Here is a 144,179-nt window from a genome sequence, read left to right on the forward strand (position 1 = left end):
ATAAACAAACAAGCTACACAGTTCTGTTTGATTTTGCCTTTTAAGTATAATTTTTCATCTGTGTAACTAGAACTGTTCCTTCCCAAATGAGGTTGGATCATATTGCATGCTGTATTTGATAGCCTGAGAAACAAAATATTTGCATTTATTTAGCTGGCAGATTGCTTTCTCCTTTTATGGAGGGGAAAAAAGCCTCTATCAAAAAATCAGAATGTTTACTCTCACCATAAAGAATAGTGATTTCTGATATTCTGAACATCTGATGTGCCTTAAAGAAGAAGATCCTTATAACACCAAATATTAAAAGATAAATGAATATTTAGATAAAATGTATAGAGATTATATAGAGAAAACATATATGTTATATTTATAAAATATAAAGAATAAAATGAATAAAGCCCCGTTCTTGCTTTAGGACCAGCCACATATGAGGTATCAATACTGAAAACATTCAGTATTTGATGTCAAGCACTGGATGCTCTGTAAGCCAGTTAATACCTCCACCACAGGCTGTTGGAAGAAGACAACACTTTCAGGAAGGCAAATAATTTTTTTTTTTTTTAAGCAGAGACTCATATAAACCATACAAGGGAAAACTATTTGCTTGTGAGCATGTATGTAACCTTCATCTTTTTAATTGCTCCAGCTTTTGGACAATTCCAGGCAACTGAAGCCACCCTTTTTGATGCCAGTCTCATTCCTGCCTAGTGCAACCCGTGCAGCTGCTCAAGCCCAGCCACAGAGCTGAGGCCGGCATGTCAGGAGCCACCAGGGAGAGGACTGAATGTGCTGGCACTCAGCATTGGGCTCTAGGTCCTTGAAAACAGAAAGAAGTATGTGTTGAATTTCAATCTCCCCGAGCCACACGGGTTTTGCACAGACCGCTTTACTCTCAGCTCTTCCCCAGGGCAGGGTGGGAAGCAGCCCCGCTCCCCACGGCTGCTGTGCCAGGCGGACCCAGCTCCTGGTTTACACCTCAAAAGCAGCACGATGGCTTAATCCGGCAGATTCCCAAGAGCCGAGGGAGAAAACTCTGCGAGGGACTCTCCTGAGAGGGAGACACATCAGGCTGGTGCTCAGCCCAGCTCGGACACGAGCCCTGCTCACACCCTCGCTCCCAAACTTGTAGCGGAGGGGCAGGAGAGGGAATGGAGCAGCAAGATGTGGTACTCCTTACTCCGTGTGTCAGTTCCACTGCTGAAACCGCGTCACTGTCTGTGGTACCCTCCTGTGGCCAGGTCTGACATAGCAACCGCCCGCCACCTGCCGCGCTCACTCCGGAGCATCTCCGTGCGCTCGGAACCGTACAATCCTGGAATGGCTCGGGTTGCAAGGGACCTTTACAGGTCATCTGATCCAATCCCCCTGCCATGAGCAGGGACATCTTAAACCAGACCAGGCTGCTCAGAGCCCCATCCAGCCTCGCCTTGAATGTTTCCAGGGGTGTGGAATCCACCACCTGTGTGGGCAGCCTGTGCCAGTGTCTCGTCACAGATCTTCATCCATATGACTGCCCTGCCCTGCAATACTTCACCCCTGGTGATCACCAAGCCTTGTGTTCATCCAAGGCAACCTCCAAGCCCCCCACAGCACTGCTTCCTCCCCAGCAACTCCCACGCCACTCCTGGTCCTTGGCCCCTGGTTTTGGAGCACAGCTCTCTGTGAGCAGGGAGCTCCCAAGGGCCTGGACGTGCTCCGGCACAGGGCACAGCTCCTGGCTCTGCTGCTCACTGGAGGCTGCCCAGAGGAGTGGAGCCGTCCTTTCCGTAGCTGCCAGCTGGGCACAGTGTAGGGATGGCTCCTGCCTCTTTTCTCTTATGATCCAGCTGCTCCTGCAGCTCCCTTCCAGCTGTCTGTGTGCATGGGCAGGACTCAGAGCTTCCACAGTCATTCCACATTGCCAGCCACCGCCACCTTCTCTGCTTCCAGCAAGCACAGCGCTGGTCAGCCCTCAGCAGGAGGCTGCTGCTGCACCTGGTGTGGCAAGTTTGGGCTGGATAACCAAAGGAAACAGTGTGGGGACACCGGGTCCTCATCTCTGCCCAGATCTGCAGCGTGCTCAGCAGGCACTGGGCACACACTGGATTTTGGAGGATGCTAAAGATGCAGGGGAGGCCAGAGACACAGGAGCTTTCCTGACTGGTTTCAGAGCCCAGCAAATGGTGCCCCATGCCCCATGTCCTTCATCTTCTTCACATTCCAAACAAAAAGGCTGTTCTTGTTGCTGGAGAGGGGGAGTGAGGGGAAGGATTATAATTTTTTCAGCCTTTTTACAATATGGCAAAGCAATGCCAACAGATGGAGCTGTGCAGAGCAGAGACCGCTCGCTTTGGCAGAGCACGGGGGAAGAAGCAGCCGAGCATGGAATTCTAATTATTAAGCATAATGAGAGATGAATCATCTCCAAGCAAGAGACAAACTCCATTTACTATGCTCAAGTGAAAAATAAGTCTGTCAGCAAAGCTATAGCCCAGAATGGGGGAATCCCAGGGTTTCTCCATCCCTGCATGTCAGGATGTGCTGTCCCAGGAGAGAGGAAGGGCTCATCACAGCCCTTCAGCACAGGCTGGAGCCTCACAGTCCTGAGCTGGACTCACATCATCCCTCACCAGAGCTTCCCATCAAAAGGATATATCGTAAAGGACTTCTTCCTTTCCCCAGCCTAATCCCAGACTTCACAGTCTGGACACAACAGCATGTCACAGAGCTTCCACCCACCATCTCCTTGGAGCTGGATCAAAGTTATCTCAACCCTCTTCCCTACCCCAAGGCCACAAGTACACTATGAAGACTCCATAGCTCACCAGCAAGCAGGAAAGCAGGGATGCAGGAGCAGCAGGCTATCAGGAGGACAGAAAGAGGAAAGAGTCAACAACCGGTGACCCTTTTTGGATTTGCATGCACGGACAGTGAATTTGAGAGCTGCATTGTTTCAGCAGAGAACAAACTGGGAGGAAAACTCCACTGTCAAGAGTCAATGCATTTTTTTTCCTGACAAGATGAACCAAACAAAATGTACTTGGCACACGACTAACAAGAACAAGGTCATGCAGCCTATCTGCATGTGAGAGAGAAATAATTAGAACACTTCAGATGAGGAGGAGATTTCAGCTTTCATTTGAAAGAATTTTTCCTTTTTGTTATTTTCAGGTAAGGAGAATTGGTTACCAGGAAGGGAAAAGGGCTTGTATCTTCTTTCCAGCCACATGAAAGGTTTCAGCAAAGAAGAAGCAAAAGCTTATGATTTCTTTCTCTTACAAGCCCTGTTCAAAAAAGTCACTGGATCTACTTTTATGTAATAGATAGAGGATTTCTCATGGCAAAATTAAATGAACATTGTACTGCTCTTTGCAAAAGGACTGCATGGAGCAACATCTTTGATGGAGAATTTGCAGGGCAGAAAATATAAACTCACCAGAAAGTTCAAAAAGCAGGGATGGCTCCTTTGCCCCCTTCACCAGACCCCTGTTGCCAGCAGGGATGCACTGCCTTCTTCAGGTGACATTCAGATTAACACTGGCACTACGTTACTGTGCAGGTGATTTTTACCATGTGAAAAACCTGAGTAGTGAAAAATCTGAGAAATTATTTAGGCAAAAAAATGGTGAAAATAAATAGAAATAAAAATTCAAAATTTTTGCACCAGCCTAAAAGGTTCTCATTTGTGAATGAAGCTGCTCTGTAATCACTGGATCAAACAATGCCTGGTTTCTTCAACATTTGTGCCAACAGAGCTCACAGCAACCTACATTTTAGCCCTAACTGGGAAAAAAATCCTGTACAAAGGCTTTTTTGGACATGGATCCTCAAGGGACTCATCAGCCTCCTTTCAATTCAGGAACTTGCTGTATTTCCCTGTTCCTTCTAGCCACACACATCCATTTCACAGGGGAAATTTAATTATTGACCCTCAGTTAATAGTGTTGAACTGAAGCAAGGGATGGTGCTGCAGAAAGAAAAAATAAAGATGAAAAGAAAAGAGAGGAGTGAACAGGAAATAAAGTGGACATGAATAGAGACAATACATGCACATATAATCCAGGAGCACACTGGCCTGAAAGAACCTGCACCTAGGATTTCCAAATGAACAGTTAATCACACTGACTAGCCAGCCTGGCCACCATTATTACTAAAAAACCATTAAAATGTAGTTTTTGGACTCCCCGACTTTTTAAAAGCATTTTCCCAGGCGAATTATTCTGCTGACTCTTGGCAGTAATTCAGAAAGGACAACAGCATCAGAGCAATGGAAACAGGCTTCAGTACCCCCAGTACCCTGAGAGGCAATCACCACACCGTGGCATTCGGAAAGCATCCTGAAGACATTGTGACACATCCTCAGGGCAGGGCATGGGCAAGGTGAGTGGTACAGTTCTCTTTGGGAGCAAAACAAAACCCGCAGGTCTGGTTTTCTGCATTACCGCGCCAGGAGGGCTAAAAGGAAGGCTTGTACCACTTTGTGTGTGTCTTTTGTGAGACCACCTTACATGGGCTCATCCTATTGCAGTGACATGGATGAAGGATTGGAATTTGAACTAACCTGAAGACAAAGCACAGGGGAGTGTTGAAAGCCTACCCATTTCTTCAGACACCTGAATGCATTTGGGTGCCATTCTCTGCAGGGTTAGTTCCTATTGACTACCTGACCTGGGCTTGGCATCCCCACAGCAGTAAAAGCATCTTTGTTTTAATCTAACTTGTGTGACTTTAGAGATACCTGAAAAGAAAATGCTTTAGCAAGGCAAAAAAAAAAGGCATCTTAGTTTCAAAATTGAAAACAAGTAAAATAGAAAAGTACCGAAAGAAGAAAACAGCATTAGCTCATACCTAAACTTAAAACTCTGTCCAAGTCACAGTTTGGAGAACAGGATAATTCAGTTGCCTTCTGCCCCTGGTGTATTGTTTTTAATGGTGAAGTTTTTGCTGGGTTTCTGTTCATCATTTTTAGTTGGGTGCTTCCTTATTTTTGAGTTCTTTTCTAATTTGGGTACCTCCTTTATGCTGGTCAAGATTCTTGAAACTTACCTGGGAATAACTATTCTTCTGATGTGCAAAGAAGATACTCAAAATAATGTTTTTTCTATCCATTAATCATTTTCCCTGAGGAATGAATGGAATTGCAGTCATTTAATTGTAACAGTTTGGAAATCATCTATCATACAGCATTCTCTACTGCGCCATGGCATTTTCTTTTGTGCCATGGCATTTTCTTTTGGTTGGATAAATTTTCTTTCATGGACATTATGTGACACGTTGATAAATAAAATGGGGTTTGAAACAATATCCCTCCCTTCCACAGACACACAATTATTTTCAAAGGCCATCACAGCACAACACTGACCATTAATTTAATTACCTCGAGCCTCAGCCTGTTCTTATCTCCCCATAGGAGTTCACTGCCTCCAAACTTTAGAAATTGTTTCTTCATTGGATCAAGAATTGCATTTCACTAAGATTGATAAAATCAGCCACAAATGCAATTTTATAAACACGGTGATACTTTCCCAACAAGACCCATGGTGCATTGTAGCAGCAGCTACTTCCAGGGATGGACTGGAAGCAGTAAGAGCAACATCCAACATGAAGAAGAATCACAGTGAGTGGGATGATGGGGGCAGTTTCATTTTACACCCGATTTAACATCAGATAAAAGCAAGTGTTTCTGTCTTCCCCATCCCTCTTCCAGCCATGCATTCCCATGTTTCTTTTACACAACCATGTAGCTGCAGGGCCCAAAAACATCAGTCCCCTGGCCCAAGAGAAAATTAACCTGCCAGAAGAATATCTCCTGCAAAGTTTTACTCTTTGGATTTAGTCCTGAAGGGAATCGTGGCTGCAGGTGTAATTGATACTGGTACCATCATCGGTAAAAAAACTCAACTTAGGGGAAATTAATTTAATGTCTGGCTAATTAAAATAGGTTTGGATAGTGACAGACAAAGGCAAACTAAAACACCACCTTTCCCCATATCCTCTTTCCCAGGCTTAATGTTACTCCCTCATCCATAAATCCTGCACCCTATCCTGCAAGAAGGGCTCATGGGGCTGTTTCTCATTTTTGTTTTTCTCACTCCTTGCTGCCCATCCTGCTTCTCACAGCCAGTGCCTTGACACCTGTCCACAGTACAATACCAGAGGCGAAAGAGTTTACTCTTAGCTGCAAAGAGCAGCAATATTTTCAAGTATGGACAATTTGATCTCAACTTTAGACCCAATCTCAAGGTGACAGGGAGCAGGACTGGGAGATCTCCAGCACAGAATCACATTGTGTGGCTGCTATCAGTCACAACTCACGTTTTAAGGAGAAAGTTCTAAAAACGATGTTCAATAGGATTTCTATCGCAGGAACACTACGTACAGAAGATGTTACAGTCCAGGCTGGTATTGTGGCTTATTGGCAATTACCTGGGACACAGCGGTTTGCCACAGGTGAGCTGTACCCTGGGAGTCCTTGCCCAAGGCTGTGCTCTGGTGGTATGTTGTTGATACCATTCACACACGTCCCTGAAGTGAAACCAGGGCTGCACAAATTATCATCTTTAGGAAAACTCGTGAATTATGAAACAATGCTGAGAGCCCTTTATCTCCTTTTAGCACAGTCATTGCTTGGCTACAGCAGATTATTTGCTCAGAGGAGTCTGTGGTTTGGTTCTTCTCCTTGGCTTGTTGGAGCCCTACACACCCAGCAGATATTCCCAGATAATCCAAAAAATGAATCATCTGAACATCACCTCATTTCTGAAGCCTCCAGTACTGGCATTAGGGGACTTATAAAGTTTGAGTCCTCTAAGACAAACACCTCCAAGGGTGACATCCTGGCTCCACTGAAGCTGATGGCTGAGCTCCAAGTGACCTCACTGGGGACAGGATCTCACCTCAGACACTCCCCTCCATGCGATGCTTTCTGAAAATGGCATTTCACTTTGAAAGGCTTTTTGTTCCAGAAAGATGAGCTTAGTTGGTGTCTATCTGTGAGCCTTAGTGGATATTTGCAGCAAGACAGCAGTATCACTGAGACCTCTGAGGTAAGGGAGGGTACGATGCTTAAGGCACAAGGCCGTAGGAAAGGAGGGCTCACTGTACCTGCTGCTCATGCTAACACTATTTGCTTCATTAGGCAGACAGGAGTGGGTAATAAGACACATTTGTTGTGTTTAAATCACTATCAAGTGATGCTAATGGTCTTTACAGGGATTTATCCCCCAGGTTATGTAGAAGATAAATGCTGTGTCACTGTAGAATCTAAAACAAGAGAAGTCAGTGTACCAGTCCTCCTTATCTCTGCGTTATCTCCCAACGGAGTGAATAATCAAGCATGGGACTACTAGAGCAGCACAACCTCCCACAAGCTTTCCTGTAAAAAAATGAGCAAAAGGAAAAGAGGTAAGTTTTATTAATCAGTAATGGTGTCTCTCAACACACTGCAGGAGTCCTTTGCCACAACCTTCCATATAAAATCTCAACACAATTTCCTGCAAGTTACAGGTTCTCAGCATTTCTTGGCAGATCTGGCCTCCGGTATGAAGCAGTGGCCCTTTCCCAACCCTCCTGCAAGGAATCTACAAAACCTCTGCTGACACTCCATGGAGGCTAAAAGCCCCAGAAATCCTGTGTTTGTCTTCACTTTGCTGTAAACCAAAACAAGTCTTTCACATGAAAACCAAGTGTAAGGGAGCAGTTCATACTTTGTCTCTTCAAATATCCCTTGGAAGACAAGCCCTAACAGCATGTGAAGGATATATCAATTCTTACCCAGGTTTCTTGGTTTCTCTCTTATTCTTTTTTTTCCTTCAAAATAATTTTGTTTTCCCTCTACCGATTTTCCATTGATTTCTGCTCTCCTCTGTTGGTGAACTTATTTTGTATACTCTGCTAACAAGAGCCTTTAATTCCCTAACCTAGCCACAGTATAAGCTTTCCCTTCAACTCTCAATTCTCTCCTAAAACTTCCCTTATCAACCAAGCTGACCTGAAAACCAGGTTATTTTCCTAAGTCATATTTTAATATGAAAAGGTGACTCTCTACTAAGAGGATGGGATTGCAGCCACCCAGAATTACACGGGTCCCAATTCTGTTAGAGATGCAAACCTTTTGAGAATGAGGAGATGGTGTTCAGTTACTTGCACACACAACACTATAAAAACTGGCCGCGCAATTCAGTGTCTTTCAACAGACAAATCCTGCTACCACTGACTGACAGACCTCTTCATATATCTGACTCAAAGTAAACAACTCACATAACAACTCGAAGAAAAAGAAATCATAGTGAAATTGCAAGCTTTCGTTTTTACAAGCATGTAAATACACACTTGACAGCTTCCATCTAATCCTGCATCATTCTGCTCAAAACTGAGTTACAAAAACTGTCTGCACTGTTGCACTGTTACCCCACGCCACTGTGAAATATTGTACCTGTAATGCCTTAACCATCAACTCCTTTGGGTACTTTGTCTATATTCTGCTTTTAATTCACATTCTAAGTAACAATAGCAGTTACCCAACCTTGCTAGTAACCCTAGATTTATTACCAGCTTTTCTTCTTTTCAGCTTCCTTCTTCTTTGCACAGGACCTTCTGTACTGTCCTTTACAGATGAACGGCTGCAGTTCCTCTAAATCAGGTCCTCTCCTCCTCCACCTCACTCAAATCTCTCATATGTCACAGCAGTTCCAGAGGTTAATTCACAAGCAGTGAAGCAGAGTCTTCGTATTTACAGAATATAAAAATTGTAAAGAGTTTTTATTAAAAAAACCCAAACCACACAAAAAAACCCTCCACAACTGGAATTCAAATCACCTCTTAAGTTTTTCTAGTGCAGCAAGCCTCTCTTCCATAACTTTCTCAGTTGGAGCCCTTTGAAATCACTCATTGCAGGGTCACGCTGTTAAGGCACAGGAGGAAAGGAAGGCAAAAAATGGGTTATGTGTCAGATTTGGTTTAGCCTATTACAAAGCCTTAAGCAAGAAAATTTATTATGGCGAAGACTGACTAGGACTACTGCAGCACTGACCTGTCTGCTACAAAATCCTCTAGGACACATAATTGTGTGTTGAAGTATAAAATCGACAGTATTCAAATTTTATTTCTATGTATTTCACCTGCTCACCTTTCCTTTATAATTTTAGCAGCTATTGCTCTCAACTGTGTAATTTCCTCCTGGGCTGTATCTGCTTATGCCAGTGGCAATGGTTACTCATCACACACAACGGTTTACAGACCACATCACTGCAGTGTCCCTCCTCACCATTTGTACTTCATAAGCCTTTTTTAAGCTCAAACTAGAACTAGTAGCACAATTAGACCCATAATTAAAGTAGTGTAAGATATCTCATTGGTTTAAGTGGGAGTTTGATAGGAAATTCTGCTCCTGTCAGTCTTCACAATTACTGATACCAAAATTCGTATGTGCTAAGACAGTTTTCTTCTCATATGTACCTTAGGTAGAAAGCTGTGCACCAAAAAAAGGAAAAAAAATTTATCGGGGTATTGTATAGACACAAAAGTAAAGTAAAAACAAACCACAAAAATCCTTCGCTGGAATCCAAAACTCCAAAAAGAGAGATTAAGCAAGTAAGGGGAAGAAACAATTCATCAATTTACATTTTACAAGGCATTCTGCCATGCTTATTGCATGAAAGAGTGAATTTATGCCAAAATTTCTATGATGTCAAAACAGAAAAGCACTTTTAGAATAAAAGCAGGCTAACACTGTTCCTTTAGCTTTTCTAATAACAAGGCCATTTTCAAATGTGGGTATGCACAAACCCATATACATCATCTTCAATTTTTCACTCACTACATAGTGAAGGGTCCACACAATCATTTAATCATTAACCATGTGAGAGCAGCTCTAAGGGCTGTGACAACACAGCTTCTGCTGCATTGTTTCTGGAGTGCTGCAGGACAGTCCTTCATTTCCTCAGACCATGAGTGCATCACTGAGGAACCAACCTGGTATTTTGGCACAGACTATTTTAAGACAGGTACATTCCACGTTGTTGTTGTGCAATCTGGAAAGCTGCTGTTTCATACTATTTACAGAACTGTATTGAAGTATCTTCAACTATAGGGCTACACTGAGGTCACAATTAAAAAAACCACACACAGATGACAGTATCTCGATATATGCTGTAGTATAAAAGTGAAAATGAACTCAGGCTATTAAAAAAATTTATTCTTTTCCATGAAAGATTGGTACTACAATCAATATAACCATTTCATCAGTCAAGTATGTCTGTTATAGGCAGGCACAACATTACAAAACAGGCAAGTACAATGCCCGATTAAGCGAATACAGTCTGAATATCTATTCATCCACTATTTCTGAAAACAGAATTATCAAATATCCACCAGGGAAAAAAAGATGAACTATTTTAGTTTCTCTTTGGCATATTTATCAGGACAATGAATTAATTACAAAAGTCTTCTATTGCTGCCAGTGCTGTGAAGAAAAAAGGACTGAGTGGAAGGTTGTACGTCAGAACTCACTTTTAAGACTTGGGCAGCCTGGCTCACATATCCAAACTGGTGACACATGACAGTTCAGCTGCCAATGCTTCACGAGGCAGACAAGGATTACATTGTTTTACACTGCAGTTTTGTTGAAGGTATCAAAAGAGTTACAGTAAATTTATGCACAGTACTTACATATTACACACAGTTATATAAATACCCATGCTGTGGCTGGGCTTGAGGACGCTGCTTAAGCAATACAAAAGCTCAGTATCAGACCTCCCACCAGCCACTTAATACACATTGCACTTCGCATCCAGTAATATGTTCATTTCTGTACCTCTCTTAAAAATAGATTTAAAGCAGAAGTGAAGAATAATATCGCATCTTTCCATAAACTCTTCTTATTTACACTGTAATATTCCATTATACATAAAGACTGCGTTACGATACATTATCTTCATATAGCTTTTTGCAATACATACAGCTTGGAGCTATTAACATCTTGGTATGGGAACAGAGATATGACCTATAAGCCTATTTTAAAACAATTTGAGCCTAAATTTTGCTCTAGTTTGTTTCACTGAAACCATTCTTTGAACAAAAAAAAAAAAAAAATCCTCCTTATTGGAGAGGAAAAAAACAACTCGTGTTTAAACCACCTCTGGATTTCTTTTAACCACTGAGAAACTTAGAAACCATAATCATTTTAGAAACCATAATCATTTTTTGCATCATTATAAAGCCACTTCAAAGGCCTGTTACTTTTAAATTTAGAATATGAATGACAATTGTGACCACATCTTTAAATTTTTTTTTCTTAACTTTTGGTTATCTTTCAACATAAAAAAATGAGAACACCATCATTAATCATACATGATCTTTGCACAACTGCGGAGAGTTCCTATTTTATTCAGGGACAAAATAAACATGCACACAACCCCCATTCACGGAGTGAGAACATAAACTACAGCAGCACTTGTCTCAAGTTATGGTGCACATGGTTGCAATACGGAGTATAAAACAAAAGCAGAATTTCCAACATCTGTTAAAACACAAAAAAACTCCTATTGTACAAAAAAGTCGTTCACATTCTTTGCAATGAAGTGAAGAATCAGCTGCTTTCTGGACTCTCCAGCCTGCAAACTCCTCCTTCTATTGCCACGGACTGTCCTGCCACAGCTCCAGGAGGAAGTCTTGAAATGTGAGTCTGTGGAGAAGTCAAGAGAATATTATGGACTGAGAAAAGGCAAAATTATGCAGGACAAAGTAAGCTTGTAAATACTGAACAATTAAGCTGTTCCCTCACTGAAGTCTGAGGATAAATTACAAAGCAACTTGAAAAGAAACTGAGATTCTTTTTCTTTTTTGATTGCATTGATGTTTAACACATGAAGAGAAAGACCATGACAGATGCATAGAAAAGGTAAACTGGATGAATCAGTGCACTGAAAGTAGAAAGAAATATCCAGAGTGAAGACAAAAGAAAATCATTCTGGCATTTCATGGTTTATGGGTCTATTTCTTAGGGAGATTCAGAAGTGTTTACTACTGCATACAGAAATACACCTTACAGAAATCTCAGACAGAATTAACTATTTGACAGAGCTAAACTAATACTTCAGAGCATAAGGCAACTGCAATGATCAGGATGCAAAGGAGAAATTTCTCTGCATAAAATACCTAGTCATCCACCTAAAAAACTCCAAAGACTTCCTGTTGCCAACTACCAAATAAATCAATCCAAAGAACAATTGTGTCTCTGCCAATAGGCATCTTTTCCACAGAAAGTTTTAAAAGCACTTTCTGTGCTTTTGAGAAGGCACTGGAACATTTCAGCCAGGAAGTGGGCACGTGTGTCTGTGTACACAAAACTCCACTTTATAACTGAATTGTAACTCAGTGGCTGTAAAAATCTGTTAATGATCCTTTATATACTAGGGTATGCTTTATTAGATGGGCGAAAGCATCCACTTATGAAAAGATACTTTGACTTACTGTTAAGAGTAATGACTTTTTATCCCCTCTGCACATGTTTTTACACTGTGAAAACAGCTCATGTTATATTAGATTAGGAACTGGAAATGATTGCTACTATGGTATAAAGCTCACAACATAAAGTTGCTGGCATTTAGAAACTACAGCTTCCTGTAAGTGCAGCCCACAACATATTTGTTGGTACATACATTATCCCACTTAAAAGATTTAATTGGTTCAACTAAGGCCACGGGTTGTGACAAGAAGTACAAATGTACAAGTTCAGTAAGAATAACTTGCATCAATTGAGCAGAAAATTATTTGAGATTCTAAACTCAGTTCATTACACTGAAGAGACATTTTGTGTCTCGGGCAGCTTCTTTTAATTCCTTTCTTGATAAGGGTATTGTGGTGCCTTCACTTAGGTGGTCTTGTTTTCAGTTAAATCACAGAACAAGATTTAATCAAAAACATTTCAATGTTTTCATTTTACAGCTGAAACTTTGATCTCTGGCTTTCCTGCTTGATATATGAACAAGTTCCTACTTTAAGAACAATTTCAGTTACAACTGTGACTTAACCACTCCGAGAAGAAAATACTCCCTTCAGATCTGTTACAGCTTCCCCCAAAATGTAACTGACAATTTGTCAGTAAATGTCATTTCATAAATTAAAAAAAAAAAAAGTAAAAGGAAGAAAATCAAGTGGAAGAAAGGTATTTTTTATTCTGTGACTGACAGATCCATGATATTTCTCCAGGTCTGTGAAAATTTCTAAATGAAAAGGGTAACAGTATAAAAGCAACACTGTTTGATGGGCATGGTAGCAAGTTTCCTCAGAGGAAGAATGCCACTGGTTGTTGAGCGAGATACTGCAATCAGAGCAAACCAGTAAGTTAATCCTAATGAATTTTTGAGCAAGGAAAGGAAAACGTACAAGAGGGGATAAGCAGGTAGTCACTATCTATTAATACATTAGCAAGTAGCTGGCCTTAAATAGCTGCCCAAAACACATTTCCTATAGAAAACCTCATTTCCTACGTCAGGAAGAACCCATTTCCCATACACAAGACCCCAAACCACTATACACCAGCATCTGAAGACTTCCACTTACAGAAACACTGAAACCACACATAATAAAACATTTCTGAAAGCCTTTACTTGCATCCTGTGTATTTTCATACTTTCTGTGATGGCGTAAATACAGATCTGGTTTACACTGACTACTTCTTATTACTTTCACCAATGGCTGCCTTATGTAGAACAAAAATGAGACAGATCTAAGATGATATTGTTTCAGATGTGACTTAACAAATAATTTGACAGGATAACATTGCCATGTCAAGACAACTTCAGAAAACTCCCAAGCAAATTCTTACATCTCTCTTGTTCTTAACCATAAGAACAAACTTCAGTAAATAAAAAGAAACATCAAAGAACACTTAATAGTTTTAAATTAACCGCAGAACTTATTTGTAAAGTTTGTTACATTTTTGTATCCCACCATCATATTTTACATTAAGTCCAGATTGCATAGTCAATTAGGTTTAGCTTTTAAAAACTTAAAAATAAAAAAGCAAACAAAAAATAGTGACACTGGAAAGGTTTTAACTGAACTCAATTATTCTGTCAGCTTTACAAGTTGAATGAACCCACACCTGGAAGAAATTGTGCCTGGGACCAGAAAAAAAAAAAGGGAAAATAAATAATTTTCCTGAATGAATCCTCCACTCAGCTCCACAGAAGCCTCTCTTTGAGGAAAGAGTATGTCAAAGAATGGTAGATTAAGAATGATGGGGTTATCCATATCTTCAGCTTCATATATAGACATTTTACAGTCCCAAGAATATTCTGATGTGATTTGCCTTCCTAGAGAAAAGGGAGGTTGGTGAGGGTCCGGGAGGAGATGAGGTACTGACAACTGGGACAACAATCAGTCACCACAGATTTTTGCTGCAGCTTAAAGGAGGAACCTCGTGCCCACAGTTCTACAGGAAAACAGGCAAGTGCTGGAAGAAAGATTTGATTTTTTGCTTCCTACCCCCCCATAAAGCCCAAATGAGCTAGCCAACCTTCAGACGCTGATTCTTGCTCCATGTACTCGACATCCAAACACACAATGTTTCCTTCTTTCCCTCCTAACCAAACCAACATCATGGATCTATCGATCCCCCCAACCCCAGTGCTGCAGACTCTGGAATGTTACTCTCTCCCAGTGCTTTTTGATGCACACTGCAAAGTTTCCCACTACCTACGAAACTAACAGGTCTTTCTCCTCTGGAATACACATTAACTCCTACAGGAACAATATACGGTTTCATCTTTTTGACTTACATTATTTCATGTCTCATAGACAAGGATTCTGAAACAACCTGGAGACCAAGGAACATGAAAAAGGTTTTCTTTTAAAGAGCTAGTCTCCTTCTTTTATTCACGTAAAAGTACCAGTTTGTCACAACTACTTAGGGCACTTTTCTTTCATTAAAAGCATAAATGCAATGTAAAATGAATATATAAAATTTAAGCCAGGAGACAGACAGTGCTGCATGAGAGAGCTGAAGTCAATAAAACGCTGCCAAGAGGACAGAGTACAACTACCAGATGGCAGCACATTCAGTTCTTAAGCAAATCTAGGGAGTGCTTCATGTGTTTAGCACTCTTATTACACACTCAGGATGTGCTTTAGACAGAATAATTTATAAAACAAACTTTTTCCATTCATTACACTATAGAGATGAAATATAATGAAAGACCTAGTATGCCATATCCTTAAGGAAATTGCTTTCTACAGTTTTGCTCCTTGAAAAAAGGAGTACCACCAAACCCATATATTCTTAAGAAATTTGGAGCCTTCTAGCTGTGTACACACTTCCACCATCAGAACCATCTGACCACACATTCTGAATTTATTTTGTAAGCAGTAAAAGCCCATTTTGGCAGCAGCTCTGCTGCTCTGTCTCCTGGTAATCTCTCCTCCACCATGGTTTGTATGTACACCTGTAGTATGGCAGGAGAAGGTGCCCCACAAAATACTGGCAACTGCTGCTATCAGAAAATGCTGTGTGCATCTTGTTTGGTGAAACCTTAATAAAGAAAAAAAATGGGGAAAAAATAGAAAGAAAGAGAGGCTCCAGAATATTGTCCTTGTTGGGAAACAACTGATGGTGGGGTGATTCTGGTCTCACTGCACTGAAAGTAATGATTTAAATACAGGTTGCATAGGAAGTTAACAGTTTTCCAAGCTCAAATTCATTCTGTGATTTAAGTATATTACTACAAACTATTTAGGTCTCTAACTAAATCACTCATACTTGTATCAAGACAGCCTAAAGACACATACCAACCAATCATCAAATCAGCTCAGCACCCCAGGGTTTTGTAGAGGTATTCTAAAACCTTGTCATGTATCTTCAAATGTGATTTGTATCATTGTGAACTGCAGGTGCTAAGTCAGGTTACTGCATTTATATTTGCATACCTGGACACACAGTCCCATCTTCCCTACCCCACTCTGTCAGCCAAATGCAGGGAGAGTTCCAGAACTACTGGCTTTATGCAAGAACCCAATCCAAAAAGTGAACTTATCTTCTCATCTCAGAGCCTGTTGATTTCCATGAAGGTCTACGAGCCAAACATTTTAACTAGTATCTTAGCACTAAAGGTTATTTCCAACAAATAGAATTATTTTTATGAGAGAACTGGATGGTCCACTGTATGCCCAGAGTACTTTTCAAATGAAAATTTCTGACTGATTCCCCAGTCTCCAGACAAGAGTGAAGATTAAAGAAAATAAGTAGAACAGTGACATATACTTTTCCTGTCTCATGAAGTTAAAAGACTGTCTCTGTAGTCTGAAATGAATGACTGAATTATTTGACTTCGTATTTCTGCTCACTGAACAGGCTCAGTAAATTTTTCCACTAATTTTCAAAATAGAATTAGGATTCTTCCAAGATGTCTTTCTTCACCCAACGAGCACTGGAAAACTGCCCTTCTCCTGACAAAGGGCTTTCACAGACCTTTTACTCACAAAGTCAAATACAGAAGCTCATCCTCAGAAAACCAACAATAATCACTACAACCAGTGTTTGTCACATGTATCACTTCAAACATAGAGGGAAGGACTTCTGCTAAATTTTACAGCATCAGTAAAGGCAAACAAATCTGATGATGACAGCTTACATATCCACAGGAAAAGTGAACTGGAGATGGTCTCCCTGTCCACCATGTTTGCTTATACTGGAAAATGAAATTAACTGTCAAAGATAAAAGTTTCTGTTTGCACATCACAACCACAACATTTAGTGTGGACAGCACTTGCTGCTGATGGATGTTTTCAAGCACAGCAATATGTAACACTCCCCACTACTGCTATACCACGTCTTGCAAAGCAACGTGAATTTGGTTCATTTGAGAATGGAAAGAATGGTTCATGTAACTTTGCATTATTAAAACCTGCCATAACATAAAGCTTAGCATTTCATGTTATAAGAACTGAATAGCTGCCAAAAAGAGATTTAAACTGGCAATTGAATTGGATTATATTCAATATTGCAACTGGACTTTTTAAATTTGCTGTCTAAGTCATCCAGCTGTTAGGAAAACTAAAGCCTATGAGGCTGAACTACAAGGATATCTCAAAAGTATTGCAACATTTACAATAATTGCCAAAGTTTGCAACATTTATAGAGATCATATAGCAGATTTATAAATACTAAGAAATATAGTGAGCTGATAGATTATTTCAAATACTTACACAAAATAAATTACCTAAACTGCATTTTGCTGCTATCGAGGCTGGATCTTGCCCTGGAAAAAAAGCACTCTGACTTCAAATACTCTTGAAAACACAGTGAGGAATTACCTATCTAGGAGCAGAAACATCAGCCACCACCAACTATTCTCCCCATGACAAGACACTTGTCAGATCCAGGAAGAAGTAAGTATCCCAGCCACTTACACTTTCTGCATACAGAATATACTGCAGGACTTGAGTAAACAAATATTCTGCAGACCTTGTCTGAGATAAAAGGGCTCCTGTCTGATTATGCACAGATACACAACATTAAATCAAAGAAAGGCTGCCTACCCACAGCCAGAAACTTCAAGAGATGCCGTTGGTATGTGAACTCACATTGCAGGCATACGCTGCACTGTCATTTGAGATTGAAGAATTTATTTTCCTTTGAAGCAACCTCCATTGGGCAAGCAGACAAGGAACAAGAAGATATGAAGTCTTTGTAACTAAGAAGAGTCAATTGACTTGTGCAACCTAACCACTAACACCCCTTCCTTCCCATTCCTCATTTAAATCTAAAATCACATTATGGGTGAATTGAAGGAATTATTAAATATTACACATCATCCATGGCAGTATGAACAGAGCTGCAAGAAGCAACACAGAGTAGAGCTATTTCCCAGTGCTGACAACAAAAATGCTTAAGCTCTCAAAACACAACCCAATAAATTCAGGAAAACAGGAAATGATAACTGAACCCTGCCAAAGTAACTTTAAAGAAGTCAGAGCCCCAGTAACAGAGTGACCTTCTTAGCTGAAGCTATGATCAGTTGTTGGATCTATTATGGATCCATAAAAAACCCCAAGCATCTGGAAGGTTATTCTGAGGACTAACTAGTATCTCAGAAAAAGAAAATCTGGACTGGAAAAAAAATAATTGCTGATTTAATATCTTAAATTCATATCTCGTAATTCATGAGTCAGTAACACAACAACCAAAAAAAAAAAATCCTCCTCAGTTCATGCAGTTATTTAACCTCCCAGTCCTTCAATCTAGAAGTCATAACCTTTCCTGATGCAGCAGTTACTGCTACAAAAGGAGCAGTGTGAGCGCAGAGGGAATCCACAAACTAATGTTTTCTGTCTGTTTCTATGTATTCTCATGGTTGCAGCCCAAAACTTGCACTGCAGCCCAGAATATTCCAACAGCCTCACTACTGATAGAAAGAGCTGAGCATCAGCTACTGTGACAACTCTACCATCACAGAGGTGGCAATACAAGACCTTCCTTCAAGAGATCTTGGGAAGCCCATCCATCTTCCCAAAGAACAGGTCTGATGCTGAAACAATCTGTCACAGTATTGCTTCAGGAAGGAAGTTTGGGTCCAGAAGCTCCTAAACCAGAGTCTATCTGCCCCTTGAGCTCATAACTGAGGTTCCCAAGCAGCATCCTGGGTTAGGTGCAGCACCAGGCGGTGCAGGTTAGTTCAAGAAGTAAAGGAAAGAGCCAAAATGCTCAGATGAAAGCTTGTGTCCTTCCACATCCAATTTGTGACAAATGCTGGCACCAATTGATTATGAAGCTGCTTGTGTCGAGAAGGATGACAAGAAAAAAAGAAAAGCACAGTTGAACCAGCTAAGATATGCCTTGATTAGCTGTTTGTGGCATAAAAATCTAGGGGAAGCTACTGGGCCATCCACCATGCAGGTGCTGGAGATGACATTGCCAGAGCTATGAGTGGTGGAGGAGCTGAAATAGCTCCAGCATCAAGAAAGAGCTGATAGGACACACAACCAGAGGTGACTGTGTCAGTAATAAGGTGTGAACTTAGTTCATCTGGCAAGGCTATGCAGGATTTTTAAAGCAACATTCAACCAAAAACTTTAATCCAACAGGAAATGGTGTCTATTCCAGGCAACTGGTTTTTAAAAAAAAAAAAAAAAAAAAAAAAGACTGGACACCTTTCCAGAATGTATGCTTCAAATCAAACCACTATTACTGCACAGCTCTTTCAGGCTCAGCCATCTGGTGCTGGTGAGCTAACATTCAGGCAGTTTGATCTGGAGGTGAGCGGCCAGCTGCAGAACCCAGTCTTCCCTAAACTGGGAGCAAACAAACCCCTGGTGCAAGGGGTCAGTACTTGGAGAGCTAACACTGCTAAAAGCCAGAAGCACCCGCAGGTCAGGGTGTACGTACCACTTCAAGCCAATGATTCCACTTTCCTGTCCCACTGTTCTTTTAAGGAGTTAACTGGTTGTCTCCATGTCTTGAGCACACCAGTGTCTGCAGGTGAGCTGCATCTGCCTTGTGTGCTTGCCTTGTAAGAAAGGCATCCTGTACCTCCACAGTTTCCATCTGGGGTTCAGAACCACCATTGGCTAGGTCCTGTTATGAACTGCATTAACCCCCCATGCCCTAAGAACCACACTAAGACTGTAAAGCAGGTTCCTCTTTTCCTTACTATGTACCCCTTTATATGATTCTAATATTAGTCTAGTTCATAACAGTAGACACTTAAAAACCTTCTAGCTTAAGTCTTGCTTTTTATTTTTTTCATCTTCATTAAATTGTTGATTAAATTGAACCAGTCCAAAATCAGCCACTGTGACAACCCCTCAAAAAACAAAAAAACAAAACTCAAGTCCTAGACCGATGAAAGAAATAAAACCTGAAGGTCTTTACCACCCTAGAAAAACAGGAAAGCAAATGTTTCCTTACAAGCTGCTGCCTAATAATTTTGCTATGGTACCCATAAACAAGTGATATTTTATACTTTTATGAACTCTTATCCCATTATTCTTTCATGGCAAGCACTCAAAATTAACTGTAGCAAAACAGTCACTCTGTTAAAGAACAGAGTTGTTTTTTTTTTTCACTTGCAATACATTGTGCTCTATTTCAAGCCCAGTTTTCCATCTATAACTTAGTCCTAGTTGTAGCAGAACAAAATTCCAGCTTTTATGGCAGAAGACTTTTTTTGATCAATAGAAGTCAGCAGCAAAAGCGTTTGTGGTTTTTCTCTGGAAAGCATTTGTGGCCACAGACTCAAAGAAGGAAGAAAGGGAGGGGGATTAACTCTTCAGTGAAGGTCAAAAACATAATTTAAAAGTGAACCAAGAAGAGCAGCTGTGTCTGTCAGCACAATCAGGATTACCAGCTGGAGAATTTACCAGCAGTATGAAAACAATGCACACCAGATGTCAAATGTTGCAACTGTGAGTAGGAAAGCAACTCTGGGCATGGCACTGTCATGTTAATACACATTACCAGACAGATTTCATATTTAGCATTTATTTATTAATTAGACACTACCAGGAAGAAACAAAACTTGAGCTTTGCAGTGTAAGTCAGAGGCAGGTGTGCATACTGGAAACATTTAACATCCTTTATTCTCAGTTATTCTTTCACTGCAGACACAAGACAACAATTTAAAAGCTAACTAGCAAGTACTAGAACATCTGTAGCTGAACTTGCTTTAGTTTCGCTCATTTCAATCTGAGCTTTTAACTTCAGTTTGGACTTTTCTCAACAAAATCTGAAATAAATATTAAGAAAAGAAGCAAAACCACACTCTCTTCCATGGATAGTTATCTGGAAAGAATTGTACCTAAGTTATGCAAAAGCGAAGCAAATCCTTCACTTGTATCTCTACCAGCACTTCCTTCATCAACTGCTTGTTATCTTTCTTGTCTTTCTGGGGCGTTCTTGTCTTTTTTTCCTGCACATTTTATGCCTTGAGGATGAACTCATCCATTTCCAGTGCTTGAAACAGAGTGTTACACCAGTTTTGCTATGTAAAATATCTGATGATGATTTTCTTCTTTTATACCTTGGTATATTCTTTTATTACCACCTTGGTCACATCCCCCTTTGCATTAATGCCTACAGAAATTATGACTGGCTCTGCTTGCAGCTTCTCCCATGTTCATCCCTGTTCTCCAAACATCTCTCCTAAATGCTCTAGTTGCTATGTAACAGTACCCTCCTTTTTCTCCCTTCCATGCTCTTTTCCTAAGAATGGATGGCTCATCCACTTGGTTAATCCCTACTCCTTGATCATGATGTGACAGAATTTTCCAGTTTTCACTGCTAAATTCAATTTTAACATAATACTTCTCTCATTAAAAATAAATTATAAGGCCCCAAAAAACTGAAAATATGGATGGCAATATTGGAATTATTTATCAGAGAGGCTATTCTAGGAACTTGTTTGAAGTTTGTTTTGTATCTTCCTTGATGGTGCAATTGCTTTAGCTGAAGGAAGACATGCCCACAGAAAAACATGGTACCAGCATAGCTGAATCAAGATGGATAAAGTTATTCAAATACAATTACTGTCAGCGGAAGGAATGGACATGTTCGTGGCACCTTATCCTGACATGAATCATATGTTAGGATAGGGTTGTTAACTGCTGCAATTAAAAAAATAAATTAGAAATGCCTAATCAATTGACACATTTAACTGCTTGGGCACCCATTACTTCTTCTATTCTCTTAAAGATAGAAATTTCTTACACATTTCATTATCATTAATACAAATTCTCCTTAGCTTCTGCACTCATTTTACTGTATTACAGCCTATTTCTCATGGCTTACCTTAGCTTTGCCATCCTGTGCAGACATATATCCAACACACATGCTCTCTGTTGTATGGCTCCACAGAAATTCCACTATAAAAGAAAACGCAAGAAGTTACAAAGAGGCCTAGGTTTAAAATACAAGATGTAATTTAACAAGACTAGTATCTTGAGGAACAAACATAGCAAGGTTAAAAAACAACAAACAAAAACTACTTACCAGAGTAATTAAGTCTCAAAAGAAACAGCTATCAAACAAACAAGATTTTCCTGACTATTCTCAGTCACACCCTGCAGAACTAATACTCAGAATGAGAGTGTTACTTCAATGATATGGAGCCTCCAAGATGAGAAATACATCAGCTGCAACTGCAGTTAAAAGACTGGACCAATCTCTAAAGCAGTGGCCTGTTCCACCCATGAAGTAAAAGCTGATAGAAAGTGTGCTTGTCTGCCTTGAGCCCAGACAAAAGCACCCTACAACAAGCATTTTTTTTCCACAGAACTGAGCATACATATATAAATAGTATATAATTATCATTAGGTAAAGGGGGATTTGCAGCTTAGCTGCCCAAGCAGGATACAGGAAAACATGCACATATAGTCAAGTCTGCAATATGGGAATTGAAGATATAGAGCAGGCAGGAAAGACATCTGGTAAAAGCAAAATTATCCTGCAGAAAAAGCAGGAGAGGTGTCTGATGGAATCAGAGCAACATGCACAATAAGAAAGAAAGATTTCTGGGAAAATTTGAGCAAGTCCTGGATTCAAAAGTATGCTGAATTACAACAGCAGATGCAAACACCCCCTGTCTTTGTGGAGAGTGTAAGGAGCACCAAAGGTAAGAGAGGAAAGACAGATGGAGAAGAAATCCCTATCAAAGCAGTCTCAGGTCTGATTACCTGGACTTCCAGCACCAGGTATACAGCATCAGCTCTCTGGTCCTGCACTCACCACTAATTTAAGATGTCAGTGTTAAAGACCAACTGTCGTGCTTGCAGTGATAATGATTAAGAAAACTAATAGCTGCTCACATGTATTGTTAATGCCTGTTAATCCAGTATGGTGCTGTCCCTGAAGTCTTAAAGTGTCCTGATTTATGAGTTGTTTAACAGCCTGTTTCAGTGATCTTTAATTGCCTGATACATATGCAGGTATCTTTATGCACACAAACACATTCCTACTCAGCTGCAACCCAAAATTCAGACAAAGAGCACATTATTCAGATGTTCAGCTCTCTGTCAGTGGAGCTTTATAAACTGCCACACTGTTTTCTTCCTGCTCTCTGTCATGGCCATTTTTCTTTGTGTTCATAAAGTCCATAATTTGGGAGGAGGGAAAGAAAAAGAACAGCTGATCAGAATTCAAGGCATTTCACAGAATTCTGTAAAAGGTTTAAAAAAATGCACTGAAGCACAAATTCTTCCTCTGGATTATGGAAGGTGTCTTACATGAATTACATGAGATGCCATGAAAAGATATTTCCACATTATTTCTTTTGAGAGTGACTTTCACATACTGCAAAAAAGCATCACTAGATGGGTTTAAAACTTTTACTCATTCCTATTCCTCACGTTCCTTTAACGTGGCTGATGAAGGTCACAGCACGCTGAGCACACTGATCCTTTGAACCACTTCTCCTTGCATAGCAATTAAACCAGAGCAGGAGATCAAAGGTTAGATGATCCCAGCAAGACTTGAAGATTCTGACAGATATGCAGATATCATCACAAAAGAAAAATGAACTTCACTGAGGTGTGTGCTCTGCTGCCGCATAACAGATTCATGACTGATACCACCAAAGGTGAGTCAAAAGCTTTCAGAGAGTGAAACATATCCAGCACAATCAATGTGTGTTTGATGGGGCCAGCCTCCCCTTGGCACCCCAAAGGCTCCACTGTCAGTGAAAGCATTTTTTTTTGAGACAAATTTAATCCCACCTTTTAATTTTGAGAAGTTGGGAAACAGTTCAGGTCAAATACCCTCAAAATATAATATCTCTGCCTTTGATAACTACCAAAAGTAGCCTGTACTAGCACGATCCTTGGTTACTGTTAGCCATTACAAGTAGTGGAACTACAATGAAAATTCAAAATTACATGTGAAGATGTAATGATTACATCTTCAGATACATATATTTTCAACCATTTAGCAAGCCACTTCCTTGCCATTTGTTTCAATATTAAAAAGAAATAAATAAAGATGATCCCTGTAACGAAGACATGAGAGTTTCTTATTCTATACATGAAGTTTTTCACTATTTACCAACTTATTTTCAGTCCAAACAACACAAATACTACATATGTTAAATTATATATTATCTCAGCATACATTATAAGGCAGGAAATTTCCATGGTACAGAAAAAGTACTGCGCTACAGTTAATCTCAATGTTATTTCAGTGGAAAGAAAACCAAAAATCAACAGACAAATATTCTTTACTTATGATGTATAAGGGGATTTTAGAAATTAACTTTTGAGGAAAAAATGCCAAACCTTCATTAACAGAATATGTTCTCTTACATGAATGACAAACATTAAATGAATAGAAAAAAATCCTCTCACTCCCAAACCTCAGGAATTGAAGGTTAGGTTGATCTTGTTCTTATTTAATCAGACTTGTATTTTGCATTTTCTTAACTCTTTTTTTAATGATAGAATTTATGTTGTAGGATGCTGTTGCACTAGATAATGTCACACTTTAATTCTGGTAACATAACCCCAGCCTATATTAGACAGGTCAATGTGACCCAATAAATAAGCACATAGCTCCACATCTGAGGAGCACCACAGGAAAGGAGATGGCACAAGTATCATCCTGAAGTAATTCATATGCCCCTAATCCCAAATTCCTTCCTTTAAAGAGGCTTTACTGTCTCAGGGTTGTATTTCCACCCTGTTCTGCTCATAGCCTAGAGCCTTCCGTTTCCATCTGTTTCTCCCACACAAACCACTTGACAGTTTTCCATAACACATTTTTCTGCCATAAAGCAGCAAGATAGGGATTGTGTTTCCAGGACAGAAACAGGGCTGAAGGGATGTAAAGCCCTTTTGGAACCAGCCAGCTACTGGTGGAGGCAAAGTCCAGGCTCCTGCTGATTTCAGTATAAGCAGCAGAAAGTCCTGTTTGGTGCAAATGCAAATAGTAACTGTGGCTTATCTAAGCCCATTTTCCTGGCCATTACCAAGAATAAACAACCATAAACAACTTCCCTTACAAATTTTAAGTGTATCCTCCAAATTCACACACTTTCTTCTGCAAAACGGAGGAATAAAGAACTTTTTAGAAAGCATTTTTCACATATAAGCTACTGAGAAGCAGTAAACAGCTACATGCATTACCCCCAGCTAAAAATGCAATTTTTCCTATGAGGAACACATCCTGCCTCGCCTCAAGCAACTATTATATCTATGCCTTAGACTGAGAAGGATCCCACACAACCCTCTGAATGACAATTCTGCTCAGAAATAATGAGTCAGACAGAATGCTCTTTTCCAGAGTTTTATTAGTATTAGCCTTGTTTGTTCCCTATTTCGCTTTCTAGATTTTTATTATTTCAATTTCAATTCTTTTTGTTCTCTCTGTGCCTTTCAAACATGCACAGAGATTTTATTTCACCTGCCACTTTGAGTTGGCACCCAGCTGAAGTAAAAATGAATAACAATTTCTTACCTAGTAAAGTTGGCTTTTCCTGTGAGGATTCAGGCTCTGCTGAACACCTGCAAGAGCGGAGAACTATCACACCTCCAAGTACACCATCTTCATTGGCTAGGAAAGGTGAACCTGGGCAAAATCGTTGGGGAGAATTATTTGCAATAGGAAGAGCTTCTTGGGCATTTTTTTTAATTTGACTTTCTGCCTTCCCCCTTTAATCTCATCACTAAGGGTAGAAAAGAGTGACAGGTCAAAAAGTGCTTTTACAAAAGCCTCAGTTCTATTTTTCCTAAGTGTTTCAAAAGAATAATCTTCTACAATGTTAATCTACTAATCCACCAGTAATCAAAAAAATGAAGAGCTACATGGAAAAAAACAAACATATTAAAAATTACATTTGTGAGTGCAAACCTACTTGTTCATGGATCGAGGAAAACATAATAATGAAAAACAGAGTGTCAAGCTGAAAAAAAAATTGCGACTCAGTATTTGGTTCTTTCTGTTCTATAATTAATATAAAGACATATCTAAGAAAAATCAAGCAAATTTGGGTCATTTTTACAGTTTATTAATTTTTTCCAATTTAAAGCCCTTTGTACAGAGATACCATCAAACTGCTATAGTCTGCCTTGCTTGAAAAGTTTGGTGAATACTAGCAGAAAAGCCTAAGCACATCCTACTTTTTACAGTAGCTTTTCTGATGTTAATTTAAGACATAGGATATAAAAGTCTTCTATCAGAAGCTGGAAAAGCTTTAAAGTTAGCTGAACCAAGCCTAAGTATTCTTTCTCTGGTTTGCAATTTCAATTAAGATTCCTATAGCTTTAAATGTGGAAACAATGGTATAATTTACATACAATTTAAAATGTCGTGAACCACAAAATTAATCAAGTTCTTGCACTTAGGCCCACAGACATCCTAGTTACAAATCTGCATTATACTGTCATTTAAAATTGAACACACAATTGCAACAGCCATTTCATGTCATTCTCTTCAATTCTTTCTTTTAAATAAATTAGTGTACAGACGCTAATTTGCCAGCCACAAGAAGTTTAGAGCAGATCTATTCATCGGACTCCTTTAACTTGCCCACAGCTATTTGTATGATTAAAGTTACTCCTTTAATGCAAATAACAACAAAACAGCCCAATAAAATCCAACTTCAAGCTTTACCATAAGGAAAACTAAAAGCTTTACTGTGTTTTCTCTAAACATTAGAGCAACCACCTTCGAAAGTAATACAAGGTGGCCACTGCAATAGAAGCCCACGTTGCAGGAAGATAATAAAAGCAGTATGCTTAATAAACAGTAATATCTTATTTGATCTAACGCAAACAGATACTATCTTTAAAGTGCCACTTTGTAAAAGAACTATTACCACTTACAGTTACACCTCCTGTATTACTCACTGACTGCGACCAAATCCCTGTGAAACAAGAATCCAGCCCATGATAAGGCAATCGATAACAAAGCAGGAAAATATGTTTGGTTAAAATAGAAACACAAGCCTTGGAAAGTTGTGAAGAGTTTTACCCCCCAAGTCAAAATCAGGCACTTCAAAGACAATGTCTTTACCTGAACTTGGTCTGCAGACCTAATCTTACACTAAACTGCACAAATGATTTAGGCTCTAAGCCATTCTGTGGCGAAAAGTCAGAAAAAGTTCAGGTTTTTTTTTTTAATAAGCAGTCTCTCCTTCCCTTTCAAGGGCTGTGAAAAGATTCTTCCAAGGTTCTAGTGAAAAATATTAATTTACTCTTTAATTAGAACGGTTAAAAAGTTTTACTTCGGCAGAACACAGCCAGCAAACAGTATTCACAGCAGACAGTATATTCAAGCACACAGTAAAAGACTAGGATTGTAGGAATGCACATAATACCAGACACCAACTACTGATTATAGAGTTGGTGCTACTGAAGCCTTGCTCTAGAAATGCTGCCATTAGTTTAATCACTTTTTTCAGGAGTTTTGTTTCTCCCACACTCTGCAAAAAATAAATGAAAGAGAAGTCTGTAAATAAGCTAAATATGTATTTCTTCATTTTCCCAGTATTTTTGTCAACTACACCATCATGACTGATCAAATTTTCAGTGATCCGAGTAACTTGTATAGGGTCTTTTAAAATCTTACAAGGCTTAGTGTGGCGGTGCAAGTGGCCGCAGCCACCCTGACCCCAGAGGGAACCCCGGAATACAGAGCTCGGGGGGCACCAACGCGTAGACTGGTTCTTGTTCTCCCCGCCCTGTTTTATGTATAAGTTTGTAAATATTCATTTCCCTTAGTTAAATATGTATCAGTTCTAGAAGTTTCTCTGCTACTCGGTACCGCATTGGCTACCCCCTGTAACCCCTCCTCTGAGCTATCCCCATTGGTTACCTCGTTGTCAATCCCGCTTCCTTGGCCCTACCCTATTGGCTGAATCCCTTATTCCCGCCTTTCCTGCCCCGACTGTGAGATCCCTGGACCCTCTCCAAAATTTGCTCTTCGTCCCTGGAATTTTCACCGCAATAAACCTGCTCATGGAACCCATATGAAGAGTCACTCCTTCCTTCTTTGCCTCTGCCTGCGTGCCCCCGCAGCTCAGCTCAGGATAAGCTCCTTCGGGCGAGGAGCTCACCCTCCCCTCCTTTTCGTGTGGCGAGCTGCGGGTTTAGAGGGTGCAGCCAGACCTTTGGGCTTCTTGTTTTCTGGCTTAGCGCGCCCTCAGCTTAGCAGTGTATTTCTTTCCATGTGGAAAGTCTGCAGCAAAACACGTAATGTGGTGGCTAACACTGTATTTTTATCAAAATTCTTCATTTTTGCAGGGATTTCTTTGCAAGAATGAAATACTCATCTTCAGTGAAACACAGAATGAGAAAAGCAACTGCTCAAAGCAAGTGTTTTGTGACACATATTTTGAAAGAGGGTTTAAATAAGTAATTTAAAACTTGAGCTTCAAGCACATAAGACGAAATCTTCAGCTTACAGCTTCACCAAAAAAGATGCTCCACCTCTACATGAACAACTGAGAGCCCCAGTTCTGTCAGCATAAACAGCATTTATTTATTGACATTAAACATGGTGTCCATTACATTGCCCTAAATATGCACAGTATTTTTTCTAAACAAATTACTTCCTTCAACAAATATGCACCATGGAAGCTTTACTGCAAGTCCACAAAACTCAAAAGGCTTTGAAGACCACTCAAAAGCTGGAAAACTGACTATTAATTCAGCCTTTGCTTGAGTACACTGCCACCCTACTGCAACTAGAAAACTCCAGAAGAGGATTAACTTAATAGCACTACACCTGATAAAAGCATGATAAAAGTCTTAACTTCAGCACTCATAAAACACAATAGATGGGCAAGACTGACTTCTTTAAGAATGATGCAGGTTGGGCCCTTGGAGTAAGAAGATGTTGGTTATGTCACGTGAAACCAGGTTACACTGCACCAACTTTGTAACAGTACTACTGGTGTGAGAGAGAGATTAATAAAATTACTTAAAGTGACTTGTAGCAGGTAATTTGAATGGAGTATTGAACCAAATATCTTAGAAGTTTGTGTTATGCAAACAAAGCAAAGATGATGGGAGACATTATCTCTCCTACAGTCAAAAACAGAGCCTTGCTTGCCCTTTTGATCTTCTACACCATTTCATCATCACCTGCAGAATGAGCATTACTCTTGGAATGGTGGGAGAAGTCTGAAAAAAGAACATACCCCTTGTTTTCATCTCCAAAACACATCTCCAAACACAAGCAGCAGATGAAGACACAAACACAGTCACTGGCACAACCCCACAACGGTACAGGATCTTCCCACCCACACCACTTCCAAGGGCCACCCTGCTTCCCCATTTCTGCTGAAGGCTGCCATTCCCAGAGACATCAGAAGCAAATTGTGTGACTACACCCTCACCCATCCTGAATGCCTTCAGCAGCAAGTTCAGCTAAATCATTTCAGTGCAAAATCAGCAACAATAGAGTGTGTGTCTCCAATTCACTGCCTAAGGTATGGGGAATCAAACTCTAAAAAGTGTCAGTAAAAACCAGTTGCCTACAATAATATTAAAGTATTCCATGTTACAGTAAATTCAGGCTGTTTCTCTGCTCTTAAAAATTAGACTCTAAGCCAAATTAAATACATGCTGATCAGCTTGTTGTTTAAAAGTTACTTATTTTCCAATTAAAGGAATTTTTCAAAAAATGTTACAAGAGTGATTCAAACATAATACGTTTTTTAAACAAAGATCTTTCTAGATATGCAGAGTTACTGATGATGATTACAATTACGTTAAAGAGTGCATTTTAACACAGCAATACAGTGCAAATGAGTAGGTCTACAGTACACAAAATTCCAGACAGTCAAATGCTATCTGTCCATCATTAAATCTGTAAAAATAATGGTACAAAACCAGTATTATATTTTATTTCTAAAGAGAATCCCTGTACCATACACAGGAATTAATCTGAGTGTTCTCAAAACACTGTGAATTCAAAGGTTAGGAGCATATTTCACTCATTTAGTTCTAAAACTCATTTTGTTACAGCCAACCCATTGAGAAAAAGAAATAACAGTGCAGACTTCTGTAAAAAATAACAATGTAAGTAATGACTTTTTTATATATACATTACATTTAACTAGTATTTCAAGAGAAAGAGAAAAGGTGGAACTGAAATACTGCCATGCATATTAAAGGCAGAACGTTTCTCACTAGAAGGAAAAAGTTATTTGGCTCCCACCTCCTACACCATTTTTGCTCTCTGTACTCTTCAGAAAGATAGATTTTCCCATACAAATTCAAAATTTAGTTAAAATAAAACCAAAATATGCCTACTAGCCAAAAATACTGTTTTCCACTGCAATAAAATAGAATTGCTAGATAAATCTTTGATCTAATAGCTTGCTAATGACAAAATTACAAAACCTTGGGCTTTAAATATCATTTTAAGTCTCATGAAGCTCTGTCTTCCTTTCCCAGTTACACTGGCATACCACTGAGGAATGCGGCATGAAAAATCCAAAGCAGAACTTCAACTGCAGCATTAACTAATAATGTTAGCACTGGCTGGCCACACCAGAGAGAAGAGGTAGGAAAAAAATGAAACAAACCCCATATTTCATTAGTTTTGGTCTAATCCTCACCTTCCCCAGTCACAAAACTGCATTTTACAAAACACGTTTCTCTCTTTCAAAGCTCAACTATTCTGTTATTGCTATGTGACATACAGAAAGCATTATCACATTTTTATTTGTGTATTTTATTTGTGTATGTTATTAATCTGTAGCAATGGTCTCTCAAAAGCAAGCAAACAGGTCTTCACGGCAACTCCACATTCACTGATCCCATTCAGTTCTGCAAGAGCAGCCAGAACTGAACACCACGACCCAGGTTCAGCCACTGATCAGGGACAGAACTTAAGAGATTTCACAAGTGTTAAGGCAAATAACGGCCTCAACATTCAGCCTTGCTCTGGAGAAGCTACAGCTACAAGGGAAGAACACTTTTTCTTCAACATCTCTTTTGAATTAAAGCTCTCCCATGATGAGGATTGCTTCCTCCAGATCACGGGATTGATATGAGTTGTTCACTTCTGATCCTGTGCCTTTTTTCCCCATTTGTAGTTACTGCACAGAACCATTCTAGCACAGATTCAACACTAAGCTGTAAGAGAAGTGTTTTATTTGCACTTACCCAGCTGAAGAATGAACCAGCTGTTCATCAGATGTTTTACACTCATACTCTTCCTCAGCAGAGAAACCATTACCAGCTTCATTGTTTACATCAGCTTTCAAAGGCTTAAAACTCTGGTCTAAACACTGACCGTGGTGTGGTGTAACCAATTAAGTGCTTCAGCATCCCCCAGTTTTAACAGAGGGCAGCAAAACAGTTCTGAACCTTCTTGTGCATCGTGTGAGTGAAATTCTGACTTTTTCAGGTCAACAGTCTATAGATCACCTCAGCCACTGGACTGTCAGCTTGTGTACAGAACGTGTGAAAGTGAAGCTGTTTGCCACTGCTTCTGCTATGTATCCCACTAAACTCCAAGGTAACAATTGAAATAAACATTAGAGGAATATAATAAGCACTAAATGAAGCCTGCTTTTAATTTCATGCACCATTATTTGCTGAACGTTTAAGCACAAGCTGTCTCAAATCAGAGGTCTTTGTATTTCATGATACATTAAGTTACAACATCTATATTGAATTTTTAAAGAAGCTGCAAGGGAAAACACATGCACTTTAAAACATTACAGGGAAGATTCTAAGAAATTAAATAACTGAGGTATTACCACAGACCAATAAAATCCCAATGCTTTTGACATGGAGAAGCATAGGGAGGACCCAGACAAATCCTTGTGGAACATCACCATGTTGTGTTTATGAAACTTCAGGATCACTTCACTCTCTTCTGAAATCTTTTCCTCTGTGTCATGGAGAAGCATAATAATGCTTCCATAGTTTGTTTCCTCTGCTAGAAAATCACAAAGGATACACCAAAGCTCAAAGTGATGCAGCACAGAAGGAAATTATAATGTACTATAAAGTAACTATAACACTGTGTAATGCCAATCACAGTCTTGTTACTGTTAAAGTATGAGGCTTTTTCCTCCCCAACAAGCATAACTAATTATCAGGAAATTCATATTCTATGATTCCTAGCTGTCCAAACTCCTGCTCAGAAGAAAGGATTTTGACACGAAATTTCTAGAAGAGAAAGTGTCAGCATTATCCTTCTGGTATTACCTTTCTGCAGACTTCGCTCAACTGAAGCACAGTTTAAAAATACAAGAATAGAAAAACATATTTCCACTAAGGAAAGAACAAATATCAGATTCCAACTATGTCTTTCAGCTCATTATTTTCTAATACTTCATAAGAAGTTTTAAAGTACCATTGCTAACGTTGCCATTGTTAAATGCCCAGATTTTCCGCCAGTGAGATGACACAAATATTTACTCTAAGTCGACATTCCACCAATTTGGCTGCATTTGAAAGGAATGATGAGTAACAAAATCCTCTGTTCTTCTGTTTGGAAGGTATTTGTGTTTACAGAACACCATTCTTCAATGGTGAACCAAGCCTTTCATGCTCTTTGACTAAAGATATGGATCCCATTCCATTTACAAAAGTCTAAATTTAATTTCTCTCACCTCTGATTCAACCATCAGTTGTGCATTCTCCACAGTAAGCTGGCTCTGAGAAAGGATGAGAGAAGCACATCTGACATGAGTTTGCTCATCACCTGCTGTTTAAACAGCACTCACTGTCTAAGCCAGGCATTCCCTAGCTGGAAGGATTCCCAGAGCTCTGCAGAGACTCGGAGAGTCCTGTAAACAGGAAGCACCAATCTGATGGCAACTCCCAAAATCAGCTGTTCATTCCCCTGATACAAGTAACACACATTTTGACTTCTGATAAAACGTTCTAGCTTAGCTTTGTTAAAGGCTGGGGTTTTTTCAGCCTTGGTCCAGTATAATTCCGTTGACAGTTTGACAAGACCACAAAACAGGGCTCTAAGGAAGGCAAGGGAAGCATCCATGCCATCAGCAAGGAGTCTACTAGCCCATTTTATCCTGTTGTTTCACAGTAAGAAAGCCTGCACCGTACCACACCCTGTGCTATCAACTAGCACATCACCTATGAAAAGTCACAGCAAAAAAACCCTATTTAGTATAACCCTGCTGTTTTAAGTGTAACGCACATTTTTAACTGTTGCACTGCATTTGCCACATATAACTTTGCATTCCATCTGCAGAATTGCAAAGATTTCCAAAATTTCTCTACCAGCTACAAACTCAATACTACATCACGTGTAACCAGCAAGATGTATCTGTATTGTGATGTTTTCCTTGATCAGTCTTCATTCACAGGAGAGCTGAGCACAAACTAGATTTTATGTCTTCTAATCCAAGCACTTCACCTACACAAAAAACAAAGATGGCTGTGTCTTTTTTTCCCACATCAGCACTGCCCAGATAGATGACTGAGCAGATAGTACACATTCCTGCTGTCAGGCAGCAAAAGCTTGCAGTGGTAAGTTTCTGAAAATACAAGCCAGACCTGTTCCAAATTAAAACATGAAACTCTAAAAAGGAATTACAAAGCTTTTATATAAATGTTATATAAATGTTTTTTTCAATTTTCTTTTCATGAAAAGCATTAATTTTATCCTGTCTCACACTCTTTTCACTCCCTGCTGTTTAGCTGGGTTTTGTGTGTTTTCTCAAGGCAATAACACATCACACTGTTAGCCTGGTACCTCCACCTGTGCAGCTCCTCTTTCTCTGCAATTGATAGTTCAGGTGTAACAAAAACTTCAGCAACATTTAATATGCTCTTATCTCCAACAGAAACATTTTCACATTTTCAGTAAACAACACAACATATGTATCACATAGGAGCCAGTTAACATTTTAAATGAAAACTTCTGTTATGCAAAGTGGGGGCAAAATATGTTTGCATTAAACAGCAAAAGAAGACTTGCATTTTTTGCTAACCATTACCGAACAGAACAAAGAAAACCCAGAAAACTCAAAGCAACTTAAAGAAGGCACATTTAACTAAAAAATATTTGTTTCGGGGGTTTTTATCAGCCAGTCTCTATGAAATACTTCATCGGTAGCTTTCCATCTTGTGTGTGTGCCTGCACTAATGTGAAATTGCAGAAGGCTACATACAATTTGTGCCTGCTTTTAGTACTCTTACCACAAACAGCACAATACATTTTGAGAGTGTGGACTAAAGATCCGACTTCCCTGAAGTTAGGCCACATCCCTACAACACCTGCAAAGCAGGGCTACAAATTAGCACAGCTATCACAAGCAGCCTTCCTAAGGGCTTCTTTTGGGTACACAAATTCCTAATTTTGGGCCACAATGCACTGGAATGAGTGATTAAATATAGAAAGCTACATTTTTGCGGCTTGGATTAGAATCTTTTTGGGGAACACACAGAGTGTTGTGCACTCTTACAACACCTAGAAATGACTGCAGTATGACAGCAGGTTATCAAGTGCAGTCTTCCAATGCGAAGGTGACTTCCCCATAAACAGTCAAATGTCAGAAGCAGAATCTAACATGGATTCAACACTATAAAAAGAAATCAAGAAGTTGCAATGCACTGCTTGCCAAAACCAAGGGCATCAGTCCCTAGGACCTCAAAAGGTGTGTATAGGTCCCTCTTTCAGTTCTAATTAAAGTATCATAAAATGAGCTTTGCAATACAATATACAAGTATTATGTTGTCTGTAAGAAATTTTGAAGATGAAAATTGTCTGTGGATTCTAAAGCTTGAAAAATTTTAAGGGTTATGAAGCCACTGCAAGTCAACACATATGCCAGAAGCTACACTGGAAAGGGCAAGATTTTATGGTTATTTTAAAATTCCACATCCATATTTTGCTTATGACTTGAGGAAAGAAAACAAGATCTATATTTACAAGAAATTGAAGACATATTGCACAATTCTCTTAAATCAAAGAAAAAAATTTTTTTGAATAAAGTCTATTTCACTTTTTCAAGAAATTAATTTTATGGTGTAAATAGCAAACCAGAATCTGTCTGTCCAAAGCATTTAATTAGAACATGAAATGGTTTTGAAGTCTACTATTTTTAAAAGGGTTAACATGATGAATAATTTTTGCTAATGCTCCTAACCCATCAATTCTAAAATATGCAATTGTACACCACAGCCCGTGATTCAGACAGGAAATTCTTTCTTCAAACCTCTCTGGGTATTCTATGACTCACATAACAATTGAGGTATTTCCAAGGGTTTTCCTTTAAATTTCCTAATATATTCTTCCGTAGTTTAACATTTTTCAGATGTAACACAATACTAAATCTGAAGCCAACTGCAACACAAGGCTTCAACAGAAATCATGAGTATCTTTATTTAATAGAGTTACTTGCATTTTCAACAATGTTGGGTGACATTTAACCAAATCAGGACCATATACTTACCAATAAACTTGTTTTGCATAGTCTCTAGGAGAGCTTGGTGGGCATCCTCTGTTTGCAAAGCACATGAACATTCTCTGGCCAGTATGGTCCGGACAAGGTGCTCTCCACAACCTATAGAAATATTAAGATTGGGAATAGTCAAAATATAAATATCACTACAAGGAAACCCTGTCATTAATTTACATCATCACATTAATTTGGCTGTGGTGATGCAAAGTAGTGACAGTTTCTTAATAGTGATGCATATGACAAGTTTCTGCCATATATATATATATTTTTTAAAAAAGGTTGACACTGAGTCATGCAAAAATTAAACTAAGTCAGTGGTTTTCTCACAACTTTCCTGAAATTTTGAGTGCACAAAGGCATAAACCAAACAAAATTTACATAACAGAAAGAAGAAACAGCAACACTATCTGTGACTTGTAATCTCTCTCCAGATAGAATCCTCTTACTAATCATTCTCTTGGGAATGATCCTTGCATGCAACTCTTCAAACTGAGAACAACTTCAGTGACACAGTAACTCCTTTTGCATGACAGAATCTCCTACTTCTTCTACCATCTGATTCGGCCTTTTTTCAACAAAGGAATACATGAATTCACCCATGCTTTTTTGCCACAGTGGCTGGTCATTGGACTCCTAATACAAATTCCTGTAATTTTTAAAGGTTTGTCCTTAAGAAATTAAAAAGGTTCTGCAAACAACCACTTATTGCCTCAGTGCTTTCTGTACCTATCCCCTGAAACCTATTTTTGGTGAAGACAAGCAGGTCATTACTGCTACACTTGTTCAGTAGGAACACTTTCACACCTGCTATTTTTTCTCCTACACCCTTTTCCCTTCCTGTACTGTGCTTTGGGACATACAGCTGCAGCCAAGTGACACCATGCATGTTTACTGGATCAACTGGGGTTTTTTGGACAGGAAAACCCACTGCTGATACCTTCTCCATATAGACCAAGGTCATTACACTGCTTAGGCCTCCCATTTGTTGACATTTTTTCTCAATGGCAGGGAAGTAGACAAAGCAGCTAGAAGAGGTCTAACCAAGAGCCAGGTGAACTGTGTTATCCAGTTAGGACAGAAAGAAAAGCATAACTAATGTAGAGTTGTAATGTAACAATGACCTCAAATTATCTAAATTTAAGCAACTGCACTTTAATCAGATTTGTAACTTATCAGGGCCTAAGACTGCATTAGACACCAGAATATACAGAGAGAAATCAGATACAGTCAGTTCACAATTATATATAAATATTTCTAGCATATTTCTCATTAAACACGACAAGATGATGCAAGCACTGGAACCATAAAAAAAAAAATCTGCTGTAATCCAGTTGGACTTATTAGCTCAGGTACAGAACTCCATAAATACACCTACACAGCCTCCAGAAACAAATTTATGGCTGGAAACAATCTAGTTGCTTCCAAGTGGCAGGGAGCTGGAGCTGGTAAGACATCAGACCTAGGCTGGCTTCAGACAAACACAGCTCAGTCTCCACGGGTAACTCTCACTTTACTGGAAGCACTAACAAGCCCAGAACAGAGACACTGGCTGAAGCCAGCCTAGATGTGGCATAAAGAAAAATTTAGTAATTAAACCCAACCCAAAGCAGCTCCAGTGCAGCCTGCTGAGTCTCTCATCACTGTGCATATGCTGAGTTTAGAGCACTGACTGGTTTGGTTACAACATGGCACAAAGATGTTGGCAGGTCTGGCACTGCATATTGGAGCTACTCACAGACTGGTTTCTTGTTCTTCTCACCATTTTTAAACCCTAATTAACATGGTAACGTACTCGAAGAATCTCTCTCTCTGGCAACTTGTCACACAATTATACCCTTTCCCTTAAATGCACAGTGATTTCCCACTGTTCTTCAAAGATTGCTAAAACAGAAGAAAAAAAAAATTACCCCCCTCATTTAAAAGATTAGAAAAACCACCCTCTGGAGCACTATGGATGCATCAGATGTCAGAGAATCAGCCCAGGAACCAGATTGCTGAAAAACTGTGTACATGTGTCCCAAAATCCTGCTATGTTCAATCATCAAAAAAATACCTTGGTCTTCAGTTATGTGTCCCTGCTAATGGGCAGTGTCTCCTGATTAATACAATTCAGCTAAACTGAGTTGTTTGAAGTGGGACACTTTGGCATTGAATCTACATACAAGTGGCACAACAGAAAGACAAAAAATTCTTTGTATAGCAAACAGATTGAGTAAAAACCAGTTACAAATTTAGGGGGAAATGAAAGAGCCAAAACACTACAACAGTTACACAGCCAAGGGAAGTCGTTCTTGAGAGCACAAGGGAAAAAGTGTTTTCATCAAGACTGTCAAGCTCTCAAGTTACTGAGAGAAGTGTCCTGGTTAGGGGATAATCTTCAAGAGGCTCGTGCAACAGAGCATCCTCTGCAGCTGCTTACAGGAGGGTCTGTCCATTCATTTGCCTCATTACACCCACACTCAAAAGCTTCTGTCCACAATAGAACTGTGAGTTACCTACTATTCATTCCAGACAAAGTGATGTATGAAGAACATGACAAAACCCCACAAGATGCATTTTACCCATAGATCACAACATGGACATCACTTTTTTAAAGCTAAGAAGCTTTAATCAATATGAAGTTTTGCTGTAAAGAACAAAACTAAGCAGGCATATGCTCCAGCAAAAGCTGAGAAAGCTGGTTTTTTCTTGAAAAAAACCTGTTAGTACCTTTAAATATAACATGCAATACATTTAAATATAACTATATGAGTAAGAAGCATGGGATTTAGAATAGGAATCAAACAAATGAGACACAGAAATCAGAGTGAGCCTATGCATCTCCAATGCATCAAGTAATAAAACCAGATGTTACTACTTCACAATTTTCAAGTATTTCCTAAATTGGCATCAAAAAAACAATAGCCATTTTTTTGCATGACGTATAATGTTATTTCCCCCCAAGAGAATGACTTTATTGAAGAGTTCCCATAACATCAAGTCTGCTCCAAAAAAAATTCAGAGAGAGAAAACTTAATATGGGTTAAGAACAGCTGCAGCCCACTGATGTGATCCAGGATCAACCACAAGGAAAGCAGCTTTGCAATTCTACAAACACATCACACATCTCTACATCCCCACAGACAAAGTCATTTCTTTTTGTCATATTTATGTCAACCTATAAGGCAATAAACTTACAGACTGCTGCTGGCAGTGTATGTAAAAATCTTTCAACACATCACTTGCTGGTAGTCTGCAGGAACAGATAACTAAGGAAAACAATTCCCCCATTTGGAAAAGAAAAATTTGTTACTGTAGTTTTTGATGTAGGAACATCTATTTTTGAAGAAAAAAACCAAAAAACTAAACAGAAAAAAAACCCCAAACAAACAAAAACAGAAAACAAAACCAAACAAACCTAAGCAGTGTTTCACATACTTCGACCAGATAAAGGCTGAGAAAAAGAACTACACTTTCAATTATCTCAAGTCAGAACCAAACTTCTTGGAGGTTTAGCAGATCTATACATCTCTATAGCCTCAAACTGGGGACGCACTGTAGATAACACTAGGACTAGACACAAAATGAATTGATACATTACTACAGCAATCAAAACTGATTTATAACATATAATATAAAGTCGTGGGTTCAAATTTATAGTTCCAGTCACTTTAGTCTAACTGCCAGCATTAGCCAACTTCCAAAAAGCCTTGTATTAACATGACTCAAGACAGCAATTACAGTGAAAGCTACTTGAACACATTTCCAAATCATGCACATAAGTTGATGAAAATGTAAATCTGGTTCATTTGCTTAACTATCTCACATTATACTACATTTAACTGCATGTGTTAATACATTTCGCATTTCTTTCCCTGAATAATACTAAAACCAAACCAAGAGGGACTCCCACTAAGAATTTTTCAATTCTACATTGAAGTGTCAAATACATTCATTTTAGTAATTTTCCTGTACACAGAGTTTAAATCATTTTATTACCCTTTCCCAGTTATGATGATGACTTCTTCAGTAACCTGAAGCTCATTATATTTCAGAGATGAATATTTTGCAATGACAGACAAATGCTTCTCTAAGACTTCACACGAGTGACTCAAATGGAGATGACTAGCTGGAAAAATTTACTGGGTTAAATTAGTGCTTCACACTGAAGTAACTGTTTCATATAGTAAACAAATTATTTTCCTAACACAGTAGTATTTTGCAAACACCATGTTGTCTACTTGTAACTCCTCCGCTGACAAAAATACTACTGTTGGAACTGTTGTTGTCCGTGTTTGCAGGGCTAAGTACAATTAATTGCCTTCCTCTGGGATTGCTACTGGCAAAGGGAAAAATGCTTCTAACAGAAAACAAATAATTTATAGAGACTATTTTGATAAATCATGTGTGACAAATTTGGTGACCTTCTTCAGTGGGGTTACAGCATTGGAGGGTAAGGGAAGAGCAACTGGTGCCATCCGCCTGGACTTGTGCAAAGTATTTGACACTGTCCAGCACAACATCCTTGTCTGTACATTAAAGAGACACACAGATCTGATGGGCACACTGCTCAGTGGATAAGGAATTGGCTGGACAGTCACACTAGAAGAGCTGTGGCAATGGCTCCACGTCCAAGTGGACACCAGGGATGAGTGGTGTTCCTCAGGGGCCCGTGCTGTTCAATCCTTTGTCAGCAGCTGGGACAGTGGGACTGAGAGCACACTCGGCCAATGACACCGCGCTGTGTGGTGCAGTCACGTGCTGGAGGGAAGGGATGCCATCCAGAGGGACCTGAACAGGCTGCAGAGGTGAGTCTGTGTGGACCTCTTGGAGTCCAACAAGACCAAGAAGAAGGTGCTGCACCTGGGCCAGGGTAACCCCAATCACAAATAGAAGAGGAGAATGGATTGAGAGTGGCCCTGAGGAGGATGGATTGGATTGGAGGAGAATGGATTGAGAGTGGCCCTGAGGAGGATGTCTGGGTTTTTGGTGGACAAGACACTCAACATGACCTGAAAACATGTGCTTGCAACCCAGAGAACCAACTGCAGCCCAGGCTGCATCCAAAGCAGGGTGGGCAGCACGGGAGGGAGTGGATTCTGCTGCTCTGCCTGCTCAGGTGAGACCCCAGCTGCAGTGCTGCATCCAGATCTGGGGTCCCCAGCACAGGAAAGATGTGGAACTGTTAGAGCAGATCCAGACAAGGGCCGTGAGGATGATCTGTGGGCTGGAGCACCTTTAATACAGAAACAGGCTAAGAGCATTGGCTTTGTTCAACCTGGAGAAGGAAAGGCTCCGAGGAGACCTTCTAGCACCTTCCAGTACTTAAATGGGCTACAAGGAAGACAGAGAGGGACTTCTGACAAGAGCATGGAGTAACAGGACAAGGGGGAATGTCTTTACAATGAAGGAGGGTAGATTTAAATTAGATATTAGGAAGAAATTCTTTACTGTGAGGGTGGTGAGATACTGGAACCAGTTGCCCGGGAAAGTTCTGAATGTGCCATCCCTGGAAGTGTTCAAGGCCAAGTTGGATGGGCTCTGAGTAACCTGTTCTAGTGGAAGGTGTTCCTGCCCATGGCAGGGGGTTGGAACTTGATGGGCTTTAAGGTCCCTCCCAACCAAAACCATTCTAAGATTTTATGAAAATCAAATAGATAAATACATAGATATTTTGATGCAAGTTTCTAGCCTCCTAGATTAAAGGGAAAAATATACAGATTCCTGAAGGCTCCAGAGGTATTTGGCAACAGATTCCTATGACAAGGGAAAGAAAGAAGAATGAGGCTTAATAGCCACAACAGCATTATTTTGTAAACAAACTACAAACCCAAACAAAACTCTAGAAGATCCCAGAAAACCTGTCTTCAACCAGAAGCTTCTATTCCTGCCTGAAAATCACTTGAAGATCATACAGAAACGTCAACATTGATTTTCAGAGACACGTATCTTGGATCATGCCACATTACAGTTTCTTTCAAAGTGCCAGGCAGACCAACAGTGAAATAGAACCCTTTTCTGTAGGTATTCATATGCATAATTTCTGAGAATAATACGATTTTACCTCCTATTCAAATACTCCTCATTGATTACTGCAAGATTTGCACAAGAACAGTCTGGGAATCTACAACCTTTTTTTTCATAGTCTCTTTTTCTTCTGTTATCCTACTATAATTTAGTTGTTATGGATGTATCAGTAATCCCCTCAAGTTACTATTTCAGCAGTAGTTGTTGCTAGTTAGCCTATGCACAACTTCCACAACGACCAAGTTACAAGGGGGGGTTTTTGTGATATTTTTATCTTTTAAGATTGTTACCATCTTCAAATTTTAGCTATTATACTAGATACTACTTTACACTGCATATGATTCTGAAAAAAGGTAAGAAATCTGAGCTGTAATTTTTAAATGTTAATCTTCCTGTACCAAACAGTAACTAAAACTGTATAAATAAAATAGGTATACAAACCTTAACCTGCCACAGACTTGAATCTTTCATTTGAGTTTCATGCAAGAAACTAAGGATCAAGTCACTGGGTTTTTTCCTCAGCATAGTGACTTCTCAAGAAGATTTCTAATGCCTGAAATAACCACAACAAGAGGAGAAAGAACCCAGCACAATATAAGCTGAACATCCCATACATTGCGTGCTCTGCATCTTATAATGTTCCTCCGATGGAACCAAGATGGCAAACGAAAGGAAGGCCTTGTGCAAAGCGAGGGCCTCTGAGCAGCATGTCAGAGAGAAACTGTTTTTCTGCTTCTTTTGATGGGAGATGCTTTCAAGTCAGGAAATTAGAAACAGGTGTGCCAGAGGGCACACACACATCCATGCACCACACTGAAAAACACGCGTTTTCAATTTTCAGACATGAAAGAGGCTCCTGTTGAATGGAAGGAGAAATGAAAATCTAGTTTGCTTTCTGTGAGCCATAAGCAGAGAGCTTATGGAGCTTTGACAGGCTGCTGGAGCCTGTCTAGCTATGAAACACACAGTACCTCGACACAAAGTGTTGGAACTTGTTTTAAAGGAGTATAGAATGGAAACTTGCATTACTCACATAGAGTCAAGAATGGAAAAATTAATCTAGTTTACTCCACTGCCAAAGTATGACTCTTCACTTTTCAGAAGCTAAAGACAGAAGTTACAGGTTACCTGTATTTTATCATCTATTCTACGCAGCAGAGTCTGAACCTGGCCCTGTTGTGTCTGTCCTTTAAGCTTTGATGTTATTTTCAGTTCAATAGTAGTCCCTAAAGTGTCAGTTAACAAGTTAAAGAACTACTATTTCTGCTTTATTTCCTGGATAACTTCTAGTTATGCCTACTGGAAACACAGTGAAACCTGTATTTGAGGAAGCTCTGCTTGTCATTTCCAGCATCTCTAGAAAGAGCTGCCTAAAAACTTGCAAGCCAGTGATTTTAAAAAACAAACTCTGCAGTACTATAAAAATATTTAGTTGGCAAGACACTGACACAGGTAGTTACATATTGAAATAATATTTTAATGAAGACAAAGTGCTGCAGTCTAGCAGAATGCACTACAGTATTAAATTAAAATTACATAACTTTAGCTTTTTTTACTCCTATCAGCTGCTGTATCTTGTCTTCATACTAGCAGGGGAAATTTTTAAATTACTGACCTACTGCCAGAAAAAACACCTGCAAACAAAGTCCTGTCCAATTCCTAAAGCACTGATCATAGAGGGATCAATGGAGCACATTCTTGCTGCAGACAGAATATTCTTAGATGATCTACCTACTAAGAAAATGCAATGGAAATTTTCCAACAGGTTGAAACTTTAGTAAATGTGGGCAGGTTTCAAAGACAACAAAAGACAAATTCAACATGCAGACAAACTTGTATCTAAAGTATCTCCTCTAACAAAAGGCAGGAAAACACTTATGCCTCTAAGTTTTTAATACAGGAAAAATAAACTGAAATCACTCTAAAGAACAACTCATTCAATTTTTCTACAATTTTACAGATGAGAAAAAAAAGGTTAGAGAGATACAATGCCAAATGAATGAATCCTTAAGTTTTAAATAGTGATAAATGGCAGATAATTCATTAAAAAGCTTTTTGTTTGAGTTACTATGAACAAAAAGAATTCTAGATCTACATCCAAGAGAGGTTAGAATGAAGAAAAAATGTAGGTCCCTTAAAGAGGATGTACTTTGTACATTCTTCATTACATTTAATACATTTTGAAAGATAAATCTCAGTTAAGCTGTAAAGAAAGAAGCAAACTCTTTTGCCTAGGCCTTCCTCAGAAGCTTTGCTGCTACTGATCTCTGTAAAAACACTACACCTCTCCAAACTACATCACTTTTGTCATATAAAACTTACAGGGTAAGACAGTAACTTATGTGTTTGCTACATTTACTCCCAATCCCAGAAAAGTGTTTAAGACATAGATGATGCCATGATGATTTTTCACCTTTTTATACCCCTTTTATATACCTTTTTATAGCTTTTGTATTCTTAGTGGTTTTTAGCCTACATTCTTAGATTTATTTTGTTCAGCTAGGAGACTAGACATCTTAGAAACCACAGACCCCAAGGTCCTCTCCAGAACACATTCTGTAAACCAAGATAGAACCATCCAGGGGAAGGTTCCTGGGGGAGGGGGGGCTCACTTGAGCCTCTCACTGGGGAATCTTTGATAGATATGCTAATGAGTAAGACCTATAATGATATAGCAGACCTATTGTGGGTGTGCATTGCAGTGTGCATTTTGGTGAATTCAACCTGGACATGATGCACCTAAAGATCCTTAAAATAAATACAGAGGTAAAATCCCTTTTTCCTTTCTAACCATGTTTGATTCTTGATTTTAAGACCAGGAAAAGGCATCATAGAAAGGGAGTTCAGTCTGCCACCATCTCCAATTCACTTTATATCCTTGCACCTATTTCAAGCCACTTGGGCAAGGCACAGGGACAGGGCCAGGACTAAGTGTCCCGAGCAGGAGCTGGTGCTGCAGAGCTGCTGGCCCAGGTTACAAATGCGCTGCTCTGCGAGCACTGGGCCTTCCGCAGGAGGCTACAACTTCCACAAGCCCAAGCTTGCACCTTCAAGCTTAATTGATATTATAACATCAAGTCCAATTAAAATTTCAAGAGGCAATAAGCACTCTGATTATTGTATCCATCCAGTTCTGCTTCCCAACCAGCCTTCCGAAGGCAATTCAAACAACTATTTTGATCACTCTGAGGACAAACCCCTCAGCTTTGAGCACTGCAGTACTGTGTTTAATTGACTGCTTCTCAGTGCCACCACTCCCACAAATCATCTGTGCCTGGGGCTTCCTCTCTCTGCTCCCAGACTCGTGGTGGTGGTGAGTTAGTTCACATGCTACAGCACTGAAGCCTCCCAGCTGTATCTGGACGCAAAGGCTGAATGAACTTTTGACAGAAACATTCACTTCACAGGTAAATACTGATCTGTCTGGAGATAGACCTCTTCTTTCTCCACCCTACCCTCTGGTTCATGGTAACAATGACATAACTCTTCTCTCATATGCAGCTGCTTCATCTGTGATGCATTAAATTACCTCTTATTCCCCAAATCTTACAGGACCAGTCTGATTCTGACAGATAATACATATGCCTACAAAGAGATTAATTGTATCATAATATCTATCTCACAGTGTAGCTCAAACAATCTGTACAGGATACAAGATTTGCATGTGAAATTCCTCTGGGCATTGGGAGCTTGGACTCAGAGGGACAGGCCAGACAGACAGTGCTGCATGTGTGTGCTAGGTAAGGGCTAATAACACATGCAAGGTTGAAGCGAGATTTATAATCACACTGTAAATGTGATTCACTGGCACAGGTTGCTCAGAGAAATTGTGGATGCTCCATCCCTGGAAGTGTTCAAGGCCAGGCTGGATGGAGCTTTGAGCAACCTGTTCTAAGAGAAGGTGTCCCTGCCCAGGGTAGAGGGATTTCATCTATTAAGGTCCTTACAACCCAAACCATTCCATGATTCTATGAAACAGCACTGGCCAGGTGTCCACTCACTGGATCCTAATACAGCCACTACTGCCCTAAAACACAAAGGAATCACAAAGCCAAAGTTATGCATTACAAGTCAATTTATTTGCATTAAAGCTTTCCTGAAAAGTATTTACTCCGTAGATTTGCACATCGCTGTAGTTTGTTTGCAAAAGGAGTTTTCAAGTAGGAACCTACAGATCAGTGGCTTCCATAAGGAGACCACAACACTGGCTGAGGACATAGCTCAACAACCAATTTAACAACCACAGACCATCTCTGCATAGGTGTCATTCCTATTCCATCCTATTCCACATTACCCATTCCATATTGCCTGCAAAAGCATCCATAAGACACACAATGGACCGGAAAGAAGGACAGATGTGAACACAAAGTTTGAGCAGGAAAAGGTGGGGCAAGGAAGAGTGAATATATTTATTCCCTTATTGATGTGGATTTCAAAAACAAGACAAAACCTTCTTGAGCAGGGGGCTGGACTGGACCTGCAGAGGTTCCTTCCAAACTAAACAATTCTGTGATTCTTCACAACACAGTATGTGCTATTTTTTCCTTCATGGAATGATGCATTTATATATACAAATGTATATCCAACACAGCTTTTAAAGTATCATGATCTAATCTCTAAAATGCCTTTATGAGAATAAAGGCCACTGCTTTTGTTGAGAGACCTTAACAGTCTTTCAGGATCTTGGTGAATTCACCAACACAAGAAATTGTTAAGGAAGTTTACACAGAATAAATACAGTTTGTACACATATTCCTAAAACACTGCTGTTTTCTCTATCTGATCTTCATTCCATTCAAGAAAAGACTCTGTGCAGGGTAGAAGAGCAAGACATCATTGAAAGACTTTTCCCAAACAGAATCCTCAACTACACCTCATAAATAAATATGGTATCTCCAGAAATCTGGTATCCCTGCTACCTTCTCAACAAAACACAACTCTGGCTCAGCCCTGAAACCAAATTACATTTGGTAGCATGCTTAGTTTATCTGAATAAACTCAATGTATTTCAAGATTCTACTCCTTCTTCTTTGGGATTATAAATTAGGTTGTATTTAAAATCTCCCTAGGATAACCTATGGGCCTTTCTTGTGTCAAATAGTCTCCTCAAATACATTTTAGTAAAAGCTGGAGATTTTGCAGCTTTGTGTCACAGAATATCTTCATTTTGTAAATAATGCAAGACCTTCTGCCTATCGTCAGAAATGCAATATTAAAGGTTTGCTGGCTTCAATGGCTGGTACCTAGACACAAAGCACACCCATTCTTTGTACGCTTTCTATTTCCTGCTGTTGTAAAGATGAAAGAAATGCAAGACATCATTTTCAGTCTCTACACTTCCACTCAAAAATTCTACTTAGGGCTGCATTTTCAAAGCGTCCTGCATTAGCTGTTACTGTAATTCTACATTTACCTTTATATTTATAGTTAAGGTTCTGTATATCCAAAGAGAATTATGATTTTTTAATTTATCTCCCAGGAAAGATACAGCCTCCCTCTTACCCCAGCAGTATTACTTTTGGCACAGTTAGTGAATGAATATTCACAATCATCATGAATATTCCAACTGAGGAGGAGATTCAGTGTCACACTTGATATTATTTTGAATAAGAAGAATATGCACAAAGTCCTTGTTTCTTATTATGACCAGGAAAAAATAGGAAATGTTTTCTTAAAGTACAGCCAAAAAATGGACTATTGTTTCTCCTGCGGTTGGGTTTTGTTCACAAATGTTTTCCCTCCAAATAGTACCCATCTTCCTGTGTTTACATTCATATACCAACAAAAAACATCGACTAAAGAGTTCCAAGCAGCCTTATGAGTGTGGTTCTGGCCTCTTTTTGGGGGGAGGTGTGGGGGGTGCTTAAAGGGGAGCCTGTTTTGTTTGTGTCTGTGTGCACACATGCACAGAAAAGCTTTTAAACACCACAGATTTGGCTTCTACTACGTTGATCCAAAACCCAGTTTAGCTGTTTTTTACATTTATAACTAAATAAAGGCCACTGGTCACGCTCATCTCATTTAACAAGCTTTCACTCCATCTCTACCATCATTCCTGCATGGAATGGGCCTTGCACTGTTATTACATGCCACAGTTAAGGTTGCCCAGGTATCTTGGCTATGCCTGCAACTGCAACATTCTCTGAATTTCTCGAATTTTAATACTGGTTTTGAGATATTTGAATTCCTGTAATGTTTATCCTTCAGCTGCCAATAAAGTCCCACAGCCATTTTTCCCCAAACAAAATATTAATTTTAATATAATTTGGAGTTTATATATCAAAATGCCTCAAAACATTGATGGGGAAAAAAACAGAAAGGCTTCACTTGTTTACACAGAAACTGAATTTTAGACTGAGAGTTACAGAATAAACCTTGGATTTAAGGCCCCTTAAATTCACAGTCATCTCTAAGTTCCACCACCTTCCCCACTGTGTTTTTAGAAAGTCTCCATCTTTTGATTTCAGTTGTCCCAGGCCCTGTTAAACTATTACCATAAAATATGAGTTTTACAATACCCTGTATTTTGTAAACCTTGAAGTAACTTTTGAGAAGCCAAAAAAAAAAAAAAAAATAAAACCAAAGACATTGTGGTTAAAAAACAAGGCCAAGTGACTGTTAGAGGTATGAAATTACCATGCAAAAAGTTGAAGTCATGCCCAAACAAGTTCAGAACCACCACCTTTGGCACATTCAATATAAAAATATGATAAAAATAGCCAAAAATATTTAAGAAACAACTTGCTAAAAGGCATAAGAACTAATACGAAATCCTTCCTGAATAGGCAAAAGCAGGAAGCCTCCCAGCAGCCACAGGGCCAACAAATAATACAAAACCATTGAAAGAAAGCTACAGGAACTTGGACTTACTTTCAAGTACTCATGTGGTGACATCTTCCCCATCCTGCTTTTTTTTTTTTTTTTTCTAAATGAGGCAGGTACTGAAAAACTGAAGCTTCAATTGCAGGATTTTAGAACAAAATTAGTAAAAACTGAAGAATAAATCCTACTGTGTTATTAACTGTGGCATTTAAACTAAAACTCTTCCTTTCCCAAGGAAGTTTCTACAAAGGTAACCACAGAATAAAACTGTTCCCAGCAAAATTTAAATATCTGGTCTTCTAAGAACAAAAAGAAATGAGAAATCTTCAGAAGTCACCCTGACCTATTAGAACAAATATACCTCGAGTTTATAAAGTCCCAGTATCACAAATTGCCAGAAGCCTGGACAATGCAATGGAGGTGCTTTTCCCAGTCCTGTACTTTTCCTTGGAGAACTGCAAACACTCTCTATCTGAAACAGGCCACCAAACAGTCTGGAGCTCTGGTTCAACCCAAGGTATCTGTTCCACATGGATTTCAGTGTGCAAGAGTTTGTACTCTGCCTACTTTGAATTACTATTCTGAACTCTCCTTTCCCCAACCTGTTCAATCTCTAGTTGATCATCACTTCCAAGACCCAAAGACATGAACAATTTCTTAAGTATGGAATGAAAAGAGTTTACAAAACTTGACCCCTCAAAATTGCTTGCATGAAACTAATGCCAAAAAATATCCTTTTTCATGATTGAATATATAGCCTGATGTAACAAACTCTCAGGGCTTGAATTTCTATTCTCAGCTATCACTGAAAAAAAGTTTAGAAGTGTAAACCAGCACAAATGGGAAACCTTTTACTTCCTAAAGAATTGTTCAGCTAAAATTATTCGGTCTAAAACATATTAATACCAAATAATTTTGAGGATACTTTTGATAAAGCTTTAAGGGAATTAGAGTTGAACTTTTTATTCAAGATTTTTTTTTAAATTCCAAATGTGATTTGATGAGTCAGCTATTCTCTGCAGTCATTTAACAATAAACATTAAACATTACTCAATACCCACAGCAACCACAGTCTAATTTTATTCTTTTTTCTCTTCTCCCCACACAACGGAAAAAAATTCCCTGTAGAAACTATTAGATTTGTGCCAAATTTATGACTCAAAGACAAAGTAAAATAAATAGACATGTAAAATTAAACAATAAAATGTTATATTGTGAAAACCACAGAAATTTAAGCTGACTGTAAACTTCTTTTATGTACACATTTTAAATATGTTTACATACAGGTGAAAATGTCTGAATGTAAAATGAAACATGAAATGAATGTGCAGGTACACTGTTTTTATTTATACATACCATGCAAGTGTCATTTGTTGCTGTTTTTTTAAAAATATATGTCCACACAAAGCCCATTTGGAAACCTACAGGAGGGAGTATAATCACTATTACACAGGTCCCATGGGTTAGCAAGTATAGTCCCGGAAGGGATGTCCTTGCAAAGGGGTGCTTACAGCTTCCTCTGTGACCTGACAGGACCTATCAGATGGCCAGCTTGAATATGGACAATTCTTTGAGCCATTTAAAGTTCTAACCGTCTCCGTGATGCACGCTTAAGAATAGGAAACTCTGAGGCAGAGTCTCTCTCTCTCGTTTCCGGTGCTGGGACAGGTGGCTGCGGGCCCTGTGTAGGGGCCAGCGGGCCCGGCCCAGGCCCTGCTCAGGCCAGGCCAGGCCGGGCCACGGCCATCCTGGAGCCAACGGGCCCTGTTCCACCCGCAGAACCCCCCACAGCTCTGCTGTGGGCAGCCGGAGCAGCTTGGCTCTCCCCCTCTCCACTGTGATAAGCCACATTCCAGCTGCAAGGCCTAGGTGAGATTAACCCTTTTAGTGCTGTGAAAACCTGAGGGAAGAGAGAGAGATGCTTAAAGCTGAAATTCTGTTGTAAAGCTATGATATATCAGAGTACCTGTTGTAATTTCATGAAGGCATGAAATGGGGGATGGAGCATTCAACTTGTACTTGTGAGCAAAAGCACCTGTGCTGAGATAGGCAGATGCTGAAGCAGCTGTAATTTGATGAGAAGTTTGAACAGGGAGAGATGGAAGCGATGAGGACTTTTGTTCCAAATGGAAAAGGAGAAAACCTCAGTTCCTAGAGATGCTCCCAGAGATAGTCCTAAAGATGAAGATGAGGAAGACCCTTTGCTCCCAGGGAAGGAGAAGGGCCTCTGTCCTTCGAGATGAAAATGCTCCCAGAGATGGGTGAAGAGAACTTTTGTTTCTGAACAGCTCAACCTTAAAATTGTACCCCAGTAACTCAAGATTGGACCCTTGAAAGCAGTTGTGGGAAAAGCTGCAAGTCGGGGGAAGGGACTCTCACATGATGCGAGCAGAGAACCAACCCAGACGGCTGTCTCGTTGTGATAATTTCTCCATAGCATTGACATGAGAGACTCCTCTTTCTAAATGGACTGAAGAAGGTTATTATGGAAGTGGTAAACAGACTGAACATCTCAAGGGTTGTCTTTTTACATTGTCAGTGGGAGAAGGGAGAAAGGTGGGGGGAGAAGAAGAGTTCTGAAGGTGCAGTATGATTTTATTTTTTCTTTTTCCCTCTTTTAGGTCTGTTAATAAACTTCTTTATATTCTTTCAATATTCTTTATATTCTTCACTGCCTGCTTTGCTTTTCTCCTAATTCTTATATCACACAAGGTAAATAGTAATGAGTATTTTGGACCAAACCACTACAACAGGCTAGTCGGGTTTTAGTTACATCAAGCAACAGTGGTGATATTCTGTTAAGAAGCACTGTCCATCCTGGAGCTTTCCAAATCAAGGCATCTTCTAGAGTTTACACAATACCTTTACTTTCTAAAAATGTAACAATGATATATTTTAATGCATTATTCTCTTGCTCAGCCATGGCAGTTTCACCTGAATATTTGCAGATGTTTACGCCCCCATTCCCATCTCCTGTTGTGATCCAGCCAAGCTGTTTCATTCTTTCAACTTTTCCTACAACTTAATTTTTCCATCCCTTTACTCCTTAATTAAATTCATGGTTCACATTGTTGGATGTTCATATTTTAAACAAGAGTCAGGCATCAATATGTTTTAGAACTGCACTAAACATAAAGTACATTATAAAATAAAACATTATGAGCTTCTGAAATGGAAAAAAGAATGGTATTGATTACAGAAGAGTTCTCACTTCCTGTAAACATTTCTATCTCCCTCTCTCTCACAGACATACACACGCTTACTTTAAAGGAAAACCAGAAACAAGAGTTTAATTAAACACCACTAGTCTGAATTCAAATCAGTGAATGAACAGATGGCCAAGCTTCACAGCCGCCAGCAGGCCACTCCAATTAACTGGGACTGGGATCAGGGTAATGTCATGGAAGCTAGATGTTTTGAACCAAACAAGTATCCATAAATGTGTGTTTGTGACAGTTAAAAATAGCATAAAATTGAAGCACTTAGCACTGTATAAAAGTGGTACCAGCAAAAAGAGAGAAGGTTCCTATTTCAGGCCATCATTAAATCTCCTCATCTCCTGTAACTGCACCAGGATGTTTGTCAGTACTCACATAGACTTCAAATCCAGCTGACTTTGCAAAGAACTAAATAAAGTTGTCCTTCTCAGCTTTTCCACAAACAATGTCTAATATTGGACTTATGCTCACTAATTAATATGGTCCCCAATATTTACATATATTCGGTTACATAGGTAAGCATTTATTAAATTAAAACCAATACGGTGTCCCTTGTGCAAGAACATCTACTGACACTCCTGCATTCAGTAGAATCCTCCCTTGAGTACCAAAAAGGACATCTGCTATTACTGACATTGAACTTAAAGGTGAACATCTACAGAAATTTTCAACAGTTCAAGACAGACGTGAATACAGAGGAAATAAAAGCAACACAGGATATTCCTGATGCTCTTCAGCCTCTATCAACCCCCCCCCTCCCACTTCTGCATCATCTAACTCTGCATTGCCCATGGGATATAGCTGACATTACCTAAATTTCACCTCTCCCTGTACTGAATGCTGATAACTCTGCCCACTGAGCAGTGGGATATACCTTAAATTTGCAACCTGACATAAGCACTTATGAAAAAGTGTCACGAATAGTTTTTCTGATTGAGGCTGTTCATACAACTAGGGGAAGAAAAAAAAAAGTAAAAGCAACTCCTACATAACTTCACCTTAAGACTTTTGTGTTCTGCAAGGCATCAAATGAACACAATACTTCTGTGTGTCCAGGACCCTGAGCCTTCCAAAGAGAACAAAAGCTCTCCTAATTCTTACACTGCTTTCACAATTGCTGAATGAGTATTTTCTGATACACTTATTCCAGTATTTTGGTTTTCCCTTTTCCCCTTCCCTTCAGAAGGAAAAGAGAGATGAAGAACAAATTCACCTAAATACTCATTTGAAATAGTAATTAAAAGTTTTGGAGGGAAATACACTGCATGTAGCATTTTTGTATCCAAAGGACCCTCTGATTATCTTAGTCCTTTACACAAGGCTTCCATTCCCAGAGGTATTCTGCATTTAATACAATACTGGGCTGATAAGCACTTTTTCACAGCAGGACAGGTTCCTTAACATCTAACAAATACAGCACGTCCTTTCAGTGCAATACAAAACAGGATAAAAATTTCCATGGTTGCTAATTAAGTAAAAAGAGCAATATGAGCAACCAACAAGAGATCAATCCATGGATTTAAAGACTATATTGACGCACACACACACATATATATGCAAATAAATGACAGAAATTTAGAATATGGTCTGGAAATAATGTTGGTATTTTAAATTTGCAAGCTAATTACAGAGAAAGATAGCAACTTCATTAAATATTTATAAAAGTAGTAAATACCTGAAGTACTCACAGCAGTGGAATAAGGGTTATGAGCTCCTGTATTTTCAGCCCAGCAGCCACAACCATAAAGAGCTGCCTAAGGAAAGAAGCACATTGTTCATAAATTTTAAATGTATGAGATTTTTGGTTTATTCCCTTTCCTTAAAAAAAGAAAAATGAAAATACAAAAACAACCTCAAACCAACAACAATAACAAAAAAAGAAACGCAAGAAAAATCCAAGTATTAATACAAAAGATAAATAAGAATATCATAACCATATTGTAATTCTACTCCATTTTGCTACATCCTTTTACTATTCTTGAGATCTGAGTGTTTGTCATAGACACAGTATTCTAGCCTAGCTTAACATAAAATGAGGGTAGAGATAACCCTGTTCATATAAAGTCTCTTTCACTCTGCTATTCAAAAAAAAATCCTAAATACATTTCAAAAGAGAACTGCTTTTTGCACAGTGGCTATTCAAAAAAAAAAATCCTAAATACATTTCAAAAGAAAACTGCTTTTTGCACAGTGGCAAATGTCAACCAAAAATACAGCTGTACAGCAATGGAGTATAAATTTCTGCTGCACCTCAAAATTTCCTAACAACAATAAGGTGACACATCATAAATATATCATTATTATTAACATTAATAATAAATAGAACTGTATATCATTTAAAAACAATCATAATTATAAATAACACATCATAAATATCTGATGTGTTCTTTTATTACTTTTGTCCCTTCCTCCAATTCACAAGATCATTTAAAAATTAATTAGGACAGCTTCCCTAAATATTGAGAGGAATCTTATTTTAAGACTCTAAGCATTTAAGAGACCATTTGTGGTATTAAGGATGTATTTAAGCCCAAGAAATTAACTTGTTGATATCTCTGGCAAAAGGTAACTCACCACAGACCAATGTCTTACCTATCACTGTTTTATCACACTGATGGAGGACACTAAGAACACTTGCATATCAGTGCAGTGAAAATGCCTTCAGCATTTAACAGGAAGGAAGGGAGAACAGAAGTTTGCTGTCACAGCTCCTGCTTGATACCACACCTGCTTGTGACACTGAACAATCATTCCCAACTGAAAAAAAAAGTACAATAATCACCTGACCAACTCTTCCAGGATGCTTCAGTGCTAAACCTCCACTGGAGACAGCAGCAGCAACATTTCCTTCTTGGTCAACAACAACTGCACCAACTGTATCCAGTGTTCCTGAGTCATTCTCCTGCAGGACACACAAACAGAAAAAAAACCTAGTAAAAATAGTATATTAAAGTCAGATCATACCTTAGGAGTGTGCAGTGATAGGCCTAGCAACAAAATGGATTTGTTATCATGCACTTGTATCCAGTGTGCTGCCATAAATCTGCCCAAAATGCTCTTTTGCCTCAGACAGGGCTTAATAAAACTTCTCCAGTAACAAGAAGGTAATAAACATCTCAGAACTCATCCAATGCTTAGATCACCTGCTTTTACTCACAGAAGTCCCAAAAGTCATGTTTTCTTAGTGGTTGCCACCTGTCCACTAAGAAATGACTCAGCAACTGATGCCACATCAAAAAGCCTTTCCTAAAAGCCTCAAGATGGCATTTTCAGAGGCTCTGATCTTTAAAGATGTGTGACTAAAAAAAAAGAAATTAAAACAAAATTTTAAAAAACTGACCAAAAACAAAACAAACCCAAAACAAACCAACAACAAAAAAACAAAAGCAAAAAGTAAAACCAAACAAAAAAATTAAAACAAACAAACAAACCACAAAAAAAAACACACCAAAAAATCAATAAGCAGTTTACCAGGTAAAGAGAAAATACTGATATTATGACCAAGGCAATAAATAAAAGCCTCAAGAAAAATCTCCCCTAGGACAGATTCTTTCTGCCAGACTTGTTCTCAGTTCAGGAATCTTTAGTGGAGGAAGCAATTTACTCTTTGCTCCCTGTAACTAGAGGGTAACTAGAAAAGCATCCTTACTTCCGTGACTTCTGAGGTAGATTTACTCCCCCAAGTGCATGGATCTTTCTTTATGTCCTTCCCCCCCTCCTTAATACACCACATTAAGTCCCTCTTAGAGAAGGAGCAGTTCTCCCCTCTCTGCCCAGGCTTGCCCTAGATTCCCCTCTCTGCAGAACCCAGGACAAGGCACTCAGACCTCATGCTCCACCACACACACAGCATGCAGTGTACAGAAAATAAAATGAATAAGCAAAATTGGTCCATCATCCATCACATATTCCAGAGATGCACACTGCTGCTGCACAAGCCTCAAGCCTCTTATACAGACTTACCCAGTGAAATAATGCCAAAGGTTATTAAGTTTTTCATATAAACGTGAATTTTCTGGACTAGAATTCAGAGGGAGGAATTAAAAAAATATATACACCTAACTATTCAACTTCAAATTATCAAGTTCCCATCATCAATTAAAATTTCCATGGGCATACTATGTCACTTATCAAGCAGGATTTTTAGTACTGCAATGCTGATGATACTCTGTCCACACTTAATTTAATAGAGAACACTTGGGTTAATTCTGTGTCAGTCTTAAAAGGAAAAACAGGCAGTGCAGCACTATCATGTTCTACAGTACTTTTCAAGCAACTGGAACTCCTAGGCAGGAGTTTCATCCTTGGCTTTCACCCAGAGAAACAGTAAATTTCTTCTCTGCACCCACACCTAGATGTTCCTTAGCATCTACAATCAGAAGCTGGCACCGACCATACTTAATATTAAAACAAGTGGACAGATGTCCCAACAATAAAGGAGAGTAACTGCTTAAAGACAGAGAGGGGTGAAAAGTTAGAGATCCACAGTTTCAAGTGCACTGGGAAGAAGAGTAAGTTGAAAATCAGAAGAAGGAAGGATCAGGGAGCATAGGAAAAGTAGAAACAAAAGGAGTTTTGACGACAGGAGCGAAGGGGATAAGAAAAGAGCCAGCTCCCTTCCAAGTTGTAAAGATGAAAGAAAATCAAGGAACCCTTTTTTAACATCTCATATGCAAAAGTACTTTCCAACTCCCAGGACTCCCAGACACACCCTGAGCTAATACTAACCCAGTTCAAACAATACAATTCAGTGGTTTGAAAAGACCTTAAGCAGCAGAACAGGCTGCTCACTGGAGGTGCAGATTCCCATCTTCGGAGGTTTCCAAAATCAGGCTGGACAAAGCTCTTCCCAACATGAATTCTCTTATGATTTCTATGTAGAGAAGAACTACTAATGATACAGGTGTTGCTGTCTACCCCCTGCCCCCTTTCATCAAAGGAAATTATACCCACAACAAAAAACTCAATTAATAGACAACTACAGGTATAAAAATCAAGCCTGTCAAAGTTAGGAAATACCAGAATTAAGGCCACCTGAACAATCTTAATTCATATTAAATCAAGCATTTAGGGCTCCTAAAATGAACAGAAATACATGTTAGAGGAACAAGGTTCAGTATGGGTCAGTAAGTTTTTAGTATCATCTAACAGCTTAGAAAAAATATTTGCAGCCTTCTTTGCAGCATCTGTAAAACTCTCTGCTCAATCTGCCATCCATTTCCACATAGCTCACATGCATAAGTACTTGCCTTCTGTAGCTAAATTACTAACTCCTTTTTTAAAAAGGTATTTTAATCAAAACCCACAAGCACTAACAAGTATACGTTGTATGGAAAACTTCCTTCATCATTATTTCACTTCAAAGAAGACCTATTTCCTATCAGTATTTGTTGTTAATTCAGTGGTGCTCTGTTTCCTTTGACTTACTTTATTTTTAAATGGGGCAACTTAGAGGCTGGAAATCTTTTCTAAGGAAGGCATTGCTAAGGGAAGGTTAAGTTGGCCCACACAACCTTCTGAAGGAAATCTGTATCACTGAAGCAAAGGAATTCTGTGTTTTTCTTCTTGGTAATATAAATTCGGTGTCAGGGGGGCAGTTTGTGATAAGAAAGAGTCACTGATATATAGGTGATGCTGTATTTATCCTTACTCAGCAAACTGAAAACCAGTGATGACCAGTTCTAATCCATATCCAATGGGAAAAATACATTGTCAGTATTTCTGTATATGTGAACTGTACTGACAATGATTTCCAGTAAATAAAGAGCTCATCGCAATTTAACAAAGGACCTTCCTGTAATCTCCCTACAGAAAAGCATCATGTGCCTGAGGAGCCACAGCAAGACTACACCTGCTAAAAGACTTTCAGTGTCACACATTTCATCTCTTCAAATCATATGAATATTGAAAACTAGAGGATTCTGTCCAGTTAGTATCAGGACAATAAAAACAAGTACGTTAAACACTACAATTCACAAAGTATAAAACAAGCCCAAACTTTATACAGGTCCTACAGGGACTAAACAAGATCCAGCTTGCTTGTCCTTATCTTTCTATTGATTAATTTAGCTACTTAAATTTTAAAATTTTGCAGGTTCCAAAGGAAACTTGGTGATATCTGTTACCAAAGTCTGTATGTGACTTCAGCTAGGAATTTATACTTGTCCACAGCAAAAGCAGTTTGGCATTTTAACAATGTAGTATTACAATCTAAATGTAATCTATTATGTAGTTAATATTTTGCATGGAAACAACTGAAAGTCAGTCGTCACATTATTTAATTTGCACCTTGCAACAGGAAAGGAAATTAATTTATTAAACCATAGTCCAAATAATCAAAATTTTGCTAAGAGCTTGTACACAAAACAGGAAGAAGTTCATCTGCACAAATGCAGAGTTCTATCAGGCATTTTTTAAAACCCCTCCTTCCCTCCTGCACATGGAAAAATTGTAAATATTCATCACTACAAGCCCCTAAGGAAGCAATTAGCAGTTCAGGAGAGCTCTACCCAGTGCCCACTGAAAGATTCTACACGCAGGGCCTTTTCCCTCTCCACTTGAGATGGTTTTGAAATGCCATGAAAAGTAATTACCACTAATTCTCATCTCTGAGTATAACTGACAAAATACAAAATTAATCAGATTGAAACAATTAACATTTATATGCTATTACCCAGCTATCTAATTATACAAAGCTCGATGAACAATCCCAGCCTTCCCAGTTTAACAGTTGTTTGGTGTGTAAAAAAGAACATTTTGTTTGATCTTCATGTGCAAGATGAGGAAATTATTCTATACTGTATTTCCACAGAAAATTTTTGTTTTGTTTTGGCTTTAACTAGAATGGATGAAAATCATTTAGGTTTCTTTTCCCGTATTAAATGGATTTTGAAGTATAGTTTTGAGATCTTTAAGGTATTATTACACCACTTCCACACAAATGTGGGATGGAAAATTTATTACTTTAAGGAAATTTCCAAACTGAAAGACTAAATAAGACAGACACTAGAATGGCCATAGTTGACTGCTACACTTACAAATACCCAAACATAGACAAAAATATTTTCTAAATATGTTCAATCTTAATACAGTAACTGAGGAACATGGAACTTGATTCCACACATAGAATTCCAACTGGTGTACACATATGGGGGTACCTATGTTAAACTAGATAAAATCCAAGCCAGTTTTAATAAAACTCAAACTAAATAATGTTATTTATGGAGTTAAATACCTAGACTATAAAATACTAACTTATAAACACTAATCAATTAAAAAAAATAATGGGTACTGGGGATTCTTAGTTTCACTTATTCAAATCAAGAAGAGGACAACTTTTTACAGATATGCTGAGATCACTTGTAAAAGTTTGTAATAGCAGAAGACAAATTAAAATTAGGGCTTTTAGCCAAACTCTGCTAAGCTATTTTCAATGCCAATTTCCTCTGGTAAAAGACAGACTAACAGTAAGCAGACAAATGTTTACTTCTGATATTTACTGGTGCTTGAGGGGAGAATTTGAGAATGGCATCTGGCTGAATGAACACATCAGTCACCCCCCAGGAGTATGTTTAGTTAATTTTGTTTGTGTGTGAATTATTTCTTAGCTATGTAAATCAGTAAGACTCTACAACTTAAAAAAGACTGAAGTTTTACACCTTCAAAATTTGGTGAAGTTATTCATGGATCTCCCTGTGTGCAAACCCTCTGCAAATCCCGCATTGGGTGAACAATGAAAAATACAGCAAAGAGAAAACTCCATTTACTCAGGTAATAAAAGTCCTTTAGTAAGTTACACTGCCACGTTTTTCCATACAAACTTTGACAAATTTAAACAGCCTGATTCTTTTTGAGGTTGGTATAATTACATTTTTATTGAAAACTAATTTTTAAGCTTGTATTTTTCTTTTTAGCTGGTGACATTTATCAGTAGCTCAGACTTCCAAGTAATTTCAGTCTGTTTTGGTCTGCAATACTATCTCTTCACACTGGTCAACTAGTACTGATCCCATTCAACCTCACCTTTGCTAACATCCTTTCTACCTTGCTCTCCCCACAGCCTGCAGCACTGGCAACAGAGGCACATAAGCTGAGCTGCAGCACTGAGTTGAAGTGGGTGAGTCAAACCAGACAATAAACCAGTTCTGAAGTCCTGCTGAAAGGAATGGTCTGCAGCTCCAGAGAAGCTGATAAAAAAGTTACATGAGTATTTATCAGTTAAAATAACTTTGACAAGAAGATTTAATTGTAATTATTCAAGTATTTAAATGGTTTTAAACCAATTATTTGAAAACCTTTTATGAGAGCACAGCTTTGACAGTGTGAGTTTTAGGGCAACAAATCACATGCCTCATCCTTGCTAAATGACCCTTTTCTACTAGCCTGGGGAGAAATGTTCAACTTCTTTTTTTCTGTAAGAATTTGATTTTGCATTTCTATTTCATTTTGAAAAATTACTTTGAAAACCTTACTTCCTGTAAGGCTGCAATTATCTTCCACTCTTTGGATAGCATGAGAATTCCATATTGAGAGCATGGGTTGGTATTCACCCCTGCTCCATGGACAGGATGTGCCCTGACAGCTGACAAAACCAGCATGTTGCTACTGGATTACTTCCAGGGAGAAGAGCTCTATTTGATCACCTCCTTTACCTACCACCACTGGCCTTTGGGGATCTCCCACAAGCGCTGCACAGGACTCTGGAGCCCTTGAAATTTCAAATTGCAGGTCGGTAAGCTCATGCATTGGCATATGTTTCAAGCATTGACTTGCCCCTTATTACGTGACCAGCAATACTGCACAGAGACCCCTCCTCCCTCAGGTACACTTTCACACTCTCAGTTTCACAAGGAGGTAACTGAAGTCCTGTAAACGGGAAAAGTTCTGAAATGAACAACTAACTTCCATGGCTCCCCCATCCTTAATTTCTTCACAGGTCTTAGCTCCTTGAAAAAAACAAAAATTAGCACCTTGCTAGACAAAACTTCTTATCTAAGAACACAGAAGTAAATTGCCTAATTTATCACTGTTTGCATTTGCAGACTACAGAGAATATACTTTTTCTAACAATTCTCTGGGATTTATACCTTATTTATATCAATATATGTAACTACACAGTGGTCAGACAGCTTAGCAAAGCAAAGAGAAATGGCCAATCCAAAGGTCCCAAATAAAGCACAGGCATTTAATTTAATGAGCTATACTTTGATATTCAACAGTAAGCACAAATACTGTGAATGACATTCTCATAGGTAACAAAAGCTCTACATTCAAAACTAAGAATGAGGGGAACAGAGGGAATCCTGGTAGTTTTGTAGCACAAGTAATATGGGCCAGGTCAATGCCAGATGCATGCACAGATGCACATGTTTACCTACCTGATATTTCAAATTTCACCAATTCCAGTTCCATAATGCAGTGCGCTCAGGAAACATTAAAAAGTGGGAAACAGTGACAGAGATCCCAAGCTAAAGAAAATGTTTTGGTAAATAATTATCTGTTTGTGTTTACATTTGTCATATTTCCAGTTCAAAATGAACAAAATATTTTTCTTAGCACAAACAAGATATAAAGTGATGGTTTGGTTTTCCAATAGCAAGGCAGAAAGTTTTAACTGCACTAAGTTATCATTATATCATCTAAACATACTAAGATGGACAAAGAGAACAGGCTTCTGAGCCTACATCAGTCTTATCATATAAGACATGAAATTTATTAGCAATCAGCTGTAAGTTTAGGGTGACAGAAGAATTTGAAACGAGCTAACCTTTTCATTTGATTGTCTTCTTTTCTTTAGTTGAATGAGATCTGTTTCCACCTTTTCGGCCAACTCCAGCTTCCTCTTGTTCCTCTTAAAAGCTGCTAAACTAAACCCTATAAAAATAGTTCAAAAGCATGTAACTAAGTAAAATTTATTTAATTTAAACAAATATTGATAAGTTGACATTTTGAAGGACACATCCCCCACTTCTTTACTGATGCAAAAAGCATCAGTAAAAAGCCAAAAACTAAGTATTCAAGTTTCAGTACAAGATGTGCACATCGTTTCCTACGTTAAAAAGTTCTACGACTGTTCAGCAACGGTGATGAGTAAAATATCTGGTAGAAACACATTGTGAACACATGGAAGCTGGTCTAAATATCTTTGGCAAAGAAGCAGCACTCCACAGAAGAGTACAGAATAAGTAGCTTGTGTTAAATTGGTTTTGACTGCCGACAAGTAAATAGATACCATGTGAGCTCATTTTGATAGCCATAAAATTAGGCTACTATTTTATTACCTTAATCACATATCTGTATGTTTACCCATATATTTAAAGCCACACACAAGTCCAGCAGTAGTTTCTGCTTCATAACCCAACATAGTCTAAAGACCACCTAGATCTCAAGCAGCCAAACATCTACTTTGCACATCTAAGCCCCACATTCAGAAAGGAAGCACTCACTAAAGTGGACTAAAAGATAAAATTCTTATGCTTAAAAGACCAAAATAACATGTTCCCATTTTAGAACTTCCAGTTCACGAACAAATTGCAGATATTGACATATTTAGTTTAAATTAGTTTTGACTCAGTATCATCCCCAGGCTGTTTTAGCATCCTCTGTAAAATGTAAAGAGGTGGTGAGAAAACGTCTTTTGTCACTTGTTTAACCACACCAAATCAAGCAATTGGGAGAATAGACAAATTTGAATTTTTTACTGACACAAGTCACAAACTCAATGGAACCTAAAAAGCATAGATTTTTCTATAAACTTCAAAAAATGAAATTTAAATGAAATTCTGAATATAGCTACATCACTATTATTCAGAAGACTGGAACAGCTGCATGAAGTCTAGTAATAAACTCAATATTGCAGAGCCCATGGAACACAGAGCTTTCATTTACAATTCCTACAAGGTACACAGACAGTCAGCATTTTACTTTGAAACTTCTCCATGCAGGTGTCTTTTAATCATGTTTTTAAGTATATAAAACTGCACCTTAAACTACACACAGTTAGTTATTCAAGTATGTAACTCAAAAAGTAATGAGAACGCTAGCATTTCTCTCCAAAAACCTAATGAATACCAGTTTTTAAAAAATGCAAACACATATTAATCTGCCATCACCAAGAAAGGAATTCCTTCTACTATATAGAGCTGATTAAGGCAGCTACTTAGGACAACACATTTCTGTGTTTGAAATGAGGACCTGAACAGGTTCCTCACTTCAGAATCAAATGTTCGCAGTGTCCTGAAACCTTCTGCAGTATTTCCATGTTCACCAGTTCAAATACATGCACAAAGATCACATCAAACATAGAGAAAACATGGACTAGTTCCAAGCTGCCCTGCCAGCTGCACAGAGTGCTGCTATATGGCCTCTCAGCATCTCCACTCCACCTATACCTTGGTAGCATATTTATCCTGCCATTTTTCCACAACACACAAAATTCTCCAAGCTTGAGAGATATTTCATTCACTCAAGACTGCAGTCCCTAGCTAAGAAATTAATTTTCAGAGGTTACCCTGTGCTTTAAGACTGTCTTTTCAAAACAAGAAAAAACCTGAAGATTTAGTCTGAATGCTCTGCTAACATTAACAATTTCTCTGCATTGTTAATTCAAAGTGCTATTGGTAAGTTGTGAAATACAGGGCAGAAAACATGTCATTATTAACAAAGACATACAGATACCTTGGGCCATGTCAGACAGAGATAAAGGCAGCTTTCTAGTAACATCTAATGATGTAGGTTGGAAGGGATATTAGGAGGTTGTGTAGGCCAACCTCCTAAAAAAACCAAATTCAATTTAAAAGGACTTGTCTGGTTGTGAATATTTTCAATGATGGAGATTTCAGAGCTCCTCTGGGCCTCTGTTTCAATGTTTGATCAACCTCAGGTTTAAATAAATAAGGTATTAATTCATACTCTCCGGTTTTGTTCAGTGTACCATGAAACATCATACCTTTCCATACTGTGAGGGAATGTCAGTCTAGTCAGACATTCCCTAAAAGGGAAATTCTTGTGCTCAGGCTACGTTCAACTTCAGAATAGTTATCAGGATTAACTTTAATCTGAAAGGTGAAGATTTTGTTTTAGCAAGGACTGATGAATAACAGCCTTTCATTATTTAAGGAAAATAATTACTAGCTGTAATTATCAATTCCTCTTACCAGGACAAGCCAGATAATACCTCCAAAATGACCAAATAACCATGAAATAAAGGACTAGGTTACAACTCAAAACCTGGCAATTTTCTCCTTTGATAGCTTTATGCCCAACTTCAGTTAAAAATAAAGTGTTTTGAATCTTAAATTTGATTTTTTTTTCTCCCCAGAATAAGGGAATAAAGACTAAAGCAAGTGAAAGGCTGCCTGCCCTCAGTTTATTCCTGCCTTTGTGATGTTCTATCTACATAAAACCACTATGAATGCCATTAAAATGAGCAGTACTCTCATTGCTTCATCTTGGTCTCCTAGTGACAAAAGAAACTGAAAAACACAAGTGAGCTTCAACTACACATATGAAAGACGAAATTAAGAGTTTTCTGAAAACAACCTCTAAGTTTGGTCCTTGACAAAGAACATATTAAAACATTAAATTAAAACATTAAATTAAAACATTTCACAAACTAAAATACAATCCAGCATTCAAATGTGCTTGGTTAACAACACACACACAACATGGAAAAACAACCCACAGAAAATTTATTTTGAAAATAAGCACTATAGGCAGAAAAAAACCACCTATAAACAATTTGAGTTCATAGTTCACACTAAATCTAAAACAAAACCCGAACTTTGCGGTGCAAGGACACTAAGAAATTTCATTTGTCCTTAATGACAGTATAAAAACCACTCTCACCTTCTCCAACAAGACATTGTATTATAAGCTTGAGAAAAGGAAAAGGGTCACAACACAGTGATGAAGACAGACATGTTTTCCTAAAACAAATGCATCAGCCTGATGGTGCCTGGGTCAAGGTGAAAGGGAAGTAAGAGAGGCAGAGCTTACTGACTGGGGAGGAAGCTAGAAAGAGAGGTAAGAGAGCTGATGGAACTTTAGCTTGAAAAATTTTTGAATCACAGCCCAGAGGTATTGTTGTTGAAATCTATGGAAAGGTATTTAGCAAAACATCCTTTGATTTCATTCAAGAATTTAAAAGTTTAGATATAATTCCAACAAGTGCTTTCAGATAAAATCCGTGGCAATTACTACCCTACCCAGTAACTGCATATACACTCCACATCATGCTTACAAGAATTGAGAATTGAGTCTTGGGAGCCACAGAGTACAACCAGCCCATCTGTTCTGCTCCCTCATTTATGCACCTACTGGCATAAATAAAACCTCCTCAGAGCTGCTGGGAGGAAGGAAAAAAAAGAAAAAAGCCCCACAGCTTTACGAAATGACTGTTCATGTTTAAACGCCACTCTCAGGCCTCATCCAGACTAAAGACTTAATGACTGACAACAGTGGCACATCAGAACTAAAATATTATAAATAGATCCAACCTCATTTACAGTACTTATCACACGTCCCTGCCTTGCAGCATGGGGTGCCTCTTCTGGAATAATCTTCAAGATTATAATCTTATATATATTATATATATATATATTTATAATCTTCAAGACCTGGAAACACCTTCCAAATCCTCCACATTCCCCCTTCAACCCCTGAGGTACCAACAGGAGCAGCCCACGTGTACTCTGCAATTTGGGTGTAACTGTGCCAGACAGTGGAAGCACTGGTGCAATACTTGGTCAGGGCAGAGTTGAGACAAGTGTAGGGGTTTGCCTGGGAGAAGGTTCAGTGTCTGAGCACAGAACAGGAAGTAGCTCCTCCTCAACACCAGTCGCCTGCAGGAGAGGTTGGCATTAGTGGATGTGGTATCAGAACATGCACTTGATAATATTTATCTGTAAATGCAGAAGAAAAATCTCACAGGCTCATCTTGTTCAAAACTAAGACTGCTGTAGATGTTCAAAAGGTTCTGATGTTCCTGGATACCCTGATGAGAAAGGGCCACAAGACCTTCATTACATAATTAGCACAAGATTAATCTCCTAAACAATTACTGCTAGACAATAAATACACCTTTTTTACAGGTTTTTTTCATTGTTATCACCACCTAACAAAGAGATTAGAAAGTAATTTTCAGCAAGCAGGTCAGTGGAAGAGATTCATCTGTGTGCCACTTGTTTGCCATAAAACTTCCACATAATTTACTCATCTCCTGTACTCTGATCATTCCCTTAACTCATTTAACCATTATACTATATACACATAAAAATTTAATCAAAAATCTTGACAGTTCTATTAGACAATGATACAATGACTAAGTAAATGAAAGACAACTGTATTCCCCATTCTACATAGTTCTTCAGAACGTTTTCTTAGTCATCTTTCATAGCCCATTAGAAATGATTCAGAGAGCAGGGGCAAATGAAAAGCAGACTTGTCCTATACATGGAGTCCTTGAAACTACTGAATCGTACATACAGACCTAAGTACAACATTAAGACACCATTTCATTTTTTAAATAATGGTACAATTGATACATATCTACTTGTTAATTCTAGCCCTGTGTACTTTAAACAGGCCTGCAGCTGACAGGCTGTTTATTAGAATACACTATAATTTCTTGCCCAAAGTTAATGCAAAACATTTTTACTACAAATGGAAAAGCATGTTTCCTTAAAATTCCCATGCTTTTATAAGCCACATCTATTCCCTTATTTATTTTCAGCAAGGTAGAAAATTTAGAAAATGGCTCTGTGAACAACTATATTTTCAAACAGAGGTAGGAAATACGTATTTTTAGCACCACTAAATGACAAATCAAGTTCAGGACAATATTCAAACCTTCCTGGTTACAGTGGTGGAACAGCAGGCTGGGAGACAAACACCAAATACAAATTTTCTATCACACACATTACAAATTATTATGCAGCTAAACATTATGCAACCTGTAAGTGCTCAGCAATCCTTGTTTAAAATCAAACTATAAATTGAAAATACTAAGAAAACTCCAAGAGTATTTTTAAATGTTTGAAATAGAGCTAGAGCTCTGACCAATCATATAGCACCCCCTGGCAGACAGAGCTTAGAGTCAGCTGGCAGAAGCTTTCTGCATTTTATCTTTCTATTCCATATTAAAAGAGAATGCAACTATTGGAGAAGAAAATTAAAAAGGAATATACTAGCAAATTAGTTAACCCACAGGAATTCAAATGATCTTGTGAAGAATTCTGTTGAGCAGTTGCTAAAATAAATGACACAAATGAAAACAGACAGATGAAAATAAGTTTCTTTTTAACAAAGCTATTTTAAAGGACAAATTAATGTCATTTAGGCTTGTGTCAGGACTAAAAGACTACTAGAGATAGCTTCCATGTTGCCACACTTTGACAGAAACAGCAATATGAATGGCGGAAAAGGCACTCGACAAAAGCATATTAAAAAAATAACTTCTCTCTCAGAGCACTACTCTATAGATCCGTTCTTTAAAACACAAACTCAGGGTAAACTGCTGCTGGAATAGCATTTCTTACTACTTGCTGCAAGAAATCCCTTTTTTTCATCAAGCAGCCTTTCCTGAGCCTGGAAGATTTTCATTCAAAGCATCTTCTGGGCACTTTGGCCCAACTTTTTTCCTTTTATTAGAGCCGTTCTCTTGGCTGCACTCAGCTGTTCCAATTTCAGAACAGCAAGTGTGACCCTACAACACTTATCTCCAAATCCAGGGAGGATTTACATCATGTACTCAGATTAACCAAGCTTTCTAATCGAATCTGCAAAACCCTCGAGTTTCTCTCCAAATCTTTCATTCTCCCCTTAAAAACAAAGAAAACATGGTCTGAGCCACTGCCTGAAATTCATAGCATAGTTCCAGCAATACGGCAAATGTTTCTCTTAATACAATAATAATGAAGTAATGAGAGAACTTGGAGTGAGGTGACATTTGGGGATTTGAAGGAGAGGCAGGCAATACTGGTGGTCAGGGAGACATACAGCATCTCTAGAAATAGCCAGTCTGCACAACACTCATCCAGAAAAGACTCTCCCTCATTAAAGAATCCAAGCAGCCCTAAGATAAACAGGAATTTCCTCGCATGCACAGAGTTAGTTAAAAAACAGTAACAAAGTACAAGAAATGGTCTGTTACAAGTAGAATTTCAAACCAACCCACAGCAACCCTGAGTCTTTTGAACACAATGTGATTTTACTGATGACACTAAGTTATTCAAGGTAACAAGGGAATTTGACTGAAAAAGGATTCTGAGCAGAGACCTGACCGTAAAGTAGCAGCTTTTTTTCAGCAAGTCTCAAAATGATGACGATGAGGAAACTCATCCTTGTGAAGGTTTTTGAAGATGCTCGAAACTAACGTGGGCTCAAAAGGAAACAAAAATTTCATGTCAGAAAATGCCCCTGTTTACTTTCCATGTATGCAGGAATCACTAAGGAGTCATGAATTTAGAGTCTGGAACAATATAAGGAATAGGGGAAGGGAAGCAAATATTTGCTCTGTTCTTACATTCTTCCTTAAGCATCTTATTTGTGGCTACTTTTGAACTGCAGTTAACAAGTACGTGGATACACTGCAGCTGTTTTTGTTCTTATGTAACATCATTCACTGAGGTGCTTACAGCCACTTCCACATAGAGTTACAAGTTTGCTGCATGAGTAGGTGCCTTCCTTCTCTTTCCCTTTGAGAACTTAACATTGCAAGCAAATGCAAGATGCTTGTCTTACACCATGCTATCTTTGTCAAAGATAATTTGCATCTATAATAGGCTGAACTGATCATTTCAGATAGAAGTGTTTTGGTTATTACTAGTGCAGGCACCAATATTGGCAGTCGAGGATGTACCTCAAATTTGCGTTACATATTTAAAGTGTACTTTCAACATTTGTAAAAGATTGCATTGTACAGTAGTTCAGCATTTCTAAGGTGTAATTACACTCTTAACACTTGGATTACACTGTCAAAGCAGTCTCTCTAGCACAGGTAACAAAGTGCTGGGATAAGCCAGTATGGGCTCTGTACTGGCAGGCTCTAGTTTGAGCAGGAATTAATAAATTCAGAGCTTCCTTGCAGACTGTGGGCAATACAGACATTTCAGGTGTTTGGGTATTTTTTAAAACCACCCACTCACTGGAAAGTCACCAGGTTTCTACATACAGTAGAAATCTCATTTCCTCACACACTTGACAAACCAAAGACAACAAAGCAGGTGAGCCTTGACAAAACCTTGATGTAATTCAACAAGTAACATGGTTTAAAACATGCTTCAAGTTTGGTGCTTAGATACTTCGATAGTTCTGAGAGAATTATGGAGTGCGACTGCAAAGCTGATCGTGACCCTTTCTTTGATACTGATCACAGGGAAGCTCCATCCATGCAAACCAAGCACCCAATCCCCCAGCCTTACTTACAGCAGCTATACCATTATTCTTCTCATTTCAGGTCCAGGAAAAGGGAGACAGACTAAGACAGCTTCAAGAATATCTATTCCATGTGCAGCACAGAGAAACCAAAACGTGCACACAGTTGTCCCTGCCAATACTTACAGCAAGTACATGTCTAAATTTGGATTACAGGTTTTTTGGGGGGGATTTCAGTTTGGTTTTTTGTAAATAAGTTACTAAACATATTTTCCTGATGTTTGGCAATTAATTCAGTGCTTCATTTTACTGAGCTATTCAGAAGTCATGTAATTTCCAGTTAATTGACCCGAGTTCTCCATGCAAACTTTACCACAGCAATTGTAGCAAGCCCAATCAAAAAAGTATCTTTTTTTGAAGATTGTTACATTATTTAACAAAACAGCTCACTTGAGATGAGATCTCGTTGAATTTACCTGAAAACATTCTCTTTGATTGTTTCTTAAGCATATCTAACTTTCCTTTCCGCGGTAACATTGGATAAATTTATTTTGGCTTCGTACATGTTACGTGTGAGAGAGTTTCCAATTTCTTTACAGTTGTAACAATCCCATGTTGTTACACACACTGTTAAAGGTCATTTTCCAATCCCACTGCCCAGAGGTCAATGCAGTACAAGACTTACTTTGCCATGGACTGGGATAGAAATCAGCATACTATTTTCTGGAACTGATTTTTCAGGTTTTTGTTTACTCTTGCATTGTTTTTTTCAAAGGAAAACATCAGATATACTGATATATATTAATGATTATACTACAAAATTAACTTGTCAGTCCTGGTTGTTCCAACTCTTTTAATGCAAATTGTTTTGCTAAATAGAAGTATGCTGAATGTACTGTGGAGACAAAAAGCAATCAGTGGTCTTTTGGAGCAGGATTGTGAAAATACATTGGCTGTGATTATTATTCTGATGTTTCTCCAATGTAAATTCATAGTATGGATTAGGCAAAGCAAACTAACAGTGGTCATCCCTATTTTTAAACTGTAATGTGCAGATTTGCTCTGGCAGGGTACATTGTAGCTAGCAAATGTATCATCTGGCAATTAATGTCACAACCTAATCACCTCTGTCACAATACAAACACACTGGTACTAGAAACAGTTGAAACCTCTGCATGCGAACAGAATTAGTCAAGGCACCTTCTTCCTGAAGTGTCTCCTGCATGTAAGTAGCAACTACTGCCCTAAAAAGAAAAACAAACAAACAAACAAAAAAAGAAATGCAACCCACACACCCCAAAAAGAGGTCAAAGCTTTAAGTGTTTTCACTCTTTCTAGAGCCACAGAAATAAAGGTGTTCTGCTCAACTCAGCACAACAGTTGTTCTGTGAATGCTGTTTTGGACAGCAGATGGATAGAGCAAAAGTTTTAGTCATGTGGAGCTAGAGGTCAAAACTTTCTGCTCAAAATGAAATGTGTTATGAGTATGTAGGAAAATTGGCACAATCAAATAAAACAGTGCCACTGTTTCACGAGTTACACTTCAGCACTGAGCATCAACAATTCTGAACTGCGGTTTCTAGGTATTTATCTGCATTTAAAATTAGACCAAATAAAAGGCTTAATGGGAGCCCGGGGTTTCAACCTCTGATCTAGGGATGAGTCAGATATTTGAAGTAGTAATACTGTTTACTGTAAAATAAACATTCCTAATCTTCTGCGTTCTCCTTCTTTGGGTAATAACCTCTGATTTCTTTCCTGAATAACCTCAACAGGCAGCACAGAGCATGGTCTCAGCTACAACAAACTACAGACTGGTAGTAAAGGCACTTTCCAAAAGGGAGGGGAACTGAAGAAGAGAAGAAAGGGAGCCACATCCTCCTTTCCATAGGCAAGTGGACTCATTTTTAGCCTAGTTGATAGATGATATATCAATGTAACATAATCACTTATCTTAAGACAAGAAGCTTTTCTAAGAAAAGAGTGTTAGTATACAGTATAATCCAAGTCTATTTTCCAGAATGAGTTATTCTATCAGATTAGGTGAAGAGAAGCCTTAGGTTTAAAAAAAAAAAAAAAAAAAAAAGGCAAATTAATTTCACAGTCTGTTTAGACAAGCAGTTCTGGACAACGACCCAGAGATGGGTATAAACTACAGAACCTCAGAGACAAACTGGCACCTGCTGAATTTTGATACATGGCTAGTTGGTGCTGTTACGATCCAAGATGGATCACAACTGTAGACTTGTAGGACTGAGCTTTTAAAGAGACTACATCTTGGTTAAAAAGAGTCCATCATTGGATTTAGTCCTAGAATCACAGAATCACTTAAATTAGATGTCGCTAAAATGCAGCTAAAGTAATAGTTTACAATTCTTTCTATTTAGATACTTATTAGAAAATTAGTAAACTTAAACAACCCTTACAGACCATAACACCATAAGCTAGTTGAATGTTAAGAACAATGAAGTGATGTACACCTCAAAAGATGAGGCACCATTTAAAATTACTCTGTCCTGTTCTTCCTACTGACACCACCAGTTTACTCACTTGTAGCCATGATACCTGGAGGACATGCTGGTATCCCGTGATCAACTGCCCATCTGTAAGCTCCTTCACCAACTAAAAAGCTAGGAGACACAGAAGAGGGAGTTTAAACAAAACCATATAACAAATCCCCCTTTGCTTGCAATTATTTTTCTATTTGGTTTGGTCATTTTTAAATCATAAGCTGTCTATATTTCACAGCACTGTCTGCTATAATTACATTTGGCAACCTTATGTAGTTTCATTAAAAGATTATGCAGCTCTGACATTAAGTTTATTACTGGACAAAACCAAGTGCTATTAAATTTGAAATTCACTACCAAATAGCACCAGCTTCAACTGCAGCTAAAACAGGACAGAGCTGTCTCGAGTCTTGCTCTCTAACAACTTGGCAAGATCCTAAAGACCAAAAATATGGGATGGGTAAGGTGAGAATGGTAAGGTATTTCCAGTAAAGTCAGCCAGTGCCAAAGGAATACCAAGAATTATTTTGAGAAGTGCAACACAAGCTAAAAACTAACCTCATTTAGAAGGATTAAGCTCTATTTCATGGAGTATTATCAAGCACTTGCAAATGAGACCAGCCCACTAAATTTTAAATACACTTGTAAAAAAACTCTAGCCATCTGAGAAGCTGTTTTCTAGTCAGTACTGAACACTTTACCATAGTGAGACAGTACACACTGCTGTGACAACAAACAAGAGCAAAAAATATACACACATGGAACTTTTAGGGATAGAAGAAAAAGCAAACCTCAATTATCTATGATGTTTCCCCTCAAAGAAATTAATCTTATTGCCTGAAAAAGAGTATGTAGTAGCCAGAAACAAGACACTTTCATAAAGCTGCTGTGCAACACAATAGAGGACAACTACTTCCAATCTTATTTCAAAAACGGATGATGAAGTTAAGAACAACACAACTGCCTAAGGGACACAAGAAGCAAAGACTAAGAATTTTCAGCAAATTGGAAAAAATTGTACAGAAATACCAGAGTTATGAACATGAGTCTAAAGAAGTTATTCCAGCTACAAAGTAGTCCCTAGGGCCATGCAGTTCTTCTCAGTTTCTGAGAACGCTATTGATACAGCAAATTGGTTGGCATTACTGCTGCTGCAAGTTTTCTTGACAGTGCTACAGCCAACACCTGCAGCTTTCATTATGTAGTACTTTGTGGTATTTTCTATCTTCTGTATGATTTAAACAATCCAAGAGGTGTGCCCAGTCTTTCTTTACAAAAGTCTCAAAAAAAGGCTGATCTAAATGAGAATTTGAATTGTTAAGTGCTTATTTCTTACCATTGTTAGTGCAGCTCCAGGTAAGAATTGTTCACGTTGCAAGATACTGTAAGATAAGTTATTGGGTACTTTGGGAGAGCTCAAGCATCTACTGTTAGGTAAGTTAGTGCTCAAGAAACAACCTGGCACTGACACGTAACATAAAAAACTTTCAATTTTAACATAAAAAAGATATGCAAACTGCAGCCAAACCTTATTTAGCAATATTCTTCATTGTCTAAAAGAAGGTGGTTTTGGTCTTTATCAAACAATACATTTTTGGGAAGTATATAAGCACTTCCTTTTCAATAAAGCAATTTACACAGAGAGATAGGTTAGGTGGGAAAAGCATCAAACAATGCTGGGAGTTTGATATATGGTAATTCAAGCACAGGTCAGTCAGAAACACTGTGTTTTACAAGCAGTTTCACAACTGCCTTTTTAATACTTAAAAACAGAAAATATCACTAGTATTTATGAAGAGTGCAAAAAAGCACCCAAGAGTGTCTCCTAACTTATGTGATGTGGCTTTTAGTTTGTTCACATTTCTGTCCTTAATTCCTAGATTCCCTTCCCTCCTGTAAGACTGACACAGTTTTAGTCCCAAAGAGTCATTAAATTAGTTAGAGCAGAAAACTAATTGAGGCTCCATATCACCACAGAGATCATCCACCTTTTTTAAACTGTTCAGTTCGGATCTTTAAAGGACACTGTAATCACAGAAAAGTTAAAATAAACTGTTTACAAGACAAATAGCATCAGGACCTCAGTGCTGTGTTGTCTGTACATAAAAACAAAACTACCACCAAGCTTGATTTATTGGAGGAGAGAGAGGAGGGAATAAAGCCAGTGCACTATAGAAAGCAGTCAAAACCACCCCCAGTTTCAAAAGCCTTTAGGCTAATCCAAAATACGATTTTCCAAAGGGAGGGAAAAACAAAAACATAAACAAAGGATGAATGAGTTTACTCTCTGCTGCTCTGAAAGTTGGGTCTGCACAAACAGGACAAAGAGCTTTCCTGCAAATATATCAGACAGTGTACAGACAGCGTAGTTCTTACAGGCTCAGAACACAGAAGATGAAGACACCCTCCCAGCAAGGAGGCGGTGCTCGGATGTGCTTTTCAGTTCCAGGCACACTAGGCCATGTTAATAGAAAATATAAGTAAAGGCCTCTAAAGTGGTCTTTTTAGGCAATTTTCTCCAAGAACATGATCATGCTGGTGCTGAATACTCCAAACAGGGCCATTTAATATGGGCTGTAGGGAACTAGGCTGCTCCAAGCTAAACAGAAGCGTCAGAAGGTTTGGTTCATGGTCAAGGTGATCCTCCCGGTAATAAACACACTTGGTAACATTTTACCATAAAATGTAGCAATCACTCTGAAATCAGTGTTACAAAGACGAAATTGTTCTGAAGAACTACAGAACAGAAATAAAACGTGGTGCAAGTCTTCACTCACTCTGGGAACTTTCTTCATTACGCACTGCCCTACAAGTTACACAATGTTTGTATCCTGCACACAATATCGTAAAGCTGCGAAGCGATTACAAACCCCTGTATATATAAATGGGGGGGGGGAAACCTAACAAGAAATTCTTTCCCATATGGCTTATTATCAGTAAAAGGGATATGAAAAAAGAGATGTGGACATGGACTTGATGTCAGTACTACTAAGGAATTCTAAGAAAGGAGACATTTAGGTGTGTTTGTGCTGCCCTGCAAATCTTACCAGCATCCCTTTAAGAGCAAACAGATGTAAATAAGCCTTTTTCCTTAGGTCAAGGTTTCACAGTAGGAAACAGAAAATCTTCAAGCTTATTACTACAAAACATCTAATCCGTTATTCTATGACCAAAGACCTCTTTTAAAGGTTCATCCAGTTTGTAACCGTGCAATTACAACAGTGCTTCCTTTTGTAAAAGTTATACAAGGAACAGGAATATCTTACATGAGATTATGTAATATTTACAAGTTAAGTGTTTTCTGTTCCTGCATCAGAGAAAATCCTGACAACACCAAGCTGAATAAAGTGTGACAGAAAGATGTAAGGACCTTAGAGCTTTCAACAAATGCACCATGTATTCAGGGTTTCTCTAAACGTTCTAAATTCTGATTTGGATAGTGGAATTTTGTGTTTTAAATAACACAACAAGAGATCGATCCAGAAAGACACACTCTACAGAGCAATTTACAGCACACAAGATACATCAGTTCAGACACTTGATCCCTTCTTCCCAATAAGCTTACCATCTCTGAATAACTTAACTCACACTCATTAGAATTTCTTCTAGTGAAAATCAGAAATATACCACTTGGAATTGGTTTTGAACTGCCGCTATAAAAACGTATGCTGTGCGAGGGCAAACAGGCCAAGCAAACTGTCTCCATGTGTTCTTTCATAGTGAAAAAACTCCCTAATGCCACTTCTACTAACCTCACAGCTCCTGAATTTTTCCTGTTTGGTCATGTGCCAAACATTTTTGGCAAAAAACATTAAGCTAGCTTAGATCATGCTATGGAAACAGTCTCTACCATAGGTTTCTTTAACAAGCAGGTTCTTAGGCTAAGCAGTACCTGGAAGATTCCCCAATATACTATGTGCTAACAAGAAACAAGATGAAAATCGCATATCTTTACAATTAAAAATCATTTACTAGAATACTGACACATCCTGGGAATGCCAAAATATGGCTACTCTCTTATCATTTAACTCTAAGTATTCCCAGCTTGGGCAAGAACATATTTCAGTCCCAAAACAATGTGTCATGCCAAGCCCAGCCAGAAAGGCAAGGCATGAAATCCTCCATACCATCACCTTCAATGTACATGAGCTTTATTATTCTGACCTTGGGATACCCTGTGTGTATAGAAGCACCCACCACAGCAAGCCCAAAGCATAACCCATCATATCCCACTAGTACAGACCGCTTCCAGGGTAAAAAATTCGCTTTAATAAAATGTTCATTCAAAATCCAGAAGGGGGAAGAAAGGAAATGAAAATATTTATCAGGTACCCCAGGTGCACAGCATTTGCACAATAAACTGCGTGTGTTGCCTGCAAAGACAGTTCATCTCTCACCTTGAGATTTGAGCTAGCCTGTCTTTAAAAGCATCTGCTAGCCTTGCATAGCCCCAAAAGATTTTGTCTTGTCCTTGGAGGGCAAGAGGACATAATTCCTTTTCCACTCAGTATTTTTAAAATAATAGCAGCATAAACTAGGTCATAAAGTCACAGCAAAATGCCCAAGTGCTCTTCCTTATAATAATTCTAGAACACTGATGATACAAATAAAACAATCCCAAGTGCTTGCTCCTGTAGCTGACTTCAGTACTACTTCTGGAACACCAAAAAACAACCTCATTTCACACTCTAATGTACCTCAGCAAAGCCTCATTTTCTCCTGACAACTAAAGAAATTAGTTACTAACAGCTATTGAAATTAAAGTTCCTATTCTTTAGTAAACCTCTCTACAACCACTCTGTTCTTTATAAGAAAAGAGTTTAAAATGCAAAATCTGTCTACTGATGATTTGATTTCAAGGTGGCTTTTTTTGATCTATGAACTTCTTTTGCACCTGACAGAACACTGAAATCCTCACTGTTTAAATTGGAATACTATATCATCCAGCTACACACTACTCAGCTAATTTTAAAGAACACGACAGTAAGGAAAGCAAAATTTCTGAATTTAAATATCCATTTTTTAAAACTACATAAATGCTGGTTTAATACTTCTGAAAATACATTAGTTAGCAAAGGGCAGTAAATTCTGCCACAGGTACAATAACTGATGATAGCAGTCAGGTAATATGAATGAATTATTCAATTTCTCCACCTGTCATTTTAAACTGCTAATGAAAATAAGATGGTTTTAAGAGCAATCAACTCTAACACATTTCTTGGATTCTTTCCAAAGTGAGGCAGTAACATTTGACATTATTATGCGTTTAATACTTACCTCTTCCATCTAAATTTTATATCCATGTCAGTGAGGGAGTGCTTGTTTTCATTTTTGTTGTAAATATTATTAAATTTATCTTTAAAATAAGAGGAAGTTACTAAACACTGCACATTTCCACAAAGCCACGAAGGCAGTAAAATAGGATCTTTTTCTATACTCATTAAAAACTGTTGCTTTTTGTTAAAGCTAGACAGAGGCAAAGGCAGTAGAATTTCCCTCTAATCTTGACGTTTTTTGGGATTTTTCAGAAGGCTACAGTAACAAACCTAAGAATTAAGTATGACAACCGGAAATAATCAGACAGACAGAAACTATGACAAAATGATGTTGCCATCTATATCTAATACTTCCTTGCTCTGAGTGCATAAGACATTTCAAATCAGAAAACAAAGCTTGTCTTCTTTTTAAAGGCTGTATGTAAAACAGCACCAGCCTTCCTGGGTGAGATAAAACCTTCAAATATTGCATATCCATGCAGTAGAGACTAAAGACAGAAGAAAAGTCAAGCAGAACAAAGCAATTACCAAGGTGGAATTCTGCCAGCAGAGAGTTTCCCCTTCTGCCCTTCACACAACAATCTATTTGCAACCGAAACTGGATTCTTGATTCCTAAAAAAGAAAAATTAGCAAAAAATGGGAACAAAACATTAAAATATTTTTCCTCATAGCACTGTAGTGCTCATTTTGGCAGTGGAACTCAGCTTCCTTTAATTTCCAAGGGTTTGTCAAGTCATTAAGAGACACCTTATGTTTCAATGTAGTAGCGAATTTTTCTGTTTTCCCTTCACGTCCTGTTAGTAGTGACAAAGCCTTCTAGTCAACACCTCCCCCACTTTTTTTTTTTAAGAGAAAAACAAACCATGTTGAAATAGGAGGAATGATCTCCTACCACAGAAATCTCATGTAAAATCTATTGTATCTAAGGGTCAAAGATGTTTATAAGCATTAACTTTTCTAGGTGGAATTTTCATTTGGATCTATCTGGCCAGACCAGAATTACAGGATTCAGGTTTAGCTGTCTCTCACTCTCTCATTTCCTCCTTCCCCATGGTTGGAAGGATACATTTTGTAACAAACAAGGCTTGAAACACTTAATTTTACTATTTATTTTAGATTTTTATCTACATGAGGAAGCTATTACCACAGTTTTGAAATACTCTAGGATAAAGAACAAAGCTCGAAATCTTGTCAGAAATTCAACAGTAACAGCTAAGGCTGTTCATGAACTTAGAATAAAACCTCAACAATCCCTGTTTGGGACTTTACATCTATATTTGTTTTATACTGAAAGCTAAAACAAGACAAAAGAGAGAAACACATTAGTTCTCATATTAAATAAGTCCCATATGCAAATAAATGCCTGAGCACAAAACCAAATAAAAAGCCTAATTTAAGTGCTTGTAATATTTTTTAACAACTGAATTTTATTATTAAATTACCATTCTACAAATTCATCTGAGCAAACTCAGTCCCACTGTGAATACTGTGTGGTATCACACAATTGTGCTACGTCAAAGGATTATCAGTGAACTAATAAGACAACATGTTACACAAAGAAATTAACACAAACCAGCATTTCAGGAAGCAGGAACGCCTCCCCCTTTTTTAAAGGGGCAGAATTTATTTAAACAAGGCAGAATTTACAATGCGTCCCCCATGAAAACAGTAACAAAAAAAAACCCCAAAACTGATCTTTGCACTCAAATCAGTAGTTAGCTTCATAATATACAGTTAACATACCACTCAGTGCTCCAACTGCTCCAAAATTCAATGACTTTCCATCCATTATACTGGCATCACATTCTATCTCACCCAGAAGGTTTAGGTTAGATCCCAATCCTGCATTTGTAAAAGGAGAATCCTAAAAATAAGAACAACACACTATAAGGCCACATCCATAACAGACTAGATCAAAACCTCTGTACAACTGATCTGATGACACTGATCTTGGTGCAGCGCATTTTCTTATTTTAGTAGTTTAATCTTCCACAACAAAAACAAGGGCAATTTGAACAGAGCATGTAAAATTACTATAATGGATAGCTTTCACCTCTATAGGGTGTGATATACCTCAAATGTGATAATGCACTAATACAAAATTTAAGATGATCATTTCCATGCAAGCAAAAGCCTTACAAGTGAAAATCTCTCCCTCCCCCAAAGTATACACTTCACTTGGTCCTTAAACCAACAAGTAATATTTAAGTAACATCTTATAATCACTGCACAGACCAGTCTACCTTTGAAACTCCTAAGTATAACACTGCAGCAAAACAGAATTGTCCTTTTTGTGAAGATTCTAACGCCATGACTGCAGCTCCATGAGCAGAAATGAGGAAATGGCATCACTAACAATTCACTTTGTAAAACTTCTATTTGACCATTAGCATAAGGACTGTGGTCTGGAAGCTTCTTGGCTAAAAACCAATTCTTATTTCATAGAAAGTATGGAACAACATTTTAACAACATGATAAACCTAACTCCTTTTTTGTTAACGCCTTCTGTGGCTTTTAATAAACCCAAGATTCTCAACAAGTAAGTTCTGCATGCTAGAACTAAACCCCATTTTTACCTTTCCATTTCATCAGAGCATCTCCATGACTTTAAAAATCACAAAATTTCAAAGTAGCACAGTTCAGCAGTCGCACTGCCAGCTCAATACAATCCCCTCTTCTTGATGCAAGCACAAAAGGAATACAGGACAAAGAGAGATAATAGCTAAATTACATTTCAGAGAGAAGCTGCAGGCTTTCAGAGTGTCCTACGTTTAAATTACAACAGTGTAACCACCTGATGTGACAAAGAACAATGTTTGTCTAGACCACGTGTGAACATGTACTGTAGAAGTATGACATCTCATTTCACTGATGAGTAATAAAAGCTGAATCAGGAAACAAATTACTGGAAACAGCTCAAAGTTCTGTCTTACATGTTAAGTGAACTGGTTGGCTTTTGTACATACTAATTTGCAACAAATTCAAAGAAACAAAAGAGATAAGCACACAGAAATGAAAAATAAACCTGGTGTCAGCTTTTATTAACTTTCAAATGAGCAAGTAGTGAGTAAATTCAAAATCTGTTCTGCAAGATGTTGATTCTTATTTACAGAGATATGTAAAGCATTCTCAGTGTTTGAATCACCAAAATGCTATCTTCCTGAAGAATCATGAATACAAGATCCCTGATTAATACATAATCATGAAACGGGCCTTCATTTTCTGGTATTTCCTTCTGAAGCAGCACAAGATTTTATCCTATTTTATTCCACACTACTTCTTCCAATTCAATGTGTATATTCATTTAGTTATTCATTTCGACAGCTACAGCTCACAGCAAATGAGTAATGTTGAAAAGATTTTAGGATAATGAAATGTTTACAGCTTAAAGCGCACAAATAACTTTCCATAGAAGGGGGTGGACAGGGGAAAATATGTTTAAAAATAGATGATGGCCTTGAAAAGGGAGAAGGCTCAGAGTAGCCGCTGGCTTAACTGCCTTCATTGCTCCCCAGGCTCTACAGATACGAAGAAAATTAAGTTCATAAAAAAAGGAAGCAGAGAAGTGGTGGAAGGAATTGAAAGAGAACGGTGAAAGGTACTTGGAAGACACAGTAAAACCAGGAATGCTTAGGATGAACAATGCTTGCTCCTAGTGCTGTCCAAGTTCTTCACCCCTGGGTAATCAGAGTGCAAAGACCTGTGAGTCTGGAGACAAATCTCTAATGTTCTGTTCCAAAAACATTCACTCAACACATTATACTCAAAAGAAATAGAAAAGAGGAAAAATGCTGTGCTCCACAGATTTGCCACTGTCACAAAGCAGAGACAGCTGTTATCTTAAGAGTAGATGTCATGGCCAAATAAAGGGAGTAAGAAGGACCCACCAGAGAAGAAGTCCTGATAATACTGTCTAGAATGCTTCTGCACTCAAGACACAAAAGGTTTCTACCATCTGGTAAAGGAAATAATAAAAAGAGGGTAGGGAAAAAGTACAGGATACAGAGTTCACTTTATTTCTAAGGATCTAGATGTGCTACATGCTTTGGCGTAGCACCTCCACTGGCACAAACTCAAGGATGCACCAAGAGATAACTTACTCAGAGCATCTAAAGACAACAGGAATGTCACTTATTTCCCCCTACAGAATATTTATCAGAATACTACAGAATTTTTGATAAAGAATAACTCCACACCAAATTGCAGGTATCTCTTCGGTAGAGTAACTCTCATATTAGGACTCAGAAGGAATCTTACCAGTACAATCAGTCACAACACGAGTAACTTCTCCAGTAAAAAGAAATAAAGACCAACTTCCAAGCATCTGTTCAAAATTTCTGTGGAGTTTCACTTAGCTTTAGAATTAGATTGCATTCAATTAAGAAAACAATCTCAGAATTCCTAAGAGGAAGATGGTTCAACTTCACACATCTGAAAGGCAATCTGAAAACAGCTTTAGAGAAACTGGGTGTGAACCCATGGAATTTTTGATATCTACCTAAGTGTCTCCGAGGTGAGATAAAAGCCTTTGAAACAAGGTAGGCGAAAAGCCTTTATAAAAAAATGGAAACAAGGCATTCACACCTACTTCTATGAATAGGCAAAGGCATGAAATACACCATACAAAAACAATCTCTTTTTGAAAACATGAACCTCTGCGAAGTCTGATCAAAAGATTTCAAGAGTCTGATATGCAAGTGGAGGAATATAATGAATGTATGAACATTAAGGTGTATTTTGAAATGAAAATTCAAAACTTTCAAGGAATGCAGAAACATTAAAACAGAAGCAAGAATGCCTTCAAAGAGGGAAGAAACAAACTGACCTAAGTGAAAGTCTCTTCATACCCTCAGACAGAAAAATGCAGCACTGCAAGACCTGACTACCATAAAATGGGGAAGAACCCAACCAAAGCATGTGTCCAGGAAAAGGGAGGACAGGAAAAGAGAAAAAGGTATCTTCAGGAATACACTTTTATTTAAAACCACAAGCAGCAATCAGCCTTTGTGTTTCTAAGGAAACTGAAAAAGACAAGTAAGCAAACCAAGCCTGAGCTTGGCATGTTAACAGCAAGCCTTGCTACCACAGAAGAGTAAGTAGGAAGAGAGAAAAAACAAACAGCTATTCAAAGCATTTTAACAAAATGTAAGTCTTCAATTATGTGAAAAATACTAGGCTTCCTGGCAATTACTCCACAAAGTATCTCTAAAACTAACCATGTAAACCTGTAGCAAAGGAGGCAAGAGCTGTAAGATGTGAAAGAAGAGTTTTGTTTCCCCAAGTTACCCGTCCTGCAAAACTCTCGAGCTTCTGAGGGTATCATTTTTATTTTTAGAATCCTTTTTACTTCAAAATGTACTATAAATGTTCAGGCAGCAAATACGGGCATCCTGAAGTTTCTAGCTGTGGTCAAAGATGGAATGCTTGAAGGAGTTACCCAACTCTCTAACACTTGTACCTAGGCAAATAGTTAAAATGCTCGGTTTTCAATGAACACAAAAGAACATCCCATCCATCTTTGATACAGTTTTGGTCATGGCTTATTTGTCACTTCTAAAACAAATTCAAGGGATACAGGCATTTCTTTTCAAATACTGTAATTTTAAGTTATTTTTCTGTGGGAGTTTTGTGACAACAATCAATAGTCTACAAAGATGAGTCCCATCCCTTTCAATTAAACTAGCAAAAATGTTTTTAGACAACACTTTTGTCACAAATTACTGTCGGTCACTCTGCAGCAAAACATCATAGTACTGCTTTTAACTAGAATTAACAACTTCCAGGTCATTATCCATTAAAAGTGCATCTATGGTGACTGCCTTAATACAACAAGGCTGCTTCTGCTTGAAAGAGAAGTCCTTGGGACTAAGACTGTATACTCAAAAGTCTTAATTACAAGGAAAAATTAAAAAAAACAAACAAAAACAGGAAAAAAAATCAAGAAAAAGGTTCTTTCACTGCAAAATTTTGCTGACAACCACAGAAATACACTGATTGAGTATAACAACAGGTACAAAACATTCTTTGCATTGATCCAAAACAACAACATGCAAAATGAACTGAGCAATTTCAATAGCAAGGAGACTGGAACCCAAAATGGGACATCCGCTTCCCCATCAATCATATTAGCTCCCAATTTAAGTGATGCTCATAAAGAACGTTCTACTGAAGTCAGATAAAGAAACAAGTAATCTACACACATATTAATAACAGATTACACTAAACTTAGAAACAACTTGAAATCATCATTTACAGCCACCTTATGTTCCTGTCTCTAGTACCTGATCAGAAGACTTCCTTAAGTGCTCTATAGTCAAAGAAAAGCTTGAAATCACGTAATTTTCTCACAGCCAGACATAAATGCAAATCAGCATGTGGTTTTGCTGAAAACAGCACATTTCAAGTGGGTTGTATGGGGTCTCCTCCCCCCCACAAAAAAAAAACCCTGTTTAATAATTCCATTGTGTTTCAACAAAAATCCAGGCATCGTATGGTGGCTGATAGCAAGAGTGCAAAAAGTAACAGTACTGTAATAATGTCTTTGCAGAAGTAAACAGAGTAAATAGTGAGTCTTGTGAAATACCTCGTCCAGACCATTTTATTACCAAAAGCTGACAGAGGTAACATTTCTCTGCAATGACAGCTCTCAAACCAGAAAACATACCTGCCTTAATGACCTTATCAAATACAGCTGATGCTTATGAAGACCAGCACAATTGTTTTAACAGCATTCTTCGTCAGTCTTGTATCTTTGCAAAAGAAATCCACCTTTTCCTCAATTTAACTATTAGCATTATTATTGTTAGCATATATTCACAGAACACCATTTCACTTGAGAGTCACACAGTCCAACATAGAAAGGCTTTTCTTTCTGCACTTAAGAGCCTGAAAAAATAAAACACAGCATACCACAAGCAAATTGTCAGCTTGCTCATAAAAGATCAAGAGCAACTCTTGTGCCTCAACGAGTCTTTGAAGTGATGCCTTTTGGATGAGCTGAAATCCTGTGTAACAGGAGTTGTGTAATTGAGCGGAACAGAGGAAAAAAATTCAACTTTTTGTGAGATTTCCACTAAAAGATATTTGTGCCTTGCAAAGACTACGAATTTTTGGAATACAGCATTAACAGTCTGAGAGAACCGTAAAAGTGATTAAATATTTCAGATAAACTCATAGGAATGTGCCCTACAGAAACCAAAACATCAAGAAGTTACAGTCAGTATACTTTACAATGAAATCTGTTATCATTTAATACAATCTTTCATTGTTCTGTATCTTCATTTGTGTTACACGAAGACAAGAAAACAAACATAGTTTCACACAGATTTTTGTTATGTACTTGCCAACTTCATATGCTATAACACTTTACCTTTATGCTAAGGCATAAACAAAAGGGAGTGACAGCTCACTAGAGAGACCATGAACACAAACCTATACTTTTATTCATAAAATCTTGCACTTAGTGAGAAACACTATTCTGGTTGATTTGTTGACTTGCCACGTGGTTTGTTCTCCACAGAGCAACAGAAAAACCACCAGTACTAAACCAGAAGATGCAGCTACAGAAAAGGCAGAGATGTCTGGAGGTGGTGCTCAGAACAAGGTATGAGTAGATACAAACCTTTCCATATTTTGGAAGCTGACAGTCTAACACTTCGGAGTTTCTCATACCAAATCCAAAAAACTGCCACTGCAAACCCCACCATTTTCTGTTTTGAGTATAAAAATTTGACTTTTCCTCAATGTAACTGCAAAACTAACTAATTTAATCTAAAAGAAGCCCAAATCCCAAACCCAGTATTCCCTGTTCCAGTAACAGACAGAGCCCCAATTAAGAGACTATATAAATCACTTAATGAATAAATGAAACCAAATAATTACATTAATGACTGCAGTACAACCTGAACAAAGTAACATTTTATCTGAAGCACAGGAAAAGGGAAAAAAAAAAAGCTTAGTGCAACAGAACACATAAAAAAATGACCTAATACAATTCAGAACTAGAAAGTAGAATGATGGCAGCCATCAGCACAAAAGTAGCAAGGCAGATAAGGAGAAAAAGGGTTCTGATTGGAGTAACTGGAAAAAACTTTTTCATTTCATCTTACAGCCATAATTTGTTCTACAGAAGCTACTTCAGAGTATTTAAATCTACTGAAGTAGAAGAAAAGTCTCTTGGGGATAACAAAAACACATAAAATATTTACCCCAGACACAGCTGCAAAGTAATCTATAACTGTTCAGTTAAGCTTCTCAAAATATGTTTTCCTTTGTAGCTCAGGAACACAATAAAAATCACAACCCAAAGTAGATTTTTATTTTTGTTTTCCACTGAGGAGAGAGCTGACACACAAACCATTCTTGTGGAGTGAGAGCAGCCTCAGTGAGCTTAGGGAAGTGCATCGTAAATAATTCCATTCGAGAGATACCCGCTGCTTTCTGCGAGCCATACCCTAATGTGTAAGATAACACATGAAAGCATATTTGAACGGCTCAGTGAGACCCACAGGAGTGCTAAAGCCAAGGCACTTGCCAAGTTAGCAGTGTGACCGAAGCCTTGGCTCCCAGTCAGCATGTCTAACACATACTGAAGTATGCACTTACTGCCTGCCTTACGCTAACCCCATCGAGTACATTAATGGACACTTTCCCAACATGTGGGTAAGCAAATCCACTGCTAATCCTCTTGGAATACTACCATGAATTCCAAAGGCAGGAAATTATTTTTACAGCACAACACTTACCTTGCCTTCCATTTTTTTTTACGAATAAAGTTGGAGAAGAAGCAGCAATTACTACTTACAGGAGAAGAAGAATACCTGTTTCCATCACTACTGTCATGAGGGATTACCGGATCTGGGACAATGACCAAACTGCCTCATTTGCATCCCAGAAATGTTTAGCTTTACTCACTTCTACATTATATCACTGAAGGCAGATGCCATAAAAATCTCATCACTCCAAAAAGATGCTTTTCCAAAAACCTCACAAACAGCTGCTCATGAAGATGTTCTCTCTTAATTAACAAGTACTGTTTTGAAATAAAAGCATTACTTGCCCTATTCATCTGCACAAATTTTGTCATAAAAATCAGAACCAGTAGCATATTTTTTCCCCTAAGAAGCAGAGCCAGAACAGTCTGTCTGTTGCTCAGTAAGTCAGAAATAAAGTGCCTTACAAAGTGTTCAGTAAGTCTTTAATCACTGCATTTACTCTTGAAGGGTAAAGACTATCTGATAAGGCATACCCAAGATGACAACCAAATTGTACCAGCTAGAAAACTTTTATTCAGTTTGCATTTTTATAAAGCCCTTAAACACATTTACATCAAAATATAGTGGAAAAGCAAAAGACAAAAATTAGTGTAGCACAAAACCAAAAATCCACTGAGACTTCCCATTTAATAACTTCCTACAGAAAAGTCTGGCAAGATTCACCCAAGAGATATATTTACTACCAGTCAGAATTCATACCTCTAATTCTATAAGTGCTGCAGTCACTGCATCTGTTGCAAGAGCACCAGCCTGTAGCTTTTCAATTGCCTGTAAAACAGAAGTTTTGGTTGATTTTTAGGAAATTCTATTATTCTGTGACTGAGCCCTACATTTTCCTAGTCCTGTATGAAATAAAATCTTCACCAAATTAGTTTAAAATGTAAGAGGGCATAAGAACAAGATGCACTGGAAAAAGTCAGTGTGAATCATATGAGGGCAGATCTGAAGGTATGATTTTACTACTACAACATTGTGACACTGCATTTAGTAGCAGATTTCTGCACAGTCCAATTTATATCAAAATAACTTCTTATACTTGATGTCTTCAAATACCAAATGTTTCAGTCAACAAGTTTCAAATTTTCCTTCCAAGATTCAACAAAAATTTCCAGTATCACATACAGCAATTGTCATAAAATTGAAGAGAATTTCACAACCTCATCTAAAAGCCAACACAAATCCAGGAATATAATGCTACCTTCAAATTATATACACACACGACAATGAACTTCTAGAGCCTAATAGTATTTATTAGATCCAAACTGAACAAGATCTTACAGTCAAGCTCCCTCAGGGAACCACAGAAAACAACTATGGCTGCAAGACAAACCTGAAACTGTTTGTTCTTCACAGAAGTTATTTATGTTGGCTACTCAGCTCAAGAGTAGCCACACAGAATCTCAAATTGGACTTGAATTCAACAGTAGATCTCACATAATTAGCTGGAAAATTACTTTCACCAGGGCTAATAAAGTCAGTGTTAAGTTTGGATGATTTGTGAGGCCTCTCATTACAAAATTAGATTGGTATTAGATTGAGCAACAAACTGTAACACAAAGTGATAACTATCAGAGACCAACTCAGACTCTTCTAAAAATCCTGCCAAGCTCCCAAGCTCCTTCTCCCTGGAGAAAGCAAAAGACATTAAAAATTCTAGAGAGAGGTCTTCCAGCTACTCATTCAACACTTAATAGACAGGACTTGCCAGTTCCAAAGCAAAGTTCTTGGAAGAGATGAAAACATATTAGTTTCAATGGAAATTAAAGTCTTGCCATTTCTCCCTTTCCAGCTTTGATTTTTTTTTTGGTTGTGTTTTTCCTGTTTCTACCTCCCTTCCTATTAAGAGGGTAAGAGCTATCAAGAAGAAAATAATTCTGGAAACCCCTGCGTTCACAGAGCAACTTGGATGCTAGAGTTTAAATAAACTCCAAAGAGTGGACATGGATGAAATCAAAATACAGACACCATATTTAGCTCCAGAAACCCTGGAGCAGTGCAGGAAGCCGTAGGAATAGTCCTTGTAGGTACCACTGTGACCTTCTCTTGTTCTCCCACTGTTCCTTTGGTGTCTGCTATTTGTCAGCACTGATGAGAATGTTGCTGCATCTCAGGGCCACACACTGTCCTGTCTCTGTATCATGTTAACTGTTTCTGCTCTGTTTTCCCTCATTTCCCTCTATAAACACATAGAGCCCGAGCAGCTCAGTCCAGATGTGTCCATTCCTACAGAAGGGACAATGCTACCAAAGGTGTTTCTTGTGTACCCAGTACAGGCCTGTGGAGCTGGTAACACATACCTTCTGGCAGGCTCTTTTGCACACGTGCTTGTACTCTTTAGCTTTGGATTCAGAATGATAACCTGCACCTGCAATTGAAGCAAAAGGAAAATCTATTATAGCACCTGGCAAACTACAGCCTGTAGTTCACACAGAGATTTAAGACACAGGCAGATACAGCATTTCTTACTCTGGATTACATTGGCATTTCCTTTTTGTACCAATGATTGACAACTTTATGCATTCCAACACAGACTCAAACAGACCCAGTAAAATACAGGATACAGAGCATATATCCAGAAGCATGCAGGTATATATATCAGCATTAATCTCTTCCTAAAAACACTTTCTAAGAGATTCCAGTTTCACTCATTCTTGGAGGATTTCCAGAGTAGCTTTTTTCTTCACTCTTCATTATTGGGCAAAACTCACAGTTTTAAGTCAAACTCTGATTTTCCTTTTACCACAATTACCATTCTGCTCATTTTCTCACGTTTATTCTACATTATTAGAGCTTGTTACTCCCAATTTAGAACAAGCAGTTCCTTGCAATGAAGATCATACAGATTTTTCACCTTTTTCTTATTTTTAGTCTTTATATCTATCCTGCTGTATTGAACCATTCTGCCCCATTTTGAAGCCACTGCCTCTACTTCCATACCTGAAAAATTTATCAATGCCACCACTCAACTAAATGCAGCATCAGAAAAACAAGAGTGGGACACTTATATTTAAAAATCTACTTCTGTTTTACCAGGTTTTGCACTTAAAAATGTGCTTGTGTTTATCTCAACTTCCCTTTGCTGACGTGTAGAAATACTCATTTTGAGAAACTCTAATAAAATGAGCTTTAATACTAGTACCAAAGTGACCCAGTAAAGGACACTATATTGAGCAATTCCATTTGCCCTTAAAATAGAATACCAGGGTCATCAAATATCAACCCAGAATAAATTATTTGAGGTTTGGGTTTGGTTTTTTTTAACCTTAATGATTTTATAAAGCAAGTAACACGTTGGCTTTTCAAATATTTTAGGCATCACCAGGCCACTTTCCTATATTTCACCTCATGTTCTCACACAGATGCTCAAAACAAATATACACCCAGATATAAGCATTGTTAACTTCATGATTCATAGTATTTAATAAAGAACCTGTGAGAAAAGAATTTATGAGCAAGACACACATAACACATAATTTTTCTATCAGATCTCAGTAGAGGAGCCCTTCATTACATGCGGAATGAATAAACAGTAACTCACTTAAACAAGAACAAGATCAAAAAAATAGACTTGGAAGAAAAATCTCAAAAGAGTAAAAAGAGTTCTGCAACAAACAGCCCAAGGAGGTTTCAGAAGGTCTCAGCTGGACTGTCCTCACGAACAAGTTAGACAAGAAATCATCACTAATGAAACGACTGTATTTGATCCTTCTAAAGATAAAGAAACAGACTGAAATATCTCCTCCATTTTGTAGGTTTGCCAAGCTTAGCAGACAACTGCAGAATATGACATTTTATAATCACTTAAATTTAGGGGTTTTCTTTGTCAAGGATAAAAAACATACCATCCAGAATACCCGAATAGCTACATTTTGATTAAGAGTTTCCAGTGCAACTTCCAATCAAACTCCCCATTCCCAGATTTGCACACAGAGTTAATGTCACTTTATTAGCACACTAGTAGTCCAAAACCACTATAAAATTTTTGTTGATATCTAGTTTGATATCAAAATATACATTATTTCCATTCCCACTGTTCTGCTTCCACACCTTACCTGCATGGACAAGCACAAATCCCACTCGTTTCCCTCTTTGGGTTTGCTTTGCTTCGGGCTCTTTGACCACCACTTTTACAGCTGTAACCTGAGATGATTTGGAAGGTAACACTTCTACTGAACTTATCCCCTTCTCCATGATCATACATTAGGATCACCATCTTCTACTGGGAAGGAGCACAATTCCATTCAAAAATAAACTCTGGAGAGAAATCATCCTAAAACCAGATCAGATGTATATGTTAGACACTGATTTCAAGAGATGAATTTCACACAAATAACCTCAGAATGAACTTCTGGGAGACAGGTTTGAACCAAGGGGAACACACCGCTCCAAAGGAGGGCTTCCGAGTTCTGCCTCTTCCCTAGCCAACAGCATTAATGAGACTTAAATAATCAAAGTTCATGTTGCAAGCTGAAAGCAGCCTTTTCACTACAACATAACTTGAACCTCATGATCTTGCCAGACACTGGAAGGAATTGTTAATATAAGTTTTGCTTTCCATGGTGTCCTGTTTTTCAACAATACAGCTTATTTCTCCGCCCATCTTACTAGCACATGAGTAACCCTTTAAAACACCATACCTTTTCCTTTCTTTTGCAAGGAATAGCTGTTTAAGATCCTTTAATGAATTCCTATTCTTCTATACTGTTTCATCCCATCTCCTCATAATTCCCCACTAATTTGCAGCAGGAAAAGAAAAAAAAATTAACTTTTTTTAAATGACAAAGTATTTCTAAACCAAAACCAAATAAGCCTGAAACAGTGCAATAATGTTTGCCTGGGTAAGCAGAGCTACCATGATTACTAGTGAACCACAACATGCTTAAGTCAAGCTCAAATAACTTAGTAACTCTATTGGTTTTGATGGTTATCCTTAAGATTTTTAAGGAATTTAATGTTTATATAAAGCTAATGGAAATATTGTCAATAATGTCTAGTACATGAAACAAAAAAGTAACAATATAGAACGACGTATATATCAGGAGCTGCCAAACAAACTCTTTGTATTTACTGCTGCTCTTATCCACAGCTTTTACTGCACATTAATCCTAACACAAAACCATTTGTCTAGTTTAACAGGCAAAATAGAGACATTCTACATGTTGAATTGCTTAAGGAAGTGAAAAGCATGTAGTGTTAATGCAGAAATGGAGAAAACCTCTGTAATATATTAAGATAGGTTATATATTAAGAACTAGATTAATTTTAAGGTCCCTTTCGAGCCAAACCATTCTCAGACTCTACACCTCTATATTCCAGTATAACATCTATCACTCCTACCATCTCGAAAAGGACTTTGTAACCCAAGAACACTGGAAAGTGTTTTTCCACTTCCACAGAAGTGGAAAAATGAGATGTTTAATGCATAAGACTTAAACCACTGACTTTGCAAATGCTATATGGCTTACTCCAGTAATTAAATATCACTCCATTTACATGACCCAAACCATGCAAATGATGTTTAGCAAGATTCAGCACTGCCACAGAACAAACCAGCTGGTTTGCCATAATCATTCTTTTGATAAGAAGAATTAGCACAGCTCTGGAGGAAGTTATTTATTTACCATCATTTCTTCTTAAATGCTAAACATACATAGTAATCTTCATACATTTATAAATCTACTTTTCAAAATTAAATATGAACTTATTGTTATAATTATATATGTCTTGATACAAAATGAAAGGCCACTACAATACACAGGCTCTGCAGAGAGAAAGAGCATTTATGGATTACATCCAACTGTAATGGTCACTGGTATATACTTCAGAGCTAAAATTAAAGTATTAATCACTGCATTTACTTCCTTTTTACTAGTAATAGTAAAGAAGGCTCCAGCAACTATTGGTCTTCTTTGTTGCATCTTGTTACACCGTACAGAAACAAGGGTACAGCACAGACTTCAGTGAAGTGACAGAGGAGCAAGTAAGGAATTTAAACTCTCACAGGAATGGAAGAAATAGTGTGGTGGAAGGGAAAGCAATGATGATGATTAAATGGCTTTTGAAAATTAAGATGGAGATGTCACATAAAGACTTACTAACAGTGTAACTGCAGGCTGAAAATCCTAATTAGCCTTTTGCATACAGCTGGGTCTAAGGATGTTTCTGTTTCTACTAGAGAACACAGAGGCAACCTATCTCTCTCGTTTGCTTCAGTTTGTAACACTTCCTCCCCACCAACTCAATTTTCTCAAACCCCTCCCACCTCAAACTCTTCTTCAAGTCCTTGTAGATCTCATTCACAAACCTGCTGCTTCCACTTCTTAAGCTCCCACTCTCCCACTAGACTCAACTTTTCCCTTTCAAGCCTCTTCTAGGATTTACCAGTTCTCCCTCCTGGCTGTCAAACTTCCACCGCTCCTGATTTCACTCCTCCTTGCTACACGTTCCCTGCTCTCCATCTGTACAGCGACAGAAACGGTGCAAGAATACACATCAGCGTGACTGCTGGAGAACAGGAAGCACAATGATTTTACCAAAGCACCCAGAGATCTGACTGCACGGCAAAAGTAACTCTGAATCCTGAACAGGCGCTCGGAGAAACACAAACACACGCGCGGGTCCCGCCGAGGCAGCCCCCTCCCGCCCGGGCTGACGCCGCAAGAGTCCCGCCGGGAGCGGCCGCGGAGCGAGCGGAGCGCAGGGGCCCCAACTCCCTCGCGCCCACCCCGATCCCGGCGGCGCGGCGCTCCCGCCGCCCGGCCCGTGACGTCACGCGGGGCCGCGGCCCGTGACGTCACCCGGGGCAGACCCCGCGCGGCGGACGCGCGGACCGCCCGAGCCCGCGCGCGGCCGCCTCTCGGCGCGGCGCGTTCCCGGCCCGTGCGGCCCCGCGGGCAGGGCACGCGGAAGAGGCCGCGCCGGGGCAGGCGGGAGCGGCGGGGCAGGGCAGCCCCGCGGCGCCGCACTCACCCTGCACCGCCGCCATCCGGGACCGCCCGCCCGGCCGTTGCCTCGGTGAGCATGAGGCGTCCCGCCCCCGCCCTGCGCCCATTGGCCGGGGCGCGCCCCGCGCCGGAAGTGGCGCCAGTGCTGATTGGCGTTCCGCGGGGCCAATGGCGCGCGGGGCGCGCATGGCGGGGGGCGCGGGCCGCGCTTCGCCGTCCGGGCCGGCGCTGCCGCGCCATCGGCACTGGGCACGGCCTCCTGAGACAGCAGCTCAGAGGTGATCTGTGTCTCAAGGGGGTGGATAGCGGCCTCCGGTGTTGTTACCCCCAGGGCAATATATATCTCTCATATCAATATACATATATATCATATCGATATATATAACCAATATACAGGTCATACAGTATATAATGTACCTATATATATATATATATGCAATATACATCTATATCAAAATATATCATACAGTATGCAATGTACAAATATACAAATATGCTACATAGTCATGTTAATACACATATTTATATCCATACGCAGATACATTCTATCAGTACACATATATATCATCCAATATGCAATACATCTATATATCAACATACAATGTAGATATACATCATCAATATATCATCCAATATGCAATATACATCTATTAATATGCAATATACATATGTTTCATATCACTATACATATATACACAGTGTGCACTATATAATACAATGCACAATACACACATATATTGATATTCAGGATACATATATATCTACACATGTGACTTCTGATAGCTAATCAAAACTAAACTTACTGATTAAAAATACCTTTATTTCATAATAGACTTGGTAGGAAATTCTTGGAACAGTCAGATACTTTACATCTTTCTGCTTCAATGAGCATTTGACTATTGTGTTCTGCTAGAGATACTAAGTTTTTATTATTTTCTGTCCACTTTGTTGTAGAGGTGACACACTGCTTTCTGAAGGTGCCTTTCCAGGATCGAGGGCAGCTGTATATGAATCCCATTTCCCTGATACCTTCTCTGATGGTCACTATCATCAGTCCTGGGAACCAGCTTTGTATGTGTGAGACATTTCATTATCCCAGTCCACACTCTCCCAAAGTGCCTCCACACTTCCAGGCCCTGCTCCTCTTCTTTGTAGATCCATGATGAGTCCAGATGTCCTTATGGATTTACTTATATTGTAAATTTATTTTAGCTGACACCTCAAATTCTCATTTGCAAAGCTCAGCCTTTTAAAGTTGAAACTCTAAAGCTTTTATTAGATCAAGACAAGGTTGTTCTGTTTGCAGAATTCACTCGATCTCTTGCTCAAGCTCCATCATGAGAAGCGAAAGGATATCTTTTATGTAAAAGATTATCCTCATCCCTCTAGATGAAGCAGATTTTAACTTCTCACTTTTGTTTTCCTAGAAGTAAGCCCAACATGTAGCTGTTACACTGGTTCCTGCAACAGCGGAGAGTACCATTCATTCTCTGCAAACAAGCTGACAGAAAATCACCTGCTTCAGCCAAACTACAATTTTTACAATTTTCACTACAATTAAATTTCTATGGTATCTCTCTGACAACAATTTCATTCGCTACTAATAAAAGCTGTCTTATTTAATAAATAATTTTAATAATAATAAAAAAGCTGGATTGGAAATCTTGCAGTATATTGCTCCATTTGCCTAGCAGGTGTTGTTTTCTCAATCAGAGAAAAGCGCTGCCTCCTCGTCTAAGTCCTTCCACGCTTTCTTGTTCCTTCCTCTCTGGAGCACGTCCCCCCGCAGGCAGCGCTGGCGCAGGTGCCTCAGGTAGCTCTTGGTGGAGGCAGAGTTCTCCTCCTGCCGGCCGATCACCTCGTCATGGAGGGGGGGGCAGTCAGCCAGGCAGCAGGTCCGTGGCCAAGCTGAGCGTGTCCAGGCCTTCTCCTGGGAGACACGGGGCAGGGAGCACGGTGAAAGGGGCAGAGGGGACTCAGAGGGCTGAGCCCCTTGGGCTCTCCTGGGGAAGCTGGGGCCTGGCTGGGCTGCCCCAGGCCACAGCTTGTGTGGAGAAGACCTCGGGCAGGATCTGTCTTGTTCTTGTGCCTCAGCCTGTCCTTGTTTCCTCCTGGGAGGAAGGGGGCTGAGCCCCACCTCTGCCTCTGGGCTCGGGCACAGGGCTGGGGAAGAGGTAGAGGACCCTTGGTGCCTGCCCAGGCTTTCCTCTGCACAGGGGCTGGCAGTCCTCTCCCTACACGTTGTAGCTCCTGGCCCCCTGGCACCATCCCAGCTGCCTGGTCCCCAGCCCTCACCTCTCTGCGCTGCCTCTCGGCTTTTCTCCGGAGGCTGCATCCAAGGCAAAGCACGGCGAGCAGCAGGGACAGGGCTAAGAAGGTGCAGCAGTGCACCTGCACCAACCACAGGCTGGCACTGCCTGTGCCAGTGTCCGGCTGCTGCACGTCCTGGGCTGGCACGTGCAGCCGGGCCGTGTTCCTGCTGGGACAGCTGTGAGCTCTGAGGGTGCTGGGGAGCAGCGAGGCCACGCAGAGCCCCAGGAGCAGGGAGAGCCCCGGGCGGAGCATGGCGGAGCTGCCTGAGGAGCTGCGATCTCTCGCCCTCACCCTGAGCTGAGCCGAGCAGTGCCCACGGGGTCTGTGCAAGGTGGTGGCATCAGCTGTGATGTCACAAGGCTGTTGCCTGGCAGCCAGAGGCTGGGAATGTCAAGGCAAGGCCAGGCCAGAGGGTGTGAGTGTGTGGCTGCCTCAGCCCACTGCTGTATCTTGATCTGCCATTGCATTTGAAAATGAGGATAGAGATGCCACTTTAACTAGGAGCGTAACATCAGACTGAGAATCCTAATTAGGCCTTTGCATATATTTGTGTGTCACGATATATTTGTTTTTACATATGGTTGACTTAATCTCAATACTTTCATAACACTTCCTCCACATCAAGTCAGTTTGGTCAAACCACTTCCATCTCAAAATATTCTTCATTTCCATTTCATTCAAGAAATTGCTGCTTCCCCTTTGTAAGATCACATTCGACCCATCCTTTCACTTTCAACGTTCTCCTAGTATTTATTAGTTCTCCTTCCTGGCTGTTATACTTTCATCAGTCCTGATCTTGATCCTCCTTGTTACACAGTTCCCTGTTCTACATCCGTATAGCTACAGAAACAGTGGAGGAATACACAGTAGTGTGACTCCTGAAGAACATGAATAAAAATCGTTTAAGGATTTGGGGGTGCTGGTGGATGAGAGGCTGGACATGAGGTGGCAATGTGCTCTGGCAGCCCAGAAACCAACCCTGTTCTGGGCTGCATCCAGAGCCCTGTGGGCAGCAGGTGAGAGAGGGGATTCTGCCCCTCTGTCTCACTCAAATGTGACCCCACCTGCAGTGCTGTGTCCAGGATCTGGGGTCTGCAGCACAGGATGGGCATGGAGCTGTTAGAGTGAGTCCAGAGGAAGCCACCAAGATGATCAGAGGGATGGAGCAGTTCTCCTTGAGGAAAGGCTGAGAGAACTGGGATTGTTCAGCCTCGAGAAGAGGAGGCTCAGGGGTGACCTAACTGTGGCCTCCCAGTACCTGAAGGGAGCCTACAAGAAAGATGGAGAGGGACTATTCACTAGAGCATGGAGTAACAGGACAGGGAGGAATGGCTTTAGACAGAGCATAGGTTCAGATTAGATATTAGGAGGAAGTTTCTAGCTGTGAGGGTGGTGAGGCACTGGCACAGGTTGCCCAGAGAAGCTGTGGATGCCCCATCCCTAGAAGCATTCAAGGCCAGGTTGAACGGAGCTCTGAGCAATCTGGTCTCGTGGAAGCCGCCCAAAGCCCTGACCGCACTGCAAAAGTAACTTTGAATGCTAAGCAGGCGCTGGGAGAAAGACAAACATACGCGAGGGTCACGCCGAGGCAGCAGGGACCGCTCAGCCGCTCGCAGCCCCCTCCCGCCCGGGAGACCCTGCAGGGCCCGAAAGCCCGTCAAGGGAGCGGCCGTGGGGCGAGCGGAGCGCAGGGCGGCCGGGCCGACACTCCGATGGCTGTGCCTCAGCACCAGCAGCGCGGCGCTGTTTGTGCTCAGGCGGGCTCAGGTTTTACAGCGAGGCCTCACCCGGGCAGAGCGACCGAGGGGCGCCGCGGTGCCGCCTCTCCCGCCGCCCGGCCCTGACGGCACGCGGAGAGCCTGGGCGCGGCCCCCTCACCGGCGCTGCCCTCAGCGCCCTCAGCAGCGGGCTTCGTTTCCACCCGACAGCCGGCAGGAGCTCGCCCGCCAGACTTAAGTTTTTTAAGCGAATTTTGACAAATTATGTTTCTGCAGCACTGACTACAGGACTTCCTGTAACACCAATTTCATTCACTAGCCCAAATACATTTCGTAGCAAATAATAACTAGTAACAGATTGTTTACACTTCGTGCCATCATCAAGAAAAGCGTCATTTGCTTTCATGTTTGTGGCGAACACAGGTTATATTGTGTATTAGACATTAACAGGAACTTGCACTGAACTGGCAAGAACCAAAAAAAAACCCATAGAACCATAGAATGGTTTGAGTTGGATGGAGCCTTGAAGAACATCTAGGCCAAATGCCCCTGCTGTGGATAGGGACATCTGGAAACTAACTTTTTCACCCCCAGATTTTATTTCATCTCCACCACATCCTAATTGTCCTACACAGGATCTCCCCCAGGAATTCAGAAGGCTCCTTCCTGGCCTGCCTAATAGTGACAGGAACACTTATTATGGCTTTTTTCCCAATAAAAATGTGCTTCCACTTTTGTATTATTGACTTATTTTTTCAAAGACCAGCCTTACATTTTTTTAACAATGCAAGATATGTCAGGAACAAATGCAAGTCTTTTTCAACACAAGTTTTTGGCACACAAAATTATGTGGCTTTTGGAGAGCAGCTTTTGTCTTCCACATTACCAGGTGCTTCCTATTCTGTTGGACAAAACTACAAGGAAATATGCAGTCCACAAACCCTCAGAAGATCTTTGGCCTTCTTTCACAGATTTTAACCTGAGGTCCAAATCCCAGTTGCGAGTTGCTTTGTTTCCATATTTTTTGTTGTGGTTTTTTTTTTTAAAGCCCTTGTTATTCTTGACAGTGCTGAAGTGAACCAAGGAGACACCTCAAAGTACTTTTTTTGCTTCTTAAATGGCAATAGGTACATTTGAGCTAGGACAGACTGATTTGAGGGAAAAGGAGGGTGTTGTGGAAGTGTTGCAACGCATTTGCCTTCTGGCTGCAGCCCTTCTTCGATGCACAGCATTGGCCATCACTGAGGCAGCTTTGATTTGACCTTGTGCATTCACCTCTCTGTCCTGTGTAAGGTCCTAAGCACCTTCTGTCTCCCATTTTCCCTTTCTCTGTCCAGCTGTTCCGTGTGTGGCTAAGAAAGAGGCAGCACAACATGTGTCTGACTCCCAGCTACACATATTTTGACTTGACCTGACTGTCAAATCTCCTTGAAGTTGGCAATAGGTTCAAATTCCAGAGGTAGAGCTGTCACACTGATAGATAGACAGTATCACGGAGCCCTTCGTTCTTTAGGGGGAAGCTAAAGCCTTGTCAGCATTTGGTCCTGTACCATTTTCCAGAACTGGATTTCAAATCCAAATGTCTGTTTTCACTTGTTTTTTGATGCCTTTACTTAACTTGTCCTCTGCTGCCAGTGACAGTTTTCAAACTGGCCAAATATTTCTTGGGGTTCTTTTCCTATTTTCTGGTCCTTACCTTTCTGTAGATTTGTGTTGCTACTCCAATAAAAAGGTGTTCTCGTTCTGTAAATCATTCCACAGCATCCAGGTTTGAAGTGAAAGGTTTTCTTTATTCCTTTTACAAAGATTCCAGCTGTGTTTTAAAGCCTTTGGGGTTTTTTGTTCAATTTCTTGTTGATTATTTTTAGATTTCTTCTTGCGCTTTGTCTTTTGAAGCACGCTCTACTGGTTTTACTTCCTAATATGATAAAGAGCTTATCTGCTCGTTTAATTTATTCTGGGTAAAAGTGGCTATTGAAGTCCTTAGACTTCAATGAGGTTTTACAAAAGATGTTCCAGGCAATAAGTTCCTGAGCCTTTGGTTTGGGAGGCTTCAGTACTTTCAGACACCTGTTAAGGACAGAGATGCTGGGAAAGGGCAGTAGAAGAGGAGAAGACTCAAATCCCTTTTCTATCCTTTTTAACCCAGGTGAGAGGACACCCTTAAACAATCAATTCGAGACAACTTTAATGCTTTAATGAAGGATGTGTCTGGGAAGTGGCCACAAGGAAAAGAGAACAGCAAAAAAGGCAAGCACATAGAAATACACCCCTATATCAACCATTCCATCTTCAGTTAGGAACTTTGCAACTCACTTCTACAGTCAACAGAAAAAGAAGCTGAATGCACCAAGAAATACAAACAGGAACTATTACCTGGATGATTGCATGCAAGAGGAGAATAGCAACTGAAGGCTGGAATCAATCCACTCAAACACCACATCATCAATCCCCCTGAAAGACTGGCTGATCTTCGCAGGTAGCATAAATAAGCCTGCAGTCTCCTCCAGGCATGCTTGTTGCTTCCTCTCCATATGAAGAGGCCCCTTCTTTGACTTCCAGCCAGTAAAATAATGTTTTTTCCAGATAATGAGCTACTTCAGATGAGGAAAATACTCCAGCATCCTGGACCTGTCTATTTAGCATTCCAGATACTCCCGGCTGCTCAACACCCACACGTGATTATTTCCAACACTCATTCCATTGCAGCTCAGAAAGCTCTAACTCGGTGTGATTGCAATCTGTCAGCCAGCTTTTCAGGGGGGCCAAATCATAAGACATGGGACTTTTGAGAAATGCAACTTAAAAAATGCAGTCATCACTTGTTGCCAAAATAACCACAAGTAGTAAATCCCTGCAAGGTTTTGTCTTTATTCCTTGAACAGTGAGGTGAATGCATACTGGGTAGATACTGGCCACTGCAGTAGGTAGGACAGTCATCTCCCAGTGACAGCTACAGGAAATCAGGAAGCCAAGACTCACAGAAAACTGGTTTTCAGAATCAGCGAACATTCTTCTTCATGCCCACAAAGTATGGTGAAGGTTTAAATATGACAGTTTAAGAATACATATTGTGGCAAAACAGGTCAAGTTGGCAACTAACTCCTGAACTAGGCTTTCTCCACAGGTTAGATCATCTCATTATTGTTACGGATTTTGACCTCCTTGGTTGCTCTCTGCAGTTCTCCATGGCTAATGATTTCGTCCAAACCCAAACTGGCTTATTGCACTCAGGGTATGATACAATTTCAGTAGGAAGTCTTCACAGCATCCTACTCTTCAAATTCTGTGATACTGATCCCATTGCAACAGAGAGACTTCAAGATTCCTAAGTTCACTACGATTTAAGAATAATTAGCAGAATCATTCTCTTACTGGGGAAGTTCTGATCTTCAAGATTCAAAACGAGGAAAAAAAAAATACCCATTCTCATCCCTCAGACAAGCTCATGAGCTCTATCAGCAAATTCACATTTTGGTGAAGTTGAGATCAGTACAAAAATCAGTGCAGGTTTATCTTAGAACAGAATTTGCATTTTGAAACTACATCTTAATACGCAACTAAATTCATTACTGTTACCCTTTTTCTGTATTTTGTACTTTTTGTCTTCAGAAATTGTATCTCACAGAAAAACAAGGCTGTTATTCTGTGACAAAATCATCTTTGTTTACCAAGTCAACTTACTTTGCTATCAAAGGTAAATTTTGGGCCTCTTAAGAAAAGCAGGTAACTTAAGTGATAGATTTATATTCCTTTTAAGTGTGGTCTGCTACACCTGTTTTGATTTTACTACACAAGTGCTGCAAGTAGCGGTATGCCACCACCCTGTGAAGCATTTCTACTCCTCCTTAGAGGGCATACAGAGCACAGAATTGTTCCCTGCTTACACTTGGGATGTTCACTGAAGTGCCCAGTCTCCTATTCTGGATTGAGATGATGGATCTCATGATACAGATGAGCTTCTCTGGAGCATAAAGGTTGTGGCTTTTATTTCATTAAAATAAATTAAAATTAATACCCTGCTAACAAAACAGTTATTTTGCAAAGTTGAGCACTTGGACACCAAAGTATAGAATAATGAAGACTGCTTCCCTTAACATGGTATTTTCACATCAGATTAGAGCTTAAAGAAAAAGATCTGTTTAGGTAACTGCAACAAATGCCAGAGCTGATTTCACATGTACTGTGCTTGATTTTCACTCTGACGTGGTTTTGGTTCCTAGGCACTTGTATTTAGTTTCCTGATAGGGAGCTCTAAAATTCACCAAACGAGAAATGTGTGAAAAAAAAAGTCTAACTTCTGCTTGGTTCAGAAATTACAGACCTTCTTTCCCACTCCAACTGCAAGGACACCCTTAAACTCTTGGCTACCAGAGGCATTGCTCATCCCTGCACATCTCAGGTTCTCTCCCTGCTGATGCTGCTCAGTCATTACTTCTGCTAAGGAAAAGGGCCAACCTGTCCCTAAGTCCTCCAAAGCCCAAGGCATCCATTCTTGGGCCAGCTCATGGATCTACTCCCTCTTTGAGAGCCCAGGCATTAACCTAAGGGGAAAAGCAGACAGGGCAATGAGGAAGGGAAGCAGCTTCTGCTTGAGCGTTTTACATTCCACAGAACTGATTTCAGCCTTAATCACCTGTGGCAATCACAGCCGCCCTAAACCAGTCCCTTTGCTATTCACAGTCCTTTTGGTAACCACTTCTGTTAACTTGCATTTTTCATGGACCACCTGCCAGCCCCTTTGAGCAGCGGTTCAGCCACACGAATTGCTGACTGCACTGGGCAGTTTTTCTGCTCACACTTACAATGCCCATCTTTGATCCCACTGTCAGAAGTCACTACACACCCCATCTGCCTCAGTCGTCCTTTCCCTCCTACCTTGTCCCAGAAACACAAAAGGAGAAAGGTCTAAGTGCACTGGGCAGGATTTCAATGCGAAAGGATTTGTGCAGTGCCAAGGAGCTCATGGGACGAAGTCCAGGAGCATTTGCCCATGAAAATTTGGCATGAAAATTGCCCATGAAAATGTGGCAACCAGCCGTCGGATCGGGTGTCTATGAGGATGGGAGAGGAGCAGGGTTTGCCAGTGGGCTCACTGGAGGCTACAAGCAATGTTGTTTAAAACTCAGCAGTGTTGCATGGCTGAAATACAGAGCTGGAACAGCCCTGAGTAGGGATTACTCATATGTTAGTGATGAGGGACAAAGTAGTAATGACCTTAGGTGACATTCATCTAGACTGGATCCAGAATCCAGACAAAAATACTCTCATTTATAATGCTGTATGTTAAGGACAGAAAACTTCAGAATACACCTTTTTGCCGCTTGGTCTTGCTTCTTACAGGAATGCAGTAACATAGTCCTCTACATGAAAAGGTCCATTTTTACATTAAGAAAGTAACAGTTCTTTAAAGTACTCTAGGAATTAATGAAAATTACTGTGCCATCAGAGGTACCAGTGTTGCTTTTATCAGAGCTGACTAAGGCATTGAACATGATTTAAGACAAACACAAAGCAAATTAATTAGTACTTTTAAATATAGGTCACATATAACGTAGGTTTCTAAGACCTTATTTAGAAAACCCACAGTATTTTGGTTGTTTGCTTTGTTAGCTAAAAAAGTATGTGATGGCACAACTTACTGTTATTTCTGGATTCTATCAAAATATGAAAAGAACAAAAAGCCAACCTGCTATGAATTGGAAATAATACATTTAATTTTTAGATGGAAGGAATGATTGAAAACATACATGGCTGTTCATCTCTTGTTGTCTGATCTTCCTCAGTTTTTACATAAATCAAACCCTCTTGTGATTTCCAGTCGTAATATTAGAGGTTTAAAGGCCTGGCTTACATTCAATGTGAGCTCTGCTGGCTGCCAACTTGGAGACAAATTACTTTATAATAGACCTCTGTAAGTTGCTAGAAAAATTATTTGTCTCACTTTTAACAGTCCTGGTTTTTAATGTGTTATTTTACTTCATTGCCTTCACTTTTGCTGGTTACATGACATCTAGTGAAAGTCAAAAGTAATACCATATTTTAAAGTTCAGAGGTTGGAACTTCTAGATCCAATTTTCACGTTTAAAAGAATGAGATGGTCAAAACCATCATTTGTTTTGTTTACACCAAGGGATATGGATTGCAGGGAATTCTAGATTCTTACCAGACTTTCAAGATATGCTTCTGCTGGAGACACAGAAAACATGTCAGATTTTGCTCACATTGATCTGGAATCATGGAGCTTAGATGATACTAACTAGCAATTAAAACTTTTTTTTTAAGGGGAAGAAGAAAAAGAGGTGTTAGAGCTAATAATTTTATAAACAAACGGAATTTCCCATCTAAGACGCACGCTAGGACAGATCCTGAAGTTCCCCAGTTCTTCCCAACTAAGATGCCCCCTCAGCACTCAGTAACTTGAGAACAAAAACAACAACAAAAACTTCTGATTACATAAAATTATCATACATTAAGCGTTTACAGGATACCCAGTACATCTTACCATACAACAAAATAATTATTACAACCAATAATTACAATCACTGTGAAGTCTGCCTTCATCTTTCCATGCATTTTGTCGTGCTATGACATCCAAGTAGAGGCCAGGCTTCCTAACAGGAGAAAGTAGCCAGCATACATACATGGAAGACACAACATAATTTCGACCACCTAATTTCAGTTAGAAGTCCTCACAATTTGTGACTTTTTAATTTTATAACCAGATTTTTCAAATGACTCCTCCAGCAAAGTTAGTGTCAAGGACAGAGGCTTTGCAGGAGTACAGAAGTTCTGTTGGAGAGTTTTGTACCAGTGAGTCACTCAGCATATCCGGGCATTCTGGAGGAGCAGAGATCCACCAATTCCACGTTGATTTCCAGTGACGTTATAAAAGCACCGAGCTGAAAAGTACTGATAATACAGAATATTTGGTAGAACTCGGCAGGGTTAGAGGATTCAAGAGAGTGCAGTTTGCTGTTGCCTTTCATTTCCCAACAAATTTGTTTTCCATACAAATGACTAAACAAAGTTACGGGAGACTCTCTATGGACCCAGTATTAAAACAAAGTGACTCTGAAGATGTTCAAATGTTTATGAAGAGTAATTACATTTAAAGCATTTGAGGTCTGCAAGTATTCCACAGGCACATCATTGCAAAACACTCTTTACTTATTGTAAAATCCATCTCCACCTGTATTTGTATATTATGTTCCTTAACACCTTTGGCCACTCTACAGCCACCCATGTGCTAATCCAGCTCTCTCATCTCCTTTACATACTGAGATAAATTTACTTGATATAAACACTAGCTTTGATTATCCATAGTTTTAACCTCTGTTTTCATAGAAGTCTTTGTTTAAATGAGTAGAACATCTTAGAAATTAAAAATTATGTCTTTAAAATGTAAAATTACCTTTCAGCTCCTTGTTTCTAGAGTTTTCGGTCTTTCTTGTAATGCAATGTTGTATTTCCATTACAGCTGATACAGCAAACCTTTAAAAAAATCACAGCACCCCAACCCACACCAAACCTTAAGACAAATCAGTGGCCACACTCCAGGGAAGACTGATCATTTTCTACTTACTGTATTCTCCCTGCACCTTTGATATCTTCATCATCAACACTAACATGGCCAAACAAGATGGTTTCTAAAATTGTATCATCTAGATCTGCCTTTGATTTTTCCCTCCCCTTCCCTGCCCCCTTATTTTTTAACACTTACAATATTGGAAGACTTTGTATAAGTATCATATTCATGGAAATGTAATAACAGTAGCAAAAAGTTTAATTTTGATGTAATTTCATTTAGGCATGAAAGAAAAAAACACAGCTAGTACCCAAAATTCTTCTGGGCCAACTATTTATTTCCAAAGTATGTTAATGAAACACTTCTAAATGGCAATATTTCCATTAATTAGTTCTATTACCTTCATGTATTTAAAGGAGAAAATAATAAAGCATTTATGCAATCTTTTAAAAATCCACAAAAGACTTTTATACAAAATTTCTTCCATTTGTAGTTATTACCTTCTTTATCAAGACAGGTATGTTTTACAGACTTCTGTGGAATTAAAAACTTTAAGACTACTTAGTCTCAGCAATAAACCTCTGCAGAACTGTTTTTATTATTTATAAATAAACCCATAATTATGATTTTTGTAGCCATCTTCAGCACTTCTATTATTTTTCAGAGATGACATAATACAAAACAAACCACCCCAAAACCATCATTTCCTTACATATGTGCAAAACAGTATTTGTTGTGGCAGAAGAAAAGAGTGATTATTACTCTGAACACTTCAAAATTCACCAACATAGTTAAATGACTTTTCAGGACGTCTTAGGTGGACAGGAATCAGAGCAGGCTGCAGTAACTTTAACAGATGTCTCCAGTTAGAAGGGCTAAGACTACTAAAGTCCAAGTAAAAACAAAGTTCAGTTATTTGAATCTCTTCTTTTTCCTTGCCTGAAACTCTTCTGTTTTATTTTTGACAGACTTTATTAGCATTGATAGGGCAGGATCTATGACTTTTTTAGCAACATCTCCTTTCTTTGCCATCTTGCTCTCCAGGCCCTTGTTTGCCTCCTTAAGATCTTGCTCCTTTTCTTCTCTTCGGCGAGCTTTCTCTTCCAGGATCTTTTCTACTGCTTTTGTCTTCTTGAAATTTGGATCTGAAGGATCCAAATTAAACAGGGGAGAAGTAAACATGGCTTGGAATCTTGTATCAGCAACATTTACCTGAAGGGAGAAAAGAAGCATTTATTTTAGGTAAACTTTTCCCATGACAGCAAAGCTTTTAAGCCCAATAAAACATGAGCTGCTTCAGAAGTCACAGCTAATGAGATTCCTGGAACTGCTCCAGTCACAAAATCAAGGAGTACACAATTACCTGGAAGTCATCTTCTAGTAATTCTTTCTTTTTCATAAGAAGTTTCTTCTTCTTTTTGCTCAAATTCTGTTGTTCTACAATCTTTTTATAATTAAAATGTTTTCTAGTGTCCTCCTCATCATCCATCATCAGTAGGGCCATTTCAGCCTGTTACAAAATAAGAAAGTCCATGTACACAATGAAAGTTTTCTATGAAAAAATTCAACGTCTCATTAATAAAGCCTGTATGAGTCTACATTTACATAAATGAGTTCAAATAGGGTCATCAGGGCAGTATTATTTCAGCCATAACAACATTCTTTTTAACATTTTGAGGTGTAGTATTAATATAAGTTGATTTCCTTCTTATTAGACATTAAAAAATTGCAAATACCCACATTCAATTTTCAAACACAGTAATAATCTCATCTGAAAATTGTACACCACAGTTTAGAAATAACTAACGAATGCAATTTAATACAAGTATTCATATAGCAAAATAAAAACTAACATATCTGGATTTAAGTAATTTCTAGTTAACTTGTTCTGAGAAAGAATGAAAAGAAAATGGCAAGCAACTAATCTTCAAGGACAAAAATATACAGGACAAAGTCTGAACTCACAAATGTTTCATATAATACTGATGTTAAAAAAATTAAAACTTCGCACTGCCCAACACACAAACTTCTTCTTGGTAGTTTTTGTTCCAAAAGCTCTCACTATTAAAATTGTGTAGTTTTATTCCACTGGCATCCTATGAAATTCTGCAGTTCCACTCACAAACACATAACAAATACTTGCAGAACTCATGCAATGCAACATTTTACATCACTTTACCTTCTGTTTTTCAACTTCATCTTCATCTTCTGAGGCACTTTCTACTGATTCTGGCTTCTTCTTTAAACCTAAGTGCAAATACAGAGCATGAACACATTTATCCAAGCTTACGCATGAGGGCATAATTTACCTACAGCTAGAACTTCTAAGTACATCTCATTTTCTTGCAGTCAGTATCTAAATGTCAGATGTGTAAAAAGGCTGCAAAGTTAAGAAAAACCAGGAAGACGTAAAGCAATAAAAATAGTTGTTCACTGAACAGTTGTTCAGTTTAAGGAGGCAGCAACATTCAAGTGGCATAAACAAGTCAAAAACATGGTTTTACTGTATTTTTCAAAGGGCAGTAGAGAGAAGTATCACAATAGTGCAGGCAAACTCATGACATCACACCACTCCCAGAGTGTTTTATAGTGGAAATTAAAATATGATTGACTCTGCTCAGACTGAATATTGTTCTGAGGAAGCTCCCCTACTCCCTTAGCATTCAGATACACAGTGCTGATTAGACAGACATAATGAACAGTAACAGCATAAGATATTAGTCAAACATAACTTCTAATGAAAACAGACCTCTTTATAAATCCTACAAAACCAAATTATTCTCTTTGGAATGCCTGTAGATCTTGATCAAGAAGAAGGAGGAAAAGCAGAAGGTTTCCTGTCCTGAACCACACACTCTGACCTTTGAGCTTGGAATGACATTCCCAGGCAATTTACTGCAGTCCACTGGGGGTACTCTTAAGGAAGATATTTGGCTTCATTTTGTCAAGACAGGATTGTACTCAGACTAGAAATACAGACATGCCAGACAAATGTCAAGTTATATCACTAAGGAACAGGACATATTTCTTGAGGAATATTTTTTTTTCTGCCTTGACTATTCCCTTGACTACTTCTACATGGATTCCAAACTGGATATGGACTTCCAGAAGAAACAAACCACCACCACCAAAAAATAAACTATCCAGATGCACAATGTCATCAGCTCCAAAACTGAACTGTTGATTTAGTAGTTCCAGAAAATGTGCAGGAAAATCAGATTCAGATATAATATTGTTACCTAAACTCTACACAATTTAAGTTAATGTGTAGAAGGGAGAAATAAATGTCTTCTGTAAGACTTCAACAATTATGGAACCTTTTCTATCTTTCAGAAGTGGCTAAACTACAGAAAAGGAGCACAGAGATACAACTGGAGACAATTATATGAGAAGTTAGATCAGTAAATTTCTTTTCTTTCCACACATTCCCAAAGGAAAGTTATTCAAGTCACCTTCCCTCATCTTTCTCTATATAGGGAATCACAGAAGTGATCCTTATGCCTTCAGTGTTTTCTGTGGATGCAGATGGGGCTGAATCAGGAGTTAGTATCAAACTGAGCTCTTCTACATGAAAATAAATAAATTAATAAAACCTTTATTTCTTACTTTGATACTATGCAGCTAATAAAACCAGCTCGGGACCTCAAATCACCCTAGGGATTCAAAAATTTGTATCACACTGAAAATGGTTCTGTTTAAAAATTCACAAATGCATCATTTTCTGTATTTTTAACATACTCCTGCCACAGTCCATATTCCCACATACATTCTGGAAGCCCCACCACACACACACTTGTTGCAAACTGATTGCATACCCTCAGATTTTTCCTAGCACCTCATCCCCACTGCCATCTTTTAATCAGATTTGTCCCACCTACAGCTGCAGGTACTTCAGCGTTATGCAGAACCAATTGGTAGCTGTCACCAGCCAGTACAAGAAGCATCCAGTTTCTGCTGTAATCCCCGCTGAAGCTGCCATTCGACTCTTTCTCAGCTCAAGGATTTTGTTTGCAACATTAACTTTGTGCATCAACAACTTTCCAGTGCTGACGGTAAAAGCTAATCATAAGTTTGAGACTTCAGACACAGAAACTGACCCCAAATCAAAAACTCCCCTCACAAGACATCTTATCTGCCTTAGTCAGAAACATGAGTCAGGCTCAAAAGCCTTGCAAAGACACACAGTAAATTAATCTTTTCACCTACTTTATCTTCCAAATACAGGTTCTGCAAGTATACTCTGATTTTGTTGTTACGCTCTTAGGTCCCTGCACTCGTACTGCTCCCTTCCGGCTTTAAAAAGCCATCAATTCCTACATACGTCATAAGTTACATCATGAGAAGGCATCTAATGGTTTGGAACTAATAGAAGTTACAATAATGTGTGAAGAATTCCTCAAAGGCTCAACAGAAGCTACATTTAATAGTCTAATGTGTTCTGAAACTGTTCGGTGATCTCCAAAAGCAGGACCTTGCTCTCATGTTAATAAGCTATTAATTAACACTATTCAGCTATTAATTTTTCAGTTATTAATAGTTTAGGCTACAAGAGTCATTCTGTCTCCCTTTTCTAAGACCCCACAGAAGCTGATGCAGTAACAGTGAAACTGGCCAAGTGTTGGGGTTTTAGTTTAGTCTTAGTTTTTTTTTCCTGTTAAAGGAATTTTATCCCATATGCATGTTGCTAGGGGACAAATAGCTGTACTTAAGAAAGACAAAAAGGGGAGTGGGGCGGGCCTGGCTACTCCTTTGTCTACACCTGGGTGTGGGGGCAGTTCGCTCTGAGCGTCCGGAGAGAGAAGCTGCAGAGCAAGGAGCTGCTGCTTCTTTCTTTTTGGCCGTTCTTTCTTCCTGCTGGAAACAACGCCGGGACCCCAAAAGCCGCTTTCCCTGCCCTGCTGGAGACCGGGCTGTGGCTGCCCTGCCCCGCTGCTGCTTCGAGCTTTCGCTACGCTGTAGCCCTGCTCGCCCTGCCTGCCTGGGCCTCCGTGGGGTTCTCCCATCTGGATACATCTCGCCTGCCACCCGGGATTTGCGTTCGTCCCTGCCGCTCCAGCCTGCCGTTCTAGCCTGCCGTTCCAGCCTGCCGTTTCAGCCTGCTGTTCCTGAGAGCCCGGGATCAACTGCCCAGGGGTTTGTGAAGCCTTTGTTCCATCCCTTCCCGGGATCCCAGGGCACCAGAGCCGCGGGTTTCCCGAGCTCGCTCCGGAGCGCCCCCTGCAGCCGCGGGGGAACCATCGCACCTGCCCTGCTCACCGGGAGCCGCCAGCGCCCCTGCCGGCTGCGAGCGGAACTGCACCCGAGGGGAAAGGGCCCGACAGCCGAGAAGGCTGGGACTGGGTTTGTGATTGTTTGCTGTTACTGCCATAGTTGTTGTTGTTTTGTTTGACTGGTTATACACATATATATATATATAGTAAAGAACTGTTATTCCTATTTCCCACATCTTCGCCTAAAGGCTCTTGATTTCAAAATATAATAACTTGGAGGGAAAAGGGGTTACATCTGCCACTTCAAGGGGGGCCTCTGCCTTCCTTAGCAGACACCTGTCTTTCAAAACCAAGACACCAAGCCAAACCCAAGTTTTACAAGGCTTTTTGAAACAGTATGGGCATCAGTGTAAAACAAAAGTGACAAATTATTTCTTTCTTGACAATATGAAACTAGAGTTAAGCTTCTAGAATGCATCATCAAGGCTCATGTATCTGCAGCATCTGACATTTTAGCCCATGGTACTATTAAAAAGTCATATGAAAACTGTGCAAAGCAAGTACTACCATGAGCCCTGCACAGACAGCTTTTGGGGCACAGCAGGCACAAAGAATTTGTTCTACCTTGCCTCTCCCAAGATGAAGCACTCACACTGTAAGAATCACTGCCTGCTTTACAAACAGTTATCAGGAACAAAGACGTACCCGAGGAACATACACTTCAGTAGATTTCCCATAATTTCCAATTTTCCTTTCAAAGCACTCAGTTTTTAGGCCCTTGGTCCTTACACTCTGGCTTCCCTTCAATTGCCTCAGCTTGAAAGAAACCAAGCTACCCAAGACTCATGCATGTTACAGCCAGCAAGTGAATCCAGCACTACTAAATCCCCAGTTTCTGCACTGGTCCACATGAGTCTGCAAATAAACCCCATCATGTGCTTTTTCAGCATCATCTAAAATAATCTGACAGTCAATTTAAGGGTGAAATTTCAATCGTTTAGGGGAATTGTGGAAGGCTTGTGAAAAAGGATGGTCATTTAAGTTGCCTGTACCCTAAATACAAAGTTGGCAGAATTATAGCCAAGTTCAAAGATGACTGTAACCCATTTTCCCTCACTGGATAAATTGTGCTTAAAAGCAACCCCAACTATGAGACAGAGGTTGTTCTGGGTAAACTTGGTGAAAGCCAAAGCTGTGCCATGTAATTACTATTAAAATGTAAACTGGCTCGCAGCCAGCCACTGTACTGTCCCTTTAGAACCTCTCCAGGGCTAACCACATTCTGGTTTTCTCCTGTATCTCAGTAATTATCAGTAATCTTGAAGACAAAAACTTCACTTTCTTAACCTTTATGTGTATTTTACTATCTTCTAAGACTCCACAAACATTAAAGTCTATTCTCCATGTTATGGACAAGGCTTAAAGATGTGCAGATAAGCTCATTCTCTGGTGAGCCCCTCTAGGACACAAAGAACTTCTCACATAATGCAGCAAAAAACATTTTTTCAGAGATTTCACAGAGAACATCACACATTCTATGAGAGTACCTAGGTAATCTTGCTATTAAAGAAAAATTAAACAATTTGGTGAAAGGAATGGTTATCTTTACAATTAGTTACTTCAACCTATACACAAACCACCTGGAAAGCATGGTAGAAAACAGCACTGCATGACACATTGGACTGTGGTGTTTGTTTCTAAAACATGGACAGGACTCAGTCTACTGTTCTGTATTTCAGATTACTAAGCACAAAATCATCCAGATTTTGGGGTTTAGTTATTTATTTTATCCCAAGATAGATTTTAACAATCAGGACAGAAGCCTGTGCTGGCAAGTATCAAATTAAAAGTAACTTACCCTTTTTAAATGGAACCTGGATCTGCATTGCTATGCTCAAAAAAACCCCAACCAAACAACAGACTGGCAATATTAGTAAATCTGATGCTATATTCTTTATGTTTGTTTTCTTCTTTTGTTTTTATGTCATTTTTCTTCTTTTAATATACATGTGTAAGCCACCCTTAGGATCTGGCTCCTAGAATTACGAACATCAAAAACCTACCTTTATTGATTTTGCTCAGCAAAATCACACTCAAATTTGCTGTTACCATGGCAAAAGCTAATTTAAAAATCAGAATAAAAAGCTTGTAAAAAAGGTATCTTAAAAATCTAAACTGGGCAAGTTGTTTTCTAAAATATTACATTTCACTATTCGAGTTTCTAAGCCACCAAGAGTACACCAGTAAAAATGTGTATCAGACTAAGAGAAAAGTGATTTCTTCTGAAAGACAACTTTGTTTATGATGCAAAAACATTTGATGTTTTTGTACTTGACCCAAGCTTCAAAGGGACCTATGTATATCTGGCTCTTCCTATATAAAAAGAAAAAGACTTCAAAGGCAATGGAGTTCTTTTCTCTGGAATACTTCAGGGAGCAGCTTGTTTTTAGCAGCCACCCCCAGAAACTGGATAACTAATGGTCTCTGGTGAAAGCCAAGAGAATATTCCCTACCACTCCATGTATTACAATAGGCATAATTTTACAGGAACAGCAATTTTAAGCAAATTGCACCTACTTAATTTAATTCTGAACATTCTATCTCTGTGTTTAGTCCAGCCTGACTTTGTTTTGATGAGTCAGTATTTAACAAAAGGGCAGATTTACTTTTGAAGTCACCTGTCTTGACTGACCTGTTTTCTCCAATTCTTCAGCAAAATACGGGTCATTGAGATCAACATCAGGTGGAAGTTCATCTTCACTCTCTTCTCTCTCAGCATTAGCCTATAACAAAGCACAAACATTATTTCAATCAACATATAACTACCACTTAAGTTTCCCTGGAATGAGATGTTCTGTGAGTAGCTAGCTATGAAGATGAAAACTGAAATACTGTACGTGGAACATCCTAACACCAGAGTACACTAAAAATTGATAGTGAAGACAAATCAAGAATTTCAACCCTCTTTCACACATTTTTATTAGGCATATCCCCAAATTATGATGCACCAGACAACCATTCCAACAAATTACAGGATCAGCACTGTTGTCTCCTTACTTTATGTTCCACAAAAGCTCTGCTTGGGGACAAACTTGAGTAAGAAAGTTCATTTTGTGGAGCAAATTTCAAAAAGCTGGAGTTTGGATTTAAAAGAACAAATTTTCTTACTGGCAGTAGTGTGTCATACACCTTACTCCTTGACTTAACTTATCAAACTGAACAAGAATGTTATGCTAGACAAAGTTGCTCTGCTACTGAACAGTGCTACTGACTCCATTTTGAGCACTCATCAGCTTAAAGAAGTTTCTCATCAAGTGCCAGTTAAAACTGACATACACAGAGTAACTCAAGGTGTAGAGCTTACTCTTAGAAGTGTAATTCAGCAATGTGAGTTATATTGAGAGTAATTTAAGACTTTAGAGAACCTAGATTCTGCGTGCCACATGCTTTTTTTTTTCCCCCTTGCAATTTGAAATTTGAATAGTTCTTTGTAGCTATTAATTCTTTGCCATTACAGCTTTGGGAAACAGGTCTGTATTATTTTAGCCCCAAAATTCCCAAAACTACAATTACCATTGTCATAAGAACTTCGAATTGATATGCACACAGTAGCAAAAAGACCACTTCTAATGCATTAAGAATGCAAATCAAAGCCAATTATTATTATGACTCATTTATCTTCACAGCAGCACAAGTAGATAAAAGATGTTTTGTGTAAGCATATGTATGGTCAGCAGTATGCTGAATATCCTTTTGCTCTGTAGGTTTGACGAAGTACTCTCAGTACTTCCACATGAGTGAACACTGCATATTCTAACCTTAAAATAGCACTGGCAACTGGGCAATTTATTATTTTGTTTATCTGAAACAAACATTAACAACAAATTAAGAACACAAACAAACAACTCCCCCTCAAATGGCCAGTAAAAACATTACCTTTCTCTTTTTCTTGAGAATTCTTTTTTCTTTCTTCTTCTCTAGGTATTTTTGCCATGGAGTCAGGTTATCCTTTCCTTCCAACCTGTTTTTGACCATTTCTTCAGCAGTTTCTTTGAGGCCTAGGAAAAAAAACCATAGTAAATTAAAAAAATGTGATGAATCTGAATTTTTAAAAATAAACTGTTTTCTCTTTTGTAAAAGAACAATCTAATTTTTCTTCAACAAGTCTGTGGAAACAACATAAATATTGCTTTAAAAACCATCTTTATAAAGAAGATCGCTTCACAGGATGTGTTTTTCCAAATAAAACATTCCTTCAGTAAAAACTGTACAAGAGTCAGAAGAAGAGCTTGCTGTGTGGTATCTGATTCCCACTCCTGCTGTTAATCAGAAAGGTCTCTTCTCCAGACATTCAACTGGGCAGTCTACAGATGCCAGAATGAGTAACACGATAAAACTAACAGATGTACACAGAGCCCTTACGTCTTATGTACCACACTATCATTAGTTAAGATTCTGAATTAGTTCAGTTGCTGAAACTTTGCCTCTGTGACAATACTCTGACAATGCTGCAGGATCTCTGCTGACCACTGTACTTTTCATTCTAGAAAAGTAAACCACATAGAAGTGCAACATGTCTGGCTCTTAATAATTCTGGCCTAACAGGACCAGACAGTTAAATCTGGATGTGTTAATTAGGTTTACATTAAATTCTGTAATTTAGCAGGGACACCCAAGTTTCAATGCCCAGCACTTGCACCTGTATAGACAAGTGTGTCCTAACCTTTAAGCTTTTTGTAAATAAAACAGAATGAAGTTTTCTATAATATGCATTGTTAGAGTATTCAATGATGTAAGAATTTCACCTTAAAAATAAATCCATCAAATAACAGGAGCATTCCCATTTTACATGTAGAATACTTAAATCCAGAATAAGCTCTTCATTTAAAAGCAATCTTCTAATTTTGGTAAAAAATTCCATACACATCAGGAATACTTTTCTAAAATTCACTACATCACAGAGCACTTGGATGTTATGAGGATGAAAACTGATTTCAGATGCACCTTACACACTTTCAGCCTGTTCTTCACAAGATGGGCACTTGCAAAAACAAAATTTCATGATCTAAGGAGATTAACTGACTTGCCTTGCAATGCACTGGATCACAATTCAGTGGCAGAAACAGAATCCACTTCCCTGATCAGAGGTAACAGCCTGGGCAATGAAGTGTTTTCCTCCTGCCTGCAACTCCTTGCTTCATTCACTACATACTTTTTTTTTAACTTCTGTGACAAAGCAGTCAAATATCCTATAGGTAACATCATCTCCCACAAAGTGACTAAATTATCTTGGGAGTAGGAATCCTGTTTCTGCTTCGCCCTCCAAGCCTGATATTTGTTGTCTCTTCCCCAGCCCTACTTCTAGTGGTCTCTCTTCAGCATTCTCTTCTGCCACCCCAGTCCAGCCCTGACCTGACCAGACCACATCCTACTCTCCCACCCTTCATTCCAGTTTTACTGCTTAGAAATCATAGTCAGACCTCTCCAGATGTCCTAGACCAGACCCCATTCTTTCTCCCAGATTTCCCAGTTGCCAAGTCCCCATTCCTCATTATTCCTTCCAGCTCTCCTCAGTATGGAGGAACTGAAAACAGTGATCCTGATGGAAGAAGCAGGCAGCTTTCATGGACAGTTCTACCTATCCCCAGAAGAGCAGGCAGAACATTTTTCTGAAAAACTGCAAACACTAATCGCTGGTTTTGTGCTTGTTGACACTCCAAAAATAATTCCAAGGCTGGGGAGCTAGTTACAACTTGTCTGAAATACGAAGTGTGGACAAGATCTAAAATCATATTAAACCATAGAACCATAGGAGGAAAAGAGTGGAGCAAAAACAAGATAAAGGATCCTTCTACTACTCTGGAAAGGTGCCAGAATGAACAGTAAGGGGCAAACTGTTACAGCCAAAAAAATTGGGTACTTAACCAGCAAACAAATCAGAACCACGATAAAGGAAGGATTTTGCATAGGTTCACTAAAAACAGGCCATTAAGAAACTCTCATACAACAAGAACAAATATTTAGTTATCTTCAAAGTCCATGAAAGCAGACTCATCAGCTTCCTTGAAATGGAACCACTATGACTTTGGATACTTTGTGGTACTTTTATGGAAAAAATTACTGGTCAGGTAACAACCTTGCAGATTCTCTTTGAAGATAGTAAATACAGAATTTTAAAAATATATGTCACATCTCCAGCAAAAGAGAAACCCAAAATCTGAAAGGAAGTTACAATATTTCTGATTTATTTGCCTGGAAAATGGAATCATTTGATCCATCTGGCACTGAAGAACTTGGAGGAAAATCCAGCCCTTTCTTGTGGTATTTGGCAGTCTCATGAAAGGCATCAGAGTTTCTCCACAGATTAGAATGGCTTAGAAACTACTGTCCAGACCACTTCCCGAGAATAAGAGTGTATTTAAGTGGTCAAAAGGATTTGGACTGCAGCAGGGGAAAGGAATTGTCTACTTTAGGTAGAAATATTAGCTGGCCATTGAAAGATATAACTTATACACCCTTATTGAAATACATTTTTTTAGAATAAATTAATCACAATGGTTTCATTTAATCTTCACAAACGAGGGCAAGAAAAGAGAGGAAAAAGGTCATCTACGGTAAATACTACAGCAAACCTACATACACTGCTGTCACACTGCTGGGACAGCAAGAGAGAGGGGCAGGTCAGAATTTTTACTTCTCCAAACACTCTAAACTTGCAGAAGTTTAACAGCCTGCAACTGTCACTGTTATTAGAGGCCAGAGAGATACATTTCTGTTTTCAGGAAACCTAAACGAGCAAGTTCATCTTGCGTGTAATGCCTCACCAGAAAAATGAAACTCCTTGTTGCAGGTAGCTGAAAGGAACGGCAAATAGAAATACTCTGATAACATTAGAATTTGTCACCCCCAAAGATGAAATTTGTTAAGTCAACAAGTCTTTCCTAAGACAGTAAAAGTGCCAGCAAGAACCCAGCACCCATCGCAGCTGTCAGGTGTGAGCCCCCACACAGCTCAGCGCATGCTGCTTCGTGCTGCAGGAGGCGAGGCCACTCCTGTCAGGGGACACACTCAGCAGTGATCCAGATGGAGATACATGTTCCATAGGAGCATTTCTGTGCTCTGCATAATCTCTGGCTGTACAGCTGGGCTTCACTATGCACTTTACAGACACCACAGCCTTCTGTTCTACTGTTCTTCTGTTCTACTTCGGATGAAAACAAATTTGAAATTTTCCTCCAAGCCTAGCTAAATATTTACATCTCATTCTTCCCAAAGGAAAAATTTTTAGGTCCAAAAAAAAAACCTGGCTGAATATCATCAAGAAATGCAGTTGTGGTCTTCTCTCTCTTCACTTTCTAAGGGGAGCTTTGGGAACTGGATAAGAATTCATAGTAATTGTTGCTTAAATCAGATATGATTAAGAAAACAGATGGATGCTTAAATATAACACTGATTTTGTGCCTAGAAGAACAGACCAAAGAGAGTTGGAACTACATCTAATTTATTTTTGCTGGCACTGTGGTTTATTTAAAACTATTATGATTCAAGAATAACTGAATCATTGACAAAGTATGCTTTCTATAACCATGTGTAAATGACTGTGCCAAAACTCAAAATTTTAAATTAATTCAAATATCTGCCTTTCAATTGAAAAACTTCCTAGAGTTAACTGTTGTAATTCTTCCATGTATTAAACATTTGGGCAGGAAAATATTTTGCAATAAGTCAAGCGCATTAAGGCAGAACTCGATAATAAAAATATTTCAACAGACATAAACTAGTTCTGAAAAAAATTAGGAGTCTTCAGAGATTACAACAAAAACTATTTTTGAATGTCCAGAATGCTCCAACTGAACATAAGTGGTTTTGAAATTTAAATAAGCACATTTGTTCAAGAAAAAATAACAACTAATGCTCCTCCCTCCCATAAAGAAGCACAACCTCAAGCATGTATATAGTGCCAGAGCTATAAACTACTGTTCAGCATGTGCTGCCTATGCTCCACCATATAAAAAACATATATAAAAGAATATCCCCTTCAGGTGTGCAGGACCTCTTCTCCAAATGCTGCCTAAAAGCAGTAATGGCTGAATTTTTGACTCAAAAGCAAACTTAAGACACCCATTTTCCCTTTTAGGACTTGGGTTTCGGACAAAACCGTATTGCAGGGGTCAATAGCCAGAAGTGGCACTGTTGACCTTGTGGAGGTGAACTGTCTCTAACAAAGGCAAGTGAACAAGTCTATGATTTCCAAAACCTCTGCTCTTCAATAATCCTCTACTTTTTCAGGGTAAGAAATGAGGAAATGTTAACATATCCTGTAAAACCATAGTTGCTAAAGTAACATTAAATACTATAAACTACCCTTGTAAAATTCATTGCACACACATGCACATTGAACCCAAAATTATATGAACAAACCTGACCCTGTGCATGGACATCCAGCTAAATTTAGACAAAGTCAGTCAAATTTATCAAGATAGGGGGTTTTTGTTTGCTTGTTTGGGTTTTTTTACCATCCCTCCCTCAAAAGAGATGAGGACATGGCAAAAGTCTAGGAGTCCTACAAGAAGATGCAGTCAGGAAGGGGTTGGACTAGGTATAAGTATGCAACAAATCCAATTTTCTAAAGTCAAGTTCCATAGCAAAGAAACAGGGAGCCCATGCATTAAGGAACTGGATTCCATCTCTACTACAGTTAAAACTCCATTTCTACTAAATGTCAATGCAGTTTACTCGTAACATGCAAGGCACAGTCTTAAAGACAGCCTCTTACAAAACTTCTTGTTCTCCCAGGGCAAGCAAGGCTAAAGAGTTTCCTTTGGTCTCCCTTAAAACAATTTTCCATCTCCTAAAATGAAGGGTTTGCTCTAGATTCCTGACTATGTTACCACATTAAGGTACCCAAACTTTTTTAAATTTACAGAACTTCTTTCATAAAATTTGCAAAATTCTTCAAAAAACAGAATGCATAACAAACAAAAAAACCTCCAAACGTGTTTTTCAAAACCAACAGAAAAACACATAAATAAATATAAATACAAATATATATAAATACAAATATATATAAATACAAAACACACTCCTAGCAGCAACTGGTTCATCTGTGGCTTCCACCTTCAATCTGAAAGGTGGCAACAACTCTCTGTAGAAATCTTACAAAGCTACGTACGTATGAAAACTCCTTGGCCTTGAATGCTCAGTGACACAATGAATTAACTACTGAGTGAGCAACATCGTGAATGCAAGTACTGACACACAGTGGACAGATGGAGTACAACGCTGTGTCAGCGAGCACTTGTCCTGGCTGCATGATACATGCTTTTCCAAAAGGGTTTTGACAGAATTCATGTCAGAAATTACTGGAATTATAAAAGCACGATTGAAAGCACACAACTATTTTTAATGCCCGTGTATCCTCTAGAACACAGATCTTATGAAGAAACAGGAATAAAATTGTTCCGTTCAGTTTAGTCCATTTCAGTGAACTGCTACAGACCAGAGTATTTCAAACTGAGCAGAACTTCTGTTCAGCAGAAGTTATCTGAGTGAACTCAGAATAATATTTGTGTAAATCATATCATTAGATATGCATTCCTAGCTGGGAATTCCCATCAGCAGTGAAGGGCCTAGATTCTGGTATGTGTCTGGTCTTGCTACTTGCAGTAAGAGATCAGGGCTGTGTCCTAACACAGGCTGCAGTCCCACACCTGCTGCACCTTGCTGCTCCCAAGAAGGGAATGTCATACTTCCCTAGTCTTTCAGCTGCACCATTTAACCCTCTGAACATCTGCCTATCTGACATGCTAACTCAGTGGAAAAGATCCAGATTTTTTCTTTTCCAGAGTAGTTCTGTTATTTTAGCGAACAAAATTAGGCTTGCAAGGAGATCTACCAAGTGCCAAGGCTGGTACAGGCAGTCAGAATGAGCTTTGGGCCAGGGTCAAGGTGATGCCACAGTGAAAACCTTTCCCTTTGTGGATATAGGGAGCTGTTAAACTGGCTCATTACACCTCAGGGAAAGCATTCAGTTTGAGTGTTTTTTTTGTCATAAAGAAAAAAAAAGAACTAGACACTCGTTTTTGGCTGTCAGGATGGGTTCTGCTGGGATGCTATATGGTGAAGTTACCTTTCATTAATTTCTGATGTCAATCTGGATGTCACTATTCCCCAGCCTTTCCTGGTACTTTGCTTTCTCCCAGAGCAGTTTCACTGGAAGGTCAGACTTTTCCCTTTTCTGCTCCCCCAAATCTTTAGCATTATGCAGGCAACATTTCCAAACCACTCTCCTCTAATTATACACTATGTTTCCAAATCATACTGGTTTTCATTTTTAAAAGTGCAAGTATGTTTTATGAATCTATAGCAAACACATGAATTCTACTTTAAAAAAAAGTCTATAAAGTGATAATTGAAAAAGCAAGTACAAAAAATCCTGGCGAAAAAATAATCTATAAAGAGAAACTTACAGCTGAGGAACTGAGTTCAGACATGTTATTTCTTCTATTTCCCTCACTGTAAACAATCTGGATTTCAATTTATGGGGAAAAAAAGGGTTTGTTTCTCCTACTATAAATTCAGCACCTTACACTATATCCCTGTCAGCAGACCAATATTGCATATCCTCCAAGGCAGGAAAATAAAAAAAATAAACCTTACCTGGAACCCATTTAATCTCCATTCCTATATCCTTTTCTTCCTGTTTTTTCTCTTTTTCTTGGATACTTTGCAAAAGTTCTCTGTACTTGGCAATTTGCTCTTCATCATCTTTTTGGCTTTTCCTCAGTTTGTCATCTTCCATTTCATTAACTACATCACCATCTAAGAGGAGAGAGCAAAGTTATCACAGAGAGCCTCAAGAAAGTGACCAACTGAAGTTTATCTTTAGGAAACAAACCTAAGACACACACATTACTTTTAAAAGATAATATAAAATATTTTCATCTGTTATTACCCCACAGAACAACCAGTTTAAGAATTCCCTTATTTAGATGAAATAAAAATAGTATCTGAAAAGACAAAAGAGAATTTGTCCAGTAAAGGAAATCACTGACGGGGCACAGCATCCTTTACCGTAATTTTAAATTATTAGTTTTAGAGTCCTTTCCAGCATAGTACCTAAATCTCTGAAACCAGTGGTGTAAAGCATTTTGAAAATAAAATGCTGCTTTTTGACAAACAGCAAGAGTCTGTAAAAGAGATAATTATTCAATGCCTTAATCTTCAGTGACTTGCTGAATGAACAAATGAAGCAAGACAGAAAAGAGGACTTCTTTTTTCCTTGTTTTTAGGAAAAAAATCAACTAAAATGTTACTTACAATAAGCTTTTAAACGAGTATTTCAGTGAAAACAGACTTGAAAAATGCTGCAACTCCTTTAACTGTAGAAAACTAGGTTTGGGGCAGGGTCATCTTTTCTTTTTCTCTGGATGAGCAGTAAAGCTGTGCTTCCTACAGTACTGAATTGAGTGGACAGCATAACTGGTGTCCAGAAATGTGTCCCAGTTCCAAGTCTGGTCTTTGGCTAAAACTGAGGTGTGGCAGTGTTCTCGCCCCATTCCATCACTGCAAGAAGCTGGTTGTTGACTGGAGGCAGAAATCTTTACTGCTCATAGAATCACAGAATCATTTAGGCTGGAAAAGACCTTTAAGATCATCGAATCCAACTGTTAGCCCAGCATGGCTAAGCTGCCACTGCATCATGTCCACAAGTGCCACATCTACATGGCTTTTAAATACCTCTGGGGATGGTGATCGAGCCACTTTCCTGGGCAGCCTGTTCCAATACCCACAGCCCTTCCCTCATTCACTAAGAGGGTTACCCTGCCATAAGAGGAGATTAATTTAGTCAAGCAGGAACCTGCCCTGCACAAACCTGTGCTGACTGGCCTGAGCCTCTGGTTGTCCTGTAGGGTACCTACATGATAGCCCTCAAGATGACCCACTCCGTGACCTCCCCAGCATTGATGCTGGGCTGACAGGCCTGTAGTTCCCTGCACTCTCCTTCCACCACTTTGTGTAGATGGGCATTACATTTGCTAACTTCCAGTCAACTGGGACTTCTCTGATTATCCAGGACTGCTGAAAAATGATGGAAAGTGGCTAAGTGAGCATATCATATCTGCCAGCTCCCTCAGTACCCTTGGGTGGATCCCATCTGGCCCCAGAGACTTGTGTGTCTCTAAGTAGTGGTGTAGCAGGTCACTGACCATTTCCCTTGGGATTAAGGGGGCTTCTTTCTGCTCCCTGTTCCTGTCTCCCAGTTCAGGTACCCAGAACTGGTGTTACTATTTAAGACTGAGGGCAAAGGAGGCATTAGGTACTGCAGTCTTTCCCTCATCCTTTGTCACTGCGCCTCTCTCTGCATCCAGTAAAGGATGGAGATTCTCCTTAGCTCTCCTCTTATTGTTAATGTGTTTATAGAAACAATTTTTGTCTTTCACGGCAGTAACCAGGTTAAATTCTAGATTGGCTGTGACCCTTCTAATTTTCTCCCTGCATAACCTCACAGCACCCTTGTAGTCCCCCTGAATTGCCTGCCCCATCTTCCAAAGTTCATAAACCTTCCTTTCTTTCCTAAGTTCCAGCCAAAGCTCTCTGTTCAGCCAGGCTGGGCTCGTTCCCTGCTGGCTCATCTTTTGCACGGCACATGGGTACAGTCAACTGCAGCTGCTTTTCCACTTTCCTCATCAGAAGCTGAGATCTAAGAAGGAAGCATCTGCTCATTCAGAAAGCAAAAGGCAACTATGTTTTGAAGACAAGTAGAAAAAGAAGACATTTGGTTGTTTCTTCTTCCTAGTGTCCTGAGAAAGAAGCTCTACTGGATGGGAACTGAAGAAATCTTTGAGCCAAAAGAGGATCCCTAGAACCTTGATAGGCAAGGGGCTACCAGTTTGTATTTATCACTCATTTTGCTAGGAGAAATTTAAGTGCCAATGCATATTGTCATTCTTTCTCATTTAGATAGAAGTTGTGTTTCTTCTGTCAAAACTAACAGTTTTAAAACAAATGTTCAACATCGCCTTCAAAAGAACTGTAGGAGCTTTTAAATCTGTAAGCAAATAAAGCACATTTGACAACAGATGCAAGAAAGGAAAGTGAGCTGAGTATGTTCTCAAAGTTTGCTCAGAGTTCAAATAACCTTGTCAGCGGCTTTCAAGTATCACACTGTATTGCACAACATCAGGAACCACTTTGATGGATATTAAGGCAGCAATGCTTTCTGCCAACAGCTTGTTCAAAGGCTTTTTGAAGAAAACACACAAACCAAAAAGTTCTGGGGCATTAACCGCTGCACTGCAAGAGAAATACAATCAACCTGGGAAGGAGAAAAAGGCAAAAACTGATGAAATCTAGAGTATAAAATAAAGTATATTCTTATTGTTTTCAAAAGAAAGAAGTAATAGAAGTGCTAAAAGATTTAAAAAGAATGAATTTCAAATCATGAGGCTGGTCAGAAACATTCCAATACAACAATTTGTTTTTAAAAGATGACATTAATACAAAATATAACCACATGCAGAGGCTCAATATGTTAAATTGGTGATTGGCAGCTGAGATCACGTTCTTGTAATCACAGGGTTGTGAAGAGATTGTGTTCGTAGTTTATCTTGCAATAGCTGAGTAGATGATTCCTTTTTTTAAAAAACCTCAGCCTTAAAAATTAAAGGCAGTAGAAAACTTGTAGCAGATATAACATTTGACAAGAGGTCTGCTGCAAGGCTGAATTTTTTTTAAAGATGAGGGGGAATTTTCTTTCCATGATGTAATGGCAAAGCAGAAAACTCAGCTAATGACTTGGATGCTGATGGCCATACCATAAAAATTGCCTTAAATGTCTCAATTCTATCCAGGGTAGTTATTCAAATTCAGATAGATAAAAAATAAAACCCAAAATACCTACAATGCATGTAGACCGACAGGATTAAAACTAAATGCTTCACACTCCAGTATTCAAGAATCAAGTCTGAGGTAGAGGTTTTTGCACTGCACTACAGCATGCTATGAAAAACTGAATGTGCTGAACTCAGTCTTGAGCCAGAAAATAATGACAAAGAAAACACTGGGGTTTAAACCCATTTTCCCACATTCTAAGCACTTCCTGAACATGGAGTTGTGCAAATCCCATTAGGTCATCCCAATGATAATAAAAAAATGGAAAAATTTAGAATATGAAATGAAGTTTATTCAAAGCTTGTCAGAATTGATGCCTTTTTGTAAGATTTTTCAGAAAGAAAAGATATTAGAAGAAGAGAATGCAACACAGATAACAGTAAATGAAGGGTAAACATTAATTTATGGCATTTTCTTAGATTTTTTTTGCATTTTCCTTCAGGTCTTTGTAGTCTAACCATCGAGGGATGTGCACCGGGTCTTTAAACCTCCCCTTGCAAACCAGGTGAGTGTTGTAGCTGCAGCCTCTCAGCAGCTGTCTGTGCAGAGGTGACCTGGCATCAGTAGAGCCATGCCTCTGAGCCAGCCAGACCTAAGCCAAGGTTAACACTGGCAATCAGAGTCAGTCCTGAGTAGGGACTCACTGGCCTGCAAAAACACACAGAGATGTGTTCTTCAAGTTACTGGACACCTCCCACAGTTTATACGAACCTCCTGGAAGGAATGCTGACATGACCCTTATTGGCCTTCCAAGCACCTTTAATTACAAAACAAACCCAACCCAATAGTTCCTGCAAGCATGCTTTGGAAAAGTATCCAACACCTGCATCAGCTGTATCCAGTTTCTGATGCTTCACGGAAAGAAAATAATCAGGTTGTGGTATTTGTATTCTGAAATTCCCATGATATTCCACCCAGGCTTGGCCAACTCATAAACTGCTAAATCCTCTTGCTTCTTCTTTCCAGAGACAATAATAAATAACTGCATGTTCTACTTCTGTCACCCTCCATTTCTTAGTCTTCTGTAATAGCTCTAGCAAATATAAACACATGTGGATACTGTTCATCTTTAAGAGAAAAAGGCTGTATTGTTATCTAATAAAATGCTATATTATGCATTTAAATTTATGTATATAGTCATGAGTTATTGCACCAAATAGTTCTCAGAATTGTAAAAAGATTTAATATCTGGTCTGACTCTATTTAACCTTAATTATTGAAAATAAGATTCAGCAGCATTATTTGAACAAAAACTCCTCCCTCCCAACCACTACATTTCCTTTCTCTGCACTTGTGCACCTCTGGCATCGGGGCAGCAGCACAAAACAAAGACCTACTGGGTTTGCAGAGTCTTATATCGGAAGTCAAATACCACAGGAGGCTGGGCTTCCTGCTCAGATTCCTACTGAGTAGAGCAGGGATCTACATGGAGTTTCCTACAAGCCTGGTGGTGTTCAGTAAGTGTTTGGACAACTCTTAGGTTTAGCTTTTAGGTTGCCCTTTGTGGAGTCACAACTTGGACCCAGTGGTCCTCATGGGTCCCTTCCAACTCAGGATATTCTGTGACTCCATGATTCTATCAAGACTAGCTAATTTTAAAAAATCCTATAAAAGTATTTTATCATATATTCTGTTTCAGTATTTGTGTGCTGTGCAAAGCAGAACAGCAGAAAAGATGTTGCTCTTGCAAAGATAAAAAAAAAACAGATGAAAAGCTTAGACATAAACCCCATAATGCTTAATTTGAAGCATATTTAAAATGCCATACACTAAGTCACTGGTGCTCATTGTCAAAATAGCAATTATGGACTGGATTTAATGAATGCCACAAACACTTCCTAATTGGGATAAATGTACCCAAGTAGCAGAAAATTCAGAAGCAATGTAAAGGAGAAATTTTGTGCTGTGAACCACAACATTCCAGGTCACTGAAATCCCTGATGTCACAGAACTGTTGTTTAACAGTAATACTAACATTCATGATGCACATATTTTAAGTTGAAAAAATTCCATGAAAAAAAAATTAGAACAGGCCAACAAAAACCTGTTTATAAATAAAACATTTTAATAAGTTTGAAAAGTACAAATAGAAGTCCAGGACATTTTTTCCCTCCTTATCAGACTCCTACATTTCCATTCAAGCAGCTGACATTGATTTTTCCCATTTGTGCATAGCACCACATAATTCTGCTGGACGGAACCCTGACAGATGGAATCCTGTTTTGTATCACATAACTGAATGGATAAAACGTCAGGAACACATTAAAGACATGACAACATAATTCCTCTCTTAATAACTTACTTTTCAAAACATCATTTGTATCTAGACATTTCCAGGTTTAAAATTTATTAGTGCGATAAGATTACTTAAGGTCATTTTTTTTTCCTTCCCAGAAATGGAATTTTACTCTTTAAAATTTCTGAAGTGTTGTTCCCATGGCTATTTGCTTTCATCACCACCCTACCATAGATGCTGTTCTTTAACATCATGGTAGCCTTGTATGTGAGAGGAGATGGAAATGCTTTACTCTGAATCCCCTGCTCCCCTTTAGACTTCACTAAGCATTGATAGAGAAACTAAAGCTCACAACAGTGCAGTTTGTGAGTTTTTATGTAAGATGAGAAACAAATGGACATTATCCCTGCCAATATATTGCCAAGCTGAGTTTTCTGCCACAAGATTTCCCAAATCTACAACCAAAAAAAACTGCAATGTTTTTTTGCATGCTCCAAGCTCATCTCTGCTTGCAGCAAGCTGCTTTAATGCGGGATAAATCAATTTTAAGATCTGTTTGAAAGACCTAATTAAGGCTTAATGAAATTTTATTTGCCTTGTAATCTAGGCTGTAGGTATTATTAAGAGCAGGACGCATTTCAGAATGAAAACAAGCAATTTAATAAGGAATTTAAACACTGGTGCACCATATGCAGAAGACTAAAGTACCTTGCGAAGTTAGATGAAATTCTCTTTATATTCTTAAGAAGTACATGAATCAAAAAGCACTTGAAAGATGTCCCTGTTCATCTAGTCATTAACCACCTTGCATTTCAAACTAGGACTTTTCCTCTGAAAAGGAAACACTTCAGCTTCTATGAGTCTGTAATTTATCTCAGAAATGGACAGATTAGAAGCAGATACTGCCAAACTTGACAAAGAGATGTCAAGGTACCCTGAAAAAAAAAGAAAAAAGGGGGTAGGAGGAGAAATAAAAAAGCAAGAAAATTATTTTCCACACAGAGGTGCAAGCTCCTATTCAGAAAGCAACTACTGTAGTCCAGTGGAAGGTGTCCCTGCCAGTGGCAGGGGGTTGGAGCTAGTTGGTCTTTTAGGTTCCTTCCAGTCTGAACCATTTAGTGATTCTGCTTACAGGCTCAATCATTATACAACAAATATAATTGTCCTTGTAAAAGATGACATTCAAAGCATTTTCTATAAATACAACATTTAAATATTTAAATAATTTGTGTTTAAAACCCTGCAGCTAATGACTTTGTGTACATTTATCACCAAAGTACCTTGCTGCTGTTCCTCCTCTTCTTCACTCGATGAAGCCAAATAAGCTTGAAAATCCATGTCAAGAAGCTCCTCTTTGTTAAAAGTTCTGCTGAGTGATGTTACTCGCTCATGATCTGTCTCATCCCATGTGATATCTACCTTAAAAATAAGAATGCCAGTTGTAGAAGCTGGAACACTAAAACTAAACACTGTAATGCTGTCTTTTTAGGGAAAATTATTTTATACCTTCCATTCAAGACACAATATAAACCTGTTAGTCATGCTCTCTACTCACTATAATAACCATTTAGTAACAGGAATTTAATTATAACATTTTGGAATTTATTCTACAGTCGGTTTCAATGAATTTGAACTACAAGAAGAACTGAAGAGATCTCCTCATGCACTGAATGGTTCTGTAAGAGCAGGTCCCACAACACAAAACCTCTGTAAGCCAAATTTCCTTTGTGGCAACAGATACTGGTGTTGAAGCAGGCACCAACCCCTCTCTTTTCCTCTTCCAGCAGCAATTCACTGGTGGAATCACATGCAGATTGCAATGGGGACAATGAAAGTGTTTGCGCAACTGCACCCTCAACCAGAACGTGAAACAGATCTGACTGAAAAATGATCCAGCAGAAAGTTCTTATTTCTCAACTAATCACTCCTCCAATCTGGTTCATTTCATGGCCAGATGGAAATTTTGGCTGTCAGTAGGACAGAGTAGGAATGAATTGCTACAAGGAGGGGAAGCAACTGTTGAAGCCTGGCATTACCACCAAAACGGCTCTTACCGATTAATACACTAACATCCATTTTAGGCAAATTAAAAGATTTAACTGTAAATAATAAAGCAATTTCATGTGCAACTTGTCATAGAGATAAAATGAAGCCCAATCTCTTTTAAAATCCAACTTGTGGGTCCATAACATGCTTAAATCTTTTAATACATTTGATGTCTTTATTTTGAAATGGTGAAGATAATCAGGAATCTTTTCCCGAGTACATATATCATTCAAAAGCTGACAGCAAAACTAAACAAATAAGAAAAACATTACAAAAACACTGTAAAGATACCTTTGATGTTCCCATAGCAGCAGATGTGAAGTACTTTGGCTTATAAGCAGCTATGTTCACTTCTGAGGCTACATCTTTTGGCTTATCATCAAATGTAACATTATCTGGAATAAATCTTAAAGGCAAATAAAATGTGTTATTCTTCAAATACATTGGGAAATTGCATAGTATAAACAGTCTAAGCTTTCATGAGTATGGTACATCAGCATGAAAGAATTAGCTAAAATAAAAAGGCGGTAAGCCTGAAAAGGGAACAAAAGAAATGGACAAGTACTCCACACATGTAAGATTCATTGCCTGGCTTCTGCAGGTCTGCTCCACAGGTTTTCAGTGTATAACAACACCCTGTTTGGGAAGTATTTCAATTTTCAGTCTGGTATAAACAGGGTTGCAGATGGTTTTTTGGGTGTTTTTCTTTGTTTTAAGAACCATCTTAATATTAAAAATTAAAAAGAAAAAAGCGAATAAAAGAGGATTTGGAAACAGATGAAAAAAAATTCCAAGCCTTTTAGGAAAGCCTGGTACATCTTGAAAATTATAATGAATAAGGAAAAAAAAAGTTTAAAAGACCAAAGTCATGAGTAGCAACCAAAGAACTTAGTTTAAAAAAAACAAAAACCTTGGTATACTACATGAGGAATTACTTGTGATTTTTTTAAAATCTTTGCAAATGTAATCTGATAAATAGTAGTCTACATTAAAATTTAACAAAGCAGAAGATTAGGAAAATCACTGGAGAATTTCAAACACCTGTGTTTGTTGTAAAACATTACCAGTGTTTAAAATGTTTACACATTTTACATGTTTACATAGTCACACATGTTCACATATTCACTTAGCAAAGATGTCTTTTCCAAAATGGTTCAAAGCAAAGTAACTAAGTTCCCCTAGAAAATTATTCAAAGCAAAAAAAAAACCTTAACTTTCACTGATTTCCAAGAGTGTCCATAACAGAGGCCCCAGCAGACAAACAGGGCTTCTGCCACAACTTTTTATGATTTAGTAACTTTTCTGTTTAGACTGAAAGGGGTTTTTTGCAACAAAAGGAAATACTAACAATAAAGCAAACCACAATTTAAAATCCTTTCTTCCCCAAACATGACTTTGGAAATACCAGAGCATCCAGCTCATTCACAAGGGCTAACACATCTATTGCAGCTTTGTGACAACAGCAGCAATAATCTTGCCCTGTGGTAAGGAATCCCAAAAAAGAGCCACTTCTGGACCCTTGGGGAGAGAAAAAGAAAAAAGCAACAGTGCATTGTTTCATTTCCTGAATCCTATCACTTTACTTAATTGTACCAAAAGCTTGAAGATGTAATGAGAACATTTTATCTGGATTTCCGGAAAATAATCTCTCTACGCAGACATCCTCTTGAACTTCCCACGTTACAATAAAAACGGTCAAAAAGAAGAAAGAAGAACCAAAGGGAAACCTAACAACTCACTGGATGCCCAATTTATCTTCATATCTTGTTTTGCTTACAGAGTGAAGTCAATAAAGTTTACTCCAAATTATTATAAACTGCCTTTAATTCACCCTCCCTGGCCCAACATGTAAAAATATCACCAGTGGAGCTACCTCAGGTCTATGAAAGAGCAGCTACTTTCAAATTCCAGTCCATCACATTCCTCATAAATTTTATTGGCTGTTGCAGGAGAATCACATTCTACAACTGCATAGAAGTATTTCAGTCGCTTAAACTGGTATTCCCGCAGTTTTTCCCTATAAATCCTGCAAAAGTGGAGAAAAGACCAGTCAGGTGAGCTGGCTGTAACATCTTGTTATTTGCAAAATATGTTAATCCAACTCGTTAAAAACATGTGCCAACCAAGCACTCTTCTAATCTTGTAAGGCTCGATATTAAACAGCACAAAGTTCCACCAGTATTCAGTTTTGCTCAAGTAAAAAGACTATTTCACACAGTTTTATTAAGTGTAAAATCTGTATATGACTCCATTGAAAGATCACAAGGATGAGGTTCTGTGAAGCTGAAGGGCACAGGCACAGGTATCACTGAGGTACCTCTGGGATACCTGGGTTTGTTTGTTGGATTGCAGATGCTCTCAAGCCCACTGAGCAGTAAATCTAACGCTTCAGGATGCACCTTGAGGCACACAGTGAAGAGGACCTCAGAACGCGCTCTGCGTCCACCTTACACTCCCCTGATGCACTAGAGAATGCCTTCAAAGGGATCTACCCTTATGTCAGAAGCATCTAGATTTTCTAAATACAGGGCAGTCCAGCAGGATGCATTATACAAATATGGCCCCAATCAGGCTACCAAACATCTGGGAATTCTGGAAAAATATCAAAGCAAAACCTTTAACAAAAGTTTAAAAAAAGCAAGAAAGACATGCCCGAAGAAGTCAGGACAATGGTAGGACTGAGGAGCTCAGCCTGGGAAGCCAGGGCTGCTGCTGATGGCACTCCAGAAATCTCAATCTGGGAATTCTTGGACTAAGTTAAGGTCCCTGTTGATTCACAGGTAAGAATTTTGACAGTGAGCACTAAGGGGAGTTTACTGCACAAATGGCAATTTGTAGAAGAGAAATGCTGTTTTTTTAAGCTCCCCATGTATTTGTTCCATTGATTATTCCAATGAGCTACATCATAAAATTTTGAACTCACATCAACAAGCAAATCTTCTCAAGTTTCATCATAATGCATTTATTAAATGCACTGACAATGAACCAAGGGTTGTAAAACAACCCTTGAAAAAAACTGAAAAATTAAGCTGTCCACGGGACATTTCCACATATGAACTCCTGGAAACAGGAGTTGATTGGGATTTTCACTAAGAATTAAACATATTATATCTCTTATTTGAAGACAAAATTAAAATTAATACCCATCATCCTCTGTGGTATTCTCTGGAAGATCGAACAGTTCCACAGGTCCTTTTTGTTCTTCCTCTTTCAATCTCTCTTTTCCAAACTCTGAAGGATAAATCTACAAATACAACAATACAAAACTAAAGCTTAAACTGTGACACAATGTACACTAACTAAGAAAAAATATCTCTCCAGGCTTTTACACTTTACAGTTTTTATTTAAGATCAGTTAAGGGATCAATTCCATCAGATTTATTACCTTCCTAATTTTAATGTATGGAAAAGACAGCAGAATAACCAAACTGCCTGCCAGGAATCTTGAGACAGATGAAGAACAACACGAACCCTAACTTTGCTCATTCTACTGTGGCCCTTTTCAGGAAGAGGTATCTGATTAAAATTTCTCAGAGAGCTGAGGCAGACACTAAATGGAAAAATATAACTTAATTGGCCAGAATACAACCAATTTATTAGTAAGGTCTAAGGCTGGGTTATCTGCCGTGCAGACCACTGAAAATTAAACTAATCAAGGAAATGTAGTCTCCTCCTACTAGAACTAAGAACTTCACTATTAGTGTCAGAGAACCAGCACTGAGAGCCAACCTCATAAACATGAGAAGTCAATGGCTTTGGCCTCTAACTCTGCCAAATACATGCCTGTTACAGCGAGTTAAATTGCAACACAGTTTCTCTTTAAACACATTAATATTTCTTTTGGTTCTCTACACCACTGTCTTACTTCTTATTTTGCAGTCTATTTCTTTTATCAGTAAAAGTCAGTTCTCTTTTTAGAGATCAAGTCTTACCTTAACAGAAAACACTGTTCCTCCTTTGGGTGTGAAAGAATTAAATAGAGCCAGCAAATCCTTAGCCTTCAACCTATCCCAATCCATATTACAAACTGCCAATCTGCTTGTAATCTGAAAGAAAAGAACATAAAATTCATAGGTTTAATTCTTAACTGTTGTGAGGAATACACAATTCTCTTGCAGAACTCAGTGGTAAAAAAGTCAGCAATAAACTTTGCTGAAAAAAATAAAAGCAGCATTGTCCTCATGGCTTTTTATCACTTAAACTAGCAAAGATCAGAAGCAGCAATTACCAGAGCACATAAAAAGGACATAAATAGTGAAGCACCACAGAATGGACTGCATCAATCACAGATTTAGAACTGCAGCGACAACATAATCACTTAGGATCTTGTTATCAAACATTGTTAGTTTCAAGAACAATCACTACCCCTGTATTGTGGCAGCACTAGAGTACTGTGATTTCTTACACACTGATTGTGCTAGTTGTGAAGTCCTATTTCGCTGTCTAATGATATCTTAATTTCTTAAAGTGTGAGTTAAATAACTAAATTTTTGAAAAGTGAAAAAAATCAGTAGTGAACAAAAGCAGCACTATCCAAATTCTGGAATTTCTGAAAGGCTCAATTTTGTTTGTCCTTTCACCTGCAGACAGCTTATCTATAGGTATAGGTAAGTGTGCTTAGGGGGAAGAGGAGATACCAGTGAAAACTGCAAGTCTCTCATTGTCAGACAATTTCACCATCACTTCCATTCTGTCACTAAAAGGCTGAAAAACCTTTACAAAAAATACTCCCACAAACTGTATGAACTCATAACATTTCTGAGTTTGTCATGTAGCAACTTTTCACATGCAAAGTATTGTTACCTCATCTCCACGAGGGGCATCTTTATCCAACTCGCGCCACAAGTGCTCGATCTCTGGCTCCTTTGGAAACAGCTCGTTCAAGTCCTCATCATCCTCTGAGCTCGTTTCAATGTTCCCTATGCCTCTGGCTAGATCAGGCCCACTATCACTTTCTTCATCACCTTCTGAATCACTGTCATCTTCACCCATTTCCCCATCATCTTCTGGCTCCTCTTCCTCGCCTGTTTCTCCACCATCTTCTGATTCCTCTTCTTCCGATTCTGCATCCTCACTTGCAGAAGTTTCTTCCTCTAACTGGCTTTTACATTTTACACTTTGGTCACAGACGTCTGAGCACAGAAAGATAAACATTAGACACCTATTTTTATGTTAGAATTACATATGACCCTTTACAAAAAGGAAAACTTCAGGGCTTTTTCATACCTATTTACAGGACCCCCGAAAGGTGTAATGATGCAGGAGCAAATAACAGAAAACATCGGTGTTGCCGCGCTTGTTTGTCTAGTCTGGTCTAATCTAATGTAAATACTCTTTAGGCCTACAATTGTATTATCAATCTCAACTGTAATTAAATATACTGCTATTTCATTTATCTTACAGAACCAACAGGTAGAAATCAGTTTAATAATGGAGGCTATACACATGCACAAGCAATATAAATAAAGTTTTTCTTCAAACTTTTCTTCAAGTTACCTGTTCTTTCCAATCTCCTTTAATATTAATGGCTCAATGCTGCCATGTTTACAATTTCAGTCCACAAGTTGTGATGTGCCTTCATGGTATCAGTTCATGTATCTGCTGTTCAGTTTGATAAATACAGCAGCATATATGCTGTTATAAATTTTACTTTCCTAACTAACCAACAATTTCAGCACCAACAATTAAAAGGACAGGGATGCTCACAATCTTACTGAAGAATCAGAACTGATTCTATACAGAGCTGACCAACTCCAATCTTCCAGGAACACTGAATCTGAGTCAGTCAGCTATTTTATAACTGATCTTGCAAAATATCTTCCATGGACAAAACGAAAGCAACAACATCCAAATAAACACAGCTGAATTCTCCTCCTTATTCGAACAACTAACCTGATTCTTTTATTTTCTCTCCTAGGGAGTGGTCCCTCGTGGGAGCTTTGACTGACTTAGTACCATTTGCTTGTGAAGACTTTTCCTTGTTTTGAATTGAAATGGATCTTCCCCCTGATGCACCTCCTTGTTTGTTCTCCCCTCTGGGTAAAAGGCCCTTGTTTCCCCGAGAGCGATCAACTTCCATTGCCATTTTCTGTGAATCCTCCTTCAAGCTGAACTTAGATTTACTTTTTTGTCCTTCTTTTTTAAGGTCATTTAGTGCAGTCACTGCTTCACATGTTTGGTCCACCCCTTGTTTGGATTTTTTGCTCTCCTCCTTTGGGAGGCCACCGGCAATGGCCGTTGCAGAATCCGCTTCTCCTTTACCTTTAGCTTTCTTTTTCTTTTTTTTCTTTACAGTGAGTTCTTTACTATCACTTTCTGAAAGATCAGAGTCAGATTCCGACAAGGCATAAAACTTCCTGAGGTTCTCTGTAGAGGTATAGTTAACAGGGCGACCTCTTTTATCCACTGTGTATCTCAGCTTGAACTTCTTGTCATGAAACATCGCTCGGAATCGCTTGTCAATCTTGACTTTACGTTCCTTTTCAGGCATCTCCCAAAACCTGGGATCCCTTGCGACGCAGCTGAACCGGCCATCGCTCAGTATTTCCTCCTGGGATGACATTTTTGATGCCATTGAAGACTTGGACATCTACAATATGGAAAAAACCCCATCATTTCTGATTAAAAAAACCTCAACCAATGAACACAGACTTAGATATGTGACTGAAAAAAACAAGGATTAAACAAAGTTGGATTTCTAACCTATACCTAAAAAGTTCTTTCCAAAAGCACATATGACAATTTCAGAGCATCACACACCACCTGGCTGGAAGGGACCTCAAAGATCATCTGGCCCAACATTTCTTGGCAAAAGCGTTGCATATACAAGATGGCCCAGCACTCTGTCCAGCCAAATCTTGTACGTGCGAATCCACCGCTTCCCTGCGGAGATTATTCCAATGGCTGAATGTTCTCATTGAGGAAAATGTTCCTCTTGTATCTAAGTGGAATCTCCCAAGGAATAACTTATACCCATTACCCCTTGTCTCTTGCTTGTGACTCCTTGTAGAAAGAGAGTCTCCATCATCTCTGTAGCCACCTTTTAAATACTGGAACATGAGAATAAGGTCTCCCCTGAGCCTTCTTTCCTCAAGGCTGAACAAACCCAGCTCTCTCTGCCTTTCCTCACATGGCAGCTTCCCAGTCCGTTGGTCATCTTTGTGGCCCTCCTCTCGACCCTCCCCAGTCTGCCCACATCTTTTTTGTGGGGCAGGAACCAAAACTGAACACAGAGTTCCCGATGTGACCTGACAAGCACCAAGTGGGATAATGACTTCTTTATCTCTGCTGGTGACGTCTGGTTGATGGAACTCAGCACCCTGTTGGCTTTGCTGCAGCAGCAGATTTAAACAAGTCACAAATAATCCTGTACCTACCACCGTCTCAGCCACAAATCTTTGCTTTGTCAGCTGCGCTGGCAGCCCAGAAACCCCCTGTGCCCCAGGCTGCATCCAAAGCTCCATGGGCAGCAGGTGAGGAAGGGAATTCTGCCCCTCTGCTCTGCTCAGGTGAGACCCCACCTCCAGTGCTGTGTCCAGATCTGGGGTCCCAGCACAGGAAGAACATGGAGCTGTTGGAGTCCAGAGACCACCAAGATAATTAGAGGGATGGAATTCCTCTCCTATGTGAAAAGACTGAGAGAATTGGGATTGTTCAGCTTGGAGAACAGAAGGCTTCAGAAGACCTAATTGTGACATTCCAGTATTTGAAAGAAGCCTACAAGAAAGATAGAGAAGGACTATTTACAGGGGTCTGGAGTAACAGGACAAAGGGGAATGGCTTCCAACTACTAGAAGGTAGGTTTAGATTACATAGGAGGAAAAAATTCTTCAGTGTGAGGGTGGTGAGGAACTGACACCGTTTACCCAGCGAAGATCTGGATGCCTCATCCCTGGAAATGTTCACGGCCAGGTTGGATGGAGCTCTGAGCAACGTGGTCTGGTGGAAGGTGCCCCTGCCCATGGAGAGGGTTTCGAACGAGATAGCGTTTGAGATTCCTTTCAACCCAGGCCATTCTATGATTCTACGAGAACGGCCACACATGGTCTGCAGACACATCCCTCCGTGACTCCCCACCAGACCCACACACAGGGCCTTTGGCGAGCTTAGCCCGGTGTCCACCTCAGCTACAGCCCACCAGCAACACCAGGTGCGCCGAGTCGGCTGCAGCCCCCGCACCCACTCCGTCCCCGACCCCAGCGACGGACGCGGCCGCAGGGAGGAGCCCAGAGGAAGCCCCGCTCGCACCGACCGTGCCCGAGGCCCGCCGCTCCCTCAAAGCGCCGCCCGCACGCTGCACGCCGCCACCGCACCGCCACTTCCGGCGGCGCTACGGCGGCCGCGGCGGGACACGGCTCTCCCGCGCGGCTCATGCGCAGAGGGCGTGCGAGGCCGAGCCGATGAGGGGTCTGGCCCGGCCGGCGCTGAGGGCGCGATGGTGCCGCCGGCTCTGGGCGCTGCCGGCGCGGGCCGCCGCCGCTTCGCCTGCTCCTCCTCCCACCGGAGCCTCGCCGGGCTCGGGTGCGCTGAACCCGTTCGACCGTCCGGCTGAAGCGGAAGCAGAAGAACTGGGCGGCGCTGCAGGCCGAGCCTGCCAAGTGCGATTACCTGCGGGAGGAGGTGTGGGGTCGGGGGGGGGCTGGCGGGGTCGCCTTGAGTGCTGTTGCCAGTTCCGGGCCCCGCAGTTTAGGGGGGATATTGAGGAGCTGGAGCGGGTCCAGAGAAGGGCAGCGGGGCTGGTGAAGGGGCTGGAGCACAAGTCCTCTGAGGGAGCTGGGGTGTTCAGCGTGGAGAAGAGAAAGCTCAGGGGTGGCCTTATCACTCTACAATTCACTGACAGCAGGATGTAGCCAGGTGGGAGTCGCTCTCTTGTCCCAAGCAGCCAGCGACAGGATAAGAGGTCTCAAGCTGTGCCAGGGGAAGTTGAGGTTGGACATTAGGAATTCCTTCGCAGAAAGGAGTGATCAGACATTGCAATGGGCTTCCCAGGGAGGTGGTGGAGTCGCCGTCCCTGAAGGTGTTTTAAGGAAAGACTGGACGTGGCACTCAGTGCCATGGTTTAGTTGACGAGGTGGTGTTTACTCATAGGTTGGACTTGATGATCTCAGAGGTCTTTTCCGGCCTCATTGATCCTGTGTTTCTGACCGCCGGCTCTTCCCCCAGGTCGGCGGCAGGATCGCGGACCGGGTGTTTGACATCACCAGGTGAGCCCCGCCGTGTCCCGCACCCTCCCCTCACCCCCAGGGGACGGGACCCTTGGGGAGAACCGCTGGGTGCGGAGCGCCTTTCCCCGCGGTGCCACAGAAGGATGCTCGACGGGCTGAGTTCAGTAAGGCCCGTAGAGATTAGTAGTGAAACTTGATATAATCTAAAATTAAAAATGTTTTAAGACTTGGTTATGCTATGTATTGCTAATCTTATCCTTTAGAACGTTTCCTCTCGCTTTGGATGTTGGCTCTGGAAGAGGTTACATAGCTCAGCACTTAACCAAGGTACTCTCTCTTCATACTTAAAGGTGTTTAAAGGGAGTTCATATGTGTTCCTCCCTTTCACAAAGAGCTCTGTTACAACTTAAAACAATTATCTGAGTCTTGATATGAGGTAAGTCGTCTCCCCCACACCTGTAGTTATCATTCAAAGCTCTGTGTTGTGCAGGCTGTTCTTAATTTATTGCCACTGAAAGCTTGACAAATGGTAGTGCAAGGGAAGTTATCTGCTATATAACAGTTAACTTATAGTTTTATGTAGGAATATGCATGGGTTTTTGGGGAATTTATTGGCCACAGTTAATTGTTAGAGAAGTGTCATTATGGAGATTTTAAAGCCATTAACAATTTACCCTTCATGAACCATGCTGTAAGTAGAGGTGCTTCCTTGGCTGTTAATCCATGGTTTATATTTAACTAAATTTATGGCTAAAATTACAAAACGTGTTTTCTGTCACCATTTCTGCCTCAGCTGTTCTCCCTGGGAGCAGGTGCCATGTTGGGTGGGGAAAAGTGCTTTCTGCTTTATATAAAGCTTTTATCAAAAGCTGAGAAGACTCTTTCTAACTTATTGTAAATAGGTGTAAGTGCTAAAAAATGACTTATGTCCATTTACAAAACAACTTAAATATTTCATAGACTTCTAAAATTTTATTTCAGGAAACAGTTGAAAAACTTATTCAAGTTGATATCGCAGAGAATGCTTTAGTAAGTAACTTTTTGAATGCTACAGTGCTTCAATTCTGTAATACAGGAAATCAAAAGAAGTGAGTTTCTGATGAGTTGTTTGCCTTCTAACCCAACATTAGAAAAACCCTATAGAATCTGAAATCCCGACGGTCAGGGTCGTAGCTGATGAGGAATTCCTTCCTTTCAAAGAAGATACATTTGATCTTGTTGTTAGCAGCTTAAGGTATGTATTAATAATTTTTTTTGTTTGTTTAAATTGTTAAGAATGTTCTTTTCAGAGTAGCTTTAAGGAAATAAATCCCACAAAGATTACTTGTCCATTAAAAAGCGATAAGAAATGTACTTGCATAGTTAATATGAGCATGCATTAGGAAAAACTGCTATCCTGGTGATTCTTCCTGTTTTGTTTGTTTACTTTCATTCAAAACACTTGGAGCTTCTCTCTTTCCTGCATTTTGACAAACTAGTCTCCAGGACTTGCATTTTCTCAACCAAAAAAAAGAAAGAAAAAAGTGCCATGTGGATAAACTTTGGTTCTTGTTTAGTATCAGTTTCAAGCAGGTGTTTCAGCATGGTTGCAGCTTGAGAAACCAGTTTGTGGCTTTGGCTCCTGAAACTTACTTAGATAATTAAATAGTTACTTGAATTCCCTAAATTTGATTTAATCTGAAATTGTAAAATGTACACTTCTGTTCTTTCAGTTTACATTGGGTGAATGACCTTCCTAAAGCTTTCAAAGAGGTAAGAAACTGGTTTTTAAAACTGTAAGTCAGCACTTGCCATTACTTGTACTCTGTATTTCCTGGTCTTCTTTAAATAAGAGACACAGAAATAACTCCTGTTGCACACAAGTATTTTTTTGCAATACTTTTGGCAGTTTGAGGAGCATCAGTTGATATTGCTGCTCATTTGCTCCCTCAAATCAGTTTGGAATAAATAGCTGAAACAACATGTTTGTGTAATATTTTGGATTCTCTACAGCTGTGATCATGGTAACTAATGTCACCTGAGGCAGTGCTATTGATTTTTCTTGTTGTTAGTTCTTACTATTTGTAGAACAATACTAAGCTTCTCCAGAACTGCTTTATGGAGCTTGAGTTATTTTTATGTCTCAGCTGTTTATTTTGAAATACAGCTTTGATCAAGGCTTTTTGGTTTTGAAATGAAGCAAATTCTTGTTGAGGACAAAAATTTTTTTTTTTTTTTTTTCAGTAACAGTTTTGGTCATTTTGGATTAGTTCAGCTCTTCCCTGCAGGTGTAAACTTCAGTCAAATCAAAAACATGGAGCAAGGACAAGGAACATGTTAACCATTTTGCTGTTTTTTCCATTTGTTTCAAATTGATCAGTCATTGCAGTGCTGTTTTATCACCTGTTGGTAGGAATAGGACTGCCCTACTGTTACTGAAATAATAAAAACCAATTGAAATGCATTCAGTACTTATAAAAAATACTTCTAAAGAAATATACAATTTTCACTGGAACTTAAGTATTCTATGTAGTGTCAAATACTTTCTCCCACAGTAAATATAACTGACACTGTCTCACAATGGGGAGGGAACTGGGCCTCTTGGCCAACTGTCTTGATTTCCTGTGTTGGTACCACTGTCTTTAACTAATGAAAACTGCCTTTAACTGCCTAATTTTCTTACCTATCAATTAAAGGCTTTTTTACTATCACAGAAAAGGTAGCTTGGTTAATACTTAATTAAAAAACAATTGAAAATATTTTTGTTTCTAAAGTGTTGGAAGCTTTTGCTGTCTTGTTAGCCTGATTATGTAATCAGGCTCTTCTGGATGTCTAAACCAGAGATCATTTCCAATTCTTAAAGAAAAAAGAAAGCATGAATTTATTGGCCTTCTCACTAAGAAGGGGGCTAGGACTTAGGAGACCAGAAAGCAGCTTGTCAGCCTTGGTGTTTGAGTTACGATATTGTTGTTCTGGCAAGTTAATAATAAGTAATGGTAGACATAATAAATATGGCATTACTTGGTTGTCTCAGAAGTGCAGAGATCACTACTGGAAACTAAAGCCTCCATTTCTCTTAAATCAAGCCATTAAGAAGTGCTTTTGCTCTCAGAAAGCAAAAGTAAATAGCATACTTATCTTAATCTACCCTCCTTTTAGGAGTAAATTAATTGAGAATATTGTTCTAGGAGTATTCTGCTGAAAATAGTTTACTCTCAATTTCCACAGTTTCTTCCATGTTTCCTGACTGTAAGTGTAATTTCTGAGGATTTACGCTTAGAAATAGAAAATAGCCTCTCTTCAGACAGAGTATTTGCTTACAGTGTGACCAGAAGCCATGGCATAGCTTGTCCCACAGAACACAGCTAACATTAAAAGTCTGTTACAGCTCTTAAAATGATTGCTTGAGTTCACTAAGAAAGAAAGGTCTAAGAAGCACTTAGTTATGTAGGCTTCATGTAGCAAAGCTGTGACCTGTGTATTTCTGTGTTGTAGATTCACCAGGTCCTCAAGCCCGACGGGGTGTTCATCGGAGCCATGTTTGGGGGGGACACTCTGTACGAGCTCCGCTGCTCCCTGCAGCTGGCAGAGCTGGAGAGGGAAGGGGGCTTCTCTCCTCACGTCTCGCCATTCACTGCCGTCGCCGATTTGGGACATCTGCTTTCCAGGGCTGGCTTTAACACCCTGACTGTGGTAATTATGAGTTAGAGAACAATCAGGCAGAACAATCCAGAACATCAGAGCTGCTGGAATATAAAAATCGCTATTTGCTAATGTAGTAAAAACATATTGCTTCCTTCTGTGTATGGTGCACCTCGCTGAAACAGGCTGCAGAAATAGCTTGGACTTCCTCCGGTTTTGGCTTTGTGGTGATTAATGGAACCAACCGAAGTGTATCTTTGGCTCGTGGCCCAGTAGAATTTGGATGGTTTTCTTGGAGAAATGTCAGAGAATGTTAGACCTGCATGAAAAACCTATAGACACTTGCTCTTTCTTTTAAAACCAAGAAGAAAATAATGGCATTTAAAATAAAATTTGATTGCATTTGGGCTACTAAGGAAAACTTTTTAGAAATGTTAAACTAGTACATGCTTCCTAGAAATATATTGTTTGAGCAGAAGAGGCAGATGAATAGAATTGCTGAGTGCTTTGGGTTGGAAGGGACCTTAAAAATCATCTTGTTCCAACCCTCCTGCCATGGGCAGGGAATAGTTTGGTAGTATAAGGTTGACATAATGCTATTGGTTTGGCTTGATATGCTCTAAAACTGAACTCCTCAATTCTTTTAGGATACTGATGAAATCCAGGTCAACTACCCGGGGTTATTTGAGGTTATGGAAGACTTGCAAGGCAAGTATATTCTTTGTGGAAACATAAAGGTTTTCTATATCAGTGGTGCAGACACAGAAGAGTTTTACTGTGTGTTTCTTAACTCCAAATCATAGAATCATGTGGGTGGGAAAGAAGCTTTAAAGGCCATCTAGTCCAACTCCCTGCAGTGAGCAAAGACGTCTTGAACTAGATCAGGTTGCTCAGAGCTCCGTCCAACCTGGTCTTGGATGTTTCCAGGTGTGGGGCATCCACCACCTCTCTGAGCAACCTGAGCCAGTGTTTTACCATCATCATCACAAAAAATTGCTTTCTTAAAAAAATAAATCTTACTGCAACAGGGGAAGCAGTAGTTTTTTTCCTGCTATCTAGTGAGTCAGGAGATTATGCCTGTCAGGAGATTTGTGTTGGGAAGCACAAGTCAAAGATTTGCTACTTCATGGTCTGCTGTGAACGTTCTGCTTCCCTGGGGTTCCTGTTCTGCATGAGCCTGTGTCAGTGTGAGGTGCAGAAAAGCCCTTAAAGGGAGACAGAAGCCAGTATCCCACACACTGACGGTTTCCTGTGAGCCTTTCTAATTACCAGGGCATTCAGCAAACTGCTTTGGAATGAGAATAAATATATCCTTAATTTGGAGTCTGCTGAGGAGCAGCAAACAATTGAGTAATGATTTTGTTAATATTCTGATTGCATTTGTCATGGATTGTAAAGCAGTCATTCACATGCAGTCTGTTGTTACTGACAGCAACTCAGGGCATTTCTTATCTGGATCAACTGCTGTTTGGAGTAATTCCTTAACGGAAAGGCAACTTTTATTCTCAGCAGAAACATTCAGATGCAGTAAGTGATTAAAAAGATTAGAATTGTGGTTGTTTTATTTTGTATTTTAAATCTATTGGGATAGTAATTTAAATGATTATCTGTTAAAACAATACAGTGATGTGTCTCAATAAACACTTTGTACTCATTCTTAAAATTAGTTATAACCCTAAATGTTTGAAGACTCAGGCTGAAGAAGTAATACTTTGAAATGATTCCTAGCAATGCAAACTGTAAATTGCAAAGCATGGGAATTAAAAGTTTTGGATTCTTACACATAAGAAACTCACCTAATGATTTGTGCTATGTTCTCCCTTACAGTGAAGTGCAGAGGTTCCGTACTTACTCTGGCTTAGTAAGAATCTGTCCTTAGTGCATGAGACTTAACTCATGGCATGTGCTATATCTTCTTTTTCTTAAAGCTGAAACATATTTTTAGGTATGGGGGAGAGTAATTGCTCTTGGAATAGAAAACCTCTGCTACACAGGGAGACAATGCTAGCAGCTGCTGCAATATACCAAGGTCAGTATTTGAGAGGTAATGAGTTCATCTAAAATGACTTTAAGAACAGTTTTTTCTGTGTCTTTTTCTATGACATTTGTGTAAAAAAAAACAAACAAAAAAACCCCACACAAAATACACCCGAAGCAAAACCAAAATCCCCAAATACTTCAGAACAAAATGCCATTGTCACAAGCTATTTTTAACCTTAATTATAATGCCAGGATTTGAACTATATGCACCAGTATGAGATATTTTTATTGTCCCAAATCTTTCACCAGGAGTCATTATGATGAATATGTCACGCTTAGTGCTGATGTGCTGAGAACTAAGTGTTTCTTAGAACTGACAGTCTGTACCTTTTCTGTCTCCCTTCCTGCCCTAGCAGAAATGTACGGAAACAGCGATGGCTCAGTACCTGCCACGTTTCAGATCTACTACATGATTGGCTGGAAATACCATGAATCACAGGTAATGTGAAGCTCTTATTTTCTCTTTGAACACACTTTTTAAAAAGTGATGTTTTAAAAGCTTTTTACAAAACATTTTAATTTAAAATTAGCGCTTTATGTATTTTTTTCTTCTTTTTTTTTTTTTTCTTAGGCAAAACCAGCCCAGCGAGGTTCTGCAACAGTTTCATTTGGAGATCTGTCAAAAATAGAAGGACTTCTTAAAAGAGGAAAAAAATAGTTGTTCATCAGAAATAATAATTGTCTTGAAACTTCTGTAAAACTTTTAATTGCAGACAGTCTTCACCTGTGTTTTTTTAGTGAAGACATCCTGAAATGCTAATAAAGTACATGCAGTAGAGGGTTTTTGTATTGTGCCACAGCATCATTTGTGTGAAATGGTGTTCATTTTTTTGTTTCTAGATAAATGTTTGAGCAGTTTGTTCTCTCAAGTCTTTGAGAAAACAATTCAACTCTCAACTTTTCATTAAATTACTATTTTCAAAAATAATGCCTCTTCCAGCATTTCAGTATCACAGGCTGCTCCAGGTATAGTTTACATGTCTTGAATGTATTTTTGAGTTATTTCTCAAATAGTAGATCATAATAAATAATAGTGTATTATAAAAGTAAAGAATGGCAGCAGGTATGTTTATAAGACATCCTATAAGAGAAACTACCAGCAAATACAAAGATATAAATTATTATGGTTTTAATGGATTGGAAAGTATGGGTAAAAAGTTATTGTGAGTATTGTTTGAGATTTGAATAATTGATAGTTAATCTAAATACTAGTTTAAAATTACGTTTACACATTACTTTCCACTTTTCTATGTCAGAGGCTAAAAAAGCAGTAATTTCGTAAAAAGGAGTAATTTCCTCCTTAGCTGTGCCATGAAGCTGTGACTTTTTCTGTCTATAACTGCATTACCGGAAATTTATATTAATTGCAACTATGATCCATTAATACAAGAAGTTTAGAAAAAAGTATCTGCCCAGAGATTTTGCTTGATTGCAGCATTCATAGAGACGGGGAGAAACAAAAAGAACAAAGACTATGTAAGCAAATACACAGTTCAGTATGTTTTATCGTAGTATCTGAGTGGTATATCAATACTGGTGGAACTAAAGCCTTTTTAAGCTTATTTCCTAGGCTTTTTAAAGATTATCCACCAGGTGGAGTTTGACAGCATTTGTGTGTGGCACAAACCCAACAGGCTAGGTAGGCAGAAGCCTTCCCATCTGTAAGGTCCTGATTTGGGGGGGTTATTTTAACTACCAGGCTTTGACTTTGAATAAGAAATGGGCAGAGAAGGTACAAATCATGAGAAGGGGGGCAGGAATACTCTGTCCTGTTTTTGCTTAGCAAGCCTAACCTGTAATTATTCGAGGGAAATGAGTTCATCTTTCGTTTTCATGGAAAAGAACAGTAATGCTCCTGGAGAAAGGGGGAGAGACTCTAAATGGTCTGATAACCTTTAAAGCCATCTAAAGACTAAATCTAAAACAAGAGCTTGTTTCTGTGAAAGCCTCTTTTTTTTTTTTTAATACTACATCAGTGGACTCAGTGCAAGATACTGCATCTCTTCAGGTCTTCTCGGGCTTAAATAAAATCCCTTGTTTCTGGAGAAATCTCTGGTTTCCCAGATGTAGTTTTACAGTGAAGTTATGCATCAAATTAATGTAACTTTAAAAATCATTGCTTTAGTAGG

At 39.1% G+C, this 144,179-nt stretch overlaps 3 protein-coding genes across 9 annotated transcripts; 1 reads left to right on the forward strand and 2 right to left on the reverse strand.

Annotated features, from left to right (window-relative positions):
• Positions 1 to 10,126: 10,126 nt before the first annotated feature.
• On the reverse strand, positions 10,127 to 92,379 carry TASP1 (taspase 1). Of its 6 annotated transcripts, XM_019288018.2 has the most exons (15): positions 91,719 to 91,863; positions 89,975 to 90,069; positions 89,390 to 89,607; positions 87,635 to 87,702; positions 86,037 to 86,105; positions 78,307 to 78,427; positions 77,091 to 77,175; positions 71,327 to 71,406; positions 61,170 to 61,276; positions 54,186 to 54,305; positions 53,079 to 53,157; positions 35,349 to 35,459; positions 25,418 to 25,528; positions 21,764 to 21,837; positions 10,127 to 11,662 (listed from the first exon to the last, which is right to left on the reverse strand). In XM_019288018.2, the coding sequence occupies exons 3-15, from the start codon at positions 89,532 to 89,534 to the stop codon at positions 11,567 to 11,569; spliced, it is 1,266 nt and encodes a 421-aa protein (XP_019143563.1). In that variant the 5' UTR covers positions 89,535 to 89,607; positions 89,975 to 90,069; positions 91,719 to 91,863; the 3' UTR covers positions 10,127 to 11,566. The 6 variants fall into 6 exon arrangements, with proteins under 6 accessions (XP_019143563.1, XP_039425467.1, XP_039425465.1 ...); XM_039569533.1 differs by lacking the exons at positions 89,975 to 90,069; positions 91,719 to 91,863 and adding an exon at positions 92,307 to 92,379 and having other exon boundaries at positions 71,342 to 71,406; XM_039569531.1 differs by lacking the exons at positions 89,975 to 90,069; positions 91,719 to 91,863 and adding an exon at positions 92,307 to 92,379.
• Positions 92,380 to 102,761: 10,382 nt separating this feature from the next.
• On the reverse strand, positions 102,762 to 135,541 carry ESF1 (ESF1 nucleolar pre-rRNA processing protein homolog). 2 transcript variants are annotated; one of them, XM_010403063.4, is made up of 14 exons: positions 135,084 to 135,377; positions 133,118 to 133,814; positions 132,029 to 132,357; positions 131,158 to 131,271; positions 130,369 to 130,469; positions 129,099 to 129,251; positions 127,517 to 127,631; positions 126,460 to 126,598; positions 119,710 to 119,871; positions 112,987 to 113,108; positions 111,743 to 111,833; positions 106,020 to 106,087; positions 105,204 to 105,350; positions 102,762 to 105,052 (listed from the first exon to the last, which is right to left on the reverse strand). In XM_010403063.4, exons 2-14 carry the CDS (start codon positions 133,812 to 133,814, stop codon positions 104,753 to 104,755), a joined length of 2,538 nt encoding a protein of 845 aa, XP_010401365.2. In that variant the 5' UTR covers positions 135,084 to 135,377; the 3' UTR covers positions 102,762 to 104,752. The 2 variants fall into 2 exon arrangements, with proteins under 2 accessions (XP_010401365.2, XP_010401364.2); XM_010403062.4 differs by lacking the exon at positions 135,084 to 135,377 and adding an exon at positions 135,477 to 135,541 and having other exon boundaries at positions 102,765 to 105,052.
• A 62-nt stretch (positions 135,542 to 135,603) lies between these two features.
• Positions 135,604 to 143,101, forward strand: NDUFAF5 (NADH:ubiquinone oxidoreductase complex assembly factor 5). Its single transcript, XM_010403064.3, is given in 12 exon segments — positions 135,604 to 135,768; positions 135,770 to 135,844; positions 136,388 to 136,428; positions 136,653 to 136,716; positions 137,371 to 137,418; positions 137,520 to 137,623; positions 138,102 to 138,141; positions 139,864 to 140,061; positions 140,658 to 140,718; positions 141,956 to 142,039; positions 142,407 to 142,489; positions 142,622 to 143,101. Coding segments are annotated over 12 exon segments (1,029 nt in total). The 5' UTR covers positions 135,604 to 135,624; the 3' UTR covers positions 142,709 to 143,101.
• The last annotated feature ends 1,078 nt before the right edge of the window (positions 143,102 to 144,179 follow it).

Source organism: Corvus cornix, chromosome 3, assembly GCF_000738735.6.
Source record: "Corvus cornix cornix isolate S_Up_H32 chromosome 3, ASM73873v5, whole genome shotgun sequence".
Taxonomy (NCBI): Eukaryota; Metazoa; Chordata; class Aves; order Passeriformes; family Corvidae; genus Corvus; species Corvus cornix.

Coding starts and splice junctions, on each gene's coding strand:
- TASP1 (XM_039569531.1), bottom strand. CDS start 89,534: ATGATCATGGAGAAGGGGATAAGTTCAGTAGAAGTGTTACCTTCCAAA. Junction 77,176..78,306: donor AGCAGTTGGAGCACTGAGTG/GTATGTTAACTG, acceptor TTTCTTTTTTAG/GAATCAAGAATCCAGTTTCG. Junction 54,306..61,169: donor GAAGACAATCAAATGAAAAG/GTTAGCTCGTTT, acceptor TGTGTCCTGCAG/GAGAATGACTCAGGAACACT.
- ESF1 (XM_010403063.4), bottom strand. CDS start 133,814: ATGTCCAAGTCTTCAATGGCATCAAAAATGTCATCCCAGGAGGAAATA. Junction 129,252..130,368: donor AATACCACAGAGGATGATGG/GTATTAATTTTA, acceptor CCACTTTTGCAG/GATTTATAGGGAAAAACTGC. Junction 126,599..127,516: donor CTGCTATGGGAACATCAAAG/GTATCTTTACAG, acceptor CTTATTTTTAAG/GTAGATATCACATGGGATGA.